Raw genomic sequence first — 144,179 nt, 5'->3', positions numbered from 1 at the left:
CATTCAATATTGCCGTTAAAATCAATGATTTAAATGCTTTGAATTACAATAACCATTAGAAAATCAACTGTAGTCTTAAACCCGTCCCTGGCTGGTTTTTCAATTTATTCTTTTTCAGTTCACTTTTTTTTTTTTTTACATTGTGAAAATTTTGACATAAACTAATATTTACAGTTTTTTATTTAGACCTACATAAAAAGAGCTATATTTTTATATCTCAGTTTTGGTTGAGTATTTCTGTTCCCAGTGTGTCCATGATGGTCTCTAGCTTGTTAATATTTATTTAGGGCTTCCAAACCAAACACAAAGTGTTTATTCTGAAAGATAAATAAGCACTTACTTAGCTTTTATTTAAAGAAAAAAAACAACTTTTTATCTTTCCTTGAAGAAGTATAATTTAATGAAAAGTGATGAAAAATGTATCATTTATTACATTATGTGTCATTAATAAAAAATAACAGCAAAGAGGAAAGAAAGCTCTGTGATAAAGAAAGCTTTGGACCCCAAAACCTGGGAAGCCTTAATCATTCATATCACTGAAAAGGTATATTCATTTAAACCAAGGCTATTTCAAACACTTGGTGTTGACATTCAGTATGATAAGCAGTAATTGTGCATTAAATGAGCAAACTGCATTCATATGAATGCAACAGAGCTAAACAGCAAAAAGTTGTGATCCAATGGATGCAGAAATATTGACTGTTCACAATTAAATAATAATTTGTTCATGCGTCTAGTAGCTCGGGTGAAACCCCTGTTTTTTTTTAAACCATCAGCATAATTGTTCAATGCTGACATCTCGCAGGTCCAGGCCAGCAAGACTGGGTGGGCTGGTGCATGTGATGTTGTTAAAGATTGTTATAAGTGTATGAGGCTCTTCACCCTCTGCCAAGGTCTCCACCTGCCGTGGAATCACATGTGGCTTCTGCAAGCTGAAATCCTTAAAAGCTTTCGCACTGCAGTCACATTTCCAGCTATTACCTGATAGCCAGAGTCGGTCTAACCCATCTGGAATGGAAGGTGGAAGCACAGTCAGCGCATTATCCTTCAGGTTGAGGTAGCGCAGACGTGGTAGCATATATAATGTTGCGTTTTGTAGAACATCCAGCTTATTTCCAGAGAGGTCCAGCCAAGATAGGTGTTGTAATGGTAGAAGAACTTCCGAAGGAATATGGCGGAGGAGGTTGTTGGATAGCAGAAGGTAATCAAGACTCTTTAATCCGTAGAAGTTGTGGGAAGAGAGCGACACCAGTTTGTTAAATCGTAGATCGAGCTGTTGCAGCCCTTGGAGCTCCACAAAACTTTGACGCTCCACCACAGAGATGTTGTTGTGTTGTAGGAAAAGTCGACGCAGACCTGACAGACCAGCAAAACCTTGGGTGGATACTTTGGTCAAACAGCCTTTGTCAAGATGAATGCTATGTAGCTTTGAAAGGCCTTTAAACACTTGGTCTGGAAGACTGCGGAAACAGCTACCAGCGAGCTTGATCACCGCCAAGTGACTGAGGCCTAAGAAGGTACCCGTCCGTGCCTCCTGCAGCCTATTGTATTCTAAGTTAAGCACCTCTAAATGGCCCAGTCCTTCGAAAACTCTCTCTCCTAGGGACTTTATCTTGTTGTGGCATAGACAGAGCTCTTCAAGATACTGCAGGTCACGAAATGTACCTGGCTTTAGGCCACTTACTGTGTTGTTTGACAGGCGAAGTACATGCAGGCTGTGTAGACCAAGGAATGTTTCATCATGGATCACGGAAAGATGATTTCTGCTCAGATCCAACCATCTCAAAGACTTCATGCCCATAAATGCTCTAGGTGCCACTGTTACAATCTGATTCTGGTTAAGGTAAAGCTTTTGCAGCTTCGTAAGTTTGAGAAAGACATTGGCCTTGATAACCCTTAAAGAGTTTCCACTTAAATCCAACTCTTTAAGTTCTGTAAGACCCTGGAATAGCTGAGGCTGTAGATAAGCCAAGCGATTCCCAGCAAGCACCAGCTCCCGTAAGCCATGCAGGTCATGAAATCCAGTCTCAGGAAGAACCGCAAGGGAATTCCATCCAAGATTTAGGAGCCACATATGAGAGAGACCTGCAAATAACCTTTCGTCTATGCGGGACAGTTGATTGTTCTGGAGACTAAGGGAAGCAAGGTTAGGGGTGTTTTGAAAAATGGTACCCGGTAATGAGCGGAGATTATTTCGCTCCAGGTGGAGGTGAGCAAGAGCATGCAGACCTCTGAAGACCTGGGAGTCGAGGCTTGACAACTGGCCGCTTTGTAGATTCAGGAACTCCAGATTGCTCAGATTTTTAAAGGCGTCGGCTGAGAGGGTAGTAAACAGGTTTCCGTCTAGCCATAAAGTACGTGTAGCTGCAGGGATATTGACGGGGACCTGTGTGAGGTTCCGCACGCTGCAGTAGGCGATGAGCTCTAGTGTATAGTCATCGGTGAGGCACGAGCAGCTCTTTGAGCAGGAGTCCTCCATGGGCTTTGCTTCTTCGGTGGTAACATCTGCCCACACCAGTGATGTTCCCAGTATGCATAACACCAGCATAGACAACTGCATCCCTTTTTACAGGAAAAAACAGCAATAAGTGATAACAGAGATTCATTTCATCGATCCCAATCTTATCAGTGATAAAACTCAGTCATTGACCTTTTAGACAACTAGACAGTATTTTAATTAGTGACTTTTTTCCCCCTTTTTTTGCAAGCTAAAGCTCTTGCTTTTCATTTAGATTTAATTTATAAGGGAGAAAAATCTGTTTCATTTGCTGTTATTTTAATATGGTGCTGTTTTACCTGTTGTTCAGTAGTCTTTGGGAGTTCGGCAAGTTTTCACTGGAATGGTGGCATGTGTATGTGTGTGTCTGTGTGTGTGTATGTGTGTATGCGTGTGTGGGAAGTCTAGGCTGTCTCTGCCCCTTTTTGAGGCACAGAAACAAAATTAACCCCTTCCTGTCCTCCCTGTCTGCTGTATGTTTGTTTGGTAAATATTTACCCTCTGTCCTAAAGTCTTGATTACCAAAATCATCCGAGTTATTATTATTTTTTTAATTATTATATATATTTTTGGAGCTATATTGATGTATTTCTGTGAGTGCTGTATTCTCTATTGATTGATTATAATCCATGTGTGTACATGTTCCTCTCAGTTTTCTACAGTAAAACCCTCCAGTGCTGCAGTTGCTTAAAACAGATGACTGAATAAAAGCTGTGATGTTTCTGCATCTTAAAGAAAGAACAATTCACAATTGACCACATAAATGTGAAGATAGATATAGATTATTACAGCAGTGGTAAAACCATCAGTAAAACCCGAATACTGCTCTTAGTCCTCATCCTACAACCAAACAATGAGTTCAAACTTTCGCTTTAACTGTGTTTTTCCTAGAAAAACCATCCACTTGGACATGTTCCAAAAGATAGCAAACTTTGAATAGGCACGTTTCCATTTCAGCGAATGGATATGAACTTTGGACCACAAAGAAAGACCAGATATTTAATGAATGTTGAAAATGGAATGATTTTGAGTGCACACTTGTGAAACATTTGCAATGCTTAGTATGAAGAGATAAGTTGCTATATTTTTGAAATCAGTATTAATAATAATAATAATAATAATAATAATAATAATAATAATAATAATCCTATTCCCTATTCCTTTTTCAGTCCCGGGCTTGAGACAGTCCTTGGCGGAGTTCCATATACTGTATAAATATATCAATTAAACTTAGATTTTAATTAGTTTAGAACAAAAAAGATACATTTGGTTACAAACTGAGAACTACTCCTTGTGTACTAACAGGTACTCAACAGTAGAGGACGATGTTACCTTTTTTGGTTAAATAGATGTGATCTAAGAGCACTGAGATTACAGAAGCAGTAGAGGGCAGTGTGACATTCCATCCTGGCTTGTTTCTCCACTCTGACTGTTTGAGATATACTGTATTTTCCCCTATTTTGTGAAAAGGTCATAGGTGTGTCTGAGCCATATACAGTATCTTGTTCTACACAAGGTTGTTCCTCCATTATTTCATTTTCAAGGAAAAGAGAACATTAAAGAAAGTTTTTCTTTCTTTGTATTTTTCTATAATCAGAAGAGGGCCTGGTTCATGCATTGCTTTTTCAGATGAACACTTTAAGTGCATATTCGCCTAATATTTAAGATTCTATTATCTGTCACATGTCACTGTAAAATGGTTTTTATCACAGTTGGAAAGCTGGGGTCAGAGCGCAGGGTCAGCCAGGATACAGCACCCTGAAGCAGATAAGCTTAAGGGCCTTGATGAAATGCACAATGGTAGCAACTTGGGGGTGCTGGGGATTGAACCCCCGACCTTCTAATGAGAAACCAAATAGCCTTTACGGTTTGAGCCACCGCTGCCACATTGAGTGAATTTATTCTTGGCCCAAACCAACGCATGAGGTGGGGTACATCCTGTATGGAGTGGCAATCCATTGCAGGACACGCAAGCACACACACTACATTAAATTGAAATGGAAATGCACATTTATACACTCTGCAAATCTTTGGACTATGGGAGGAAACCAGAATACACAGAGGAACCGCACCAGGCACAGGGAGAACATGCAAACTCCATGGACACAGACTCAAAAGTGGGACTTCACACCGTGCGAGGCCACACTGCTAACCACTATGCCTTATGTAAAATGACATCATTTAAGTTAAATGGCTTTGTTTCATAAGTTCTGATTGTTCTTTGGGTTAGGGTTAGGGTTAGGGTGAGGGTTAGGGTTATGAAGAATGACATCATTTAAGTTAAATGGCTTTGTTTCATGAGTTCTGATTGTTCTTTTTTCTTTTACAGTGAATATTTTAGGTTCATTTTAAGCTTAATTATAAAAAAGAATTTTTTTGTTAATGGTACAAGCTGCCACTGTTTCAATGATTTTGATGCAGTTAATCTAAGCCTGACCCTACCATAAGCTCTCACCACCAGGTTTGTTCCACATGCTGTGGGCGTCTGCAGTAACCAGTGCTGTAAAAAGGCTTGGCCGTCTCTTTGTTGCCTGAAAAAGTGCACCTGAGGTGATCAAACACCATCTGTATTGACTGAGTGATCACTTGATACACTGACCACTTCACCTATATTGCGCACACGGTCACATGGGTCATATACAGTAAATATAAACAATGTCTGTCCATCTGCAACATCTGTAGCATGTAGTGAGTGAGCTGGAACATTTCATCTCCGTTAAGAAGCATGTTTGCGTCATTAAGTAGCATTGACTTAAAGTTAGCAGTCAATGCATCCAGAATTAGTATCATCAGGGAGCTTTAAAGATCATGTGCTTACTTTTTGCTACGTCCTTTTTATTGTGACTAATAGGACTAAAAATAGAGGGTTACCTGGGGCTTGAGAGCAGAATTTCTTAAGTGTTTGACGTGGCTTGCTAACTAAGCCCATGATAGTACTTATTTATACATGAATGCACAGCTAAGAATTAACGAAACACTATAATAGAAAAGTCCTGTAATACATACAGTACCTTGCAAAAGTATTCATACCCCTCGAAAGTGACACAATGTGGCAAAACTTTTAATTTTTGTTCATTTCAGTTCACAGATGCTGTCCATCCGGTCTGACTGAGCTTTAGCTATTTTGCAAAGATAAACAGGCAAAAACTCTCTCTAGTTTACTGTCTAGTTGGACGAAGCGGGTAATTGCAGTGAAAGCTGTTTCTACAAAGTATAAGACTGGGAGGGGGGATGGTGGGGGTGGGGGGATGGGTACACATCACACTTTTCAGATATTTATTTGTAAAAAAAAATAAGTTGAAAACTATTTATTATTTTTCTTACACTTCACGATTGTGTTCGTCTGTCACATAAAATCCCAATAAAATTGTAACGTGACAAAATGTGGAAAAGTTTAAGGGGTATGAATACTTTTGCAAGGCCCTGTATAATGAGATTATATTATATTCATGTTAAAGTGAAAAGACTGTTTATAGTTTTGGTAAACATAAACAGCTTCTGTGGGAAATGTTTATTCAATCAACTTTCATACAGTTTGGCTTTGAAATGCATTCCCTTTGACTCTGTGTTAAGAACATGAATAGTGTGTCTTATATCTATCTGTTTTTTAAACCTGGTATTTATTCTCTATTCTGTTGCAGAAAATAGCGGAGAAATAGCCCCATAAAGGGTTTATTTATTTATTCATGTTTTTTTTTTTTTTGAGGATGGTGTTATTTGCCATTGTGAGGAAATTTTGCTGAAGCTGTAGTGCACTTCAATCCTTTAGACCTTCGCTCTAAATTCAGAAAGAGTGTATTTTAAATTTACAAAGCTTTCTGTTTATGATGCTATTTTTTATTCTGTTCATTAACATGCCCTATTACACACTGGAGTGACACACACACACACACACACACACGCATGCATGCATGTTGCTGCTTCATCATGTGCATCACACCGACTCAGCACAGATTATTCTCCAGTAACACAAAACTCCTCATTAAACTGGTAAGTCATATAACTTATAGTATAACTAATAAACAGATAACATCTGTTTGGCCAAAATGTTTGAGAACGTCTAGATTAAAGACACAAATGTCATGAAAATTAATGTCATTATTTTTAAAATGAATATATTGTTAATATATTGTGGCGTGGGCGGGGTTTCAATTGGGAACCGTCATGCTTTGCGGGAGGGGTTGTTATGTTGTCACCCTGTTGGGGAAAGGTGTTTGGGTTAGTGGCTTCGGCCAGGTTGTGTGTGTGGGTTAGAAGTGTGTCTTGTGGTTTGTGTGACTTGTAGATTGTTAATGTGCCGTTTATGTAAAAGAGCGATTAAAATACTCCCAGCCATTTGCATTGGGCAGCAAGGAAGCTCACTCGCCTCGTCACGTTCCTACGTAGCGGTGAAAAACCCTACAATATGTATATTTATATACAGTACCATATCTGTTCAATACTGTATGTACAGCACTGTGTAAAAGGCCCGATCATCTGTCGTCATCTGCACCTGTTTCAGTTTTTATGCTTGAATGATTTATAGATCACTATGCTCTGAAACGGCTCAGGTACAGAGACTGAAAATAAAAATAAGACTGAAAATGAGAGACAGAAAAACCCTTTGCAAAGCCTGGAGAACTATTCCTTAACATTTAATTTAAAAATACAAAAAAAGCCTGACTTTTTGGAATTTAAAATATAAAGAAGTAAAGGATGACTTGAGACTTTTGTACAGTACTGCTTAAAATAAGTTTGCTAAAACTCTCACTCACTCTCATCTTCTATACCGCTTAATCCTGTATTCAGGGTTGCAGGGACCTGAAGCCTATCCCAGGAGACCTAGGGCATGAGGTGGGGTACACCCTGGACAGGGTGCCAATCCATCGCACACATACGTACACACACTACGGGCAATTAGGGAACGTCAATTAGCCTAACCTGCAGGTCTTTGGACTGTGGGAGGAAACCCACCAAGCATGAGGAGAACATGCAAACTCCATGCACACAGAGACGGGAATTGAACCTGGACCCTGGAGGTGCAAGGCAATAGTGCTAACCACTACACCACCATGTCGCCGTTTGCCAAAACTACTTTGCATAAACTACCTGTACACTCAAGTGCATGGTCATATATATATATATATATATATATATATATATATATGTGTTGAGTGTATATATATATATATATATATGTTGAGTGTATATATATATATATATATATATATATATATATATATATATATATATATATACACTCAACAAAAATATAAACGCAACACCTTTGCTTCTGCTCCGATTTTTCATGAGATGGACTTAAAGATCTAAAATTCATTCCAGATACACAATATTACCATTTCTCTCAAACTGAGCACTTCTGCTTTGCTGAGATAATCCATCCCACCTCACAGGTGTGCCACATCAAGATGCTGATCTGACATCATGAGTAGTGCACAGGTGTACCTTATACTGCCCACAATAAAAGGCCACCCTGGAAACCATTTTTACTTCCACCCACCCCCGTACGTCCATAGTAATTGCAGCAATTTTAGTTCTAATCTTAAAAAGCTTTTGAATGACTTTCTATTTTTTCCTTCTGCCGTGCGTGTAGCTAGCTCCCATGAAATAAGTCCACTTTAATCAGAATTATATTATGAGCAAGTTCAGAATGTAGCTCTATTAATGTCACACTGCTGCTTTTGTCAATCAGAAATAAATCAAGCGACTTCAAATAAGGTTGCACTATTGCAGCAACAGCGTCGTGTTCTTTATGCACATTTTCAACCACCGACTCCTGGCGGCAACGAGCTGTTCACCTTTGCCATGTTCATTTATCAGTGTTTTCTTTTAACTTCCTCCGCAGATAAAGTTTTTGGTTCGACTAGAGAGTGGTTTTATGTGCTAATATTCACAGCATATTTATTCTGATATATTCACTTGGCTACTGATGAAAAGAGATTCATTCCGAGAAACAGATTCTAAGCACATGCTCTAACCGGCTGAATAGGAGCACTTACACAAAATCAGGCAGATAAAGGTTAAACATCATAAAGGGGGGAAATGTAATATCAGTGAGTTTGGACATTAATAAAAAAAAAATCCAGTAAGCAGTAGAAAACATGCTAATCTCTATAGTCTAAGACTAGCATTAGTACGTGTCATTGATGGTTCAAGAGTTTGTAGTAGAAATAGTTAAAAGATTAGGTTCGATCCCCGGGTGATGCTGTTACCTCTCACAGCCGGAGGTCCAGAGAGAGCTGATTGGCCGAGCTCTCTCACAGGGGAGGGATGAGAGGTACTCGCGCTCCCACATTAATCACGGCTCTACAGCCAATCAGGGGCGTCTGTAAGCTCGCGCACGCGGAAGGAGCGGCTAGCGCTTTCCTCCGAGTGTGTTACTCCGCCCCTAACGGTGCGTGCGCAAGCAGTTTGAAAAGATGCGGTCGGCTGGCGTCACGCGGTTCGGAGGAAACACGTGATAGTCTTTGCCCTCCCAGCTGAATGGTAGTAGTAGCCTTAATGTGGGAGCCCCCTAGTGACGGGGAGGAATTGGCTATGACTAATATTGGGGAGAAAATCTGGAAAAAAAATTATAATAATAATGAAAAATAAGAAATTGTTAAAAGATTAAAGCTAAAATAGTCTGCTGATCTTTAGTGTATTCAGTGATATTATTATTAGTTCTGGTTGAAGTAATAATAATAATATAATATATAATAGTAATAATCATCACGTACGTGTCTTTCTTTACAGCAGAACTCTCTGTCTAACTTATTAATACAAAAAGTCACATTCTGTAAGGTTGAGTATCTTACGCTTTGTTTACACTAAGTTGTCCTTCTTTGGTGGTCAGACAAATACACTCCCTGTTCGGTAATCGGAGAGTAAATCACAAATGAGAAATGGAAAAAGTAGATCGGATAAAGATAGCATATTAAGATTTACTTATACCATTTCAGCGCTGTCATTTCAGCCAAAGTGAAAATATTTATATTATATTATATAATTAATATCTATTGGTGCAGGTGTTTGTTTACATTGAGACATTAGTGCATTAGAAGATTATTTTAAAGTAGATTATTAAATCTGTCACAAAGCTGTTCATAACATCGCTTTTACTCAACATTTAGATTTCACTTATGGTGCAGGTTAAACTTCAGGCAGAGATCTAAGTTCTGCAAAAGCTTTATTAAATTCTGTCCAGCTAATTAAAGACATGCCCACTGTTTTATCCGCATGCACAAGTTCAAAACTTGTGGTTTGTAATCTGGCATGAAACTGCTCATAATTTCTCCTCTACTCAACATTTTGTGAGTGAGTTCTGACCCAATGTACAGATAAAACCTTTGCTTTATTTATATTGATTCCTACCAGCCTTTTGCTGATTTTCTTCATGCTCCTGTACGAATGTTGATAAAAGGCAATCGTCAGTACAATGCCAAGAACACCTGATTTATGTGTAGTGCCACTTACATACAGACAAAAAAACAGCATAAAGGGCGAAGCTTACAAGGGAAAAACCTTCTAAATGAGATGTGCACTAAATCTTCCAGTAATGCAGCTCAGCCATTACCATAGGCACAGACTAACTGTTTCTGCTTTCATACATTTCTCCTTTTAGGCAAAGAGCTCCCATATGGCAGAAAAATCATTTTAATTGGATTTTCATGAATACCACATTTTTTTTGTGTAAATTTGTCTTTTAAAAATGTAGTGAATAATCTATGCATCATGCAAATTTTTGCTCGGTTTGCAAAATTCGTGAAAAGTTGCCTCTATATCTGAATTCATCATTGCTTAGCTTGTAGTCTAGTTCTTTTGCTTCTCTTCATCTTTTAGCCAAAAGTTTTCTTTTTTCATCTATATGTACAATTACGAAATATCTTAACCCTTCGCTGGTTGATCACCTATACCTCATCGTCTATACCACTTTATCCTGTATACAGGGTCACAGGGGGCCTGGAGCTTATCGCAGGAGACTTAGGGCATGAGGAGGGGTACACACTGGACAGGGTGCCAATCCATCACACACTACAGCCAATTTGGGAACGCCAATCAACATAATATTTATGTCTTTGGACTGTGGAAAGAAACCGGAGAACCCGGAGCAAACCCTTGGCCCTGGGGTGCGAGGCCACTACGTCTTTGTGCCACCACAGATGAGCTGTATTATTTCCTGTAGTGTCCAGAGGCACAGGTTTTTCACCTACATTGAAGTTAAATCTTTTGCTGAATTAATTACAGTAAAAACAGTCATCATTGCAGATATCTTCTTCTTTTTCTTCTTCTTCATTGTTGTTTAGCGGTGGTTGGAATCCAGAAGGTTGCATTACCGCTGACTGGAGGTCTCATTGCCCCTTATCTTCCCGACTTCTTAAAGATGATTTTCCAGTCCAGCCTTCCTTGTGTGACCTAACAATCTGCATAATTCAACGATAGTGTTCTGTTTTTTCAGTCTATTTCAGAAGCCTTATCCATTATACAACCACTAATGAGAGATATTAGGGTGGAATATAATAGGCTGAGATGATCAGAGGTTTGGCCAAATGATTTTCAAAAGAAAGCGCTGATTAAAGTGCTCATTAACAGAGAAAGGAGCTGACAGCATCTTTAAAAAAATTGTCTTTCTGAACCGTTTCTGGGCAACAGTCTCCCTAAGAGTCAATTTCAGTATGCTTAATTAAAAAAATATATTATTTTTTATTACACACCACCATGATCTTCATCATCATCATCATCATCATCATTGTTGAGTCATCACCATGGCGTCTATTCCATAACACAGTCATCCATAGCAGGTTAAACATGTTTTCTTATCCAAATACGTTTAAATCTCTTAAGGCCCAAAAGTGTTCATTTAACTGTCGCTAATTACGGTGCGTCTTTCCATAGAAAATAGAGAATCCGTGAAGCTGTCATAGTTTTCAAAAATAAAAATGGTTCAGAATATATTTCCCTCACTTAAGGTAAAATGCCTAAGCAGTAATTACTTTGCTAAGCCCTTCTGACCTTGGCTAGTGAAGAGGATATGCAGATTAATCTATTTGCAGGAATTCCTCCCACTTTTGTGGCCTCTGTTCTTTGTATCCACTCCAACAGCAAAACCAGCATATTAACTTTAACACACACAAACAGAAATACTACGCACATACTTATTGGAAACCCACAGCTCTCTGGGAACCAGCCTAGGTGTATCAACCGGGGCACAGAGGGCAGGTTTGGATTCATATGCCAGAAATTAAAATAATAATCTAGAAAATGATCAATGATTACCAAGCTCATGGGAAATTCATATTATATCTATCCATAAACATGGCGGCACGGTGGATTAGTGGTTAGCATTGGCACCTTGTGACCCTTACCTGCAGGCTCTGGGTTTGATTCACATAGGTGTTTTAAATCCGATTTAAATTGAGGGAATTCAGTAATGGGGTGGTGTGGAAGAATTTAGGATGATTGAAAACACGTCATAAACTTATTAGCTTAATGTGAGCTGAGATGGTAGTAGGAGGAAACCTTGAGAGGAACCAGACTCAACAGGGAACCCATCCTCATCTGGGTGAAACAGAAAGCAGGAATTGATCTGCGTTTATACTGTGTGTTAGGTGGCATGCAGTTCAGTTATAACAGTTGATCTTAAATTATGTTAATATGGAGTCCAGGTAGTTACAGTGGTGTGAAAAACTATTTGCCCCCTTCCTGATTTCTTATTCTTTTGCGTGTTTGTCACACAAAATGTTTCTGATCATCAAACACATTTAACTATTAGTCAAAGATAACACAAGTAAACACAAAATGCAGTTTTTAAATGATGGTTTTTATTATTTAGGGAGAAAAAAAATCCAAACCTACATGGCCCTGTGTGAAAAAGTAATTGCCCCCTGAACCTAATAACTGGTTGGGCCACCCTTAGCACCAATAACTGCAATCAAGCGTTTGCGATAACTTGCAACGAGTCTTTTACAGCGCTCTGGAGGAATTTTGGCCCACTCATCTTTGCAGAATTGTTGTAATTCAGCTTTATTTGAGGGTTTTCTAGCATGATATCTACCATGTAGGTTTGGATTTTTTTTCTCCCTAAATAATAAAAACCATCATTTAAAAACTGCATTTCGTGTTCAATTATGTTATCTTTGACTAATAGTTAACGGTTTTTGACCAGTGAGCAGAAACATTTAAGTGTGACAAACATGCAAAAGAATAAGAAATCAGGAAGGGGGCAAATAGTTTTTCACACCACTGTATTGAAACCTCCCCTTTATCTCTAAGATCCTGGAAAAGATAGTAGCGGAGCAGCTATGCTCATATATACATAGGAATGGCATACATGAACTGTATCAGTCAGGATTTAGGCCTCATCACAGTACAGAGACGGCGCTCGTTAAAGTAGTAAATGACATTCTATTGGCCTCTGATCAGGTTTGTGTAACTATGCTTGTATTACTTGACCTCAGTGCAGCTTTTGACACTGTTGATCACGCTATTCTTCTTCACAGATTAGAAAATGTAGTGGGAATTAAGGGTACAGCCCTCTCCTGGCTCAGATCCTATCTGACCCATCGTTATCAGTATGTAGACTTAAATGGTGATTATTCTGCATGTTCTCTAGTGGAGTTTGGCGTTCCGCAGGGTTCAGTTTTAGGTCCACTGCTTTTTTCCCTTTACATGCTTCCTCTGGGCAACATAATCCGTAAGCATGGTATTAGTTTTCATTGTTATGCTGATGATACACAGTTATATGTCTCAGCAAAATCTGATGAGAAAAAACAGCTTACTAAAATTGAGCAATGTGTGCAGGACATAAGAAATTGGATGCTAACTAACTTCCTTCTGCTAAATCCGGATAAGACAGAAGTTCTAGTCATAGGACCGCATACAGCTAGGAGTAAAATTTTAGATCATACCGTAACTTTAGATGGCCTTTCTGTTCCATCAAATGCAACAGTGAAAGACCTTGGTGTGATTATTGATTCCAGCCTTTCATTTGAAGCACATGTAGATAATATTACCAGGATAGCATTTTTTCACTAAACTAAATTTTTCACTTTCGCTAAACGACGCAGAAAAACTAGTTCATGCTTTTATCACCTCTAGGTTGGACTATTGTAATGCCTTACTGTCTGGTTGTTCAGCTAGATGCATAAATAAGCTTCAGCTAGTCCAAAATGCAGCAGCGAGAGTCCTCACCAGAACCAGAAGATATGAGCACATCACCCCTATCTTATCTTCACTCCATTGGCTCCCTGTGAAATTTCGCATTGATTTTAAAATACTACTCTTGACATATAAAGCATTAAATGGTCTCGCGCCGCAGTACCTGAGCGAACTGCTAGTGTCTTACGATCCGCCACGCCTACTTCGATCAAAGGATGCAGGCTGCTTGTCAGTACCGCGTATTATGAAAAATACAGCTGGGGGCAGAGCTTTTTCTTACAAAGCCCCAAAGTTATGGAATAGTCTTCCAAATAGTGTTCGGGACTCAGACACAGTCTCAGTGTTTAAGTCCAGGCTAAAAACCTATTTATTTAGCCGAGCATTTTTATAAATAGATTTGCCATAGGTAAAGGAGCAGATCTGGGGGACTCATGGACGTAGAGTATTATGGTAAACTGGTATGTTTGGATGCTGTCTTCCTCACTCTCATTGATTACTCAGGTTTGCTGACGGTGAGGTGATTGTTTGCTTTACATGTCAGGAAGCCCTCATGTTTGTGTTTCCTTCTGGCTCCTCCCTTTTAGTTATGCTGTCATAGTTAGTCCTGCCGGAGTCTCTGCTTGCACGCTACAGTTAATATACATTCACATTATACATTGTGTGACTGTGACCATACCTAACTGCCATCTCTCCTCTTCTTCTCTTTCCCCCCCTCTTTCTTTTTCCTCTCTCCTCCTGTCCCCCCCTTTCACTCTTTCTCTCTCTCTCTGTCGAGCTACACATGTCGTTCCTGAGCTGCCAGTGATCCAGACTCCCTCTGCCCTCCGGACCTGTCTGACCCATCCTGGTGCCCCGCTTCTGGCTGAAGATCTCGTCACATGGATGCCCCGTGTGTCTCTCTGGGATGCGTCTGGTGTCTGGGAATGATTCTCTCTACCTAGAAAATGGTTCTGGCCTTGACTGGTGTTGGCAACTGTTTCTCTGGGGACTTGACAGTTCGATAGTTCATGACTGGAACTTCTTACAAGTCTACCTGGGTCTTCAATAACTACCTGGACTCCATATTAACATCAATTAACATCAGCTATTATAGCTGAACTGCCTCCCACCCTACACACTGTATAAATGCAGATCATTTACTGCTTTTTGTTTCACCCAAATGAGGATGGGTTCCCTGTTGAGTCTGGTTCCTCTCAAGGTTTCTTCCTCTTACCATCTCAGGGAGTTTTTCCTTGCCACTGTCGCCCTCGGCTTGCTCACCAGGGACAAACTGACCATTTTGATTCATACAAATTCACATTTCATACAAACCTAAATAATTCTTTTGACTATGTAAAGCTGCTTTGCGGCAATGAAAATTGCTAAAAGCGCTATACAAATAAAATTGAATTGAATTGAATTGAATTGTATTGGAGACTCAGGTAGACTCGTAGGAAATTCCAGTCCTGAACTATCGAGCAACTGCAGCCAAGTCAAATGGCTAGTAACATTGTGGTAACATAATTACCACAAAGAGTCTGTCAAATTGGGTGTGGTTTCTGTAGTGTAGCGGTTATCACGTTCGCCTCACACACGAAAGGTCCCCGGTTCGAAACCAAGCAGAAACATGCTGAGGTTTTTAAGGGTACTGGTGGCTCAGTGGTTGGTGTTTTGCCTGCCATGCGAAAGGCCCGGGTTTGATTCCCAGCCAGTGCCCAAACCCCCCCAGCCACTGGATGCAGAAAGACCAACAACAAGTCTGTCAAATTGGGTGATTATTATGGTATGCCTTGATGCGTATTTTTCCCAGATACCGTTTCCCCTCTGATATTACGGCACATCGGCTTTTTTCCGCCAGTTTGATATGACGAAAATGGGCCCAGGTATCGTGTCTTCTTTTTGGCCTGAGTAATACTGCTGTGACGATGAAGAGGTAAAGATGACTGAGCCTGTAACATCCCGTCACTGTGCACGTGAACTACTCCTGCACACTACTGATCGCGTTATAATGAATAACCAGCGTTCATGGGTATTTAAGATTTTAGTGAACAGTGAGGATGAGCAAAGACGTTCAGACCCTTTAAGTCATTATTGCCATTCCTTCACTGCAGCCCAAGTGCCAAGATTATCTGGTTCCCATATCACCTGTTTGGCTGTGCTTAACCTGACTAAGGAGTAGGGACAGTGGTGTCGTCCTCATTCTCAGGACTACCATTATATTAAGGCAATATGGCTTCCGATCCATTTTCATTCATTTACATAGACTACGAATGGAGGAGAAACGTCAGGGTCACATAGGAATATTAGTGGAGCAAGTGCAGAAGTGAAACCAGGTTACTTAGTCCTGATAATTCCCCCTATGGAAACCCAAATTTAATTTCCCCCCTTAAACAGTATAGTGTTGTGAGAGTGTTAATAATCTTCTTGTTTTAGGGCCAGAAATCATTCCTAAGTCTCGGATGTAGAAAGAAAACCACAACAAAACTTTCCAGAAGAGTTTGGCCCAACATAATCCCCCCCCCTAGAAGTGCATTGATGACTCAAAAAGGATGTTACAAAAGAACCAAGATAAGCATCTCAAAAGCCGTAGGCGTCGCTCAGCTTAGAAAAAATTCATGATTTCGCCATTTGTAAGAGACTGAGCAAATATTGGAGAAATTGATTGCAATTCACTGGAGAGTTACAAAGCAAAAATAGAGGCTCATCTCACATTCACAAAACACTGATGACCCTCGAGCTTTTCAGTATAATGTTCTGTGGACTGATGAGTCAAAGTGGAACATTGTGGAGCTATTACCTCTGGCATAAAAATGAAAAAAGCTTTGCAATACAAACAATTTCAGCAGTTAAACATGGTGATAGTACTTTACTGCTTGAGGACCTGGGTGACCTGCCATAATAAATGGAGCCATGAAGTCTCTCTGCACAAGGAAGCAGAAAAACATGCAGCATGACCTACCTGTAATAATTACTTGAAAAAAGATTTTTGCTTTAGTATATTATTATTATTATTAGTTTTTTTGTTTTTACTGTGGATTGTCATTGCCACTAAGCCATCATTGGTGGCTTAGTGGTTTTCTTTAAGGCCCTGTTTCGATTCCCACCCACTGGATGCAGTGCTGGTCCCAAGACCAGATAATATAAGAGGGTTGTGTCAGCAAGGGCAAAAACCTGCACCCTTTTGTGTGCGCAATGGTTCGCTGTGGTGACTCCTCGATGGGAGCAGCCAAAAGTCCTATGACATCATTGCGTTCTTTATATTGCATTGTCTTCAGACTTTTCGTATCTTCTGCCTATATTCATGAAAACCATTTGCTATGGTCTCCTGGTTTTTCAGTTGGTCTCTACTTCCTGAGTAGAATCCAAGCAGTTAAATTATGTAACAATATGATGATATGATGCATTTCACGACCCGACCAAACATGAAAAGTCGACACTCCAAGATTAAATTTTCATGTGTGAAAAAGATTCCTCAAGCTCCCAGAACCACTCTTTGACAATCATGAAAATGTTCACATGGCGCATGCCATCAGGGAAGAAAAACTGGTTGGTGTGATAACCTGGTCATTCAGTATTCAGGTCAGCATTTTATAACCACATTACGTTGCTGATCCTATATCCAAGCGTTTGAAGCAATTTGGTGTAGGGTTAGTGGTAGCTCAGTGGTTAAAATCCACGACCACCAAGCTACCACTGTTGGGCCCTTGAGCACGGCCCTGAACCCTCAACTGCTTGGATGTATAATGAGATAAAATAATAGACGATTTGGATAAGGGCGTCTGCCAAGTGGCTGAATGTAAATGTAAACCCAGATCATAACACTGTCTCCAGAGACTTGTACAATGGACATTACGCATGATGGGTTCATCGCTTCATGCGCTTTCCATCTCACCCTGACATCACATTCTAATAGGTTCAATCTGGACTCATCAGGTCACATGACTTTTTCCCACTGCTTTAAAGTCCAACCTTCATGCACCCGTAGCAAATTTAAGGAGTTAAGTTTTTTTTTTCTGATGAGTCTCATAACAAGTGTTTTTTTTTTAAGGACAAACAGCTGTTTAGTCCCAATTCTGCAAGTTCTCATCACATTGTGTGTATTGAATAGACCTACTCTTACCTTTACTATTAAACATAGCTGTGATTTCTGTTTACAGTATCGTCTAGCTTTACTTAATGTTACTCGAAGTGTTTTAGTGACCTCCACTCATGTTTTTTTCTGCTTTAGCACAGTCCTCACAGGTTATAGTAATGTGTGGGACAGCTCTTAAACCAATTCCAGTAATTTCAGCATTGGATTCCAGCTCTCCTTAAATGATTTCATAACTTGATGGAGGCCGATAATTTGACCTTTTTGAAGTGGTGGCTTTTTTTTATTTGCATGTGTGATACAGAATGGACATTGTTTAGGGAATACAAAGCTGTTTATTTATGCCCTATGAGGGCTGGTATAATCGACTCACACAGATCCATATACTGTACACACAATGCCATCAGTAAAGCTGATTAGATGTAAAGCTGATCTATGTTGATTAGATGCAGCACATCATGGACATAGGCAGCAACTCCTTCACTGATTCACTGACAATAAGCAGGTGGATGATTTTCCAAAAGGGGGAGCTAACGCAGTGTGACTGGGGAATAGTGGGGACCTGATTTACTTTTTGACTGTCACTGTGGGTTTGACTAAAGTACTGCGGCAAGGGGCCTCGTTAAAAAAGCTTTTTCTAAAGTTTAACGATTTGTATTTATTTTCATTTTATACAACAATCAGTCATGTAGTTGGCTGTGGAGAACTTTCTAATTCTTTCAACTATAGCACTCTATATTCATTAGTATTGTTTATTCACTAACTCGGATTTAACTGTACTATCAATACATTAAAATATTAATGATTAAAATTGCAATTATTGAAATATTCTCGGGTATGCATGTTACAAGCACATCAGCATATTAAACATTTACACCACATGATGCATCCGCCAGGCAGTGTACCAAACTGTACACTATTTAATTTCAGTTTCCTTTGAAATTTGTATTTTTGGCACGTTTCTTGAACTGTCTGATAAAACACTAAAATATTGTACTGTATTGATTTGCATTATGCTTGTTAACACTCATTACTGTATACTAATATATTGCAATACCTTGTTCTGCACTTTTACTCCAATCAGAACCAGTGTAATGCAGCATCACGGTCCTGCGTGAATGTTGTTTCAGTTTACTATGTACTGTATGTACTGTACATGGTTGAAATGAACATAAAAGCCACTTTGATTTTGAGCAAATTAAAATATTATGCTTATGATATACTGTACTGTATTTCTTATTTCGCACAACACATTGACAAATGTATCACGATTACTATTAAATCAGCCTCATGCATGGAGAAGGTCTGTAATTACTGTGACATGTTTATAAAGCTGAGGAAAAATTTGAAAATATATTTTCATATTAGCGGATGTGAATCAGAGAATGTGTCGGCTCAAGTTTTTATTTTAAAAAATCATTCAAAAATTTATGGTTAGCTATATGTCTAGCTAATGCTTGTAACCATTCATTTTGTAGAATCTGTTCATTTTTTTGACATAAAAGCAAAACTAAACTTTTTTTTTATTGTCATTTCCAAAAAAAAAAAAAAAAAAAAAAATTAATCAAAAGATAACGGCTAATTTTCTGATTTCCAATTCCAAATTTATGATTCTAAAAAAAAAGAAAAAAAAAAAGAAAATAAGCACTCATGCTCCATTTTGTATTTTTCATCTTACACAAGTGGCATGTGTATGTGTAAACAACTGTTTTTTTAAAAACAAGATTTTATCCATTAGTAATAGTAATTACAAACTACAGTAAACGACAATTAAATAGAAGCTTTTCCTAAAAGAGTGCATTATTGGCTGCACTGGCCTTTTAAGGGTGTGGCTTTTAGACTTTTAGCATTAAGAGTGTCGACACTGGGACATGAGCTTAGCTAAGCCCAAAAAATTTTTATTATTTTTTTTTATATATTAATCTAAAACAATTAAGTAACAAAACAAACACAACAATTCACAATATGTGTATACAGGCTAAACATTTTGATAATAATTTACACACAGAAAATAGCACATGGGAAGAAACAATAAAAACCCAAGTACAAATAAAATGAGAATGCAGGGCTTAGGGGTTTTTTTCCCCCACAACTTTAACCACTTTTATTCCAATGTACAGCATTATCAAGATCAGATATGCCTCGTGCCAGTGAGCCTTTTGAACTATATTTTCATGTAATTTTACAACAAGAAGCATGCATATGAGTGTAGACTTTATGTGCATGCTTTGAAGATGCAGATAATTTATTCATGGGAAAAAGATATCTTTTTTTAGACACATAATGTGACTGGGAAAGTCAAAATATGCCATTTACCTGAAACCACTGTCAAGATGTTTCATAGAATTGGAGCCCCATCAGGACTCATTGGTGTTCAGAAACATAATTTACATTACAGCATTTGCCAGACAGCTTTATCCAGAGTGACTTCCTTTTCTATCTTATCCGAGCAGTTGAGAGTTAAGGGCCTTGCCCAAGGGCCCAACAGTGGTATCTTGGTGGTTGTGGGGTTTAAACCTGGGATCTTCTGAACCATAGTCCAATGCCTTGACCATGGAGCTACCTCTGACCCTTATGTAATGTCAGCACATATGTTCAAGACCACCTCCACAGACGATTAAGTGATCAATGAGCCATTCAGACCAGTCTCCACTTGATTTTTGAACATGGATATTAATGGCAAATCAGACCACTACCATAAATAATCTCCTGTATAGTACTGATAAACAGAGGATGGCTAAGGATGTTCCTCCACCCCCCTGCCCAGTTGAGGACACTGCTCCTCTCCTTGAGAGGCTGAATGAAGATGTCAAGGTGCCTCCCTGCTTGGCTGAGGATGTTGCTCTAACGTCATTATATGTAGTATCTTGCTTTTCCATGCTTGTTGCTCCACTCTCTGGCCTTTTCATGGTCACCATTCACTCCTCTAGCCTTACCGGGGACTTTCAGCTTCAGGAAATGTGTGTTTAGAGGAATATATCTAGGAATTACTAGGTAGCTGGAGTAACATATTATATTTGTTAGAATTTGGGTAAAATAAGACGTTTTGTCGAAGTAAGGTGACATACAGTATATCCTGTGGATCTACAAAACCAGGTTGTGGGAAATGGGCCAGAACTTTTTCTTTGTATTTGGGCCAAAAGATCTTTGTAGGTCGTACTGTAGCTCAAGCAAGTCTTTGGCATAAACCACCTTGAGAAGTACAAACCTTTATCATATCTGTGTGAGGCCATCCACAGTAACAAATGATTTTTTCATAAGTATTCTTCGCTTATAGCACTTTTAATATCGTAACTATATATGGAAGTAGACCCTCTTTCTCTCTGGTAATAGGAGGAGTTCTTTGGAGTATTTTAGTGTTTGTGTGTGTGTGTGTCAGATGACAGGTGTCATAACTTAATGATGGATCCAAACTCTGCATGCTCCTTCCAGCACCCATCTGTTTGGGGATGAGTCCAGAAGAACAGGGTTATAAAGCACAGATGACTAAATGGGTCAGAATGCTCACAGAGCCGGCATGAGCATGTTAGAGCTCGTCTATATTTGGATGTGTGAGGCACTTTGCTGTCAACTTCAGAATTATGAGCATCCTACAGAAGAATGAGGGAAGATTATATAGATATGACACACAACGATGAAACTTTTCTACTCAAACAGCTGTAGAAACTGATCACTTATTTTTTAGAAACATTTTTTAAAGAATTTATTCATTCATTCATTCATCCCCAGTAACAAGTCTTCCTGGCTGTGGGTGTGAGGGTTTTAAGAGCGTGTCAGGTGAGAACAAGTGTCTCAAGTCTTCATGTAGTAACACAAGGCCAGGAACAAGCAAGATTAAATATACCCTAAATGTAAATCCTGCCCTCTTTGTTTGTGGTGGTTTACCTGATAGGATAGAGAAGTAAAGAGGATAGGTACACAAGAGCAAATTTAAGATAATTAAAGATCTCTGTAAAAGAGTTTTTAGGCTTCACACACTGACAGATCAGTAACTCAAACCTTTTCTCCTGTTTTCTCCTAAAGTTTTTTTTTTTTTTAACATCTATGACATATTGGTGTGATTAAGATCTCATCAGTGTGTGAAGTTCACATCTATAAAAATATAAGAGGAGCTGTGAATGTGTTGAGCTGTGACTGAATCTAGCGGCGAATGTACCGTTCAGTTTTATTTTAAGGAAAAGGATTAGAGTAAACAGGTCCATCTCAGTCAAAATAACATGTTTGTGTTTGGATAACTCCTATTCAAGATGTTCAGTCTGAATACAAAATTTTCACGAATACTTTGTTACCCAGGGTAACCCGGGTTTAAAGTGTTGGTTACGGTCCTGATCGGGAGCTTCCCGGTTTGAGCCCCAGTGCCACTTGGCTGCCACTATTGGACCCTTTCACCCCAGGTGCTTGGATACAATTGAGTGTCGAGCTGGCAACCTGACCCAGTAAGCCGACCCCCATATCTTCATGGTGGGGTATATCAGTCACCCAATGTGCTGCATGGCATGCAGACAGACCCTCTCACCATTCTTTTTATTTTGTTTCTGCTCCGTGTGTATGGAGTTTGCATGTTCTCTCTGTGCTTGGTGGGTTTCCTCCGGGTACTCCGGTCTCCTCTCACAGTCCAAAGGCATTCAGATTAGCGTTCTGGGATAAGCGTTCCCCAAAATTGCCCCGTAGTGTGTGAGTGCCCTGTGATAGCTTGGCACCCTAGTCAGGTGAATGGTGAATGGGGAAAGGGTCTGTCTACGTACCATGCAGCACATCAGGTGACGGATACACCTCACCCTGTAAACCAACCCCCATATCTCCAGGGTGGGGTGTATCCATCTCCCGATGTGCCGCATGGCACTTAAATGGACACTTTCACCATTCCTATACTATGTTAATATAATGCTGTTAATTAAATGAAGACCAAGCAAAGAAGCCTGCTCGGCACTATTTAAGTGCTGGGTCATCAAGATATTACAGGGAATACTGCACGGAGAACACACACCCTCCAAACACACACAGACTTAAGAACCCCCAACCCTGCAGGTGCAAAGTGACAGTACTAACCTTTAAACCACTGTGTTGCATCATAACAACTATATACAATTTCATAATTGAAAGGTATTGATTGCTTAAGGCAGGGGTCTCCTAATCCAGTCCTGGAGGCCCAGTGACCAGCACAGTTTGTAATTCACCCACACCTAAACACGCCCACTAGTAATTAACAGATTAGATAAATCAGCTGTGTTTGAAAAGAAGAATCACCAAACTGTGTTGGACACTGGCCCTCCAGGACTGGATTTGGAGACCCCTGGCTTAAAGCACTGCACTCTGTTGGCATGTTAAGATGATGACTGCTGTGATTGGTCAACCCCCCCAATCCAATCTGGTTATTTCAGAAACAGACCCTGACCTTTTACAATGTTAAATAGCTCAAGCAAGGCTTTAGCCATTTTGGTTCCACTCTGCACCAGTTACCTGATGTTTTGTTATTATCATTAATATCATGTGAAGTTTTGAGTGGCTTGCTTTTATTGTGATCCTGTGTACCATAGTGGATTGTTATTGGTAGACTGTTGAATAAAATACATTATTTGTATATTGAATACCCCATAAGTTAGCACCCATGGTTGAAATAGTTGAAAAGGTGGCTTGGTTCCATCTGAAAGCAATCCATCAACCCCTGGGTAGGGCAACCACCTTTAAATTCCTTCCTAGAGGTGTACTGTACTGCATGATGCATGGAGATGAAGAATATACAGTACAACATCTGAGCAACAATAAACTTTCTTTTTGGCCACTGAGCATCATATTAATGTATAACTGAAGATTGCTTTCAATATAAGGAACTATTTCCATCACAAATGCAGAAGTTTATCAAAGAGTTCATCATGACCCCGTCATTATAACATCAGAGATTTTAGCTTAAGGTGCAAACCTGGTAGATGTCATTTACAAAATGTTTGAAGTATTTATGTTTTTTTATTTTTGTAAAACTTTACCAATTTTTTATGAGCTTTTGAACACATGGAAATGAGAGAGAGAGAAAAAAAACCTGATCTAAGGCAAACCATTAATCTGTGTGGCACATGGGTCATTTCCCTCTAAATATAATTTAAAACAGGGGATGCGGTTCGATATCTGGGCTACGGACACTGGGCAGATAAGAAATTGGATTTGCTTCTTTTTTGTATTACAATTGAGTGTGATGTTAACACATCCTCATGTTGTTTTATATCACTTGGCAACAGAAAATTGCATAGTACCCGGTAACAGCTAATATTCTGCGAGATTATTTCAGGAACAAAAGTGGGAGAAAAAATAAGATTAGTGGATACTTATCTGAAATAAAAACCATACATTTGTTAAACCATTCATCCGTCCGTCCGTTCGTCCATTCTTTTTGAGTATTCTTAACATTCTGCTCAGAGTTTGTGGTGAACCCAGAGTATATCCCAGGAGCACTTGATCTGTTGCAGGTTTTTCCCGGTAAGCAGTGAGAAACGTTCTTTTCTGCGAAATCCTTTGATCAAAAGCTAGTGTTTTCCCCGACTGAAGAAATCCCCTAAAACCCAGATCACAAAAACCTCCTCATCCCATGTCTCCCAAGAGATTGCGATTACTGGGTTGCAGGAGAGTTAAAACCTAATTTCACCACATTGTTATTCAGACCTCAGGCGTAACTGTATACTGTGCTATTTAGACAAAACAAAAGCACATGGCTGTTATGTGGCATTCTGATCTCGGGCTTATTTTTCTTGTACGATGTCAGCTCAAGCAAGGAGCTATATAAACTCCAGCGCCGCAGTCTGACATTTGATGTAACTACTATATATCAGGCTAAAATGTATGACTTATACATAACAAACACACTTTTCATACAGGACTATGGAATGCAATTGAGGTTGATATTAAATTGATAAACATGACTCAATTAATCATGTCATCGGTTTTTCACATTGAAGAGACAGAATCATAGTGAGAGGCAATGCTTATATTAAGGATCAAATATTTTTTGAAGAACACTTACTTGTAGAGACATAATGCTTGTATGCTTGTTCAATGTATACTTACTGTAACTTACTGATTTATTTAACCAATTTAAATGAATATGCTTGTTGGAAAACCCAAGCAGCTGCAGTAGAATCTCTGTAACTCTCCACATATAAATACTGACATCATTTAGCACTAAACTCAACTCAATCTGAATAAGTGCTTAAGGTGCACTTGCAGTTTCATTTGAATAATTTTAGTTTATCAATTAGGATCTCCTGAAATCGTTGGTTAGACTACGTATAAAAAGCGTTATGGCTCCATCATACAGTAGCACGGATTTTTTTGCACTCTAACCCGCTAATGCTTCCATGTGCTGAAGCACCGAGAACAACCAAAACAATGAGAAATGTGTCACTATCCAATTACATAGCAACTGCACCATATGTAGTGTGTGCAGCAGTAATGGGGCCTCAGACTGTGCTCTGACCTCACATCAAGATTAGGAATATTGCAGTTTGACATTTGAGTATCATTAGGAGGCTTAAATCTTGAGAGTGACAGCAAAAATTAGGGTCATTTGGGATTTCTAATGCTTATGGGGGGGTGAGATGACCATTTTAATAGCCTGTGGGTGGCAACCAAATGTCTCTTCAGGAATAAATATCCCTTAAATTGTAGAAAATCCACTGGCCAAGGAGAAGTGCTGTTAAATGTATGACTAGTCAACTGTTAGAAAAACAGGCACCATAAACAGAACTCAAATTCGCACCAATAGTAACAATAGTAAATGTTATTGTTTAGAGGGATTAGTCCCAAATAATCCAAAACTCCCACTTTAACTGTGACTGCATTATTCAAATTTTCACAGTCTGATATGAAGTAATATGGTTTATGCATTATCTCAAAAAAGCTTTTTTTTAAAAGATATTATACTTTTTATAAGATATTACAAATAATGCACTCATTCACTCACCATCTCTACCACTTTATCATGTATACCGATTCAAGGGGGCCTGAAGCCTATTCCAGGAGTCTTGGGGCACGACACACTCATTCACACACTATGGGACAATTGTTAACACCAATTAGTCTAATATGCATGTTTTGGACTGTTAGAGGAAACCGGAGTACCCTGAGGAAACCTACCAAGCACAAAGGCGGGAATCAAACTCGGTCTCTTGAGGTGCAAGGTGACAGTGCTATCCACTAAGCCACTTTATTAAAACCTTATGGGTTTATGACCGTATATGTGATTGGTTGATGCTTGTATCACTTGTATGGTTGTAATGTTCATAAACCTTTGTCACACTCCATTTGCAACTTTCTCATGCACTTCAAAGGAAACAACCATACACACACTGAACAACCTTTGGGTTGAATTGGAAGTCTGACTGTATCCCGGCACCACTGATTTTAATAATGCTCTCGTGGTGCAATAACCAAATCTTCACAACAGCACTACTGGAAAGCCTTTCCCAGAAGAGTGAATGTGTCATTAATGGTAGAGATACAGGATAAAGGGATAGGACAATTAGCTAAGCTTATCTTGACACTCGTCCATGCCTTTCCAACATCTGAACTGATTGTAAGAGCCTATGAGTTTTACACCTATCACACACACGATATTAATATTTGTCATGAATATGTGGTCTGCACAGAGCTCTGACCTCAACACCACTGAGCACTGAATTGGATGCCAAAGGCATGCAAGGCCTCACCCACCCTCCTATACATATATAATCGATAAATATATATCGGTGTGTTGATCAGGTGTCCAAAAACTTTGGGTAGAATAGTGTATCTGAAATGCAGGGCATTGTACGCATTTCTTGCTTGTTATGCAGAAGGCTCAGATTTATATCCCGGGCAAAAGCCCACACACACACGTTAGGGGGTGCAGGGCCAGTCCCAAGCCCTGATAAACCTTATGTCTTAACCTTAGACATAATAAATGAGACAGCTATATGGATAAGGTTTGCTGTTTATTTTTAATTTTTAATAAAAAAATCAGAGTGACTCTGTCCTTATTCAAACGTATGTAAATTGGAAGGCAATTCCCAATTTATCCTGCTTTAAACTTGACAGGCCTTTACCGTGCCTGTCGGTATGGTTAAGGGATTTCAACATGAAATGCCATCTGACAGTCTGCTGATATATTTTCCAGTGATGTGACTTAAACCTATCCTGTCATTAGATTTATTAGGAAAGCTTTAGGTACATTGGTTTCATACCTTCATAGTAGCCTAAGAATATTATGAAAGGGTTTTTAATCCTTCTCAGTGTTATGGGCTTAGGGAGTGCTTGGGGAACATAGCTTACCAGATCAGTGTATTCATCCAAAATACTTTGCATAGATTGATGAAACTTTAAAAATAGATAATTTCAATTAAATCTCCAGAAAATAGTGCAGCGAGTGGCAAGATCAGCTACAAATTAGCTAATAGCTACATAGCTAACTGTTCTCTCTCTCTCTCTGTCAAGCTACCCTCTGGACCTGTCTCATAGATGCCCCGTGTGGTCTGTTTGGTCTGCGTGTGGTGACTGGAGATGGTTCCACCTTACTGTGAAGCAGCTGATGCAGACATGTATGTTCTCTGATGACTGCAGTCGCTGAAAAGTTTAGGTGTGGAATTACTACAAACAGTTTTGTACCTCAGTCTTCAAATGAAATTAATTGAATTAAACCTCTGATGTTTTGTCAGCCTGTAGCTTGAGCTTTAAAAACTGACCTGAGATATTTTTCATTTTTGAGAGAGAAGGCTTCTTAACCACAACCTGCTTCATTTCTCATTATCACCTGCCCACATCGACAGTGCATATTTAACATTAACAAAATTAGCAAAACATGCAAGGATTAAAACTGTAAATACTTAACCCTTTTAAACGATTACAGCAGTTTCTTTTTGAGAATGGGAGAGGGCATGTTGGGTAATGATCACATGATTAAATAGAAATACACTACAAGTATTAAAGAATGAAGAGTTGTGAACAGTCTGGCAGAACTTTTTGGGCATACAAGGTTACATATAGAACAACCTTTAACTTAAAAAAACGCTGCATATCCTTTTTTTAAAAAAACTTTGAAGTTCCACGTTTTTAGGTAAAATATGACATTGAACAGTTTCAAGCTTCAACTGCTATAAATTTCACTTGTTGCACCTTTTTCAGCTGCATTAAATCAGCACCTGACCCCTAGACCTGTATCACATTTACTCAAGAGTATTATCTTGGTTGACTTTATCACACATCTATAGTACTTTAATTTGTGTTCTAGTTGTTGTCAGGGTCTTGGCACTCCACATTCACCCCTCTGTCCTTTAAATCATTTGATCAGAACCCCTGAATAACAGTATTCAGCCAGAGCCTCTACATAAACTGACTCTTATTATTTAACCAAAATCAAAAGTCCCAAAAGTCTTTCTGAAAATGGGAATACATAACAGACACAAAGACTTTAAAGATGAAAACATTATATCTTTAAAGATTGTGCTTATCACTTTAGTGTTTCAATAGAACTCTGTCGGTAAAGTGCTTTAATGTTAGTACAAACCCTCAGCTCTGTGAAGAACGTTCTACAAAGAAGGTACAAGACAATAGCTTTATTAGAAGCTCCTCAGAGTGGCCTCACAGTGAGAAATGCACAAGGTCTCCTCTTCCAAAGCAATAAATAATAAGAAATGTGAGGGATATCTAAAGGCAAAGTTTTTTTTTCCCATCCTGACCATGTCTGAATAGGGCACCCTAATTTATAACAGTGTTGTCCTTCAGGCGAATATACAGGACCAATGTCACTTATTCATAAAGGGTGCTGAAAGTGCTGCCTGTTGTAGTGATTCGGTCCTGAAATACTTAGCTTTTCAGGCAGCCTGTTGTTATTGTGCTTTTGTGGTGTGTCACTAGTCTTCTTTAAATACTGTATATAGTGCTCCATACAAAACTGGGACAAATAATATTACATGCTCTCTCTCTCTCTCTCTCTCTCTCTCTCTCTCTCTCTCTCTCACTATTCTATAAATGTTTAAAACTGTTTAAATTTTTTTGGATGCAGTGTTGGCAAAAAATAATACTATACTGGGCTTCCATATAAGCACATTCTGTATATAAATTTTAAATCATCATTGACCTACAGTATGCTGTGCCCCTTAAGCTTTAAGGGTGGTACATGATAGTCTTCCATCTTTTCCATCTGTTATGTATTCCCATTTTCTTGTTTTTTGATTTTTACTGTGAAAAATACTAACCAGTGTGATTCAGATTTTTTGTAATGCTGTACGTTATCACATTTCCCACAGTAAAATAAATGTTCAGTACTGCTGTATACAGAAATCAGCCATGGCATTAAATCGATTGAAGTGAAGTGAAGTGAATAACATAGATTATGGTGTTACAGTGGCACCTGTGAAGAGACCAGATATATAATGCAGAAATGTTTGGGTAGTTATTGAAGGTGATGTGTTGGAAGCAGATAAAAGTTATTTTGACAAAAACCAAATTGTGATGGCTTGATGTGTTCCTGGTATGCATCGCCAGACATGGTCCAAGACGGCCAAATGGTGAACTTGAGACAGGGTCATGTGTGCGCAAAGCTCATTTATGCTATAGAGCTAGCCTGTCAGGTCCAATCCCACAGAAGAGCTACTGCAGCACAGACTACTAAAAAACTCATACTGGTTCTGATAGAAAGGTGTCATAACATACAGTCAGCCAAAACATGGTATCGGTGCTAAAAAGTGTCTCACCTGGGTGAAAAATGGAATTCATATAACACCATTTTTCATAATTTTTTGCTTTTTATTTCTCGATCCATGCTTTGGTTTTGGATAATATTCATAAACATTTACAATTTTTATCAGATTAAAAGAAACACATTTACTAAATACAATTTCATGCCCTTTTATGTAGTGTCTATCTGTCAAATTTGTCAATGATCTTAATCTTCATTATATCTAGGTCATGTCCCTAATCCTTTCAAGTTGGCAGTTATTAAGCCTCTTCCTAAAAAATCTAATTCAGACCCGAATAAAATAACAAATTACAGACCAATTTCAAACCTTCCATTTATATCAAAAATATTAGAAAAGGTAATATCAACTCAAATATGCACATTCTTGCAGGAAAACAATATTCAAATTTCAGTCAGGTTTCAGGCCCCATCATACTACAGAGACTGCACTAGTAAAAATTGTAAATGACAGGTTTTTTAGCTTCGGACCAAGGCTGCATCTCAATACTACATGTAGTCTTACTTGATCCTAGTGCTGCATTCGACACTATACAGTAGATTATAATATTCTCATGGATTGCTTACAAAATCACGTTCAGAGACAGGCATTAAAATAGTTTTATTCATTCCTGTCTAATTGATACCATTTTGTAGATCTAAATGGATATCTTTCTGGTGTAATGTCAGTGAAATATTGGGTCCCACAAGGGTCAGTTTTAGGACCTCTGCTGTTCTCTATATACATGCTTCTCTTGGGTAACATCATTAGAAGACATGGAATTAGTTTCCATTGTTATGCTGAACCATATGTTAAATAGTTTAGCTCCCACATACCTAACCAGTCTTCTGATCCACCATGTTCCTTAAGATCACACAACTCCGGACTTCTGGTAAAAGGGGGTAGGGCTTTTTCATATTTAGCTCCAAAGCTTTGGAATAGCCTTCCAGACAGTGTTTGGGGCTCAGACACAGTTTCCCAGTTTAAAAGTAGACTCAAGACGCATCTCTTTAATCTGGCATACGCGTAACTCATCCCATAAACTCCAGTACACCTATCCTGAATGGCAACTACGCTAATTCTCTCCATCTGTTCTGTATTTTTCTACCCATCCTAAAGCATCTGGAGATTGTGCCAGCTTCAGTAGACAAAGGCCAACCCTGCGAGGATCCTGAGGCATCCAGCGAAGCTCCAGCTCGATTCTGCTTCATGATGGTTTGTAGCTACACATGCTGCTCCTGTGCTCGCAGTGATCCAGACCCCATCTGCCCTCTGCACCTATTGACTCATCCCTATGCTGAACTGGACTTCATGTTAATTTAAAGAAGTTCTGTTATATTGAACTTTCAGCTGCATGACACACAAGATGTTATATAATTTCTATCCGTTATCACCCAAGTGAGGATGGGTTCCCTGTTGAGTCTGGTTCATCTCAAGGTTTCTTCCTATTGCAATTTTAGGGAGTTTTTCCTTGCCACTGTTGCCTTCACCCTTGGCTTGTTTATCAGAGACAATCTCATTATTATCTAGACACATTTTTCTCACACATACACACTTCCATAAATTTTATTTTTAAATTTTATTTTCATTTTTCTGAAGCTGCTTTAAGACAATGACCATTGCGATACATTTGAATTGTCTTTCAGATGAATGATGATCAACTTGACCAATTAAGATTTTACATGAAAAGACATAAACCTGAAAAAGTATATTATTCTAAAATGCAAAATTTTTAAGATATTTCAAAATGAATTTGACATGGTTACATGACACTACATATTTTTGTAGTAAAAATAAATGGCCATTTTGGGGCACATACAAACATATAAAATCATCTCTCCAAAATAGCTAAAGTTTGGTTGGCATCCTAAAATTTTTAGGGAAGCAAGATTGGTCACTTCAGTCCTGCATAAAAGTCACAAGTAGCTTCTTTAGCCACACATTCAAGTATGACACAAAAAATAATAAAATCAGCACCAATACTGTGTTTGGCTGAGTGCATTGTAGTTTGTTGGGTATGGGACTGCACAGCCACAGACTGGTCAGAGTGACCATGTCAGCACAAGAGCATCAGGACTGGACCGCGGAGCAATAAGAGAAGGTGGTAAGCAGAATGATTGATGATCTGTTGACACTTATGTGGATGCTTGTTTGACACGTACCAGCTGCCTAAACATACAGTAGCTGCAGACCAAGTAAAAGTGTACCCTAATGGCAGTGGCCTTTATCAGCAGCCTGTCACAGTAAAAAAAAAATTCATAAAAGGTTTAAGCAACTTGACAAAGAGTTCAAGGTGCCTTTATTTCCAAATTCCTCTAATGTCAGCCTGATCAATTGTCTATGACTTAAATGTGTGAGCGCTAGAGAACCCAACTCACAACTTACGAGGTGCCGCTAATGTCTTCGTGACAGACACCACAGCATGCCTTCAGAGGTATCGTGGAGTCTGTTCCTCGAAAAGCTCTGTTGCACAAATGGGCCCACAGACTATTAAGCTGGTGGTTTTACACTTACCCTTATCCTAAGGCTGATACTTAGGGACCTAAACCTATATCTGGGTTTCTTTAAAGCTAAAAGTGAGACACTAGTAAAAAAATATATAGTTTTCTATACATTAGACCATATTTATGAACCATGTTTGCTATACATTAAAAGACATTTTTAGTATCAGACTCACTCAGGTTTGTAAGATCTTAGCAGTTCCTCCAAAATGGAGCGATCTCCAATGCATTCCCTGCCAGGACTGTCTCTCTATTCTGATCCATTGTGCTGTTTCAGCAGTGTGAAAACCCACTCTGCAAAGCTAACCCAACAATCTGTTGTCACTAGTTGTGAGTATCTCACTCTGTTACATAACATCTAAATGTGGCTGATGCATCAGGAAAAGGTTGTGAAGTTTATTGGAATCCTAAAACACCTAGATTGCTATAACCTTAACTGCTTGTGTCATCTTAAGTTCTTGTTAATCTTTCAGCTGCTTCCTTCAAGGGGTCGGCACAGTGGACCATCCCATCCACACACAGCTTGGTACGCGTCTAACTCCATAATGTTTTGTCACCAGATAAACTGCACCTTTATGAAAGTTGTAAATATCTCTTCAAGTGCTGTGCTGTGACGCAGATGAATCTCTATGGCTAAACAACTGACTTCTGAAGATTCCCTTGGAACTGCTTCTATTTATTTCCTCTTATTTCTTCGTGCTGACAAAAGTGCATGCTTGACACCTATATTTTTGCCCCGTTGTCAGCAAATTCACAGCTCTATATACTGTTCCATTATTAACAGTCTCATTCCAGTGCACTCTGTTATTGTTTCTTTTACAGTCTTATGTCGTGTTCCATTAATTTTCCATCATTTTGATCTCTCTTTATTTCTAACTTAAATAGGTACACCCTGCTGAGACACACAGAGGTTTAGACAGAGGTCACTATCAGACACTGATTTCTCAGATTGTTGGTCAATGGAATAAACATTGCCTTCTTTTGCATATTTCCAGAACAATATACAGTACAATAATTTTTTAGGATTTTTGGCCCCCTTATCGAAAATGACCAGAAACGCCGTCCTTACAATTAATGTAACATATTCAGATACATTGAGACAATACTGTATAGTGAGGATTAAATACTAATATTGTACAATTCCCTATTCAGGCCTCAGACATATCTTCAGTCCTAACTGTTGTTCAAAACTTCCTCAAAAGTAATTGTACGCAGCGTGTGGGTTACATCAAAAGAATTTATGTGGAAAATCTGTTTTTTTTTTTGTTCTATATTAATCTTAGAGTGATGCAGTATTAATTTCAGCACCACTGCTTGCTGAAATGTATGTTTTGAGCTGTAAATATATGAAAAATGAAATCAATACGACAGAAAGCCAATATTAAATCCATAAATATGGCACAGTTCAATAATTAATAGTATAATATCAGCATACAGTCTAGCAGCTAATTTTGAACGATTTTAGATTGCACACTTGCTCAGCTGTGTTTAAGGTGATCGTTAACCAAGGTTTATAGCTTTCAGAAAGTTCCATCTCCATCTCTAAAATCACATAAAACATCCCAGTTCTTTTTTTCTAAGGCTGTTTGTCGACAAACAATTCTTCAAACATGTTTCTGATTATGCATTCCATAAGTCCCCTTAGATTCTTCCAGTCTTTGTAATATACTGTATCTTATAATAAAAATGTTTCTGATAATAAACATATAGTTTGCACTGACATTGTCATTTTTTTATTTATTTATTTATTTTATTAGATTAAATTCGGATTCAGGGGTTGGACAATGAAACTGAAACGCCTGGTTTTAGATCACAATAATTCATCAGTATGGTGTAGGGCCTCCTTTTGCGGCCAATAGAGCCGGGAGAGACGCGCACTAACAATTTGTCCTCTTTTGAACTCTGATATGTCGTCACCCATAATTTTGTGTGCATTTCTAAATTTTAAGCAAAACTGCGCTATTACTTTACTATTTTAACCTTCACAGTCTGCTCTTACTGGTGGAATGTGCAATCAATGAAGATTGGCCACCAGGCTGGTCAAATTCAGCCATGAGACCTCCAACACTAAATTGGCCAGTGTTTCAGTTTCATTGTCCAACCCCTGTTATTTGCTATAAAGCAAAATCTTGGTATCAGTATTTAAAACTAACCCTCCCCTTCCCAATCTGGCAATCTTGTTATTATCTTTTTACCTGCTAATGTTTCTCAAACATGGTGCAGCACAAATTATGACCTACAATAACAGATACTACAGTACCCATATTTACCCACTATTGTAAGTACCATCGTTGATGGGAAAAGGGTTTGTAGAAATAGTTAAAATGTTATAGCTAAAATAATCTGATGATCTTTAATGTAATCAGTGATATTATTATTATTTCAGGTTGAAGCCCACATACTTGTTTTGTACGGCAGAACTCTCTGTCTAATGTATTGATACAAAGAAATCACATTCTGTAAAGTTGAGTATCCAACTCTTTTTATCGTCAGACAAATATACTCCCTGTTTAGTAATTGGAGAGTGAATCACAGATAAGAAAGTATATCAGATGAGACAGTAGATCAGATAAAGATGAAGTTTTGTCTTAAAATGACTCCAGTGAGTTAAAATTCAATTATACTACTTCAACACTCTCATTTCCGCTAAGAAAGTACACTATGAACCCAGAAAGCACTACTTTTTTTGGCCCAACATTGGCAAATTTTGGTAACCCTTTGTCAGTGCATACATGGGGCCCATGTTGGTATCAGGGGTTGGCCCTACGTCAATTTGTCCGTGAGCCCACTATTGGCCATACTGGTGGGGCCAAAGAAAGGTTGGCCCAATGTAGGTTCAGTAAATAATGACAAGGCTGAAAATTGGAAATTAAATGAAATTGCTTTAGGTTTGTACAGCAGGCTCTCTGCTCAGGAGCTCATATCAGGGTAAGTTACCAATCTAATACATAAATAACATTGAAAGAACTATATATTTAACTCAAAGGATGTTTTCTAAATTATAAATGTTAAATTCATTGTGCTTTGTGATCAATTGTGAACACTGTTAAACAGGTCACTAGATGTTCTCTTGAGTTCAGACAACAAGGCTTTAGAGAATTTTAGATCTGACTGACTTTTGCACAAAATTGATTTAGTGTCTTCTTAATCTCTGTCTGTGATTATATGGCAGTATGTTTGGTTCATTGGCTTATTGATGGCTCTATACATGGCCAGATCTGAACCCGTTGGTAAAGGCAATTTACTGATTCATGTTGGAACCTCCTGGTGCATAACAGAACACACAAATTCATTAATCTTTACAAGAGCCCTAGAACCATAAACTACAGTGGGGCAAAAAAAGTACTTAGTCAGCCATCAATTGTGCAAGTTCTCCCACTTAAAAAGATGAGAGAGACCTGTAATTTTCATTATAGGTAGACCTCAACTAGGAGAGACAAAATAAGAACAGAAAATCCAGAAAATCACATTGTAATTGTAAATTATGGTGAAAAATAAGTATTTAGTCAATAACAAAATTTCATCTCAATACTTTGTTGGCAATGACAGAGGTCTTCTGTAAGTCTTCACAATGTTTTACATTTAGGCATTTGGCAGACATTTTCACACACTGGTATTTTGGCCCATTCCTGTTGATGGTTTGGAGCTGTTGCTGGGCAACACAGACTTTCAACTCTTTCAAGATTTCTATAGGGTTGAGATCTGGAGACTGACTAGGCCACTCCAGGACCTTGAAATGCTTCTTACAGTAGTAAAAAGGAATTATTTTCATGCTGAAAGACCAGCATATTTATATTTATATAGTAATATTTCACTCAAAATATCACTATATATGGCTCCATTTATTCTCTTCTTTACATGGATCAGTTGTCCTGGTCCCTTTGCAGAAAAACAGCCCCAAAGCATGATGTTTCCACCCCCATGCTTCATAGTAGGTATGGTGTTCTTTGAATGCAACTCAGCACTCTTTCTCCTCCAAACACAAAGTTCTATTTTGGTTTCACCTGACCATATGACATCCTCCCAATCCTCTTCTGAATCATCAAAATGCTCTTTAGCAAATTTCAGACAGGCCTGGACATGTATTGGCTTAAGCAGGGGGACACGTCTGGCACTGCAGGATTTGAGTCCCTGACAGCGCAGTGTGTTACTGATGGTAGCCTTTGTTACTTTGGTCCCAGCCCTCTGCAGGTCATTCACTACGTCCTCCTGTGTGGTTCTGCGATTCATAGTTCTTGTGATATTTTTGACCCCACGGGGTGAGATCTTGCGTGGAGCCCCAGATCGAGGGAGATTTTCAGTGGTCTTGTATATCTTCTATTTTCTAATAATTGCTCCCTCAGTTGATTTCTTCACACCAAGCTGCTTAGCTATTGCACATTTATCAAATATCTTCCCAGCTGGTGCAGGTCTACAATTTAGTTTCTGGTGTCCTTTGACAGCTCTTGGGTCTTGGCCATATTGGAGTTTGGAGTGAGGCTGTTTGAGGTTGTGGACAGGTGTCTTTTATACTGATAACAGATGACATTAATACAGGTAACGAGTGGAGGACAGAGAAGCCTCTTAAAGAAGAAGTTACAGGTCTGTGAGAGCCAGAAATCTTGCTTGTTTGGAGGTGACCCAAAGTGACAGGTACTTATTTTCCACCATAATTTTCAAATAAATTCTTTTTTTTATTTATTTTGTTTCTCATGGTTGAGGTACTCCTATAATAAAAATCACAGGCCTCTCTAATCTTTTCAAATGGGAAAACTTGCACAATTGGTGGCTGACTAAATACTTTTTCACCCCACTGTACAAAGCTGCCTCAAACCGTAAAATATTCACCTCTATAGTTTACAGTAGATTTTTATGCAAACCATTTTTGTCATGTTTTCAAACATGCTGTTCATGATGATATTATATTTGCTGTTCTCACTGCAGTGGTGGTAAAGTCAAGGCCATCAATGACTGTTCCCAGATTTGGAAAAATAGAAAGTGGAGGAGACGCCCTTCATCTGGGATTTCCTGATTGTTCTCTTTAATTATAAGATGAAACCATAAGATACACTTTACATAAAATGACAGGCATTTAGTCCAGCTTCTATCCCACTCTCACACATACTATACCAAAATATAGTTTTTTACACAATGGTAGAGTGTGGTAATGCCACAAATGTTTCTACCAGCCATCCCAAAAATGCCATGGTGTCCCTTTATGGACGGTCCGCTCAAGCAATTCAGTCAAATCTTTTCTTTTTTTTTAAATAGAATTTGATGTTTGGATCAGTGGGGCAAACCCATTATTTGCAGTCTGAAAGTTCCCACAAGCCTCCATAAGGTTCTACCTTTAAAGCCCCACGGTGTCTTAGATGTTGTCCTGGAAAATTGGGAGCAGGAACCTTCACAAAGCAAAAATTAAATTTAATATGTTTTTGACCCGAGAGCAAAATGCCACACATTGGGTCAACTAATGCAGAAGAATTTCCTCCAGGCCCAAATGTATCTGTCCCAGCTGTATAACAGGTTCACTCGGCTGTGTGAGTTTTCACTGAGAGATAAAAGTGCTCATAATATCACTCATATCAAGTTCTAAGTTACTTATAGACTCTCAAGGGCCCTTTGAGGTCTTTGAATTAGAGGTAAGGCAAACAGGCAGTGTGTGTGTGTGTGTGTGTGTGTGTGTGTGCGCATTTATGTGTGTAATCATATTTTACTTACTCATCACAAGAGTTGGGTATAACACGTTACTATGTAACACGCTACTGTGATCTAATTACCTTTCCTGATAAGGCAGTAATGTAATGCATTACATTTTAAATGCATGTAATTTAATTACAGTTACCAATGTCCAGTTGGCACAGTTGGTACAGTTACCAATTTTATTTGAAAAAAAAGGGGTAAAAGAAGGGTTGAAGGAGAGAGGAAGGGGAAAAAAGGAGGATTTTAAGGCGGAGAAAGCCAGAGATTCATTAACATTAATTATCGCCAGCTGACAAAAAAACTATTTACAATTTTAAACTGGTAATTAGTCATTTGTAGTAGACTTTTTGAGTAACTACCCCAACACTGCTCAGCACATTCTTACCCACAGTATAAACCGATCATCCATATTATTAGCACCACAAAACAAGATTCAAGTTTTATTGTCATATGCACAGTAAATAAACATGTACAATAAAATTCTTCTTTTGCTGTCCCCCCCAATGAATGTCGCTAAAATGTATAAAATAAAAAAAAAAACAAATATGGGTATACAAAAGAATAGGTATACAGGTATGTAAAAAAAAATTATATATATATATACTCGCCTAAAGGATTATTAGGAACACCTGTTCAATTTCTCATTAATGCAATTATCTAATCAACCAATCACATGGCAGTTGCTTCAATGTATTTAAGGGTGTGGTCCTGGTCAAGACAATCTCCTGAACTCCAAACTGAATGTTAAAATGGGAAAGAAAGGTGATTTAAGCAATTTTGAGCGTGGCATGGTTGTTGGTGCCGGACGGGCCGGTCTGAGTATTTCACAATCTGCTCAGTTACTGGGATTTTCACGCACAACCATTTTTAGGGTTTACAAAGAACGGTGTGAAAAGGGAAAAACATCCAGTATGCGGCAGTCCTGTGGGCGAAAATGCCTTGTTGATGCTAGAGGTCAGAGGAGAATGGGCCGACTGATTCAAGCTGATAGAAGAGCAACTTTGACTGAAATAACCACTCGTTACAACCGAGGTATGCAGCAAAGCATTTGTGAAGCCACAACACACACAACCTTGAGGCGGATGGGCTACAACAGCAGAAGACCCCACCGGGTACCACTCATCTCCACTACAAATACGAAAAAGAGGCTACAATTTGCACGAGCTCACCAAAATTGGACAGTTGAAGACTGGAAAAATGTTGCCTGGTCTGATGAGGTTTGATTTTTGTTGAGACATTCAAATGGTACAGTCAGAATTTGACGTAAACAGAATGAGAACATGGATCCATCATGGCTTGTTGGGCATCGTTTAAATGCCATGGGCTACCTGACCATGTCCATCCCTTTATGACCACCATGTACCCATCCTCTGATGACTACTTTCAGCAGGATGATGCACCATGTCACAAAGCTCGAAACATTTCAAATTGGTTTCTTGAACATGACAATGAGTTCACTGTACTAGAATGGCCCCCACAGTCACCAGATCTCAACCCAGTGGAGCATCTTTGGGATGTGGTGGAACGCGAGCTTCATGCCCTGGATGTTATGTCCTTTAGGTGTGTGTATATATATATATTTTTGCAGGCGTTTGCGGTCCATCGCAGTAGTACTGCCGTGCTACACGGTGATGCATCTTATCAAGATGCTCTCGATTATACAGCTGTAAAAGTTTGTGAGGACCTTGGAAGACATGCCAAATTTTCTCAGCCTCCTAAGGAGGTACAGCCGCTGCTGAGCCGTCTTGACCAGCTTTGTGATGCTTAGTGTCCAAGCAATGTCGTCACTGATGTGGATGCCTGAAGCTGCTCACCCACTCCACTTCGAGATCCTGGATGAACAGTGGTTGATAAGGTCCTTTCTCCTTCCTCATGTCCACTATTCAATTCAATTCAATTTTATTTGTGTTACCAATTGTCATTGTCGCAAAGCAGCTTTACACAATCTAAAGAATTATTTAAGTCTGTGTGGAATGTAAGTGTGCATGAATCAAGATGAGCAGATCGTCCCTGGTGAGCAAGCCACGGGCAACAGTGGCAAGGAAAAACTCCCTGAGATGACAGAAGGAAGAACTTTGAATGACTAAAGACTTATTTGAAGGAGGTAGGCGTGTCCTACAATGAAGTCTCCAATGAAGAGACGTCTTCATGAGACAAACCACTGAGAAAACTTAAGAACAGGAAGGTCAGATTGGACTCTGCTCAAAAAGATCTAAAAAGTCTGGCCGGTTCTGGAACAAGATTCTTCGGACAGATAAAACCAAAGTTAACTTGTAATAGAATGTGTGGAAAAATGGAATATGGAGAAGGAAAGGAAGGGCTCATGATCCAATGTATATGACATCATCTGTTAAACATGGTGGAGGCAGTGTTACGGCATGGGCGGGTAAGGCTGCCTGTGGAACCGGGACGCTGGTGTTTATTAATGACCTGACTGCTGGAAAAAGTAGCATTTGCCACTCCTATCAACCGCCACACATAATTCCAAGCTCACATATACACACGCCCTGGACAGTGTTGTGAGATTAGATTTTCCATGCCTAGTGAGTTTAATAAGTTTAGCACAGCCTTGACTGCAACCTGGAAAATGGACTTGTTAATAAGAATGAGAAGCACAGTAGAAAATAATTCAATCTCACACTGAGTTTAAAGAGAGCCTTATTATATTAGGCATACTGTAGCTTCTGGCACTGGGTAAACGAGTCCTCTGATGCTTGCTCCCATTTGAGAAAATGTTGGACAGTTTAAACACAAGCCTCTGCGAACAGTTTATATGCTTCAAATTAGAAGTCTCTTGGTACTGGCAGACTTTTCTCTACTGATTCTGGATAAAGTAAGGACAGACTGCAGGACACAGACATGAGAAGTCTCTATAGGCTAATCTGAAATTCTTTTGGCCTATGCTGGATTTTATGTATTGATTTTATGATTTTAGTATTGATTAGTATTGATATACCAAGAATGAAAATAAACAACCAGGAAAAGAAGAAAAAAACAAACAAACAAATTTTCTAGTGATTATTATACCTACTGTCCCAGTCATAAGGGAACCTTGTTTAACAACTCGGTAACTCAAATATCATGGCATGGCACGGTGGTGTAGTGGTTAGCACTGTCGCCTTGCACCTCCAGGATCCGTGTTCGATTCCCGGCCAGGCTTGATTCCCGTCTCTGTGTGCATGGAGTTTGCATGTTCCCCCTATGCTTGGTTGGTTTCCTCCGGGTACTCCGGTTTCCTCCCACATTCCAAAGACATGTAGGTAAGGTTAATTGACGTTCTCAAATTGCCCGTAGTGTGTGAATGGGTGTGTGCTTTGCGATGGATTGGCACCCTGTCCAGGGTGTACCCTGCTGTGTGCCCTAAGCCTCCTGGGATAGGCTCCAGGTCCCCGCGACTCTGAATACAGGATAAAGCAGTATAGAAGATGAGTGAATGTGGCATGGTCTGGCTGGTCTCAGTATTTCCAAAACTGCCTGATCTAGGAACATTGTCACACACACAACTAGCTTTAGGGTTTACAGAGAAACGTAAGAGTATTGCACCCAGATTCACACACTCATTCTACAGTAAGTCAGCCTGAATAACTGCTATAGATATTCACAGAGACTGGCCTAACTGAAGTGTAATGTCTTTATAGCAACATGAATATAAAGATACTATCCATTCATCATCTTACACAGCCAAATATTGTTACAGGCAAGCTTGAAAACAAAGCAGAGTGAACATTGAATCGTAAAGCCGAAGCACAGCACAGCACCATCACAGTATGCTCTATTTTTTAGGTTTACTTGGCAAAAGTAGTGGAAAATGATGGATCCTTTACACAATACAGCTGGACAAGTGGTTTAATCCATGTTATGATGCATCCCCACATGTACCAATTTTATTGATGATGCATGCTTAAACAGGACAGAAGCTCTTGGCTTGAGAACAATGCATCTGGTAGAGAGGCCAGATGACTCATTAGTACAGACTAGTGAAGCTTTGTGTGTAATGCTATTATGCATACAGCCCAAATATAGAAGGGCTTGTATTTTGGAGTGGAACACAGATGCTACACTGGATAACATACAGTAAGTTGCATTGCTGCAACAGTGGCATACTTGCTAAGGAAAGAATGTCCACAGTAAGAAGGTGCACAAGTCTTAGATACAGGACTATGGGAGTCATGGCAACAGAATGCAGAAAATCACAGGGACTGTTAAGACAGACAAAAACATGGTTGTTTGGTTTAAATGCCTTTTGCTGAGCCTCGTAATAACATATTGCAGCTGCTACAATGTGGTTGGATCAGGACAGGATTTTGATGCACACGTCAAGGTGTTAAAAGCATACCTTATACCTGAGATAAGAGCATAACACTCAATAACAACAGATTCCTAGTTTCCAATACTGCAATAGAGAAGAAGATATGCAGAAGTACACAAGCACCGTCAAATTACAAGTACTTGGCTAATAATGTACTCCACCACACCACGACAAGTACAGGTTCTAAAATGTTCTTTAAGTACAAGATAAATGATTTTTCTGGACATCTCTCCGACAGAGTTACTGACTGTTGACATGAATGTGCAAAGTCTAGTAGAAATCCATAGTGACAACATTCGGCATTAATAAACCAAATAGTGAGTAGCTATTGTTAGCGACTTTCATTATTTCAGTAGCTTAGCTTGTGATCATGATACAGAATACGATAGGATGCTATAGGACATGCCCAGGAATCACCAAAACAATCAAATTGTTATTGGCATGAAACACCGGTAAGAATGCATAAGAATTCACAACTCTTTTCAGTATGTTAGCTAGCTAACTAGCTCACCTATAATTTTTTAATTTTGAAAGTGCGCCTGTTCGAGAGGCTTGGAAAAGGAGTCAAAAGAAACAGCAGCACAGATACCAAGAGAATGAGGTACTGATACTGTATGTTGCCATGGTAACCATCAATCATTTTTTTCCCCTCATGGTCATTTGTCTGAACTTTTGGACTGGTGGAAGTGTTTTGTTCCTGTCCTTCCCACATGGAGTGGAGCTTTGTCATGATATGGTGAGTAAAAGTACAGTATTTTTTTTTTTTTATTTAAGAAACTACAGTAACCAAGTAGTCACCACTGAAGATATGTGAGATGCAGCAGGGATGCCCAGTGTTAGTTTTGCTGCTGGACCTTCTGCTCCGCACCCAAAGTGGCCAGGATTTCCTTTATGGTTTTCCTGCCAAATACAGGGGTTCGCCCCATAGGGGGGCTAGATCGAATTACATTTACTATACTTACTGCAGAAGTGAAGTTCTTACTAGAACAGGCAGTAGAAAGATTGTAGTACACGGAACAGAAAGCGTGTCAATGTTGAATTTTTTCCTGCTGAATCAGCAAGAAGCATGTCTTTCGGAATATATCCTGAAAGTGTATGCTGCATTATTAAAACCACACAGGAGACAGGTTTTTAGGTTGACAGGGACAACAGATCTAACTTGTCATGCTGTAGGCAATCAATCCAACTGCACTTAGAAGTAGGCATGAGCTGCTCTTGGGTTCTAGGTGGAATTCATATATATAGCAGGCTAGTGGCAGAACCTAAAGTCACAATCCAAAGACAGCCTATTGGGTAAAGGAAGTGACGGCATAGTTATATATGAAAGCAGTACTGAATGTTCTGACTCAATGTTGCTTTGCTGACTGAATGCTTCCGTTCCTGGGGTGCATTCAAATAACTCTCATTTTTAGAGAAATATAAAAATATCATCAGATCTTCCCCTTACAGAGAGCAGTATCAGACTGGTAACTTGGGTTAAGCCTTTATTGTTACATATACATTATGGCACAGTGGATTTCTTTCTTCTGGGTTAAGGACCTTGCTCAAGGGCCCAACAACAGCAACCTGGTAGTGATTGGGCTCGAACCACCAACCCTACAATCAGTAACTCAGTTTCGAGCTGCTACTGTCCCATCATTGGTAAGCAATATCCCCAGTATCCTCAATACTTTAAATAACATTATGAACTTGAGAAACTTCATTCATTCATCTCGTTATTATCTAGACACATTTTTCTCACACATACACAAATTATTATTATTATTTAATTATTATTATTATTATTATTATTATTATTATTATTATTATTTTATGAATTTCTTTCATCTTTGTGAAGCTGCTTTGAGACAATGACCATTGTTAAAAGCGCTATATAAATAAAATTGAATTGAATTGAACACCTAGTGTGATTGTCTTCCTCAGTAGTACTACTCATTATTAACATCATGGGTGATTAATTTCAATAAATTACTATGCACCAATGTGTTATAAACCTTTTGAGAGCTCCCAATACGTTCAATAGAAACCATCCTGGCAGTCTTAAATGAAAGGAAGTAGAATGAAAGGTCACATATGCAATAACGATTCTATCACTGGGTGGAGGACTGCAAGAGCAACCAGGGTGAGCTGGAGGGGACTTTTTATACACTGCATTTGTAAATGGACTGGACTCCAGGAAGTGAGTTTATTTCAAGTTTATTTTATCTGATTATTATTATTATTATTATTATTATTATTATTATTATTATTATTATATTTTTGTTATTATTATCATTACTATTAATTAAAAGCACAATGTAAGGATGTGCTAGATCAAGTAGTATTTTATAAGCAAGCAAATAATAAGAATGCTTAGTTTTATTTAAAAGAAACTTGCAGTAATAGAACTATTCATTCCGCAATATAGTAGACGCCTATAAGATATTTATTAAAAAAAAAAAAAGAACTCTATTTCCTTCCTCATTCCACATTTCCTCTCTCTGATTATAGGCTTTAAAGCATTTTAAAGTGTTCAAAGAAAACAGCCTTCTCAGAAACCTATAATTAAGAAAAATCTGTCAACCTAAGAGTAGCTACCTTCAGGTAATTTGCATAATCTGAATTGGGCGCCTAGAAAATTAACTTTTGTTACTTCTCTATAAAAGAGAACTTGTTTTTGGTTCCCAGGCCAAGCCAGATTGGCCAGTAAATGCTGTTTTTCACTGGCTGAAACAATGCTGCTTGTTTTCAGGTGTGTAATGACTTATATAAGCCTGTTCATGTTTCCTCCGTCACTGTTCTCACTTTTTGCAAATGCACTTGACAATACTGTTCTTGCAAGAACGATTACAGAAAGGCTGACCTCTGTGTCTTAAAATAACAACTAACTAACTGTTGTTTTTCTTTTTGTTACGTAATTACCTAACTCCATATGTGTTATTTTATAGTTTTAATATATCCAGTATTTTTGTAGAATTAGAAATTTGCAAGTGACCCCAAACGTTTAAACAGTAGTGTGTGTCCAATCAGCTTGTTGTGCCGAAAAAAACTAAATTTCCATAAGTAATCATTTAAATTCCTGGCTGTTAGTTTGCATGACCTGTCGTTGTGCTATAACTAATTAGCCGTTTACATTGGATGTATTCGCTCATGTTATCTTTATGGTGTGAAATCGCTCAGCAGAGCAGCAGTCTAGGTAACCTAAAAGTTTTTTTTTAATTGAAATGTGTTTGCAATGTGTTTATGATACTAATTGGAAAATCCTAGTGTGTCATTGACACGGATACACATTTGGAAATATTTGTAATTAAAATGAAGTGTGTTGTCGTGCTGCGCATGTGGAAGATATTCCATGTGAATCGTGCCAGTTGATTATTTAAGGTATGAGTTGGGATTATGTCAAAGGTGGAGACATCGATCTGTCTTCAACTCATTCGGACCTGTACAGTGTTCTGTATGTGCTGCTGCTTTTGCTAGAATTATTAGAATTTAAAGCTGAAATTAAGCCTAATTGCACTTCGATCACTTTTTACAGTATGTTTGGAATTTGGAATCCTTTTTGTATAAAGTGGATCTTAAATAATCTTTCAGTTTTTAAGTAAGTGAATAACATGTACGTTATAATTAGAAAAATGCTAATTTATTTATATTAAGTAATGTTTTGTTTGAATATCTCTTCAACAAGTTTGCTGTAATTTCATAATCTTGATCCATGGCCACCCTTTTTAAGACACAATGTAACTATATTGTGAGATATTGTAATTATTGTAATTATATTGTAAAATTTAAGATATTGTAATAACAGTATATAACACTAACAGTATATTAACAGTATAATAATAACTACAGTATATACTATATAACTATAACTATAGCAATAACTATATTTTTGTCTCTACATAAACAATCTAAATACAATGAAAACTTTACAGTAATCTCTTTTAATTAGTTCTCGGACAAGATGGCATTGTATCAACTGTTACTGTCATATTTTAACCATATGTGAGAACATATACGACAATCAAATTTTTGGTAAATGAATGCTGTGTGACATTTACAGAGGACTTCAATCACAGTACAGTGATAAGACTCTTAGCCGCAGTAAAACATTTGAACAATGCAATTGTTGTAATGAATTCCATACATTCCTGAACAATGTTGCCGGTTGAGAAGCTCTGATCCCACTCCAGTCGCTCCCGTTAACATTCAGTGAGTGGAACGTCTGATCCTTTAAAAAAAACAATGGAAGAGAAACATCTGTATGTGTGAACTCGCCTGGCCACGGCCCCTGTAGAGTCCTGACCTTGATCCAAGGCATTTCCACATGTTGGGGCCATTAAAGGACTTCCTGGGAGGCCAGCAAAACAGAATCGAAGCAGGCAGTCCGATCATGGCTCCAGCATACTGAGAAAACTTTCTACCTTGATTGTGTCCAAGCACTAGTGAAACACTGGGATAAATCCGTTAGTGTAGCAAGAGATTATATAGAGACATAAAGGGAGTTTTTACTCTCAGACCTGTGTTCTGAGTAAAGGATTATTTAATGAACAAAATTTTTTTTTAATAAATAATAAAACATTGATAAAAATGCCATGGCCTCTGTTGTTATTGTAGTTGGCTCACGGTGATCTCCTTGATGCAGTACAATAGTTTTTGAAACCAGCACAGCATCATCACTCTACATATTAATCAGACTTCAGATCTTAATATTTAGTAGTTTGCTTCCTTTTAGTAGGCCAGACAGGGGTGACAGGATGAAGTATTATATAGGCCAGTGTCTGCACTGACTTGCATGTGTGTCCCAGTTCCTTGCCGTGGTAGCTCAGTGGAGCCTGCCGTTTATAGAGCAACGTGTCTGTCCTGGGACTGAAGGTAATGGGAAATCTGACATGTTGCTTAGCTCCATACATAATAAATGGTTACACGTATCCCCTCTTATTCGCACAACTGGCCAAATGATATAACACGCAGATGATCGCTTTTCATATATGGTAAAGATACTTGAGCGAGAAATCATAATGCAATGAATTTTTGTTCTATGATAACAGAAGTAGTTTAACCAGATGTTTTGGCGATCTACCACATTTTCTTTCTTTTGTTCATTTTTTGTTTTTGTTTTAAAATTTCTCATCCTGGAGGTAATGAACACCCGAACATTTTAAGGTCAAGTTCATAAAGACTTGTCAGTCCCTGACACCATTATTGCTGCCATCTTTAGTGATACCAGCTGACCCATTTATACTCAACCTCTAAAGCGTTTCTTAACAGCAAAACAAAAAAAAACACATGTGATTTTAGAAGAAATCAGTTTATTTTGTACTCTGTAGTTTTCATGCCAAATAAAAAAAAATGATTGGCCAACTGGCGGGAGAAATGTGTCAGCGTCGCTCGATCAATATTAATCCGACTCATCTGTGTCTATTAAAATCCAGACTGGCATATTCATTGCTTTTATCTTTATTTACAAGCAGGTCAGCGACACTGAAGAGTCACTAAACACAACATTTACTTTAATGACTAGTAAAAGAAGGAAATCAGTGAATGTCATTTTAAGTGTCAAGCAATGCACAAAGTCACAGCAATGAAAAAAAAAATTACAAAGGGGCACATTTTCTCTGCCCTGACAGATGCTCATCATTAGTATGAGGTCCCTGGCTTGAAAAAATAACAATATTCCTCCTCTGTCTGATTTGATATTGTGTTCACTGTTGGCTCATGGGCATTTACCACTGGGTAAAAGGGGATCTGTTATTTGGTTCGTGATTAGATGTTTCTTGATAAAATCAGATTTGCTTTTGCTTTCTTTAGAGTTAAAATGGTGGCCTGCAGTGCTGAGGAGTCTAAACTCTGCCAAATTTATACATACAGAGAGAGAGAAAGAGAGAGAGAGAGAGAGAGAGAGAGAGAGAGTTCCCTGGGGAGAATGACTGAGACTTGTTCAGTGGAGTTAATGAAAATGGCCAGACACTCCCTAATCGAAAGTTTAATCATGAGAGACCTCCCGGCTGATGGTTGGAGAGGGGCGTAAGGGTTTCAGGTCATGCTGGACAAAAAGAAAGGCAGGAAAAGTGTAAGGATTAACTCATTTGCCTCAAGATATATTAGTCATATTTGCTCATACAGTAGGTAATCAGGATCAGTTATTTATACACTATATGGACAAAAGTATTTGGCCAAACTGTGCATTATTGAATTCAGGTGTTTGAGGTCCCTTATCCCCAATCTTATTGCTTTATTGCATCAAGACACCTTGGACAATCCTATGCTTTTAACTTTGTGGCAACAGTTTGGGAAAGGCTCTTTTCTATTTCAACATGGTTTGATGAGTTCGGTGTGGAAGAACTTGACTGGACCGAACATAGAGCCCTGTGACCTCAACCCCATCAAGCACCTTGAGGATAAACGGTGATTGCGAGCCAGGCCTTTTCGTCCAACATCAGTGCCTGACCCCATAAATGCTCTATAGAAGAAATGAGCACGAATTTCCGCAGAAACACTCCAAAATCTAATGGACGGCCTTCCAAGAAGATTAGAAGCTGTTACAGCTGCAAAAGTCATGTGCGTGCATTTTAATCCAATTCACATTTATGAATATTTATTTAGTCTTTATACATATTAAATTTCTATGATTGTTTTTTCTTGGGGTTGAACCCTGCACAGACTTCCTACCGCAACCAACCCATTTCTCCAGGCTTGGGACTGGCACTGAGGATGCTGTGCCTCTCCTGTGACTGGGTATTCTATATGGCCATAGGGCATAGTGCTTCGCGGTGTTATAGTACAAATAGTACAATAATGGGCAACAGTGGCAACCCAGTGGTGGTGGGGGGGTTTAAACTCATGCCCTCTGCAACCCAGAGGCTGAACCTGCTGAGCCACTCCAGCCTCCACATGTTTCCTTTTTATGTATCTCACATGCATAGTCTATCTGTAGTGTCATGTCCGAGTCATTTTGACCTGTGTAGATACCATGCAAGTCTCAATGTCAGGATTTATTTTAATGTCACAAAATTTAAGGAATACTGTTAGCTAATTTTAGTTGCCCCACTGGGGTCTGGAAGCATCAAGTTCTAATGCCTTTATATTTACTTCAACTCCTCTTTGCTAGTTTCATGTGAGGAGAATGATGTTTATATGCCTTATAGATTCAGAATTAAGGGAGTGAGATTTGGATCTTGAGATTGATCTTGACATTTCCCTCTGCAGGTCTGGACTACTGAGGCAAGTCAGCACATCATTTGATCGCGATTGCAGTGTGAAATAACTGCCCTTTACAAGAGCTTCAATTAAAAAAAAAAGAAAACAGTTGCTTAGTTTTAGCATTCAAGCTTTGAAGAGTAGAAAACTTCTGTAGGAGCTCTTATTCTTTCAAGGACACTTGTAGGCCAGCTGTGCTGATATAACGTGATCCAGGTTAACAGCGTTTAGGAGCCTGCGATGTTCACAGCAAGCCAGTGTTTTCACACAGTGGGTCCGCACCTGCTGCTGTGCGCTGTCGACGCACTGTCACACTCAGCAGATTGACCCAAAAAGGGAACCATTTAACACCTGGCACTCTCACTCAGTCTGGCAGAGAGAGTTGGGAGAAATTGGATATGTCTTTGCATATGCTATTGCACAAGTGGGATACTTTGTTTCATTGGATTTTTCTTTCATTCATGCAACTCTGGAAACTTTCAGATTCTGTCCAAGACAAAGTATTTCTTTCCAAAAAGATAAAAGGACTATTTTTAATGAGACCCAAACATGCTAGAGAGCTTACTTGGATAATGTACACATAGGCCTACTGCACGTAGCTAATGTGCATTACTGTGACATAAAGATATATTTCTATTTTATTCAGCTTCAAATGGTCCCATCTGATCTTTCTTGGCGTTTGCTCAGTCAGTCTGGTAGCTGGTATCATTTTCACAGCAGGTGGGAATTGCCTTCCCTGTGCATCAAGGTTGTAACATTTAGAAATATCCTTCCTTTCATCAACAATTTTCAATGATGAATACAAAGAAGCACAACCTCATTTTCTTCATTAAATCATTGGAGCCATTTTTAAACATAGCATTGCTCCAAATATCAGAAGCAAAGTTCTATAGTCTATAGCCTTATTTACTGCATTATGCAGGCTTTTACTGCACAAATGGTGAGACCAAGGGTAGCGTAGTGATTATGGCATTAGACTATTGCTCAGAAGGTCCCCGGTTCAAACCTCAGTACCACCAAGTTGCAGCTGTTGGAGCCTTGCGAATGGCTCGTAACCCTTAATTAGGGGGGAGTAAAAAAATAAGCTAAAATGTACAGTAATTCCAAATTGTCCATTAGGGCCAGGGGTAGCTCAGTGGTTAAGGCACTGGACTACAGTTCGGAAAAAGTTCCTCCTCCACAACCACCAAGTTGTCACTGTTGGGCCCTTGAGCAAGGCCCTTAACCCTCAACTGCTCTAATGTGTAATGAGATAAAAATGTAAGTCGCTCTGAATAAGAGCGTCTGCTAAATGTAATGTAAGTCACTCTGGCCAAGGGCGCCTGCCAAATGCTCAAACATAAATGTGTTTAGTTTAGTCGTCTCTGATCTGCATCGTAGCTCTCCTGGTGGAAATTTGTTGCATATCTTGCTACATTGCATTGTAAGTGTTCATACCCTTTGAACTTTTTCCTTTGTCCACATTTTGTCACGTTACAACCACAAAGATACTGTAAACGTATTTTATTGGGATTTTGTTTGATAGACCAACACAAAGTGGCACATAATGGAAAATTGTGAAAATGGAAAGAGTGTGACACAACTGCACACTTACCAAGACATGGACATCCATCTAAACTGTCCCATTTGAAAATTATGAGTATGGATACTTTGGCAAGAGTATACTTATATCCCTGCTATGATGGTTCATTTAATGTCTCCTCCAGGATCTGCCCTAAATAACCTTTCCCTTAACTGTTGGCTGCTCATTCATGGTATATTTTTTTACAAGTGATGCATTTCAGCAAGATCAAGTTTTGCTGACCACTGAGGCGTGGCTAAATGTTTGGAGTGATTTTGGAAATTAAGGAAATAATCAAACATTATACAGTATACAGTATCTATATCAGTCTGGGTCTTTGCCGGCAGGGGTAGTAAGTAAATACCTTATTCTCTACATGACCACACATGAAGGTCGATGAAGTTGGCAGAAAATCCATAGACAATGCTGAGGTTTGTTTTTGGTGTTTTTGTCAGTATAGTTTAGGGTATCACATTCATATCACAATTCTGGACAGCAAAAAGGAGGTTACTGTACCTACTGAATGCCAGTGCCAAAACCTACATCAAAAACCAGTCATATAATCACTTTCAGCAGGAAAACACATTATGCCATCATAAACAACATGCTTTATCCTTAGCAATTACTTCTAAGTCATTAGAAATTGCTTCTATGCTGTCCATGGTGTATTTAACAACTAACACAAGCTGTACAGATAACTATCTTCTAACACAAGTGTCACGTGCAGGGCTGAATGAGAGTGAACACAAAAGCAGACAGTTCCTACTTAGAGGTTTTATTAAAATCCAGGGATGTTTAGTGTGTGGTGCAGTCTGAGTAGTGGTGCATGGTATGTGTGTGTATGTGTGTGCTCAGTGACTGAAGGATTGGAAAAGCCTCTAGTGACGAGAGAGGAGGCGGGGCTATGACGTGAGGGAATCTCCACAATCTCGGAAGTAGAATGGGTGAATCCTCTCGGATATTAGCCAGTGCTTTTTTGATGTTAAAACGTTTAGCGCACAGTGGATGGAAGGCAGAAAGCAGCGATTTAATTCTTCTCAAGGCTTTGTTAGAAGGCGAAACCTTCTTTAACCACTAAACAAGGGCACTAGTAGGTGTTGTGGAACAAGGTAGCTTTCCATTTCATGCTATTTGGGATTCAACCCAAGAACACTTAGTTAATGTTACCTGCACATCATTTTATGTTTAAAGTTTAAAGTTCAAGTGAAGTGTTGGAAGTGCCTGTGATTCTCTTAGAACTTGTGTTTCATCCTTCTTGGAAAGAGCACCTGTAGTTAGAACTTTGCTGGTTAGCTCAGCTGGTTGGTTGCTGATCGCAAGGTTGGCAGTTTAAACCCAAACTCCACCAGGTTACCTGCTGTTGGGCCCTTGAGCAAGGCCTTTAACCCTGCCTCATCCAGGGGTACCGTATAATGGCTGACTTTGCACTCTGACCGCAGTCTCCTAACATTGAAAGCTGGGATTTGTGAAGTATAAATTGCAGTGAGATTTCAGTGTGTATGTGATGAATAAAGCCTGAGCTTATTATAATAGTCCTAGCAAAGTGATGGGAATCACTGACGGGCTGTTGTATCAACAATTCCAGCATTCATTCAGCATGATTTTGGCCTAATTGGATTTGACTGACAAGCAGGACAATGACTGCTGTACATTGGGGTGTCAGTGAACAATGTGGACTGATTTGGATTTCTTTTGTGAATTCCATTTCATCAAGCTTTGCACAACGTTCAGTGGAAACAATTTGTTTGTAGCAGTAACAAATACAGTAGCAGGCTTAGCAGACAGTGAGTGAAGAAAGCTGACTTATCTAAGATAGCAGGACTTATACTTAAACCTATCAGCGAGGAGTTGTGAAAAAAAAACTCTCAGCAGGATGATGGAGGATGTAAGAGGAAAGAGAAAATAATGCAAGTCAAAAATCTCAACTCGAGCGATGTGTAGTAGTGGAGCAAACTCATATAGCAGGCACAAGACATGGACAGCATTTGGCAGACACCCATATTAGGCATTATCTGAGCAGTTGTGTGTTAACGGCCTTGGTCAAGGGCCCAACAGTGGCAACTTGGTGATGCTTGGGTTTAACCCTAAGACATTCCAATCAGTAGTCCAGCACTTTTACCCACTGGCCCTGAACCCAATGTATTTTGTAAACCACAGCCTCTAACTCACATTTTTTTAATGCATAATTTGTTTTTCCTGCTCTATGAAATCACTCTAATTAAGAAAAGGTTATTGATTAATTTGGCTGTTAAAAGCTGATGGTTTAGGAGGTTAGAGCTGAGACTCAGTACTGAGGCACACCACTAAGGGGGGTCATAAGGCTAACTCGCACACATAAAAAAAAAAAAGTGAGCTAATAATACTAGCATATAGGATGTTTAACGGAGGGTCTTTATTTAGACTTCCTGAATCCATATTGAACTACTGAAATGCCTCAGGTGCTTTCAAATGAAGCGCTAAAAGTCTTCTTTGATGGAGAACAATGAGGAAAGTCCTAACTAACTTCAGTTAAGGATGAGACATAGAAGCCCTAATGTCAAAAATAACATGTATTTGTACTGTATAGTTCCCTCTCTCCGCTTTTAATAGACACTCAACATCTTCTGAAGAGATTTCAAAGAATAGCTCTGATGCTGTTGCCACAGCAACCTAAAATCTATAAACTCCCATGCAGTTTCCTAACAGAGCAGTGTGAATTTTTCCCCTTCCTCATCTCCATGTTCCTCGTAGCACTTTCTTAGTGCTCAACGCATTCTCTTTTCTTTTTTCAAAAAAGCATTTTACTATCAGTTATGTAGGACATACCGCGCTCTCTGCACTCCATGCTTTTTAAGCCTACTCTATAAATAAGGTTAAAAATATTGTAGATTGGTTGCAGAGTTTGACTTTTAGAGATGATAACTCACTCTTTCTTTTGAAGGTAGCAGAAGTAGCTGTCCTTAAAAGTGATTAAAAGACTATACAGCAATGCACAGGGCAGTATTTTATTCTCTGTTTTATGCTTTATTGAGTTGCCTTGTTTTACTTCAAACTTCCACTTATTGTCAAAGTAATACAGATTAGATTAGAATACTATAACACGAGAAAGACAAGAGAAACTCGCTAGCTAGCCCAGGGAAGACGTAAATTTAGATTTTATGCATTTGGCCTTATTCAGAGCGACTTACATTTTTTAAAAATCCCATTATATATCTAAGCAACGTGTTTAAGGGCTCAACAGTGGTAACTTGGTGGTTGTGGGGCTTGAACCCCCCAAACCATAATCCAATGCCTAACCACGGAGCCACCCCTGACCAAAGGTAGCCAGCGGTAGACCATCATAGCAAAAGTTTAATTGTCTCGACAACTTTAATTTTTATTCTAGAGACTGGTCTGACCTCACCGACTTAGAGAGTAGTGAGGCATGAGAACCAGACCAGATGAGGCAGGAGGTAGAACCCCAGTGTCATGATCGGGGTGTTGTGGCAGGTGTTGAACGCCGTGGGCGGAAGGAGCAGGCATAGAGGCAGAGGGGTGGTGTTAACCAAAAAAGAGTCTTCTAATAAAGGTTAAACAAAGTATAAATAAAGAGACAAACAAAGGAACAAACAAACTCAAACCATACTTAACTTTGGGCTAACAGGGGCTCTCTGGCAAGACACAAAGGGAGACACGTAACACGCCCTGTGGCGAGACACAGGCAAAGGGAGACACGTAACACGCCCTGTGGCGAGACACAGGCAAAGGGAGACACGTAACACGCCCTGTGGCGAGACACAGGCAAAGGGAGACACGTAACACGCCCTGTGGCGAGACACAGGCAAAGGGAGACACGTAACACGCCCTGTGGCGAGACACAGGCAAAGGGAGACACAAAACACGTCCTGTGACGAGACACAGGCAGGAGGAGACACAAAACGCGTCCTGTGACGAGACACAGGCAAGGGGACAAACATAACAGGACATAAACGAGGCGTGGAGCTGAAACTAGACACTAGGGAGAACGGGAGACACGGGAGACACGGGACCAAGAGAGGGACAGGACGAGGGCTAAAGACATGGCAATCAGCTAGGCATGGCTTTTAGCTAAACATGGTTAAGCTAGGCTTAACCATGGCAGTCAGCTACACATACACCTAGCTAAGCATGTCTTTAGCCCCAACATGCACTAAGCTACACTTACCTAATAGCTTAACACACACTAGGGAATGGGTCACAGAAACACAGACAAGGGATACCCAGTGGCTAGGCGAGGCAGCCCTCCAAGACTAAGCGAGGCGGCACTCACAAGCTAGTCGTTACTCCCCAGCCAGGAGGGACAGCACTCTAAAACTAGGCGCACTGGGACAATAGGGGGAGAGGAAACACAGGACAAGGGATACCCAGTGGCTAGGCCCGGCGACACGCAAAGGCTAGGCCCGGCGACACGCAAAGGCTAGGCCCGGCGACACGCAAAGGCTAGGCCCGGCGACACGCAAAGGCTAGGCCCGGCGACACGCAAAGGCTAGGCCCGGCGACACGCAAAGGCTAGGCCCGGCGACACGCAAAGGCTAGGCCCGGCGACACGCAAAGGCTAGGCCCGGCGACACGCAAAGGCTAGGCCAGGGGACACGCAAAGGCTAGGCCAGGGGACACGCAAAGGCTAGGCCAGGGGACACGCAAAGGCTAGGCCAGGGGACACGCAAAGGCTAGGCCAGGGGACACGCAAAGGCTAGGCCAGGGGACACTCAAAGGCTAGGCCAGGGGACACTCAAAGGCTAGGCCAGGGGACACTCAAAGGCTAGGCCAGGGGACACTCAAAGGCTAGGCTCACTGGGCAACTAGGGAGGTAGGAAACACAGGACAGCTAGAGACACTCTAGTACTGTAACTGTACTATAAACTCAACATAGCATTTAGCTAATCATGCTCCTAGCCACACACACACACCTAACTGCTTACCTGCTCTAGCTAACCACAAGAACACAGGAGGACAGGACTGAATCAGCTCCACAAACACAGACACACAAAACATCCACAGAGACATTGCCAATAAGAGAGCCCAAGTCAACACAACTAAAATCAAAGTACAAATTAAACAGATAACAAAACAAACCAAAATGCCCACATAACTGACAGTGGTTTTACCAAAAATGCTCGACCCAGTTTCCCAGTCTAAACAGCTATTTATAGATTAATTGATGGCTACCTCGGTTCAGGTGTGCACTGCATCACCTGACCGAGGTGCCTGCTGGGAAACTGAGTCGGCCAACAAAAACTACAAAATAAAAACAGTGACCTCTAGTGGAGGACCCTTACACCCAGTAGAGTACCAGTAAAGCTAAGCTCAAGAAAGAGCTACTGTACAATTAAAGGTAAATTATTTGAAGAAATAGGACAATAGAAAAAACCTTGAAGCTGTAAAAAAAATAAAAAATAAACCCTCGACTGATTGATTTCTGGGGTTTAAAGTTTGCCAAGAAAATATCTCCCAAACTGTTACACCATCTCCACCCTGAACTGTTGGCAGGGTGGAGCCATGGTTCTTTTTTTTGTTTTTACACCAAATTCTGACTCTACCTTTTAAATGTCTGCAAAAATCAGGACTCACCATACCAGCCAAAGTTTTTCCAACATCTTCTATTGTCCAGTTTTTGATGAGCCCATGCGAATTGTAGCCTCAGTTTCCTCCTCCTAGCCATTCTCCTCTGACCTCTGGGCTCAACAGTCTATTTTCATGCAAAGAATTGCTGCTCACTGGATATTTTCTATTATTCAGAACATTCTCTGTAAACTCTAGAGATGGTTGAGTGAGAAAATCCCAGTAGATCAGCAGTTACTCAGACCATCCCGTCTGGCACCGACAACCATGCCATGTTCAAAGTCACATAAATCACTTTTTATCCCCATACTGATGCTTGGTTTGAACCTTAGCAGATCTGCCTCACCATGTCTACACGCCTGAATCCATTGAGCTGCGGCCATGTGAATGCTGATTAGATTGAGCATGTGTATCAGTGAGTGTACAGTACAGTAAGTTTCTGGATGGATTTTTCATCAGAATACTTAAAAGGTCATAGAAAATGCTCCTACAGTAGATCTCCTTTCTCAGGCTCCACATTGAAAATATAAACACTTTTTGTGCTTCATCAACAAGGACATTTTGAGGTTTTTTAAAAGCAGAGCTAAAGAATTGCAACCTCTCCCGTACTGCAGTGTAAAGGCTCCAGTCTGAAATTCTGCAATGACTTGCCAAAAGAAGATGAAGTAAGTTTGATGCTGTGGGAAAGAAAAATCTAGTGAGAAATGTACCACTGATATGCTTTCCAAGCCAAGCTCAAACGTTCACACAACAGAAAAGAAAAGGGCTATTACATGATCCTGGAGTAAGCATGCAAATGGTGCATAACACATTTAAAGTACAGCGGTATCTGCTCCTTACGCTTGCATGAGCTCACAGATGCCCCTGATTGGCTGTAGAGTTGTAATTAATGTGGGAGCACTAAGTGCCTCTCATCCCACTGAAAAAAACTCAGCCAATTAGCTCTCTCTAAACCCTCGGCAGTGAGAGGCTACAGCATCACCTGGGGATTGAACCAGCGATCGCTGGATTATAGGACGAGCACTGGGCGCCCCTGCCTTTAATACTTTTATGAAAATATTTTGCAGTCAACACTAAGTTACTAAATTGCAGTTCAAAAATATTTTCAAGTGTTAAAAATACAATCTTCATTATTTTTCAATCTTACAAATTAATGTAGACAAAATTCAGGTAATAAAATTCAAGTCACTAATGATTATTTAAACAATATGCTGGGGCATATGACACATCAAAAGATATATGCGCTCACTGTTTTCTTTCAAACATTAAACCACAGTAACCTGCATGGAAGCGAATAACCTTGGTAAAAAAAAAATATTCTTAATTATTATTATTGTTATTATACAGTCTTTTATTAGTAATTCTATCTTTCTCTCCCTCCCTCTGTCTCTCTCTCACACACACACGTGAGTGACCTCCAACCTAGCAAGGATGAAGTTCTGCACAAAACGCATAGTCTACTATTAAATGTTTTTAAGTTTGACTGCAATAGTTTGAGCATTTGCACAATGTTAGCCTACAAATCCTCCAGATAGCTTACTATATAGTGAAGATGTAGGCTACACTTTTCATTGTTAATTCTATGGGCTATCAACATTCTGCGTGTGTGTAGGCCTACGTGTGTCTACCTAGAAATCTGATAGTCAGCCATGTCATTTATATAACTCTGGGGGTTTATTTGTTGTACTGCACGAAGATTGACAACAATTTCGATCAATCGTGACAGACGTAAGACCACTCGTTAATGTGATGTGGATGGCAATGTAGCCTAGCCTAATTGGCAGACGGTTCATTTGGGAGTAGCAGCTAGGTAGGCTAGTGGTGCAGGTTGTCGACAAACACTTAAATGCATGAGTGACACACACACAGACCACAAAAAGCCCTCTGTCTTCCCTACATAAATGTCCCTCCCTTCACTCTGCCAACATTCCTGCTACTTCCTCAAGCTTTTCTCAATCTGTCCCTGCTGGGTCACGTCTCTCACCACCTCCTTCTTCTCCGAATCAATTTTAATAGCTACCCCATCTTCATCTGTGTAACTAACGTTGACGTTACTCTGTTGTACACTCCCTGGTGCCGCTCCGGCAGCCTGAGCGCTCTGGACTGCCTCTGCACTGTTGCTAGATCTTGATGGCCCTACACCAGCAGCTGCAATTGAACGTGTGGTGGTGGCAAACATTTTTGTGATTTTCGTACATTTTGCTGCTTCCACTTGTAGTCTTTTACGTCTTTTCTCCCGCAGCTTCTCTGCACCCCCCTTGCTCTTTTCTCTCTTTTTCTGGTTCATCCATTGTTATAGACGGACTTATCTCAAACTCCGGTCGAACTCTAAATAGCAGATTTTGTCAAGGTGAGATGAGGGCGGGCCAGGAGGGAGGCAGGGCGTGGCCTGAGATTTCACTGGACAAGCTCAATGTCCTATAAGACAGTCAACCAATGGGCCAGATTCGTGTCTCAGATACTCTACCGTTGCGGTAATTAATAAATTGGCCTAATCATTCTTTTTTTTTATATTAAATTATGACTGACAGCCCCAGCCCAAGAATGTGCGTCGGCCCACCGGGCACTGCCCGATATGCCCTATGGTCAGTCCAGGCATATACAGTCAGTATACACAGGGTAATGTGAGAACTGACCAGAGTTACTAGTGCAATGATGATATATAACTATAAACTACAAGATATATAAAAAGGATATAAATAAAAATATATAAATTACAATAAAAAAAGAGAAATGGGGTTAATTGCAGTGCAGCCATAAATGTACAATTTTATATGTGACAAAGTCACAGTGCGACAGGTATTCATAAGGCGCCCTTGTAACAGGCAGTTGCTTTAATATTAATAGTAGTGAGTTTGTTACACCGTACAGTATATAAAAAATATTAAATCAAACTTCACTCATGCACACACTTATGAAACGCTTGCGTACACATACAGTATATGAAACAGTCACACATGCATATATACTACTAACTTCTCAAACAACTACATAAAGACTTATGACTTCATACTAAAGATTAAACTGAAATGTTGTAATTGCGTTGCATAAAATAATTTGTGACAAAAAAAATTTTTTTTCTATTTTATTTTAATCAGACTGACATTAAATCACTGACATTGAATCCCCTCTGGTTACTGAATGTGACTGAACATTACCGAGCTCAGGGGCGGGAAACCCATCGCTCGCGCGTGTGAATGAAAGAGCGCCGGCTTTGCTTTGAATATAGCGTTTATTGTGCAACTGGCAACCCGGCCTGTTCGTTAAGAGGGCTGCGTTCCGATCGGTAAGTAGTTTCTGAGAAGTAGACTGCACAGGGAGCAGGAAGCACACTTTAAAGTACACTGCGGCACGGACAGCAGCAATCGGCTCTCCACTGCTCTTCCTGTGATATCCCGGATGTGAAGACCTGAATTTTTGCAACCTAAATTTTGTTACTTGAACTTGTAAGATTGAAAAATAATGAAGATTGTATTTTTAACACTTGAAAATATTTTTGAACTGCAATATAGTAACTTGAATATTTTTGCATTGCATTTTAAATGCTTAAATTACATTTTCACTTGAAATATACAACCACAATAAATTGCAGTGGCAAACATTTCAAACATTGTAAATGCTCTACAGTTTTTTTTTTTTTTTCAATTCAGATTAAATTGCAATGCAGAAAAATTCTAAACATTTTATTGCAACAGGTTTTTTTTTCCAGTTCATGTACAATTCAACCTGCTATTTTGCTTTGAAGAATTTTGTACCTCCATAGACCTCTATTGACTGCAGACAATGACATGTCTACCTCCTCAAGATTGTTCTTGACTAGGGTAGATGGTGTCTGCCATCATGCACTTTTGTTTGTTGTTTTGTCTTCCATGGTCTTCTAGGCCTTTTCCTGTTAATTCCTTATTTCTCTTTTTAGAATGCTCCAAAGTTCATCAAGAGAAAGTTCATCAAAGTGAACTAACTCTTATGTTATCTCCTTTCATCGTGACTTACTGTGACACTTTTATGTTCTCACTGCTCTTTTAATGGTCTTTGATATGACCACAAAGCCTTTTCATGAAGGAATCATAAAATGAAAGGTTGCTGGACAGCTTCACTGAGGACATGCTTTCTTCATAGTCTAGCCTATGACAAATACTGAAAAGACGCCGGTTCTGACCGGATACAATATTATAGAAAAAAAGCTACTGTTCTATAATATTATAAAAAAAAGCTTTGCTTTACTCTCACAAAGTATCACTACTATATATATATATATATATATATATATATATATATATATATATATATATATATATAAAAAAAAAAACCTGTAGGAAGGAAACTCATGGAGCCTTAAACCTCATGGAGCCTTTCATTTTTTAGCAGCCTTAAAGCATTTGCATATGACAAGGCACAACATTAAATATGTAATAATGTGAGGGGAGAGCTGAGAAAGCTAATCAGTTTTCCAGAGGAGTGCTTCTGTATGTGAACATTCAGGGGATTGTCAAGTTAATTACAATATAACCCGTATGGTTTTTATACGGCATAACTTCAATTACAGGTTCTCGGGTCAGGTGATCTGTGAAACAAGTACAAGTGAACTGTGCTCATGTTAATGAGGGGTTATGTGTCTGTATATTTATGTTGTCATTTTGATTCATAAATCTTTTCATTCATAATTTTTTTCTCATTTTATACACATTTCCATATTTTCTTTTAATTCTGTAAAGCTGCTTTGTAGATGTGCCTGCAACTTTGTTTACGTAAAATTTAATTGCACTTTCATAAACACGTTTTTTTTATGTACAGCGCCATCTGTTGAATTAACTAAAATTTTTATGTTACCATGTGGTGCGCAGAATGTAGCTATGAGACTGTGTTTATTGAGGAGATTTCAATTGCACGCGTATAAGCGTGTATTAAAAAACGTAAAGCACCATCTGTTGAATTTTGAGATAAACTAATTATTTTTTAAGGTAAATTTTTTTATGATATAAGATTGTTTTCCATTTAAATGTCAAAGTAGCATATCTTTTCTTCCTGTGAGCTAATTGCACAACAAAGCCTATATGTTACCTCAAGCTCGGCCAAATACACCTGTGAAAACCCCATTAAAATGCGTCCAGTAGGTTTCAAATAAGTATGTGATCACTTGCTTATCAGCCAGATTTTTGACCCTTAAAGACCTGTTATTTTGCTTTGAAATAGTCCAGCTACACTCTGCTTATGATTCTAAATTAGTACAGTAGCACCTGTTTGAAGTTGTTAGCTGTCATAAAGACGCCTGTGCACCCACAATCAGCCAAAGTCTAAGTAGATACATGGGTTATCAATGATGCTAAGAATGGTGAAGAATCAGCCCAGAACTACACGGTAGGAGCTGGTCAATGCCGTGAGGAGAGCTGGGACCATCGTTTCTAAGGCTACTATCAGTAATACACTAAGACATCATGGTTTAAAATCTTGCATCGCGCGGAAGGTTCCCCTGCTTAAGTCAGCCCATGTCCAGGCCTGTCTAAAGTTTGCCAGGGACCATCTGGATGATCCAGAGGAGTCATGGGAGAAAGTCCTGTGGTCAGATGAGACCAAAGTAGAACTTTTTGGTCTTAACTCCATTCGCCATGTTTGGAGGAAGAAGAATGATAAGTATCATCCCAGTAATACCATACCTACAGTGAAGCATGGGGCCGGAAGCATCATGCGCTCTGGGGGTGTTTTTCTGCACAGGGGACAGGACGACTGCACTGTATTAAGGAGAGGATGAACGGGGCCATGTATTGTGACATATTGGGCAAAAACCTTCATTCAGACAGAGCATTGAAGATGGGTCATGGCTGGGTCTTTACTCCATGACAATGACCCAAAGCAAACAGCCAGGAGAACCAAGGAGTGGCTCCGTAGAAAGCATATGGACTATTTAAAATGGATGGATAATAATTATGGATTTTTGTTTTTAGATTCTGTCTCTCACAGTGGAAATGCACCTATGCTGTAAATTGTAGACCCCCCTATGATTTCTAAGTAAAAGAACTTGCATTTCACAGAGAACTTGCAAAATCACAGTGATGAAATACTTATTGACCTCACTGTATATACAGTATACCATATATGTATACCATATATATATATATATATATATATATATATATATATATATATATATTAGTATATATTTATGAAATTCTTAATAAAAACCTGTTGTGTTTTAAAGAATTTTCGTGGTTTGTTCTGTAGCAACAAGTTCTGCTTAGAATACCCTAAAGTGTGTGTGCGTGTGTGTGTGTGTAAGCATCTGTGTTTATGCATGCCTGCCTGTGTGCTGTCAGTATTTCAAACCTCCACAATGCATTTAATCAGTAGAAAGTGCTTTCATTTTTCGAGATTAAAATGAATGCAGCTCTAACAGAGTGAATAACCAAACATATTTTTTCTCTTAGTGAGATCTGCTCACTAGAACGTTGTGTGTGTATGCCCCAGCTGTGTTGTTGATGCTGTTGCAGAAAATAATATACAGTAATAATATTATATATACAAGGTGACACAAAATAACAGAAATTTTTGAAATGCGTATTGGTAGCCATTAGCAGGCGGTAGCACTGCGGGTTAGTGACATTTAGCAAGTAAACACTCCGCCATTTAAGTAATCATGGATCAGTGGAACAGGCAATAAAATAATTTTAAAAAAATCTTTTATCAGTTCTAGTTTTATTGGATTGTAAAAAAGTTCCCGTTTTTTTGTGTCACCCTGTATATGTGTGTGTGTGCGTGTGTGCTTGTGTGTGTTTGTGTGTGTGTCCCCATGTTGGAGTCATTTAAAGGTTATTAATTACTGACCATCAGGAAGCACATACATTCCAAGTTTTTTATAGAGTGTTGTTGATTGGATTTGTGATCATTTAGCTACAAGATGACAGATCGACGGTGGAATCTCAAAGAGGATCCAGTTCCAGTTCATTCTAAAACTGTTTTAGTGGGGTTGAGTTTAAGTCGGGGCCCTATAATGCTGTAGTATCCCCTGATATTTTAGACAATTCTGTGCATCCAAGTTAGATGTTCAGATACTTTTGGCCATGTAGTGTACAGTATATTCCATCCATCTAGGAACTGTGAAGGCCAACTCCTTTGGGAGGAAACCAGAGTACAAGGAAGGAACCAACCAAGCAAGGGGAGAACATGCAAACTCCATGCATACAGACCTCGAGACAGTAATCGAACCCAAGATTGCAAGGCAACAGTTCTAACCACTACACCACCGTGTCGCCATACAATATACTATTTTTCTTTTCTTTTTTTTGGATTTTTTCCAGATCTCCATTTTAGTCGTGTCCAATTCCTCCTTGTCACTAGGGGGCTCTCACATTAAGGCTACTACTACCACTCAGTCGTGAGGGCCGAAGACTATCACGTGTTTCCTTCAAACCACGTAACACCAGCGAACTGCTCGCCACTATTTTTATTTTCATCATGATCCATCTAACAGCCATGCAAAACTGTAATTTACAGTAGTAGTGTTTCTCAATTTATTAAAGTGTTGCACCCAGAACCCTTATCCCCGTATATCCTGGTCAGCAAAATAACAAAACTATTCATGCAGAAAAATAAACCAGGTCCATTGGTGAGAATGTTCTTTGATAAAAGAATTATTAAAAAGTGTAAAAGGGTGCCGCAGTGGTGCTGAGGCTCTTATGTTCTTTCTGCGTGAGTACATTTCCTCCCACCTTCTGAAAACTTTAATAGCCAAGTGGTTATCTGACTTGTGTAACCTCAAAGTTGTTGATTGCTACAATTCACCCACCATTTGAGATGAATCAACAGCTAACATTGAATCTCCCAGCCTTTACACAGAAAGTGTCAAGCTACAAATGTGTGAAACTTCAAGCTAGACCTGATTTAAAATAGCTAAGTGACAGCCAACCTACCATTTTGATAAAGTGGGTAGCTAGGCTACAAGCTGCTGAGAAATCCACTGTGGTGCTGCAACTGGTACGATAACAAGCATCAGAAAAAGCTTACAAAACATAGAGGGGTCTTTACAGTACTTGGGGTTCAGTTTGTTTTTGGAAATAGCTAGACAGACATACAGTACAATAGCTAGACACCACAGCACACCCTAAAGGTTTTGTCTGTGCATTGGTCAAAACTTTAAATGATATCTTTACAATTTATACATTGGGGGACCCAAAACTTATTTTTATGAAAATATTATTAATACAAATTTTCAATCTGTCTGTCTGTATATCCGTCTGTATCTCTGATCAGCAAGAATTTTACCATTTCATCATTTATGTCCAGGACTCTGTAGGTTCCAGGACAGCTCTTCTGTGCTGTGATATCTAGAAGTAGTGAAGTCCTTAGGGGGCCGTGGGTTGCAGGGTGGGGCCTCCATGAATTAGACTTGTTTGTTTAGCACAGCTCATAAGTGCTTAATCGGGATTAGGATATGGAAAATTTGGAGGCTGGGTCAGGGGACTTGGGATCATTGACTGCTGGGCCCTATGTTCGACAGCGTGTGGTGAGCTGAGTTTTGGTGCCTTTCTCTTAAAGCCAGCATTGGCTCTTTTCTGCAGCATGGTTGCATTTGCTTTTCTATGGGGTTGGACCAGACAGGCTAGACTTTGGTTCCCACAAACATAAAAGCCAGTGGTCCCCATGATCCTGTCAGCAGTTTACTGGTGTATAATGGATTATCAATGTTCATGCATTAATATTATGGCTGATTGGTGTGTATATACATTGCCACATGAATCATTAAAACTGGTTACAGTGAAACCTCGGATTGCGAGTGTTCTGATTTTTAATAAAAAAAAGATTTTTAATAAATTTTGACTTGAAAAACTAGCAAGTCTTGGTTTACAAATATCGAGTATCATGTAGCACGCATGCGCTTCTTGTTTTGACACCGAATGTCATGTGATCACAACTGAGCCAACTGTTTTTCTCTCTCTTGTGGGTAATCGACTCCCCTGCTGGGTCTTAGAGCGTGTCTCTTATTGCTATAATCAACATCCGTCCACGCGTGTACTGTTTACTATAACACTGTGACCACGTGTGTGTGTAAAACATATTTTATTTTGTGTTTGTAAGCGCGTGTGTACAGCATGCATGTACTGTGTCTTATAACACACGTGTGTGTGTGCGTGTAAAGCAAAAAAAAGTCTAATTAAAGGTTAAAAATATATTTTATCCCTTAGCCTCTTGTTATGTGTGTGCGCGCGAAATTGACACCATGCTGGTTTGTGTGTGTGTGTGTGTGTGTGTAAAGCATCCCCTATCTGCTTCAAACACACATACACAAATACACACGTGAAAAGTGCAGGTTTATTTGTTTGTTTGTTTTACTTTTGTTAATATGTGCTAATTTTCCTGACAAAAATATGGCGTTATATTCCTGCCACAATTCTGAGCGCAGGGTTTGACATTTTGAGAGCAGACAAAGCACTCTATGCACGCACAGTGTCTCCCCTGCTTGCTCAACATGTTCTCCGCGCACACGCGACTTTTATTATTATATCTAATTATATACAAATGAAAAGTATTTATATAAGGTAAGCATTGCAAATAAAGTTGTATTTATTTATAAATATTATAAACAAATATTAGTATTAGTATTTATTTTTTTGTTCAATAAAGTATTAGTATATACAAGTTTCGTTTGTCCATTGTGTGTGTTTTATTTACTTATCTAATTATCCATATAGCTCATTGTTAGACTACATCGACAAAAATTAAATTAAAAAATTAAAAAATCGGACAACTTGGTCGCTTTACTTATAAACCTTTATTTACAAGGCTTCCGTTATGCTGTCAATATTGCCAGCTGATAGAGAAGGAATATCCAATCAAAAGTAATGTGTGGATGTCTGTGATTGGCTGGTTTTGTCTCAGTTTTGTAACACTGGACAAAGTTGAGCAAGCGTACAGGCAGAGTTGAGCGCGCACAGAAAATAAATGTTGCACGTGCATGCAGGCAGAGTCGAGCGCGCACTGAATAGAGAAGTCGCGCGTGCGCAGAAAACATGTTGAGAGAGCAGGGGAGACACTACACGCGCAGAATCAAGCTGTTGAGCGCGCAATGGAGACACTGCACGCGCATAGAGTGCTTTGTCTGCTCTCACAATTGTGAGCTCAGAATTGTGACAGGAATATAACGCCATACAAAAACAGGCTTTCCGTTAATGTCTGTGTGTGTGTTTCTGTGAAATTTAAATAAGAGAGGAGAAAGGTTTACTGTGTAAGATGAGAAAGGGGAGACAGGAGGGTCTAAAAGTAAGAGTCTCCTATTTCTTTAACTTCACACATAAACACAAACACACACACACACACACACAGCTCCTGCACGCACAAACGGAAACACTTATCTGTCTGGGTTTATTTTTTACTTTTTTTAAAGGTAAAGTGCAGGTTAATTTGTTTTATTTTTACTTTATATTTTGTATGAATTATTTTTATGTATTTATTCTTTTGGGCTGTGGAACAAAAATAGTTAGAGTTTCCATCATTTCTTATGGAAAAATTCAGTTTGGTTGATGAATGTTTTGGAATCGGAGCCCACTTCTGGAATTAATTATACTGTACTTGTAATCCAAGGTTCCACTGTATACATTTATAAATTGTTTAAAGATCGCTAGATCTACAGATAGGTCAGTGAAAACTGAGAGATATGTTTATATGTATGCTTTACTAATCAGAAATATTAAACCTAGTTATGAACAGATACAACGTTGTGACTTGTTTTATAGTTTAATTGGATACTTTATTAATGTAATTATTGGATTATGTCCGAAGTATGGGTTGTTTAAATAGAGTCCCCCAAGTTTGGTGGATTTAACATAAGGTAAGATGTGAAAAGTGGTCACTGTGAAGTGTTTGTTATTAAAAGGCATATTTTGACTTGAAAGTCTTAGCTGAACAAAGTGAAGAAGTGCAGCTGGTAACTTGAAGAACTTGTGGAAAAAAATGTGTAAATTTGTAGAAGAGAATTGCTCTCTTGTTTCCACAGATATGGAGGAGTACCCGCACGTTATTAATGCATGCGAACGAGCAATTGCATATCGTCTGGCCACTGAAGTGAGATTTTACCAAGCGCTCAAAATTAGACGACAGGTTTCACCTGCTGAAAGACTTTAGCACTGGCGGGGCTATTGATGATAGGGCATTTGTAGGTCTAGGCTGCAATGGTGTCCACGGAAAGACATCTGTGGCTAAACCTCACAGGCATCAAGGATAAGGATCTTGTGTTCTTTCTTGATGCCCCCATCTTGCCTTCCTGACCAGGTCTGGCTCTCGCGAGGTACGAAGTGCAGAAGGAAAGTGTGGTAAGCCGGTCACAACCTCATAGACTGGGGTGGGGCTCGCCACTCTTCGCAATCCGCCTTAAAGAGGCCGGACCTGCGCACCATCATCTTCTCAAAGCAGAAGTCCTGAGGCTTATGCGCCCAGGACCGAGGGGGTGGCACCCCCATGAGGAGGACGCGTATAATTCCTTCTGAGAATAAAGCCTTCTTCCTGGCACCCGTGTTTAAGCCTGCCACCACTGGTGTTTCGGGGAACACTAGTCTCCAACAAGATGTTAGTTGTACGGTCACTTCCTGCCAAGTTTCAGGATGCCAAACATCTAACAATAGCCCCCCCAATCCCCCCCCCCCCCCCACACAACTAGCCGAAGTGCCAAAACTTGTGCCCCTTTCGGAGAAGCTGTCAGCGTGGAAGCTACTGCCTGGTATATCTCCTTGGGTTGCAAGGACTGTACAGCAGGAACTACAGGATTCAGTTTGCACATCGCCCTTCGCGTTTTAACGACGTGGTCTTCACTTTGGTGAAACCGGAAAGGCTACATCTGCTGACTCTGAAATTGCAGACTTTGCTGCGGAAAGGGGCCATAGAACATGTTCCCCTTCCAGACAGAGAGTCAGGCTGCTACAGTCATTTTTCTTGGTTTCAGAGGATTAGTTTGTGACAATCGACCTGAAGGACGCATATTTTATAGAGAAATATTGCCACAACACAGGAAGTTCCTGAGGTTTGCTTTCGGGGCAAAGCTTACCAGTATCGGGTCCTTCCATTTGGCCTAGCTCTGTCACCCGCACATACAGTATACAAAATGCATGGATGCAGTCCTGGCTCCTTTACGACTCCAGGGCATTTGTATTTCAAATGACATACAGTAGACGACTGGCTGATTCTGGCTCAGTCTCAGAAGCTAGTGCTTCGACATCAGCGTTCTCTTTCCTGCGGGCCCAGCTGTCTCCTGCGCATGTCGAATCCATTTCCAACACCCTGAAGGAAATCAAGCTAGGCCAGAAAGTGACTGTTCATCACTTTCAGAAATTTTTTGATCTTCTGCTTACATGTCCTGTGGTCAAAAAGCCGTGCGCTGCTGCGCAACGCCACCATGTTGTTATGTCCTCCACTAGGTCTCAATTCTCCACTTCATTTAGCCAAATCTCCGTTGTTGATTCTTGTACTGTTTGATGTATAGGCACTTTTTTCCTGTTTTAATTCTAAATGCCTGTTTATCCTTAATTCTCTGGCTCTGGTGAAAACTAGGCATTCAATACCTAGTCCTAAACCTTGGCTGAACGATGTTACACGTGCAGCCAGGCGTGAATGTAGAAAAGCGGAGAGAAAGTAGAAAAAGGACATGTTACAGGTGTCCTTTCAAATTTTAAAAGAGAGTTGGCGAACCTATCAAAAAACTGTAAAAATTGAAAGAACTAAATATTTCTCTTATATTATTGTTTCCAATTGTAACAATCCCTGTGTTTTGTTTACAACTATTAACACTGTGATAAATGCTCCACAAACAACTTGTTGATGAATTATGTGAATTTTTTTTGCATTTTTTTATAAATAAGGTTGAGATCACTAGAGCCCTCATACACCTTACTTTGCCTAAGCCATCAATCCCAACTACATTCCCTGCTGTATTAGACCAATTTGAGCCTGTTAAAAAAATTGTTGATCATATTAAGCCCTCTGGTTCTTCTAATGTCTTCTTCCACCCTGTCTCTTTAAAGAGGTCTTTCCAACCGTAGCTCCAGATGTACAGTACTTAATATTATTAACAGCAGTTTGATAAATGGTACAGTATTTGGTATAATGGGCTACTGTTGGTCGAAGGCGTATTCAAAAGCAGAGAGAGAAGAGGAAAGGCAAGAGTTTAGGAGTGATAGTAGGTACTTTGAATGCTGGGACCATGACAGGGAAGGGAAGAGAGTTGGTTGATATGATGCAGAGAAAAAAGGTGGATATACTGTACTGTGTGTCCAGGAGACCAGGTGGAAAGGTAGCAAGGCCAGAAGTTTAGGATCAGGGTTCAAATTGCTTTACCATGGAGACTCCTGTCTTACCTTATCTGTCATCCTGTCCGTCACCAGAGCAAACAAAAAGGGGCTTAGAGCCGATCCTTGATGCAGACCCACCTCCACCTTGAACTCTTCTGTCACACCTACAGCACATCTAACCACTCTAACATACTTCTCTGCCACTCCAGACCTTCTCATACAATACCTCTCTTGGCACCCTGTCATACGCTTTCTCTAAATCTACAAAGACACAATGCAATTCCCTGTTACCTTCTCCGTACTTCTCCGCCAGCATCCTCAAAGCAAATACTGCATCTGATGTATCAGATGTTTCATTGCACCAATTTTAGGCCAATCTCAAAACTTCCTTTTATTTAAAAGATTTTAGAAAAAGTTGTTTTTACTCAGTTTAATGTGTTTTTAGATGGACATAAAATTTTTTAGGTTTTCCAGACAGGTTTTAAAACCCAACATAGTCCGTAAAGTGCACTATTAAAAGTTTTTAACGATATTCTTTTAGCCACAAACTCTGGCTAATATGCCATCTTGGTTCTGCTTGACCTAACTGCGGCCTTCGACACAATGGACCACGACATTCTCCTGACTTGACTAAAAGATTGTGTGGGTATCCAGGGCAGTGCGTTAGAGTGGTTTAGATCATACCTGACAGGGAGAAGTTTTAGTGCCCGTGTGGGGTCTGCTGAGTCCTCTGCTGCTCCCTTCACTTGTGGAGTGGCCCAAGGCTCTATTTTGGCCCCACTCCTCTTCTCCCTATACCTCCTTACTCTCTGGGCCATTCTTCGCAAATACGATGTCTCTTTCTATTGTTATGCGGATGATTTACAAATTTGCATGCCCTTAAAACAAAAGCAAACTGATTTTGTTCAACAACTTTTAGACTGTGTTGAGGAAATTAAATCCTGGCTGTCAGCAAATTTCTTACATTTTAATGATACAAAGACAGAGGTCATACTGTTTGTGTCTAGTGATGCCTCTGTTGCTGATTTGGGTGTTTTGACACAATATCAAAAGTCCATTGTAACAAATCTCGGTGTAAAATTGGACTCAAAATTGAAATTTGATGCTCAGATCAGTGCAGTTGCTAAAAATTTTTTTTAACTGAAACAACTGGCCAAAGCCAAACCATTCCTTTCTTGGCATCATTTTGAGATTTTAATTTATGCTTTTATTACGAATCGTTAAATCCAGCTAAAACATGACCTCTTACATTTGATAAACTGACTCTCGAGTCGACCGTCTTGTGAGAAAAGACGCAGAGCGAGGGCTTGCTTGCTACTTTGGTGGTAAATTGTCATAGTTTCTAAACAGTTTTGTTCTGACCTTGATTACGAAAAGGCTTTAATCGACTGCCTTAATGAGGCCACAGTCGACGCAGGTGTGACTTTTGGCAGCTGAAAATGCATCACGGGAGAAGCACAAGTGTCCTTGGACTCTGAGAATTACATCATGCAGTCATGCTGTTGATATGCTATTTTACCTTCGTATCTAGGTTAATACTTTAGTGTCTGATGCAAAAAATAGCACTGCTTCAGGACAAAGCTGTACTTTTACTTAAAACAATGAAACTATTTCACAGCCCACCCAGTCCATTGATTTGAACCAGGAAAGAGAAATACTATTATTGACCAACGATTGCATAGCTCATAATGTATGTATGTGTGATAATGACAGGAAGCTGTGTGCACACCAAGCACAGACTAAATACTGGTGTGATAAATTGTCCCTAAGGCTTTGCAGTGCTATTGAGTTGGGAGAAAAAAAATAACTCTGTCTGGTCTATAAAATAGTCTAGAATCATCAGTACATCATCTCACCTTTTGCCCAGAAATACTGTACTGTACTGTACAGCTAACACTTTCTATTCAAAGATGTTGTTTAGATGAATTCAATTTACTTCTTTAGTGTATTCTCTTTAGTTATGAAAGGCCATTTTCGATCTCAGATTTAGCAATTAAATTTTTAGAGGATATGCAGGAAAATGGCCATAACTACAAGGTAAGAAGATTTCTTTTTTTGAATTAAATGATAAATAAGTAGCAAACAAATAAACTCATAATAAATATAGGAACAAGGTGATAAATATAAAAAAGAAGATCAAGAAGATAATTATAAATAGAACAGTAAAACTTCATTTTTAGAACTTAAAGAGAGATAATACAAATGTAGCATGTATTATTTTATAAACAAACAAACAAACCAACATACATGCAAACAATAAATAAATAGAGCTATACAACATGTTACATCGAAAAATATAGAACATTGTAGGGTGGGATACTGTAAGACATCTCATGGGTCTATGATTGTCCAGTTTTATTTTAATCAAGAACATGTTTAAAAGAATGTCATTAACTCAGAACAAACATTGAAATAAATAATGTTGCATTAAAGTACAGTTAAATTACATAATCGGTGTGCAATAATTATTTGTATTATGAATATGTTACTTCTCACATGTACCTTACAGCACATTAAAATGATTTATTTTACATGTCTCAGTTAGGAAGCTGGAGCCAGAGCACAGCACCCTGGAGCAGACAGGGTAAAGGGTCTTGCCAAAGGATTCAACAGTTGTGGCCTGGTGGTGCGCCCCAACCTCCCAATCAGAAACCCAGTAACCTAACTGCCTAACCTACTGCTTTAACTGTTTGAGCCAACAAAGGCCTATACCTCAAATACAATCATGAAAAGTAATTAGGCATATAAATTTGGTAAAAAAAGAATCCATATTTTTAATACAAATTCATTAAAACAAATTGTACATGTACTTTATTACATAGAAAAATTAAAGCAAACCCATAAATTTTAACCAGTTTCCTCAAATGGCGGCGGGTGAAATGCACAGTCCTCTGAAGGCTTTGTCCTGTGCACCTCCTCCTTTGCGTAGCCCCACAAGAAAAAAAATCACATTGGGTGAGACCTGTACTTCTTGGAGGCCATTCATGAGGTCATGACACTGGAGTTTTTATCATGACTCCAGTGATACTACAAGTTTTTCAGCCATTAAATATTGTCTAGTTCATTTTCACCCACCCTGTAGTCCTTTGTGATATATAATCTAGTCCACGTTCATTCTTTATTTGATTTGTAGTTATTTTATTCATGTGCCCCAACAGGAACCCTAATGTTGGGTTAGAGCTGTAATATAGTCATAACGGTCTAGCTAAGCTTGGTTTGAAAAGTTTGAACAAAACAGCGACATTTTAACATTTATTTTAAGCATTTATGTCGATCAACATCCAATAAAACGCAACGTCCAAATCCACAGACCCTTATGTTTCTTTCCTTCTTTTTTTTAGATTTTTTCCAGATTTTCTCCCTAATTTAGTCGTGTCTAATTCCTCCCCGTCACTAGGAGGCTCCCACATTAAGGCTGCTACTACCATTCATTCGGGAGATCCGAAGACTATCACGTGTTTTCATCCGAACCACGTGACGCCAGCCGACCGCATCTTTTTCGAACTGCTCGCTCACGCACCAGCATAAGGGGCAGCGTAACACCCTCGGAGGACAGCGCTATCCGCTCCTTTCGCTTGCGTGAGCTCACAGATTCCCTTGATTTGCTGTAGAGCCGTGATTAATGTGGGAGCACAAAGTCCCCCTCATCCCCCCCCTCTGAGAGAGCTCGGCCAATCAGCTCTCTAGACCTCCGGCTGTGACAGGTTACAGCATCACCCGGGAATCGAACCAGCAAACTCCGAATGATAGGGCGAGCACTTTACCACTTTTGCCACTGGGAGGCCCGACGCGAAGTTTCTAACAAGATTTAGAATTCCGATCGGAGATCGGGACAGACACAACAGCTTCACACTCAGCTCGTGTATCTCATGTTACGCATTTATTGGCGCTGTAATGTTATAACTCTGTTTAATCTTCTTTTATAAATATTACCGTGACTGGCATCTTACCTTCCAAATTACTGTAATATGGTGTTTGCACAGAGTCCAAACTGCATCACGTCCACTTCCACGGTGTTAAAGTCTCCCATAGGCCATCAGTTTGGTATTAATATATGGTATGTGGTCAACATTGTTCCGAGATCATTTCATCGAGAGTTAACCTTAATTCCAGCGGTCCCGTTGTCTGCGACACTGCCAAAATAACATCATTAGAAGATTTTGCCAACTAAATATTACATGTGTGTGTAATATATATTTTGCACATCCATGACATTACCTAAGATGTAAAAACATTTTTTCTCTGGCATCATAGTACAAACTTCATTTGCTGTAAGTGGTCTACCAAGGATTGGGTCATTCTTCTGCGATCTGTAGAAATACCAGCACTTTTGTCCAATATCATAATACAGAGTTGATGAGTTCTTTCATGATAAATAAACTAAGTCCTACAGTAAATAGAAGAAGCAATCTGTACTACTGTACATCTAACATACTGGATTTGTGCTAGCGCTTTTTCTTGCTGATTTTTGAACAGAGATTGAAGCTAATGAATGATAATGAATGCTAAAACTGTCAAACACAACACAATTAAATGATAATCAGCATTCCCCGGGGCTGTTTATCTGTATGGAACTATGACAAACAGGCTCTTAACTTTCAGCTAATAAGTCTTAACCTGATTATTTAACTTTGCAAGGATTGTGAAACATTTATACCTCACTTTCTTTTGTAAAAAGATTAAGCTTTTCTTTGTACTTTGTCAAAATTGTATATACAGTATACAAGGGTTGTTCTAGTGAAATTGAGACTTTTCATTGTGCAGAATTAACAAAACACAGTTATGAGAGTAAAAACTGCCTTCTCTATATACAGTATAATACCCTGCTACACTAATGCACTTATCCAGTGTTTCATTAGTGCTTGGATACCATCAAGATAGAAAGGCAGTAAGGCCGGAGCGTGATCGGACTGCCTGCTTTATGAATTAAATGTTCTCAGGAATAAATGTTTTGGTTTGATTACCAAAAGCTTTCCGTTTTGGAGGACAATGCTCAACCTTATATTGCTCACTGAACCACTTGCACATTACAGGAACTCGCCTGGGAGTTATTGCCTACAGCCCCTGTAAAGTCCTGTCCTCACTCGCTCCAAGCCATTTCACACATGCTTGGCCCCTTAAGAGTTCCAATCATGGCTCCAAAGTATCGATAATATCCAAGCCCTTGTGAAAACAATAGGGATTAAACAGAGACATAGAGGAAGTTCATACTCTGTTATGTGCAATTAAAAGTCCCGGTTTGACTTGAACGCCTGTCGTATATAACTAAAATTGTCCCCAGCCTGATTTCATTCATCCTCTTAATCATCTAACTACGGTTTAATAAAAAAAAAAAGTATTTGAGTGCTGCGTGTCATTATGTCACTGTTTTTATCTGAAACATTTTAATAGACATTAAGCGGATGTGCCGAATGTCAAACCGGCAGCCATCATTTAAGTTTTTTTTACACTCAATATGGCAATGACGCAGGTTTGTGGGTTGAGAAGCCTGCAATTATGAACTTTAACATGGAGTATAAGTGTTGGCCAGACGTGCATCATTTGGCAGGACAGCCATAACACATGGCGAATTGCATAAGTGGTGCTTTATATACAGTAACATGGGGAAAACATTTTAACATACGGAATTAGTCACAGGATGCTTGTAATGTGTGTGTACTGTAAGTACATAATACGTAAATGGCACGTCATAATTGCACATAAAATATTAACGTTTAGTTCACTTTTTTTTCAAAATGTTTTCAAAACAATGTGTAAGTTCTAATACTTTTTTTGGTGTAATGATTTTGTGGTATAATTTTTAGTGGTGACTTTTAAGTGGTTGTTATATTTTAATGACCACACAAGTGGACAATGAAACTACATCTCATATTGTATTATAGCTTTCATTCATAATGACTTCACCCTCTGTAATAAGGTAAAGTAATCAGTGATACAGTACATATAGTTACAAATGCACGTTTTATTATATTTCAGTTTAACTATTACTAATTCTCTGGGTGATACAGAATATTTTATACAAAAATATTGACTATTGACTGACTATAGCCAGTACTCACTAAGACGAGCCACTCACTATGATATTTAAAAGCCTATGTATAAGACTATAAATAAGATTAAAGTAATCATGAACAGAGTAATCAGTTATAAGAAGTGACATTAAAGTTGATTATATACTACAAGTATGGCCTTAATATGATGTACTGTAAGACGATATGTTTAGAAGGAGCTTCTACAAAATGAACCATCTCGAGGATATTTTCCATCACTGCTTGCATAGAACCTCTCGAAATAGAGCCATGTGGGTCATGAACATCTGCTGGTGTTGTAATGGTGTTAGAACCATTGTTTAAAGAGCCTCCAGCATGATTTGAATTTTAGTGCAGTAATACAGTAAACATAGTACATTATTATTTAAACACAGTATACACTGGGGGTCTAATTTCCTAGACATATTGAAATATAAATCAGTGCAGCGTATGATGCTCAACAAAAGAATCTACAGTGGTAAAAATTAATAGCAATGGAATTTGAGCTAGAAATGATTTGTTGTCGTCTTCACATAGCTTTAATGAATGACTCAAAAAAATAAAAATAAATACACCATATGGCATTTATTTCTGGAAGTTCTACAGTATATTGTTTCTGCCCTTAGGTACAGAAAGAAACACTTAAAGATGACAAACCAAGACATATCAGATGCAAGTTACAACAGTCATAATTAACAGAAATGTTTTAGGGCACTAGGTATAACGTCAACACATGAACAACAGGATATGGGCTTTAATTTTATGATCATATGTGCAACAACAAGGAATAACACCACAGCATTGTATATTTTTAGCATCTTTGTGACCAAGCGATTTAAAACTTAAAACAATTTATTGTATTGACATACAGCATGAATCGACTTCACAGACACAATTTTTTAAAATGAATTTTAGTAGTAATAATAATGAGCTGAGTTACAGCGAATATGTTTTGTCGAGTCTATAAGTAATTTTATGTTCTATATTTTAGTGGTAGTCTCACAAATGTAGAGAACTGAATACAAATGTACGCAGTTGTATTATTGTCAATGTATAAAATAGACATACACAAAGTTATTCTAATTATTATTGGTTTTAAAAAAGGAAACTCAGTGTAAAAAGGAAATGCTGCAGGACGTTATAGGCCATCCCTTTGCCAACCGTACAGTTTGAATTGATAGTATGTGTATGAATATTGTTTCAAATGGGGTGAAAGACTGTTGTGTATTGGTATTGTGAGTAATATTGCTTATTTCTGTTATTGAACAGGAACCAAAGACAGAACTGTCTCAAGTTATTCATATCACATATCATAATCTTAGGACTATAAGGTTCTATCTTGGTTGGCAAAATTTCCCAGTTTTCCAAAAATAAAATAAAATAAAATAAAATAATGTAATTTATGTACAGCACTTTAGATTAATAATTTGAAAAGTCTGAAATGTCTATATCGTTTTTCCCACTGGCCAAATACCAATAGAATCTTATTACGCTGTAACATTAAGTCCTGTCTGATTAAATAAAGAACATCTGGGATTAATTTACATTTTGCGCCTATTAATAACTGATCATACTGTCAGTACTTAAGTTTTATTTTTCTTAATATATTCTTTAAGTTCTAAAACACAAGATGGAAATTTATTTTTAAAAAAGATTTTTCCTTTTTGAAATTTCACTTAAAAGCATTTAACAATACTAAAATGCTGCAGTGATGCTTTTTGTCAACCTCCAGTGTTTTTAAACAGCTGAACTGAATTCACCTTTCTGGTTCCTTTTCACAAGCCAAACCAAAGATTCCATAAAATAAAATAGTTAATTTACTAGAAAAACCTGACACTACGAAGCTAAAAAAAAAAATCGCAGATTTGTTTTTCCACTGGTGGTAATTAAACTGCCCAACTGTACAGAATGCTGATAGGTTTTGTGATCTTTCTGTGTACAATCTTTGGCTAAAATGAGTGGGTTTGGGGATTTAAGGAAGGCCGAGAGCTGTAAAGTAAATGAAGGCCCTGGATCTACTGCTATAATGAAAACTTTTAAACGTTATTAAAACAAAGTCTATAATACTATAATAAACAAAGTATAATACTATATAATACATGATTTCAGCAACATATAATACAACATTTAGCTACAATATCAGCTTTCTGCTTAAGACCTTTTGTGCGGCTATAAATTTACAAATTATAAAGCGAGCATGAATAGCAGACCTGCGCTGTATTAAAAAGTTACTTTCTGCTGAGTATAAACTGTTGTGTTGATTGTCTGGACAAAAGAAACCTTATACCAAGTTTATATGTAAGTTTCGAGATCTCGGTAAGAGAACTTTTACATTTTTTAATTTTTAAATAATACACCAAAAACATGAAAGTAATAAACCCTGAATAATATAGAGACTTGCCTGGCGATTAAGTTTTTGTGTTTACCCTTTTTTTTTTTTTTTTTTTTTTACCAAAATGGCAGATAGAACCTTATAATACTAAGATCAGGCAATTCTACCTGTAGAAATTATACATTTCTCCTTATTATATACACATAAGAAAAGGATCAGGACACCATTCTTTGTAATTCTTAATAAAAAATAAATTGTGGTTTTACCCAACCCTGCTGTAGCCACGGTTTTCTCGTATAAACACTTTACCACCAAAACAAAACGTTCAATAAATATTCAAATGAAAGACTCTATAAGCTATAATCACTCATTTCTTTACTAAAAACATAATAAATGCCAACTTCTCATTTAGTGTTTTTATTCCTGGAACTGAATGCTTAGGTTATGTCTGATCACATTACAAGCAAACTTCTGATAAAAACATCAACTTATTAAGTTTCATTTAAACACAATCTCTGCCATATTTACATTTCTACCAAGTCGCTACATATTGCTGGAGAGCTAAACCCCCACACACCCATGTCGGTCACACTGTTAGAGTTACATACACTTTTCATATACTTAATACAGGAGTATCCAGAGTTATTAAATATTTTAATGATGTTGGCATCATCTGAACAAGTTGGCCTGAATGAGCGTCAGAAAATAAAAAGTTACAGGAAAAAAAATTGAAAGTGCTGCAAACCTTCTGGGGATTTAACAGTGAATTAATGTATGCAAATTAGATTTCACAAATCATTGCATTCAGAAATACAAGATATGAAACATAACACAAACTCAAGCTGAATTCTCCGAAATTGCAGGTAGGGGCGCTATAATCAGCTAAGGGCGGACGCAGGATCCTCTTCATAAAATGATATGGAAGACCAGCAGTTTGATGGAACTTCTAGTAAACATTTCCGATGGGTGTCCCCTATTTGTAATTGCTTACATAAATAGGGTTTGTTTCAGCACTGAAAGGTGCTTCATATAAAATTCCAATATAAATTGGCCTCTACTATCCACAACTGAATTGGTTCATCCAACCAGTCCACCAGTCGTGGTGACTAACTCCTGGATATTTTCTGGTGCAAATGCACATGCATGTCAAAAGCTTCATCAAAGTGTGACAATCTGACAGTAACACAGTATTAGTTATAAATACCTTCATACCATGTCACATCCTGGTCCACGTGTAGATCTTTCAGCCAGACACAAAGTTTGTTCATTGCCAGATGTGGTTTAACGATTCACCAAGCAACCAATAGAGTTGTACTCATGGTGCCAGAGTTGGTCAGTAAGACCCTGAGGTCCACTGTGCACTTGCTAGTGGTTGGGAAGCCCTGGCTACTCCCTTCTCTGGAAGACTTACCGTCTGGAGTAAATCAGGAGTTGGAGCTCCAACAGACAGTCTTTCATGCTTGTGTTTGTGCCTCTCAGAGGCATGGACCAACTCTGCATTGAAGCAGTCCAGGAAACTCATTATCATCTATACTGCTTTATCCAGTTTTCAGGGTCACAGGGGGCCTGAAGCCTTTTCTAAGAGACTTACATTTACATTTGGGCATTTGGCAGACGCTCTTATCCAGAGCAACTTACATTTTTATCTCATTACAGATCTAAGATACATTTTTATCTCATTACAGATCTAAGCAGTTGAGGGTTAAGGGCCTTGCTCAAGGGCCCAACAGTGGCAACTTGATGGTTGTGGGGTTTGAACCTTGGATCTTCTGAACCGTAGTCCAATGCCTTAACCACTGAGCTACCCCTGGCCCCAGGCCTCAGGCACAAGGCAGGGTACACCATAGAGAGGGGGCCAATCCATCGCAGGGCACACACATACACACACTCAGATACACAGGCAATTTGGGAACGCCAATTAACCTAATCTGCTGGTCTTTAGACTGTAGGGGAAAACCGGAGTACCCAAAGGAAACCCACCAAGCATGGGGAGAATATGCAAACTCCATGGAATCAAACCTGGCTGGGAATCGAACTTGGACCCTGGAAGTGCAAGGTGACAGTGCTAACCACTACAATACTCCACCGTGCCGCCCGTTCAGGAAACTATCCTGAATAATACAGTCTGTACTATATGGGCAACTGAATGTATTGTTGGCCAAACGATTTTGGAGTAACTGTGGCCAAACCCATAGTTTCTGCCTCAAAGTTTAACTCATATTCTCACGCATATTCATTTCATGGTCAATGTCCAAAATGTTTCCTAATGCATCCAGGATAGTTTCCTAATGCATCCAGGATAGTATCCTTATGGTAGTATTTGAACCAAAAGTCCAGTTCATCAGGTAAGTTATTCATCTGTCAGAGCTCAAAGAGTCTTGGTGCTTGCCTTGTCTAAGCAGAGACCTACTGGGTGACAGAAGTCATCACACAGCCTATAAACAGACTGTTGATGTGCCACGGTGTGAAGCTATTTATAGAAAACACTACATCACTGTCAGTTTGACTTTGTTGAAGGTCTCGGTATGGCTGTACAGGTGCGCTACATTTAAAACAAGCATTCTTACTGATACGGATAAAATAAATAACTCTGTTGTACTTTGTGAGCTTTTAGGTGAGGTGGCCTATTTATGTTCAAGTGGAGTGATATAAATAGTGGTCATCCAAAAAACAAGCCTGGAAAATATGGACAAGACTAATATTCTCAGGAGGGTAATAATGCACATGATTTGGGGTTTAAAATAACCACTGCACTGTCACACCCAGTTTTTTCGCAATTCTGCCATCATTCATTTATGACCTTCAAAGTAGCAACAGTGAGCTAACATGAGCACATGTAATAAAAATGTCTAACTAAAATGGCAACTGGCTGGCATAAATACACAAACAACACTTACATCTGCATGATAATTGAGCCCTATATATTCATCATTGTTTTTGACAAAACACTATAATTACGTTAAAATAAGCGCAACGTTTTTTTCGGTTTGATGGACTAGCATGGACCGCAGGTTTACCAGATGTTACAGTGGTTTTGTTACACATCGTTCAATGACAATATCAAAATGAACTCGGCAAAAAAAAATGAAGAAAAAGAAAAAAATGTATCCAGAATTGGTGGGTTTATAACCCATTTGAGTCTGAGCTACTCAGACTTGTTTCCCAGAACTGTACACAGTATTACAAACACACTGAACAGACTCCCACTGTTCCCATAATGCACTGAAGATGAGTGCAACTCTTAAACTACCATTTCATACTCTTCTTCTCGACTGTTTGTTTGTGTCATAAGCTTAGAACTATACCATTAAATTGCATTATAATGAAACAGACAGAGTACAGATTATAAAATATACTACTTGTTTCTCTGGACGGAGTCCTACACCATCTTTTTCATGCACAGTCATTCCTGAAAAGAAAAAAAAAAAAGTACAGCTCCTCACATGGGCCCCAGGCAGAGGCCAGATGTACTGTAGCTCTGGCGATGTCAGGCCCCTAAGAGAATAAAACTCTCAGACCTCTTGAAATCTTCTTCTCCCGTCTTCTTCATTCCTCTAGTATGGCTCAGATCAGCTGCCTACGTCATACCTCTCACACTGTGACCTCGGTCTTGCTGTTGCTGATGAAGTATGGGTGGGGGGGCAAGTAATGCTGGCTGTTTGAGCTCAGCTCATTGACCTGCTCCAGGAGTGTGCTGTGCTTTTTTGGGGCATACGTGTGACGACGCCCAAGTACGTCTGATCCCTCCCGGCTTCTCAGCATGCCCGGAGTAGAAATGGTGTTGGAGCTGTAAGGCAGCGGGTGTGAGCCCGACACCCTAACGCTCTTGGCCTTGTGTCCGTTTTGTTTTTGGCAAGTCAACTCTGGGCCGTAAGGGTTGGTTGGCTCTGGCTCAAGTTGCACTGGGAGCAGCGGTAGTGTGCCTGCCTTGGTCGTCAATTCCGCTCCGTGCCTCCGATTTGTGTAAAAGTTCTCATTAGCTTTCTCAGCTGAAAACACAAGGAAAAACAACAACAAGAGGGTTCAAAGTGTGCCAATAAAATCTGCAAAGCTGCCTTATATGCAAAACTTAACAAAACATGCTGTCATTTGTTTTTCTCCGTTTAGCACTACACCCAAGTTCTATCCCTCTGAGAAATAGATTTGTAACAAAAAGTTTGTAGTTATAAGCAGATGGAGTTTAGAAAAATAGTGGCACATTTCCTGCATTAGGTTTTAGCAGGTTTGCATGGTACTGTACAGTATCTAAATATATTCATTATCAATTTGGCCAATTCTTATTCTGTTCATTATTATGCATCTGTAGTTAACATCTAGTCATCTATCTTCTATCTACCTATTAAAGAACAGTCCACACAGACCTGGATGAAACAGAGGCTCTTGGTGATGCGACTGTTCTTTCACAGAACAAAAAAAGAAGTTTCCCCCCTTTTAAACTAATGCTTTAATTGGGACGCATGTGTGTGCATGGAGTATTTATAATATTTTATTATAAATACATGTAAAACTTAGGACTTAACACTTTTGCACAGAAATCGTGCTACAGTATAAAGCCTCTAAGAAAGCTCCGTTCCTTAACGTCTTGCTTCTTGCAGCTCACATTTGGGAATTTGTTCAAAAACGAATCAATGGTATAAAAAAGGGAAAAAAGTGCATTGTGTGAAAAACCGAGGTTGCTAATAAAGCAAAAGAGTGTTTGTCACTCTGTACAAACATTCTGTGAGATTGAATCCTATGAATTTAACAGTTTAATTCAGTTCAGTTTTAATCTTGATAAATACTGTAGTTTTTTACTTTTAGTTTTATCATTTGTGTTTTAATTGTTTACTTAATTCCTGGTTGAATATCAGTTTTCAGTATTTGAAGGTTAGACGTCCACATTACTGGACTTTTACCCGATGTATTTGCACACGCATGGATATGGCAAACTCTACATTTTACTTTATTTACTCCTCAGCAGGAGTCTGAGATAGAATTTGGTTGTAACAAATTTGATTGTCCACCGCTGGGGCAACATTGTTTTTAAAAGTTAGAATAAATTGGCATTAAGATAAAGTTAAATGAATGACTCAAAATAACAAAATGTTCACTTTTATTTGGAGCATTTAGGGTTTCGAATTCCAATTGAAGATTCTGATCGACCCAAAAGTACTTTCACCAAAGTAATTCTAACTTTTAAAAACAACTTAGTACCAACATCTTTAACGTTACAAATTTAATGTTCAATTTTTAATGTTCCACAATGTTTCCTGTAAGAGCTTGCTGTCTTTGTCCTCCAGTTAAACCTGAGTGCCACTGTTTTACTTCCGAGCAGTAAAACTGACTTTTTTAGAAATGTATAGCAGTTGATTATACAGCAAACTCTCACAATTTTAAAGTTAGACAATATCAGGGCCACCCAGACGTCTCCCTTCCTTCCTCTAGAATACCTTTGCTGTCTTAAAATCCTAAAACATCACAATCATATTGTTTATATCCCGGCCTTGAACAGACTGTGTGAATGGGACTTTATCTACAAACATTCCAATCAAACCAGACAGCAGACACAGGAGGGTCACCTTGGACAAAAGGGCTCATTTATGTACATATATGTCAAGTCCACGGGATAAGTGAATATCAGCAGCAATGAGCACCGCGTCTCAGTCAGCAGCAGGCCAAACAATTTTAATCTGACTGCTGTCATCTCTTTGATTTGTGTCTTCAGCAATCCACCTGAAAAATCAGCACTGTTAATGGATTTACAGTATCTTGAGCAAAAACCTTGGTTGCAGTCTGCCATCTAAAACCTTTTAATGAGCTGGATCTGGATACAGAATATTTTATTTCGTATTAAACATTCATATTAAATTTTAATCATGAAAATCACATTCGTAACTTATTTCGCAACTTACAGTGCCCCAAAATGATCAAATTTGTTTTCGAATTTGAATAAACTAAAAGTTTTAAATAACTTAAATGAGTCTTTAATTATTGAATAATACTGTATATTTATCATAATTATCAGAAGATAATATGGGAATACCTTGGCCTTAAAGGGATACTTCAAGTTTTTAAAGTCTGTCTAAAATCAAACTTGAGGTGTATATAAGTACAACACCATAGGTCTTGGTTGTTATAGATTTTTCTGCTCTGCAGACCGATTGTAAAGTTTGTCATCTGGAATGTGAGTACAATTAGAGTACACCGGTACCTCGGCATGCGAACATAATCCGTTCCAGAGACAAGCTTTTAATGCGAAATTATGCATTGTGAAACAGATTTTCTCATAAGAAATAATGTAAATGCAGATAATGCGTTCCAGCCACCCAAAAATATTACCAATATTACTAATTTTCAACACTACAGTACAATAATTTTTTTGCATATAAAAACAATCAAAACATTTAAAAAAGACATGTAAATGAAGCAAAATATGGTATAAATAAACATTAAACCTCACCGGCTTTAAAAACCAAACTGAAAGTAGCTCCGTTTTCTTCTTGCTACCGTCCTTGCTTACATTCTTGGGACCCATAGTGCTAAGTCTTCACTAAATCTTGGGCAACAAGTTTTAAACGGCTCCTGGAGCCTAAGTTCGGTTCGCCTTGGTTTGTTTGGTCGCATGCTGAAAATGCTTTGCATGCTGAAACATACTTGTTGCAAAATTTCAGATTTTAAGGGCAAACATTCTTGAGGCGGTGCGTTCATATGCTAAAATTCCACTGTGCTTTCACAACCATCATTCTTTCTGAAAATGCATTTCAAGCTCATACTGTATGAAGCGAGTTGGTATCCCAAGTTACAGTGTATTTTGTGTATACAAATGTAACCCTTTTCATTCTTCATAAATAGCTGTATAGAAAGAAAGGTCTATGGCACTGCAAAAGCTTCATATGATTCTCAGCTGAACTTAAGAATGCATTGCACTTACATCTACCTTAACTCTCCCCTAATTAACAGTAACTTCAATAAGTGCTACACTAAGCTTGCTAATGTTTGACCAACCTCTTGTACTCTGCACTCAGACTTTTAGCCAACCCGCACCAGCACACTGCTTGGATGCTTGGTGGCAACATTAGTTCTGTTTTTTTTTTTTAGATAGCAATAAGGACACAAACTCAGTATTCAAGCATGCTTACCTACTGCTTTCAGCGATGCATATTTGTTGAGCTCCTTGACAGACTGGGGTTGCTCATAGGTGTGAGAGACTTGACCCAGCGTCGGGTACTGGGGCATTGCCTGCATGAGGCTTGATCCTGAACCTACACTGTTCATCTGGTTGCTTTCTGAAAAGAAGGAAAGAGAAAGGCCAAAGGTGAGGAACAGCTTGTGTATAACAAAGTGGAGATTTATACAGTATGTGATTTAAGTGTGAATATAAAGAAGCCATAAAGAGGCGAAAATTGATCAATTATGTTAGGGACCAGCTGTACTGCAGACTTACACACTTACAGTTACTTTTAGTATACATTTATTCAAAACTGCACCATTTGTACATGGTGCACATTTAACCACTGCAATTCAAGAAGCACTTTCTGTTTTTATTGTCTATTGTCACGCATCATTCGGAATGGTACTTGATTCCACTGTACCCTGTGCAATGACAATAAAATATCTTCCTTTCTTCTTTAATGGAGCTAAACCTAGCTTATTTCTTTAAACTGTTTATGATGAAACATATGTTGTTTTTTAAGGTAATAGTGAGCTCTTGCCGAGACAGCCTTCAAAATCCTTAAGAAAGAAATTAAATGGGATTTTTGTATTTTCAGGGATTTCTTTTTTATTCTGCTTTCCTTCTACAGTATATAAAGAGCGTGCAGCTTCAAAAAAGGTCGATTTGATTCATGCATGGATCACTTTTGATTCAGAATTGATTTAATGTACTTGGGTAATTAAAATTATTTAGGTTTACTTTAAGTTGTATACTTACAAATGTTAAATGATCAAGAAATAACAAATCTTGTTTCTTAAATTACTCGCAAAATACTCTCGTTGGCAATATCAAAAGATAATTGCTTTGTATGCAACATTAAATAAAAAAAAATCAATAACACCACTTACGCAGAGTTTATTAACAAACTTATTTGTTTTTTAACACTTTAAAAACTGTAAGACATATAGCTCAAATCAGATAAATCAGACAATAACCCTTAGTGCTACTGAATTAAATAAACAAAACTGCAATGCCTAAAAACTGATTCACACTGATAGCCTACTTATGATTCACATCTCTACATATGAAGTGTCTAAAGGCACAGGACCATGCAGAAGTTTTGGCAGACGCTCTTATCCAGAGCCACTTACTTTTTTTTTTTTTTTAAATCTCTTTACACATCTGAGCAGTTGAGGGTTCAGGGCCTTGCTTAAGGGCCCAACAGTGGCGACTTGGTGGTTGTGGGGTTTGAACCTGGGATCAGCAGCATGACAAATTATCTCAGGCTAGAGACCGACCAGATGGTGTGACCATTATTTTAATTACCCTCATGATTATATGTGTGATCCCAGATACTGTACACTTTTATTTTTTCCAAATTGTGCACTGCTATCCACTCATGGTACTGTGCTTATTATACGTGTGCTTATTCCGTGTTATTATTATAGTGTATTATCCGTGTTATTTTCTCATATCCCTAAATTCACTTGTGTGTTGTTTCCTCACCAAAAACAACATTGTTCTACTAATCAAAGGTAATTCTCCACCACACCACCAGAGGCCCAAACACTAAACACCTTCTTATGTCTCAGTCATTTCCTGATCATTAACTAGATCATTTGTTATTGCTTTGCTGGGACTGGGACTCGAACTCTAGTCACCGTGGCAAGAGCGCTGCACCACTGGGGAACATGCTGTCGGTGCTAGTAAATGGATACAGTATACATAACAAGCGCCACAAAAAATATTGAGCAACCGCAATTTGGCAAAAGATTTAATTGGAAGAGGACGAAAGGAAACAATAGGGTTTAACATCTGAGCTCTGTTTTGTGAAAGCAGGGACAATGCAGTTTAAATGATACACAAACACCACATTACAGTTATTTGGGAGCTAAAGTGCGACTCATGGTAATATTTCAGTAAGAAAATGAACAAAGTAGCGCCAAGAGTGAAGTGTGACATGAGATACAGTACACACGCTGTGTGTGGGAAGCTGTTGTGTCCGTCCCAATCTGCTGGTTCAAATTTAGTTGTTTTAGGTTGTGTTTGCAACGTTATGTATAGATAGTTCTTGGGACGTTATTTTAAAATCATTTTATCAAGGTCTTCCTAAATAACAAAAACAAATTTGTCTGGATGGTAGACATCATCACAATGGTGTTACAATGCATCACAACCAAATTACAACGCTCATTCAGTGTTATGGTTTCTGCTGGGACACTACTATATATGCTTTGGGTTTTAGGTTTTTTTCCCATTTAAGTTAAACACTACTTCAGTGGGACACGTTTTTCAATACCAAAATACCAAAATAATGAAATCCCTGATGAATATAGAGGCCAGGATACACATCCATATTAAGTGCCCCACTTTACCGATATTCACCTTACAGACTAGTCACGAATACACTCCTGCATTGATTTGGCTCATTGTTTTGGATTATCATCATGTTGGAAGGTGAACCGTTGCCCCAATTTGATATCCAAGGATCTTGACTCAACAAGGCAAGGCAAGGCAAGGCAAGGCAAGTTTATTTGTATAGCACATTTCATACACAGTGGCAATTCAAAGTGCTTTACATAGAAGAAAAGAAAATTAACATAAAATGAAATAAAAGATAATAGCAATAAGACATTTTAACAAAAACTTTTAAATTTCATTTAAAATAAAAAATAAATGCAGTTTGCAACAAAACTTTAATTAAAATGTAATTAAAAATAAAAATAAAAGACTAATTAAAATTAATAAAAACATAATTTAAAATAAAAATAAAACAGTTTAAGGAATTAGATAAACATAAAATAGTACAGTCAGTTCGGACGTAGGACAGTGCTCATTGAATAAATGCACAGCTGAACAGATGAGTTTTGAGTCTAGATTTAAATGTGACTAATGTTTTAGCACATCAACAATGTTTTTGTACAATTTATCTGTTCATTTTTATTATCCTTGACAAAAAAAAAACAGCATTAAACACACTTTTGATTCTACTGTTTTTCATTTTAGGGATGGAGCTGGTCAGGTTATAAACAATGATTAGTTTCCTCAAGATGTACTGACCTAAACCATTTATCATGGCGCCATTTAAACTACAGAGCTTAATCTTAATTTTATCGGTCATGAAACCATGAATTCTACTCTTTGCCAGAAAATCTTGAAGGTGAATGTCTGACCATGTCACGACAATGATCCAAAACACACCAGCAAGTCTACCTCTGAATGGTCGATCCTTAAACAGACCATTCATGCTTGAAAACATTCCAATGTGGCTTAATTTAAACAATTCTGGAAAAAATAGTGTGCAAAATTCCTCCACAGACTCATTTCCAGTTATGGCAAACACTTGGTTGCCAAGGGTGGTACAACCAGTTATTAGGTTCAGAGGACAATCACTTCTTCATATAGGGCCAGGCAGGTTTGGACAGCCCTTTGTACTTTGTAACATTTTACACCCATCACTGTAAATGACATCTTCATTTACTTGGGGTATCTTTGGGTAATATAAAAACTTGTTTGATGATCTCAATTATTAAAGTGTGACAAAAAAGCTAAACAAAAAAAAATGGTGAAGGGACAAAAACTTTTTTACTGCACTGTAAATGTTCGTCCATCAGGGACCCTCATCTCTACAGTACACATGAGTCCCATCTGACTGACCTTAGGTTCTTTCTGATTAAAGCCTGTCCCCACAATTTGCTAGCTCTATGTCTAGAGAGCTATCATGGTCATGGTGGTTCTGAACTTCCATTTTAAGTCATGGAAACTACTTGGTTCTTCAAGTCTATCAAAGCTGCAGAAATGTTTCAGAACCCTCCACAGATGTGTGTCTGAGGTTTATCTGGAAAAGTCCATCTATTGTTAATATAACGAGTGCGGTTTGCGTGACATCGATTTTAACCGGACAACCAAGGAGAGAGGATTGGAATGCATGAACGATGACGATGTCACTGTACTAGTCAGTGTGGCGCTAGACGCCGTTGCGTGAGCATCTTTTCAGGTGATTCAGTAGGCTTTCGGGGACGCAAATAAAAGTGTATCAGAAATACTTTAAAGAATGTTGAGAATAAATATGTGCACAGTAAGAAAAACTATTTTATATACTATATTGTTATTTTAGCTTTTAATGACATAGCATCACAAATAGCGAATAAATATAAGGGAAACGCTCTTTACCAGGGAAAGAATTGACCAGATAAGTCAATATAAAATTAGGTTAAGCCTTTAATTGTCACATATACAGTACATTACTGCACAGTGAAATTTCTTTCTTCACATATCCCACTGTAGCTGGGGTCAGAGCGCAGGGTCAGCCATAATACAGCGCCCCCTGGAGCTGATAGGGGTAAAGGCCTTGCTCAAGGGCCCAACACTGACAACCTGGTGGAGCGGGGGCTTGAACCGCTGACCTTCCGATCAGTCACCCAGTGTCACCCAGCACAACTGCGCAAACTATAAATGGCAGGACCCAAGCAGGACATCGCCCAAAGCATTACACTGCCTCTGCTGGCTTACCGGATTTCTAAAATGCATCCTGTTGCCATCTCTTCCCAAAAAACACACATCTACATGGCGTAAAAGAAAACGTGATTTATCAGACCAGGCCACCTACTTCCATTGCTCCATGGTTCAGTGCGTACCCATTGTAGGAGCTTTTGGCTGTGGACTCGAGACAGCATGGGCTGCCTAACGTAGCCCCATATGCAACAAACTGCGATGTACTGTGTGTCCTGACATCTTTCCATCTGAACCAGCATGGAATTATTCACCAATTTATGCTACAGTAGGTCTTCCTGTGGGATCGAACCAGACAACAAGCTATCGCTCTCCACGTGTGTATCCATTAGCTTTGTGTCACTGGTTCACCAAATCTGGTACTAATCACTGCGTACCAGGAACACGACAGGAGACCTGCTGTTTTGTATGAGGTGGTATCAAAAAGTTTCAAGACTACAGTAGTTTTGTAATACGCCAACAGATGGCTGCAAAAAGCTAAACAAGGGAACAACGACCTTCATAAGTCAGTGGGCCAAAAGACATCGTCCTATGTACATCGGGAGCTGTGCAACTGGTTCTATTCTGACCATGTGCGTTACTACGTCTGCTATTTTATCATGTATAGAAACTTAGAACAAAGAGTGAACATGAAATTATGTGTGAAACTGCGCAAATCTGCCACAAAGATGTTTGACATAATTTGACAAGTTTACTGTGATCCTGCAGTGAGTCATTTGAAGTGTTTTTAGTGGCACATGCGCTTCAAGAGAAGAAGAACATCACTGGAAGACAAAGAGAGATCAGGAAGACCTTCTACAAGCTCGACCCCAGAAAATGGTAAAATTTGGCAACTTGTGCATGATGAACAATCCACAACACTGCTGCTGTTGTCAGTGTGTCATACAGGAGAGTCCAGATGATCCTCACATTTGTGATTTGAAGATGCGCCATGTTGCTGCCAAATTTGTCCCCGGGCTGCTGATCCAGAACTAGAAGGAACATCACGTTTAAAGTCTATCAAGAACTTGTGTGACTGTCAAGAACCTGTTGACGAAACTTGGGTGTGTGGCTTCGACCCTGAGATGAAGCAACAGTCTTCACAGTGGAAGAGCCCATCATCTCCATGACTAAAAAAGGCGAGGCAGCTCTGTAGCTCAACTGTCTTTAAGTAGAATATAATGTGGGACATAATGATTTTGGAATCTGCTGACAGTGACATATCATCTCCTCAGCATGATAATTACTTAAATAAATAAATCATATACTCTTGGATTATCAAAACTGATGCACAGAGACCGACCATAAAAAGCATAGATGTCATTTAAAATAAGTCCAGGTTATTAACATTCACACTGTAGTGTCTCTCTCATGTTTATGTAAAAGCTCATTCTACTGTCACCCATTGATCATGGGATTATTTTGCTATATACTGTATGTCAGCAATCAGGAAAATTAAAACCTGAATAAAGGAAGACGATTTGGACAAGATATGCTCGTGAAGTGCAGTAATTTGTGGAGAAGATGGAGACTTACATAATTGGACTGTCTCAACCCCCCCACTCTCTCACCATGTTCACTATCACCTAGTTTATTTTCAGTTTTGTTTGGGATGTTCTCCAATACAATACAGCCACGAGCCTTTAATCAACAATGAAGCTTAAGTCAAGCATCAGAACAACATCGCTGTACAGTCTCGATTCCCCATTTAGTGCTGAATCTGGTTTTGAAACCAAACTGGTCCTGTTTGTGTATCATCTGTTTGTAAATCATCACTTGAAGTGGTTAGTCACCTGGCAAGCGGCCGACAAAGCTGTTCGGATTTGGATATAAATTGTTCCTCAGGTGACAAAGAAAAAAAAACGAGTGTCAGTCTGACAGAAATTGCTGTAATTTGCGACCGGCTCTTGAACAGAACAGGCATTCGTCCTGGTGAGAGGACATGTCAGCTATCACCAAAATGTCACCCAGGCTTCTTTTCCCATCATTCTTCCCTGGCACACACTTTGATTGGATTTTAGGCCATTTCTGCAGACAGCAACATAATGAATATGCCAGCATTAGTTACCCATGCTTCCTGGTCAATGGCTCTGCAGCCTGCAGACAGCACATTTTACACTGCCACTAAAGCCCGATTACAGTCAACCGTCAAGGCCAGGAGGCCGTATTTCACAAACAAGACTGTAGTATCTCTACTGACTGTGAAACCATGTATCTCAGATTCATGCTGGTATAAAAAGAACGTTTCAAAACATCTAACAGTAAAAAACATCTAACATAAAAAATATCATGCTTTCCCACTATTCTACACAGTCAACAGTTGTTTACAGCTCTAACAGAAATAATCCAGACTGTCACACTGAAATTCTGTAACATTTTTTGAGAAATACCGACACTGTCTATCTTTTTCCTTAGCCAATGCAGGAGAAATTATTATGCATGAGACTTCAGGTATTACTAGTCAATACTAGCAAAAATGGCTGGGAAAACTTTTTTAACCCACTCAAATTTGGGACATTATTACAAGAGCATCTCTCTCTCTTTTCATTCATTCATTCATCTTCTACACCGCATATCCTCTACAGGGTCGCATAGTCCTCTCAGAGGACTTTGGGTAAAAGGAGGGGTACAGCCAGGACAGCGTGCCAAAACATCGCAGGGCACATTCACACACTGCAGGCAGTTTGGGAATGCCAACCAGTCTATTAAAGTGTGGAAGAAAACCCACCAAGAAGGTGGAGAACATGCAAACTTCATGGAAACAGAATTTCATAAGCAGTCTTTTTGCTAAGGAGTACTGTGCCGCCTAAATTGAGAAAATTAGGAGAACTGCTTTAAAATATTTATCTATTAAAGTTAAGTCTTTATTTGTCACATATACATTACTGCACAATTGAATTATTTTCCTTCAATGGGAATGCCAACCAGTCTATTGAAGTGTGGAAGAAAACCCACCAAGAAGGTGGAGAACATGCAAACAGACCCACGGCAGGACTGGAGATGCAAGGCCACAGTGCATACCACTCCGCCCATATAATACATATCACTCTGGCAGTCGTAACAAACTAAATAATTGGGGAAAAAAAACGTTTTCATTAGCAATTGACTTATGGTGTTACAACACAAGCAAAAGTTGACGTAAGTGAAGCGGTTAGCACTCTTGCTTCTCACCTCCAGAGACAAGGACTTGAATCCCGCTCTAGATCTGTGTGCATGGAGTGGGTTCCCTCCGTGTACTCTGGTTTCCTCCCACAGTCCATAGACATGCAGGTTAGGATAATTGGTGTCCCCAAATCGTGTGTAGTGTGCGAGTGCGCGTGTATCTATGTGTGTGTGTGTGTGTCCTGTGATAGATTGGCACCTTCTCCAGGGTTTACGCTGCCTGCTGGGAAGGGCTCCAGGCCCCTGCGACCCTGTCTACAGGATAAAGCAGTATAGATGATAAGTAAATAAGTGAGAGTCTTATACCTACACAATTGATCTTACTAAAAGAACATGGAAGTGACTCAAAGTTTTCATACTGATTTAATGCTACATATGACTATTCCCTAAAATTACTATCCCCAAATTTATCCTGCTTCAGCATGCAGTACAAGCTATAATTAGTAACGTTATCCTCACAGTGTGCCTAAACTCCACACAACAGATAATACCTTTACAGTAGCTGTTTTTTTCCCCCACTAGAAACAGCTCAGAGCTATTTCTTTTTAAAAAAAAGCAGTTGAATGTCTTTTTTAACCACATGTTGCTCTAACACTCTCAGTGTTCTCATCCGAAAGACATGTCTGGGTTGTCTGTTTTGTGCAAATACAATCCTTTTTGCTTTCAGGAATACTGTAATTAACATTAATAACAGACAAATCCATTCAAATGCATGTGTATTTCTCTCTTTTTTTTTTTTTTTTTTTTTGCATATTTTTCTTTCTGTCTCGGGGAACCACCATAACTGGGCAAAGTGCAATTTAAAACATTCAAAACATTTAGAATATTATTGTGAATGCCTGTCATTCACGCTCTGTATGTATACCAGTGGCGATTTCTTTAAGACTGCAAGGGAAGGCTTCCCCTATATGTCACAAAATTAATGGTCAAATTATGTCCTATTGTATTAACATTTTATTGACTAAAAATGCGTTAGGAAGCGTTCATCTCAAAGACGAGTTCGTTCAGAATCGGTTAGATATAGCAGGCCGGCTGACTCGATTTTCTTCTCATACATTCCCGTAGCATCACAGTGCATTTCCCCGTTGAAGCACAGCGTCCATTGACTTTAATGCGGCTGCTTTGATCTTTTTTTTTTCAGTGCTTTGAAACTAGACGGTCATTGGATAAACGCTGCGATTATGTCCCGCCTACGGACGCTCAGCATCTCTGGGGGTGAATGAGGAGCAAACTAGGAGTGGGCTGTTCCCTGGACTCAGAGCTTCTGCGTGATGATTGGAGGGTCTGTCGAAAGATTGCATCTCCTTTTGACTGACAGCGATTTTGTACTATAAGGAATCGCTGAAGCTATTCGTGCTCAGTCCCATCACGGATTTCTCAAGTAAATAGACAATTTTAAATAAATAGACAATTTTATGATGTACAGTAGGCCGAAAATGAGCTTCCCCTATTTGACAGACCACTGATGTATACATATATTCATTGAGTACAAACATATTACTTAGTCAACTGTGTTAACTTATAGTCTAAATATATATTTATGTAAATATTTTTTACTACACAGATGTCCATATTTTATAGCCAGATTGTATAGTATGCATTTATACTGTTAGTATTCTTAATTTTATTTTTTTCCCCCTGTTTTTATTTTATTTTACTTTATTCTGTTGTTTTTAATTTTTAACTTTGTACTGTCCACTTGCTGCCGTGGCAAAACAAATTTCCCACTTGTGGGACTAATAAAGGTTTATCTTATCTTATCTTATATATACTAGAGAACTCATTTTTTTGCTAAGTCCCCTTTTAATGCCAAATAAATAATACCTTTGGCGGCATGATGGCTTAGCGGTTAGCACCATCGCCTTGCACTCTCAGTGTGCATGGAATTTGCATGTTCTCATCCCATCTGGTTGATGGGCTTCCTTCGGGTACTCCAGTTTCCTCCCACAGTCCAAACACATGCAGATTAGGCATATTGGCGTTCCCAGAATTCTCACATATACAGTAGTTAATGCAAGAAATCATAGGAAGCAGCAATAAGGGTCATGGGACATAAACTCTAACTAAATGTAAACAAGGCCTACCAATTCCCACATAGGGGCCTCAAACAAGGGTGAGGAATCTGACCTACTGCATGAGACAGAAGGTCCTTAATTCAAACCAGACGCCCTTTAACACAGACCTAAAAAAATACCAAAGGGGCCAACAAACCATCAGCACCAAGCTATTTATGTTGAGATCACTTTGCAATCTTCTCTGAAGTGTTTTCCAATGTGGGCACCTCAACACAGCAGTCTCTCTCTCTCTCTCTGTCTTAGTTTCTAAGGAAAGGACTCTCATTTTATTGGACCCACATCAACCTAACCTGGTAATCATGACTTTAGCAATTGTAAAAACACTCACCCCAGAAACACACATTAATAACAGATGCAGCGTTATTCCTGTTTTCGATGCCATCAGGCAAAGGGCAACCACAGAAATGTGTAAATGAGTTTATTTTGGTTTAAAAAGCAGGCATCCTGTCATGCACACTCAAGCCGGAAGTAAGGCGGTCGCAAACCAGGAAGTATAAAAGGAGTAAACAAACCTCAGTACAACGCTCAGTCATTGAGTTGCCCGATGTTGCCTCGTTTGCGGTCTTCTAACTGTGAGTACTCACCTTTTTGGTTTCGCTTTCTTGCTGAGTGTGTATTTATAGGACGCGAGTTAGATTGTGTCTTTCCCTTGCTTCCCAATCGTAAGAGTCCTTAGACTAACTGTGTGATTATCCTGCCTATTCGTGTCACTCCGCGTTTGGGTTTACCAGTCACGCTACACAGGGCTAACCGCTAAAGCTACGTCTTCTGGTCATCTCAGGTTAGTTCTTGACAGAATGACTGAGCCTACCGCGGTGAACCCAGCGGAGCATGCACGTCTCTGCGGTGTGGTGGATCAGCATGCCGCGCTCATCAATCAGCTAACCGGAGAGCTCGCTACTCTGCGTCAGAGCGTCCAAGACGTCGCGGCCTTGCGCCGCGAGGTGGCGGAGCTCCGGCGGGAGAACGCGGATCTCCGCGCGGATGTTGCTGACGCGACGAGCCGGCCACCCGCCGCGGCGGCCGCAGCGCCGTCTCCCCCCCCTTCAGATGTCTTTCTAGCTCTACCAGATAAATGGGACGGCACGGACGGAAGATGTAATGTGTTCTTGACAGCATTAGATTTGGTGTTTGAGTTCAACGCCACCAAGTACTCCACCGATCGGCTTCGCATTGCTCTTCTCGTATCGTTGTTGTCCGGGCAGGCAGCTGAGTGGGCCACGGCAGTGCTTCGAGCAGACACCGATACCGCTCATTCTTACAACGAATTCACCAGCCAGCTCAGACTCACCTTTGAACATCCTGCGGGCGAGGTGGAGACCGACACAAAGCTCTACCACCTGCGGCAGGGAGGATTGTCCGTGAGTCGCTATACTGCCGAATTCCGCACCCTCGCAGTACAGACAGCCTGGGGAGACGCCGCGCTCCGGACATCCTACTACGAGGGACTGGCTTCACGCATCAAGGATGAACTGGCCGGACGAGAACTCCCCGCCACACTGGAGGGGCTAATCCAACTCGCCCTCCGCATCGACCAGCGCCTCCTCTCTCGTCCGAAGCCAGCCCCGAGGACCCTGCTGCCTGCTCCAATCCACGCCTACACGTCACCTCGACCATCCACCACCTGCACTCCCGCCATCACTGAACCTGTCGGATCTCCACCTCCTGCCGTGGTTAACACCGGAGCCGGGGAACCCATGCAATTAGGACGCGCCTCCCTAACCGTGACAGAACGAGAACGCTGGTTCCGAGAAGGTCTGTGCGCCTATTGTGGGTCAGCGGCCCATCACCGGGCGATCTGTCCGCTACGTCCGGGAAACACGCAGCCCCGGTGAACAGGGGGAGAGACTCACCGGGCGCCATCCACCTCTCCACCACCACCCACACCACCACTTCGCGTCTCACGGTTCAGGTAACCCTCCAACACACCTATCTCATCACCTCCGGTCATCCTCGGTTATCCCTGGTTACTGCAGCACGACCCTCTCATCTCCTGGGCACAGAACCGGATCCTTCAGTGGGGGCCGACCTGCACCGAGCTCTGCCTCCGGGCACCGGCTGGGACGTGTTCCAAGGAGTCCGAGGTCCCCGACGTCGACACCGACGCCATTCCACCTGAGTATCGAGACCTGGCTGAAGTATTCTGCAAAAAAAGAGCCACTCACCTACCACCTCATCGCCCATACGACCTGGCGATTGAACTTCAGCCAGGCTCCGCCCCCCCCCCGCGGCCATCTCTACTCTCTATCGACCACCGAGACACAGGCTATGGAGGAGTACGTCGCCAACGCCCTGCGCCACGGTACCATCCGACCCTCCTCCTCACCAGCCGCCGCGGGGTTTTTCTTCGTGAAGAAGAAAGGGGGCGAACGTCGCCCATGTGTCGACTATCGGGGGCTAAACAAGATCACAATAAAGAACCGACATCCGCTGCCACTCACCAACTCTGCCCTGGACGCCCTCTCTGGTGCCACCATTTTCACGAAGTTGGACCTCCGGAGCGCCTACAACTTGGTGCGTATCAGAGAGGGCGATGAGTGGAAGACGGCGTTCATCACACCCACTGGACACTACGAGAGCCTGGTCATACCCTTTGGACTCTGCAACGCACCCTCGGCCTTCCAACAATTTATTAATGACGTCCTTAGAGACATGCTGGGCCGATGGGTGTTCGTCTACCTGGACGATATCCTCATTTATTCCCATAACCTCCAGGAGCACATCCAACATGTTCGGACGGTTCTTAAGAGATTGCTCGCTCACCAACTGTACTGCAAGCTGGAAAAATGTGCTTTCCACGAGCACTCCACCACGTTCCTGGGTTTTGTCATCTCGCCCCAGGGTGTGGCCATGGATCCTCAGAAGCTCGAAGCTGTGCGTCACTGGCCCCTACCCAGGACCCTCAAACAGCTTCAACGTTTTCTGGGGTTTGCGAACTTCTATCATCGCTTCATCCGGGGCTACAGTACAGTTGCAGCACCATTAACTGCTTTGACCAGGCCCTCGCTTCACCCATTTCGCCTTACACCTGCTGCCATCGCCGCCTTCCAAGATCTGTGTCATCGTTTCACCACCGCTCCCATCCTTCTCCACCCAGACGCCAACCAACCTTTCGTTGTGGAGGTGGACGCGTCGGATGTGGGCGCCGGCGCCGTTCTCTCTCAACGAGGTCCAGACCAGAAACTGCACCCGTGTGGTTTCTTCTCCAAAAAATTCAACCCCACTCAGCAGCGATACGGGGTAGGGGACCGCGAACTGCTGGGCATAAAGTGGGCCTTGGAGGAATGGCGTCACTGGCTCCAGGGCGCCAGTGAGCCGTTCATCGTCTGGACCGACCATCAGAACCTCATCACCATCAGGAACTTAAGACAACTGAATCCACGACAGGCACGGTGGGCTCTATTTTTCGAACAGTACGATTTCCACCTATCCCGTGCCTGTCATCCCCGCTTCCCGGATCATCGCACCTCTTCAGTGGAACTTGGAGACAAGGGTCCGCCAGGCACAGGCCGCAGAGGCCGGGCCGGCAGGCGTGCCGCCTGGACGACTCTACGTACCCCAGAACATGAGATCAGACGTCCTCCAATGGGGCCACTCCTCCGCGATCGCCGGACACCAAGCGACGAGAAGGACCCTCTCATTCATCCAACGGGCGTTCTGGTGGCCGTCCATGAGAAGGGACATCATCGAGTTCGTCCAGGCGTGCCCGGTGTGTGCCAGGGCCAAGGACACCAATCAGCCACCCCCGGGAGAGCTTCAACCACTTCCTGTTTCTCGGCGGCCCTGGACGCACATCGCCCTGGACTTCATCACGGGCCTGCTGGTTTCCGAAGGGAAGAACACCATCCTCACCATTGTTGACCGGTTCTCCAAGGCTGTGCACCTGGTGGCCCTCACCGGACTCCCATCAGCCAAAACCACCGCTGAGCTAATACTGGAACACGTAGTCCGCCTGCATGGGTTCCCCAAAGACATCGTCTCGGACAGGGGGCCCCAGTTCACCGCCCGGTTCTGGAAGGCCTTCTGCCGTCTGATCAATTCCACCAGTAGTCTGTCATCCGGATACCATCCTCAGACTAATGGTCAGACGGAACGGGCCAACCAACAACTGGAGCGCTACCTAAGATGTTTTGTGGCCGACCGCCAGCGCTCCTGGGCCCGCTACCTCACATGGGCAGAACTTTCCCACAACCTACACGTCTCCTCAGCCACCAATCTAAGCCCATTTGAGGTATGCTATGGTTTCCAACCTCCGATGTTTGCCCATCAAGAACCGGAGGTCGACGTACCATCGGCCCAACAGTTGGTCCGTAGGTGTCGACGGCTCTGGAACCAAGCCAACCTTGCTATCCAGAAGGCCAATCAACAGTATACCACTCAACACCGCCGTCGACACCCTCCGGGACGTTTGTACAGAGTAGGTGACAAGGTATGGTTATCCACAAAGAACCTCCACCTTCATACCGAATCCAGGAAACTCTCACCTCGCTTCATAGGACCATACCGCATCACCCTAAGGATAAACCCTGTCACCTACCGGCTCCAGCTGCCTGCGGCGCTCCGGATCCACCCGGTTTTTCACACATCTCAACTCAAACCCTTCATCACCTCTCCAATGATTCCACCCACCCCCCCTGCTCCTCCTCCCCGCATCATTGACGGTGGTCCCGCCTACACTGTGCGTCGGATCCTCGATTCACGCCCTCGGGGCAGAGGAACCCAGTACCTGGTCGATTGGGAAGGCTACGGCCCCGAGGAACGATCGTGGATTCCGGCCCGGTTCATCCTCGACCCCGAACTCATTCGAGACTACCGTCGTCGGGTATCCTCCACCCCAGGACCGTCAGGAGCCAGTCCTGGACAGGGGGGTACTGTCATGCACACTCAAGCCGCGACCGGCACTAGGACCCGGAAGTAAGGCGGTCGCAAACCAGGAAGTATAAAAGGAGTAAACAAACCTCAGTACAACGCTCAGTCATTGAGTTGCCCGATGTTGCCTCGTTTGCGGTCATCTAACTGTGAGTACTCACCTTTTTGGTTTCGCTTTTTTGCTGAGTGTGTATTTATAGGACGCGGGTTAGATTGTGTCTTTCCCTTGCTCAATCGTGAGAGTCCTTAGACTAACTGCGTGATTATCCTGCCTATTCGTGTCACTCCGCGTTTGGGTTTACCAGTCACGCTACACAGGGCTAACTGCTAAAGCTACGTCTTCTGGTCATCTCAGGTTAGTTCTTGACACATCCTATGTTATGACAGTCATGATTGATTGGTTAGAGAGTGCATACTCAGATGCGTCAGTGAGAACATGTAGAGTTATGTGATACAGCCTTCAAATAATATTACAGTATTTAATACAGTTTTGTGACAACAAGGTTTGGGAGGAAAGTGAAAACACGTGTTTATTATTAAGTACCAGTAGTACAGCTAATTATAACAAGTATCACTTGTTAGTGCCCCCCCCCACTCCTCCACCAGCCAGCTTTCACATCAGTAATAATGTGCCATTCTCAATACATTTGCAGAGCCACGCTCTACTACACAGCAAATAAACATAAGGAAAAATAAGTGTACAAGGAAGTTGACCTTTTAAAGGGTGCTTTTACACTACGGTCTTGATCATGGAGTACACTTGACCCCAATGTTCAGTATGTTTGTGTGCAAGGATCAGTGTACCGTGATCGATTCCCCTTAAAAACCTGAACATGGAGGTGGACCACTGTTTAGAGTGCAACATCAGCAGCACATCTGTCTCCTCCACTTCACCTGTCTCACCCCGGGTGAGAGGGAGAAGCAATCGTACCTGGGCACAGTATGAACAAATCGAACCTACAGTAGTGTAAAATCAGCCAAAGTTGACCCAGGCAAGGGATGACAAGACTTTAGGGTCAAGTGTACTTAGATCCATGCCTAAGTTCCTAGTGTGAAATCATGCTACAGTAATACTGACTTGTGCAGAATTTCATAAGCAGTCTTTTTGCTAAGGAGTACTGTGCCGCCTAAACTGAGAAAATTAGGAGAACTGCTTTAAAATATTTATCTATTAAAGTTAAGTCTTTATTTGTCACATATACATTACTGCACAATTAAATAATTTTCCTTCACATATTCCAGCGTAATTGGGGTCAAAGCACAGGGTCAGCCAGGATATAGTACTCCCGGGGTAGATAGGGTTAAGGGCCTTACTCAAGGGCCGGACACTGGCAACCTGTTGGAGCTGGGGCTCGAACTGCCGACCTTCTGATCAGTAATTCAGTAACTCTGAGCGACCACTATTTCTCTGTTTAAATGCTCACGTGTGTTTGGATTTAAGAACAAGCAAATCCCTTTAATGCCTAATGATTCTTCATTGGACTGGCACCCTGTCCAGGGTGTACCCCGCCTCGTGCCCTAAGCCTCCTGGGATGGGCTCTAGGTCCCTGCGACCCTGAATACAGGATGAAGCGGTATAGAAGATGAGTGAGTGAAAGTGAGTGATTCTTCATTTCATTTGTTGAAACCATAAACTATGGCGATGAAAAAAAAGATTGCCTTGCCAATTTAAACTTACAATTACAGGGATCCACTTTTAGGCTTAATGGTTTACATTTTGACCTGTTTCTTGACTCAAATTTAATATAAACACACCAAGAACAATTAAGCTCTGTCCATTTTGCCAAAAACCCCGCAGTTTTGTAAACTGCACAACCAATCAGGTACTTTTGTTCGTACAACTGCCACCTACCCTGTATAATTTGTCCCACGCCAGAATCATGTTCATTATGTTTGATTTGCTCAGATCCTGCAGGACAGTACAATGCCAAATCCTGGCCCAATCAGGTAAAATTTTGAAGATAAATTATGATGTTACATTTGAAGTCGCTCTTGTTCTTGTTGCTTTTCTTTTTGTTCGGAGAGAAAAATGCTCATACTTCAAAAAAAGCAGTTTCATTTCCATTCATCAGCCCTTTAACAGGAACTTTCTTCAATCAGCCGATCGTCCTGCAGCAGCACACTGCAGATTGTCTGTGAATCTAAAAACTTCTAACTGCTTTCGTTTCCCACTTGTAAATTTTTTTCAAAACCAATACATCACAGCAGGAACATTGGATGATAAGTGTTGTAATATAATCATGATGATGTTTACCATCAAGACAAAGGCAGGACAGCTTTATTTTTTTAATTAGAAATTAAAATACAAAATGTTTTTTTTTGGATTAACGCCCGACCACACGCAGTACACCGTCCCTAAAGTGTCTAAAAGGGTTTAGAACTCTGATCGGACATTGGGATAGACACAACAGCTTCCCACACACAGTGTGTGTATCCCGTGTCATGTCATATTAGTGCTGTAATGTTACCTCTTTAATTTTTTTAAAGAAATATTACCGTGAGGTTCATCCTACCTCACAGATTACAGCAGTAAGGTCTCCAAACAGCATCTTTCAAAAAAAATTTTTTTTTTTTTCTGGTAAATTGCGGTTGTCCACTTTTTTTTTGTGGAGCTCATTGTTAAGTACCTGCATTCATAATGTTTGCATTAACTATATGTTCGCTCATGGTCCAGTGGTACGCAGGCAGAGCTCACGCTTTAGCTATTGTCCCATCATCAAATTGCCGGTATTGCTGAGACGTCGTTACATCAGTCATTCTAACTTTCAAAAGTTAAAAAAAAAAAAAAAAAACACTGCAACTTTTCATAATGTTACACCACAAAAATGCAGCACTCAGACACTCGTGCACTCGATTATGTCAATTCCGTAAATTATGACATATACAGTATTTGCGTATTTGCGTTTTGGCAACTAAAAAAATTTCTTTGGGACAGACTTATGATGCTTTAGAATATTTTTTAAATAGTTAAATTACTTAGAGCTTATTGCCAGGCTAAGGGAGAAGTACCACACCACTTCACATGGGTTCTCTAACACGAGTATAAAACCTTTATTGTCTTACTGGAGAGGATTTTCACCAGGAACTGAAAAAAAAAAAATAAAATTAAGCATCATTTTTGCTATTTATTATATTTCCAAATAAATGGTGTTAGAAGGATTCAGCCAGTGGTTACTTAAGGTCTGGACTGGTGCTTTTTGTATGAGCGCAGCACTGCCCTTCTAATCGTCCAACTGCATTGGTTTCAAGATCCCAAAATACTGCTTTGCATATTTCATGAGCTCTTGACGGGTGTCCGTATCTCACCCGTGGTTTCAGCTCACTTAGGACTGGTCTTGATTGCTTCAGACAACCTTTGTGTCCTTAGCTGCTACAATCAAGTTGTCTTTTCTTTTCACATTTTGTTCAAAGAAAGAAAATAAAGCACTGCATTTTAGGCGGAGAGAGGTGACCCTCACCTACAGTATGTGGTGTTTGCCCTGAAACCCACTGACCTTTACTTAGTCTACAACAAAACATTATTAAACATGCCAAATACACAACACACACAACCTACTGTATGTAAAGAGTGTGCTACAGTATAACTATTAGACGATATTAGTCTTACAAAGTCAGATGCTTAAATAAATTAATCCCCATATTATGATAACACTCCGTGTTTTTTGTGGTATAACTCAGTAATTTTCAGGTGACTGGACTAACTGACATTAGTGTCCTTGAGACGGGCTCATTCCGGTTATCCCTTATATATTATCCAGTAAAGCTACAGAGAGTAATACTTTAGTTAGTAACCCATTTTTCTTTATTGAATAATAACAGTTTTTTCAATCTGATTTTTTTATTATAATTATTACAATAAATGATTTAGATTATCAAACTAATTTTAATATTACACAAAGATAATCCAAGTAAACAGTTTTTAAATGATGTCATTTATTAAGAGAAAAAGCACTCTAAACCTACCTGGTCCTATGTGAAAAAGTATTTCCTCCCCTTTGCTAAATCAAAGGGCTTAAATTCGATTGAGATCCTTAAACAGGTCATTTATGCTCAAAAACCATCCAATGTGGCAGAATTAAAACAGTTCTGCAGAGAAGAGTGGGCCAAAATTCATCACAGCAATGTGAAACACTTATTGGCAGTTTTCGCAAACACTTCATTAGGCAGTTAATACCACCAAGTGTGGAACATCCAGTTATTAGGTTTAGGGGCAAATACCTTTTTCATAGAGGGCCAGGCAGGTTTGGAAAGCTTTTTCCCCTTAATAAGGGAAATCATCATTTGAAAAACTGCATTTTGTATTCAATCTGGTTATCTTTGTGCAATGATAAAATGTGTTTGATGATCTGAATCATTTAAGTGGGACAAATAGGAAGAAAAAAAATTAAACACACGTCAGTGGTTTTTCACATCACAGTATTAGTGATGCACTGATTGCAATTTTCTTGGCCGATACCAGTAATTTATTTATTTTATTTTATTTATTCATTTTAAAGGCTGGCCTGGTGATAGCGTTTCTTCTTCCTCTTCTTTTTTTTTTTTTTGCAATTCAAGTTAATGGGACAGGCAGCACGTCACTCAACATTTATAGCAAAATAATCGAATTTAACTTTAGAGATATGGAATTGGTTCAGGTTTGAAAAGTCAGGTGATTATGTTTATTTACAATATAATTCAGCGATCCATCCTAAGCGATATGTCCATGTGGAATTACATCACTGCCGATTCACTGCCGATTACAGTATGTGTACAAATAAAATCCACTTGAAAATGAAAATTCATTTAGAAAGGGCTTGATTCAGTTATGTGTTGCAAGTCTTTTGTCTTTCACCATTCTGACTCCAAAACCACTAAATGGGCTTTATTTAATTACTCATGTTAAATTCCGTTGTTGAAATAAGCTTTAGAGTTTTGACTTAATCTATGTAATATGTAATACCGAATCTGAATATTTATAAAAACACAATACTTACAGAATTTCAATATAATTAAATAGGCACTTTGGATTGGGTGATAATATCATATCGCCTGGTCGCTGATGATTCCCGTGCCGACTAAAGCACCTAAAGCCATGCAAAAATTAGTTTTATTACTTCGGTGTAACTCTGCACGTAACCTTGTGTGTATTAAATGTAAAAATATGAAACATGTTAATTATTCATTCTGGTATTTCAAACATATGTTAATTATTCATGAGCGGCTGCACATCAGGAATCCAAGTGGAAGCCATTCTTGCCTTTGGAGTGATCGATTCAAACCAGATAAAGACATTATTTCTCTACTACTGTGACTGAGACGACTAATAGTTGAAGCAAATTGCATCCAATTAAATTTCAATCAAGTCAACAAATAATAAGCAACAGGATTAAATCTATCACAGTTAATCGCCCTGGGTATGACCAGTGCTATGGATCACATCTGCCTTTAAATAGCTTTAAGAGTGTCCTAGATGGTGTTCAGTGTTTTAGTGAGCGAAGGAAAAGGATAAAGAAAAGAGTCGAGAGATGTGCAAATACTGTAAGAGAGAGAGAGAGATCTAAACGGCAAAAACCAGAGGAATTGTGTGCGTTTATGTGTAGATGTGTAGGCAAATATAATCACTCTGGTGAAGTGAAATAAAAAGCCTGTTTAAGTTAAAATCCCAGCCTGCTTCCTGTCTCCTGGTCTCCAGACCTAACTTCTAGAAGCGTCACAGTATTATAATACAATGTGTTGGAGTTAATCAATAATCCCACAGCAAATAAATAATTGTGGCCAAGGCTGGTCTCAGGATACTTTACTGTTGGCATGACACAGGACTGAAGGTAACGCTCACCTTCATACATTTCAAGAAGGGCAGCAAAGAGACCCAGTTATCTTCCAGGAAAACATCAGGGACAGACTGATATTCTTCAGATATAATTTATTGCAGGGCACACACACATACACACTTATTTACACATTATGGGCAATTTGGGAATGCCAATTAGCCTAATCTGTATGTCTTTAGACTGTTGGAGGAAACTGAAGTACCCGAAGGAAACCCATCAAGCACTGGGATTGATCTTACACTTTAATGTCTGTATTTTATATGGAGATATGACTCCAGGTCAACTTAATAATTACTATTACACAACCATGAATTACAAACCCAAATGATGTGTCTCTAACTCTTACATGCATGCTTGTGAAAGCTGATGGAAAATTTACCAAGTAGTTATAAATGTCTGGATCTTGCAGGTCCAGTACATTTTTCAGCTCATTAATGGGTGCAAACAGCATGTAACTAATAACGTGAACTTTTACGAGTGAGAGGTGCAGACTGAAGAAATTTGGTGAATAATTGATCATTAACGTTGGTCAAAGCTGTTTTGACTGCTAATCTTGACTGCCAATATGGCGTGGGTTTAAAGCTCAATCAGAGTATAGTACTTTACAGTATGTGACTGCAGAATCTCAGGAGCAGACGTGAATATGGTGTTATGTGGTGTGGTATGGAGAGCCGAACCCATGAGATGTTTTACTGTGTAAGAGCCCTAACGCAGGGCTTTAGAGGGGTCAATGAAATAGGAGCTTGTAAGAGTGCTTATGATGCGCATGGGAAGACCTTACCATTTGGAGATGGCATGAAATTATTAATTGGGTAACTAAAAAAGAAAATTGAACGCGAGCCTATGCATGAACGGATGGGGCTCTGAAAAATAAAACAAAAACTATATCCTCTTGGGGCCTGCGCCCTGACCAATTGCGCCCTGATATTGAAGAGAAAGAGCTTCTTAATTTGTGCTTTGCACTGTAACTAAGAGCGCACACTGAACTGAACAAATCTGCATTTTAGGGAGACAAAGGCTGGGTCTTCTCTCATTCTCTTAAGCGTGCTCGTCTGTCTGTGTCTTTTTCTTTCTTTATTTCTTTTTTCTCTTTGTCTTGCTTTGTCTTTGGACCTGATACCTTACTGGTGCCACCTAAATGATCGCACGAAGTGCAGTGGTATCAATACCTTAAATAAACACGCCACCAGGTGTGGCGCATTCAGGTTGTGTCTATAAATAGGTGCGCCTTTGTCTGTCCAGAACTCCGTGTGGTAGCAGCCTGCGCCTCAGCACATTCTGAACAATTTATGCAAGGTCCTGCTTCTCGTGACACCTGTGTCATTACAGTACCCCTCCTCTACGGATGGCTCCCGACATCCGAGAGTCAATCTGGACCCTACGAAACTCTTTGATGGGTGCGGGGTCCAGTGTATGCCAAGCGAGGAGCGCTCGATCGTCCTGCTCTTGGCACCGAGCCTGGTGCTCCGCCACTCAGTCACCATGGTGCAAACCCGATTTGGTATGGTCCTATGATGGGCTTTTACATCCCAATAGCCCTGAGGGGCCGTAGTACGGGGTACTGGCAGGAGACGCTGGGACTGGGGGATGGGCGCCCTTGGGGCAGCTTAGGGAGCATTTGACATCCCCAATTCAAGATGGAACAATTCGGCCAGACGAGGGTTGTGACGATGTAGCTCACCCCGACTGGCTGGCCGGCCAGGGAGACCAACAGGGTGGCAAAAGGAAGCAAGCTTCCTGGAATGCCCAGGGCTGCAGCTAGCCTCTCATCAATAAAATTTCCCATGGCCCCCGAACCGATTAGTGCCTTTGTTCGGGCTCTCTGGATCCCAGTCCCTGAGAGCGCAGTTGGTAGAAAGAACCCTGCATGACTGGGTCTTGACTTTTGGGTCGAGTCTGACATACATTGTCCGGGAGAAACAAAATGCCTTTGATGATCAAACAAGGCACATTTTTCTTGTCGATTAAAGGAAAGGGCCACTAAACTTGTGATCTGTGATCCTGCATAATCAAAAGTCCTAGTTTGACTTGAACACCCCTCGTATTTTACGTAAAGAAAATCAAATCAAAATAATCTATGATTCCAAGGGAGAATGAAGAAGCTAAAGTAGAATGGCGTACAGTACATGCATCTACAGCTTTATAGTGCTACTATAATTGATATTTTTGTACAGTGATGTTAGGGCACAGACACCCATAGTTTTATGATGCTAAATGTATGCTATGAATTTTGTAACATTTTTAAGTAAGGTTTAGATATTTAGACCTTATTAACGCTTGGTTGAATTTTCCTTTAAAGCTTTAAGAGAAGCGACTTGCCTGGGCACTACAGTATGAACAGATTTTCAAACAGCATGTAGATTTTTAAACAGCACTTTTAGAAGATCCAGGTCGACAAGGCCATGACTCCATTTTACTCTGTTCTTTAAATTGTACCAAAATTCTGTGAACACTAGAAACGTAGAAACTGTAGTGTGTGATTGAAAGTGTGCGTAATTGAGCCCTGCATTGAACTGGCATCCATCCAGGCTGTAGGCTCTTGGCCTCCTGCAACCCTGAACAGGATAAGCGATATAGGGAATGAGTGTGTGTGAGAGAGTAACTAATAATTTAACTTTTCAGTATAGTAACAGTAACATACCCCTTATCAGTCACAGTCACTACTCCTGCACTTCCAGCAATCAACATCTCAGTGGATCAGGTGAAGCATGGCCTCAGGAAGATCAGCCCTACAAAAGCTGTGGGTCCGGATAAGATCAATCCAAGGGTCCTGAAATCTTGTGCTCCCCAACTATGTGGTGTCCTCCAGTACCTCTTTAGCCTGAGCCTGTCTCTGCAAAAAGTCCCTGCACTGTGGAAAACATCATGCATTGTGCCGGTACCCAAAACACCACGTCCTTGTGCCCAGAACGATTTCAGGCCTGTTGCTTTGACATCGCACATTATGAAGGTGTTCGAGAGACTGATCCTGGATACACTACGTCCCCTGGTGAAGTCCTCTCTGGACCCTCTTCAGTTTGCCTATCAGCCGTTCATGGGAGTCGATGACGCCATAATACACTTGCTACATCGTACCTACTCTCACCTTAACAAGCCTAGGACCACAGTAAGGATGATGTTCTTTGACTTCTCCAGTGCCTTCAACACCATCCAACCGGCAGTACTGGGGGAGAAATTAATGAACATAAACATTGACACCCGCTTGGTTTCCTGGATCATGGACTATCTGACCTGCCGTCCCCAATATGTCCGACTACAGAACTGTGTGTCCGAGACTTTGATCTGCAGCACTGGAGCTCCACAGGGGACGGTACTGTCTCCTTTTCTTTTCACCCTATATACATCTGACTTTAGATATAACTCAGAGTCATGCCACCTGCAGAAGTTCTCTGACGACTCTGTGGTTGTTGGGTGTGTAAAGGAGGGTGACACCTCTGAGTACCAGTCTGTGGTGGATGACTTCGTTTCCTGGTGTGAGCGTAACCACCTACAACTAAACATCAGGAAAACAAAGGAGATGGTTGTAGACTTTAGGAGTAGCAAGACCCCTGTGACTCCTATATCTGTAAAGGGAGAGATAGTGGACATGGTCTCTGAATACAAATATCTCGGAGTCCATCTGGACAACAAACTTGACTGGTCACTCAACACAATGGCACTCTACAAGAAAGGACAGAGTCGGTTGTATTTTCTTCGAAGGCTCAGGTCTTTTAACGTCTGTAACACCATTCTGCGGATGTTCTATGAAACCGTTGTGGCGAGTGTCATTTTTTATGCTGTGGTCTGTTGGGGTGGTAACATTAGGGTGTCTGATAAGAACAAACTGGACAAGTCAATCAAAAAGGCCGGATCGGTACTAGGCATGGAGCTTGACTCTGTGGATGTAGTAGCAAAGAGGAGGATTCTAGCCAAAGTACAATCCATTTTGAACAATCCTTCTCACCCGCTACACAGTGTCCTTGCTGAACAGAGGAGCAGTTTCAGCCAGAGACTGGTTACTATCAAGTGTTCCACAGAGCGCCACAGAAGATCCTTTCTCCCAACAGCCATAAAAATTTACAACTCCTCCCTGTAACTCATACACACATGTATGTGGATTTTTCACTAACTGTTACACAACAGGACATTATCACATACCATATTAAAAATATAACTACTGCAATACTACTTCCCGAGAAAATATGTAACACAAGATCACACACAATAATACAATATTACATAAACAATACTAGATTACTGTGCAATACTTACAAGTGGCCCTGAGTCATATTCTTATGGTACTTACTGTTTTAAGACTTTTTTTTTAATTAAGATTATTATTATTATTATTTATTACCTTCATTCTTTATTACCTTTCTTAGTTAACAACTGTGAGCACCTGTAACCGAGCATAAGCAATTTCCCTCTGGGATTAATAAAGTTATTTGAATCTTGAATCTTGAATCTTGAATCTTTTTCTGGTAGCTGTACTCATTTTCACGACCTTACATCGCATACCCTTGCTGTGGGATCATAAATTACAATGCTGCCTCAGAGCAGAGACAGTAGTGCATAAACGTTAACTAGCTTTTAGATTTTTAGACTCATGCTAACAAGTCATGGACGAACACTTTTGAGTAGGTGAAATCCCTACGATCTGTGGCTTAATCCTGTTTGGGGCATTAAACCTTTAATTGTTGTCTGCTAATGAATGCAGATGAATTGATTGACCAGTTCTACACTACTTCTACACTTTTGTCCAAAACCTCCACAGTTTCATTAATGATTAAAAGTTAAATACAATAATGGTAACTTATTTGCACTTATTAGCTAAAAAAAATATGTACACTTCAGGACAATCCCGAAGCCATTACCTTCATACTGTAGAACATTCTGGCATATAACTATCAGGCAGAAAAATTTACAGAAATTAGGCTACTGTTGAAGTTAATAAAAATAGTTGCACTACTGAAAAGGCATTTCCTATGAGCCCTCAAACTTTTAATCAGACACAACAGATCATTTCAAGCAATTAACTCCAAAGTTATATCTCATTTGACCACTGGGAAATTATGTCCTAATTAGCCCAACTCGTCTATTAATTTCTGTTTTATCATTGTATTAAGTGATGAAAAAAGAAGAAGAAAACTTTAACTTTTCTTTTAGTCCTGTGACTGACCTGGAATTCCTCCTGCCCTCCACTTGTTTGAGACATATCCTTCACTTTCAGTGACTGTCCTTAATACACAAGCTAGACTAACCTGTAAAGGTGCTTGATGTCCCCATAGACAGTATACTTGTAACTTCGGCCAGGTTCTTGTATCTGGTCTAAGCGTTTTCCCCACTTTTGCTTCACTTGTAACTCTCAGAGTTTTTTTTCCAGTGCTCATTATTAATGCATTTGTTGTTCAGTCTGAACCAGATTTGTTCTGACGCTCACATCAACTAAAACAAAACTTTGTAATTGATCTTATAATGGAATTATAATGGCTCGTGCTCATGCAGTGCAAAAACAATAAAGCTGTTTTCTTAAACGTACAGAAACAATAATCCTTAAATCCAAACCTGGTTTTGGCATAAATTTCAAACACTGGTACAGGTACATTGTATTCCTAAAGGCCCTCGTGTTGTATATTTTGTGGTTTATAAAGTATGAGGGGTGTTCTAGTCAAACTGGGACTTTCAACTCTGCAAAATAACAACTCAGTTATGAAAGTAAAAACTTCTTTTTATCTCTCTATATAATCCCTTGCTGCACTAATACACTCATCCCAGTGTTTCGCTAGTGCTTGGATACCATCAAGGTGGTGTAAGTTTTCTCAGTACACCAGAGCTATGGTCAGACTGCTTGCTTCATTTTTAAAACATCGGCCTCCCAGGAACTCCTTTAATGGCCCAAACATGTGAAAATGCCTAGAAAGGCAGCAATAACTCCCAGCTGAGCTCCTGTAATGTGCAAGTCGTGATGGTGAATGATTGTGTATACAGTTCCCACAGACAAGTTTGTTTCTTCTATAAGTTGGTGTCAAGACACTGTATCCATCGGTTTTCAAGAATGAGGCATTACACTAGCTGAATATTTACGGGAAAAACTGCAGTGAGCTCCGAGCCACCTCGGCCGGGATCGTCATTCATGGACGTACGGCCTTCTTTAAAACATTTTTACAGTTTAAATGTTTAAGTGCAGCCAAGAGTCCCATCATCGTACTGTGCTAGAAGTCCTCTCTACCTAGAAAATGGTTCTGGCCTCGACTGGTGTTGGCAACTGTTTCTCTGGGGACTTGACAGTTTGATAGTTCAGAACTGAAACTTCTTACAAGTCTACCTGGGTCTTCAATAACTACCTGGACTCTATATTAACATCAATAAACATCAGCTATTATAGCTGAACTGCCTGCCAACTAACACACTGTATAATTGCAGATCATTTACTGTTTTCTGTTTCACCCAGATGAGGATGGGTTCCCTGTTGAGTCTGGTTCCTCTCAAGGTTTCTTCCTATTACCATCTCAGGGAGTTTTTCCTTGCCACTGTCGCCCTCGGCTTACTCACCAGGGACAAACTGACCATTTTGATTCATACAAATTTACATTTCATACAAACTTAAATAATTCTTTTGATTGTGTAAAGCTGCTTTGGGACAATAAAAATTGCTAAAAGCGCTATACACTAAGTCCTGCGTAAATGTTAATCGCTTTTACGCCTTTATTTCATCACAAGTGCCAGTTTAACTTGAACGCCCCTCATCTATAACTGCTAACAGAATTTTTTATTAGTGCTATTTGTTTAAAGTAAAATTTAGTAATTCACAGAAATTAAATTTATTGTGCTTTCTAGTAGTTGAACTATAATTTAAAAAAATCTTATTTTTTACTTATTTTTAGTTTACTGTCTGAGGCCATTAAGGAAACTTTTTGTTGGGTTCTAAGGATTATTATTATCAGTAAATGATACATCACTTGTATTAATCATCTTCAGTGGTATTTATCATACACAGCATGTTTAAATATTTTAACTCTTTTCTATGCTGTAATATAAACTACTGTATATGATATAATGTCTGTGAACATCAGACACACCCAAAAACTGATCAGCCATATCATAAAACCCAGATATTGTGTACATCCAGCTTGTGCAACCACAACGTCTCGGGTTACTTTGCTGTTACTCTGTTCCCTGAAAAAGCTGGAACGAGATGCTGCGTGAAAGCGCTATGGGAAACGTTTCGTCGTGACCAGTTGTGAAGCACATGTGTGTCAAACACGCCAAAATTTTGGGCATATATAACCTCAGTCAGGTGATCTCATTCGATTAGGTGCAGCTGGAGGTTATAAATAGGCATGAACCGAAAACATTTTTAGGTCAATTTCCTCTAAAGGATGTCCAGTCACGCATGCAGTGCGGCATTGGAGCACAGCATCTTGTTCCCGCTTTTTCAGGGAACAGGGTTACAGCAAAGTAACCCAAGACGTTCCCTTTCAAAAGCTACACTCGATGCTGCGTGAAAGCGCTATGGAAACAAGAATACCCTCTCCGCCGCACTGCAAGTGTCTGAAACCCCCAGAGTTGTGTAGTGTGCGCACAGTCCCCCCAAGGAGTCTTAGACATTATTCTGGGATGCTGACTCGGGGACCCACAAGCCTGTCATTCAACTATGAAGCCTGACAGATGTCTTGCAGAAAAGGCAGCCTGCCGCATGACATACTTGGAAAGCCCACTTGCCATAGCAATTAATGAGGCAAGCTTCCTGGTCGAATGGGCCCTAAACACTTGAGGCGAAGTGTGTCACGTGCCTCATAGGCTAGGGCACTAGCATTTCTCACCCGACTTGTCCAGTGGCGGCTGCCCTTCGGCCGCAGCCCCATGATATATGAAACCTGCTCTGATTTACGCCACTGGCTAGTGCGGTGGTGTGCTGTAAATTTTGAAGAGCATGAAATAGACACAGTGAATGAAGTCTTACTGCTCCCAAACTGTACAACTGTACAACTGAGGACAGAGGCTTCAGGAACAACTGCGGAAAATAGTTGGGCGAAGGTGCAGAATAGCTCTAGCTAACCAATTGGCACAGCCTAAGCACCATAAAACGGCTGATGAGGCCCGCTAATAAGCCAGCAACTAAGGGGTGCTTCCACAAACCTCATCAGTCAGGACGTAGGCCGAAATAGCGGCTGCATACGTTCCGAGTGTACTAGGGCACAAGCCCGAGGTTAGTTTTCCTTGCAGAAACTTCCAGCACAGAAACAGTTTGGCAGTGGACTGGGTCTACATGTTTTATGTCCTGGAATGTAAATGACTCTGAGGGACAGAATTGTCCTGTCCTTAAAGCAGGAACTAGTGCGTTAACTAGTTTCCCTAACGTCTAGTCTGCCCGGATGATATTTATAAGACTACCGTGATGTTGTCCATCCGTGCTAGGACATGCTAGCCTTCTAATTGCTGGAGGGCGTATTTCAGGGCCAGAAATAAAGTCATCAATTTGTTACAGTTGATAAGCCACACAAGAAGATGACATCTCCAGATCCCTAAGGTCGCACTCCGGCCCGTAAGGGAAAACCGTCTGCTGTTAGCAACTTGCGACGGCAGCACGGACCTAGAGTGGGACCCAGAGTCAAGGACAAGGTCTGAACCACATAGAGAGGGTACGAAGCTCTAAGTGCGTAACCCTTATTGCCTCTGGGAATTGGCCCTTGGATGAAATCCCCCGGCCACCACTGAAGCGGTGAAAGTTACTTTATGACTTAGCTTGTGTTTAAAATGGATTTGATGCGTGCAGGAGACAGCTGTGCCCGCATTGCGGTCAGATCCCACATGACACTCAGTGTATACTTTGTGTAGGAAAGAGAATGCTTTCCGTTGCGTTGAGACTTCATCCTATCGCATGTCGATGCGGAGGCGCTAGCTTTATAGAGAGGGTACGAAGCTCTCGGCACGTAATCCTTGTTGCCTCTCAGCTGCTGGAGGGAGTATTTCAGGGCCAGAAATAGAGTCATCATTTCGAGGCAATTGATGTGCTACGCGAGAAGATGACCTCTCCAGATCCCTTAGGCTGGACGGCCATGTAAGGCCACACCCAAGCCTGTGAGGGAAAACGTCTGTTGTTAGCAGAGTCAAAGACCGGGGTCTGAACCACATAGAAAGGGTACGAAGCTCCCGGCGCGTAACCCTTATTGCCTCTGGGAATTGGCCCTTGGATGAAATCCCCGGCAATTAGGCACCACTGAAACCACTCTAGGAGTGGTGAAGTTACCTCCTGGCCTAGCTTGGACTTCTTTAGGGTAGTATAATGGACCTGGTGCGTGCAGGAGACAGCTGTGCCTTTATTGCGGTCTGATTCCGCATGACACTTAACGTCATACCTGGTGTAGGAAGGGGGACACTTTCTGTGGTGTAAAGATTCCACCCAAAAAAAATGAGTTGAGCTAGGGTGACGTGTTGACGTCGAATGGCTCTGTCTGGGAGGGGAACATGTGCTATGGCCCCTTTTTCCAGCAAGCCTGTGATTTAAATTAACAAAGGTGCTCACTGTGGTTTCACGGAAGTGGAAAACCCACGCCGTTAAAACACAATGATTGAATCCTGTAGCCAGGGAGACATGCTTGGCAGTAGCTTACACGCTGCCAGCTTCTCCAAAGGGGCGGTAGCTTTGTTGTTTAGCTAGGCGGAGGAGTGGTGGTGATGGTGGTGGCTGTTAGGTGTTCAGTGTCCCTAGGGTTAGGGTTAGGAGGAGCATCCTAAACATGGGAGGACGTCAACGAACACCGAACATTTCGCTGGAGACCGCTGCTCCCCGAAACACCAGTGGTGGCGAAGATTGAACCACGGCCTCCTGCCAGTGCTTAACTTTCAGTAGGTCAGTCTGGTATGCCTGCAAATCCCTTGTGTGCAGGACAGCACCAGGCTGACCCGCTGCCTGAAAATCTCCTCCCACCAACGAAGATGTTAGTCTAGTCTAGGGAGTGTGGATTTTTCCTGGGAGGATGAGCTCCCAGGAGAGAGACGCAAGCGTCTCTCTGATCTAGGACATTATCATAAAGGACCGCACCTTCATCAATGACATTGGAACAAATCGATGTCAATAGCACAAAAACACAGGATAAATACAGCTTATTCCATGAAAGAGTTAGCTCATGGAGGTCAGAGGGGGCCAAGAGGGGGAGGGGCCATCATTGAGGCCCCTCCTCCAGCCACCCGACAGGCACCTGTCGTCTGAACTTGAGCGTTTGGGGGATTTATTTTACTTATTTATTTTTACGGCAAATCGAGGTGTAAGCGTTAGACCGCGTGTTACCACCTCTAACAACAACTAACACACTGGCTTATCACTAGAGGAGCGCTCCAAAGTGATAGTTTCCATCTCCACGGAAGCGAGAGAGAAAGTTTTTCCCCTCTTCACAAAAAGCACCGAAGCGCGCTTGAGAACTGGAAGGTAAAAGACTCATGATCCGGCGAGAGAGCGAGAGAAAAGGAAAATTCTGTCCTGTGCGCTTCCGCCAGATATGCATGCGAAAAATGCGTCGCAGCTTGCGGTTTTGTTTTAAGAAACGGCAAACCTGAGCGCGAGGGACTTTAATAGGGAAAAATTGCAATACTTACCTGCTCCCTCAAGCCCGAGATAGCATCCTCTTACCCCAAACACTGAAAACAGAAAGCGAGGGACACGGAGGGACGGTCTCGTGTCTAACTCTGCCATCTTCTTGGTGAGTAATAAGACACTTCCTATTTTTGCTTTTTTTTTTAAAAAAGTGCTTACACACGCACACTTACAAAGCGGATCCTAAAGACGAAAAGATCTGAGGATCACAACGAAACGTTTCCCATAGCGCTTTTGCGCAGTATTGAGTGTAGCTTTTGAAAGGGAACAGCTTTAACTCACTGAGGCCTGGACTCCACAAGGTTTGGCGCCAAAGGTTGTGCTGTGGTATGTGGCACCAAGACATTAGAAACAGAGCCTTTAAGTCCTGAGAATTTAGGGTAGGGCCTCCATGGATCAGATTTGTTTGTCCAGAACATCACACAGACGCTCTAACGGATTAAGATCTGGGGAACTTGTAGGCCGAGTCAACACTGAGCTCTCAAACTCCCAACACTTTCTAGGTTAAGCACCATCTTCTACTGTACATCCTAACCTAGTTGACTCCCTCCAAAACCCACATAATATGAGATTTATATCTGCAAAAGAATGGAAAACAGTTGGAACAGTCTAAATAGCATTAGGGAGATCAAATTTACAGATTAAAGCAAATCTGCACCAGACAGAGCATTAAAAAGTAAGTGAGGGTGAGGAACACACACAGGTTCTGGCTGACTATTGTAAAAAAGGGGGAAATACCTGTACATGTAAATATTTACAGTCACAACAAAATATCTATACCGCTTAAACCTGTGTACACGGTCACAAAGGGCCTAAAGCCTATCCCAGGAGACTTAGGGCACGAGGTGGGGTACACCATGGATGAAGTGCCAATCCATCATAGGGCCCACACTCATTTACAGGCAAATTGGGGAACCCCAATTAACATAATCTGCAAGTTTGGGGGAGGAAACCGGAGTACCCAAAGGAAACCCACCAAGCACAAAGAGAACATGCATACTCCATGCACACAGAGGCAGAGATTAAATCTGGTTGGGAATTGAACCCAAATTCTGAAGGTGCAAGGCGACAGAGGTAACCACTAAGATATGGTGCACCCCTGAATTTAATCATGTGCAAAAATAATTAAGCACTATTTATATTCATGAGAAAACTCAAAGACTAACTAACTCGATTATGAAAGAACAAAACACACATGACATTAATCACTGTATTAAATCACTGCAACAGTTGGGCACTGCAGGAGACACGAAACAAAGAGAATGAGTATGAAGACAGTGAGGAAACTCTAATAATTAACCCTACTAGACTGGTGGCTGGCACAATAATATTAATTAAACTAATGTTATATGCTACGGGTTTGGGTCTATCTTTGCACGAGGTCTGTGCAGGTACAAATCTGGTAATCATCAGACTACAGTACCCTGAGATTTTATAATATTTTTAAATACATGCACTTCGGATTTTTTAACACTTAAAATTGGGTCCAGATGGCCAACCTTCAATCTCCATGCACATCATTGAGCCTTATGTGTTTATTATTGCGTGTCATGATTCCTGATTACGAGTGACTTTTAAATGACTCTAACATGGACGCATCTGTCCTCTGAAATGGCACGTGTTCACATCAATATGTCTTTGCCCACACCATCACGTCATCCTAGTGCAATCACTGATTCATTTTTAACAATGGCTGGCGGATGACGAGCTGTTAGTCAGCTGTGTGTTGAGGTCCAGAAGAAGAAAGAAAGCCAGGGACCTCGCTTTAGCTGTTTTAGCAGTTATTGCTAGCACATCTTTGAAATAGTTAGCGCTGACGGTGCTAACTGATGACGTCAGCACCCTACACATGCACAGAGGCAAGAAGCCGCATGAATTCCGATCTGACCGTTCTCAATCATGTCACATGACCATGTATTGGATATGTAACCGATCTAGGACCACATACAAAAGTGACTCAGCTAGATCTGAGAAACATCTAATTGTGCATTTAAATAGCTCTAAAAAATATTCAGATCTGCATCACATTAGGGTAAAAAATCAGATTTGAGTCGCTTCAGGCTGGTATTGTGAACACAGACCCTGTCACCAGTTCACTGACTGTGCTCTACTTGGTACTAACCACAAAAGAGCTTCTATTTTGGAGATCCAGTCTTATATACAAGTTGTCTACTTCACTTAGATTCTTAGGCTTGATAATTTTTCCTGCTTTAAACACATCAGTTTCAACACCTGAGTGTTGGCTTGCAGCATAATCTTTCCCACCTCTTGACAGGTGGCACTGGAAAAAAATAATTAGTGTCATTATGGTTGATATTTAAAGGTTACAGTATAAAAACAATTCTGTTATAAATATAAATGTAGAGTGTTCTCATGCAAACTGTTTCTAGTGTCATTACAGGAGACATTGCCAGTAGTCACATGAGAAGAGTTGCGGGACGACCCGAAAGCACCAGGAACAATCATCATATAGAGTACAATAAGCAATTACCAGCACTACTATCATCTACATTCCCACACCTCGCATAAAGCTACTCTTCTTCTTTGTCTTTTGGCTGTTCCCTTTCAGGGGTCGCCACAGCGAATCATCTGCCTCCATCTCTGCTACAATGCATATAAAAACTCTTTTTTAAGAATATACTCTGGTCAAACCAAAGATTGCCATGTTTGGAGAATAAAAATATGATCCTAAGAACACCAAGAAAATCATACCGGCGGTGAAGCATGGTGGTGGGAGCATCATCACATGCAGCTGCTTCTTTGTTGTTGGTCTTGCTTTCGCATTCTTTGTTTGTTTGTTTTTTTGTTTGTTTTTTGTGTTGTATTGTTGTCAGTTTCACATGTTTTTTGTTCTGCATAAACCTTATAAAAAATAGAAAACAGAAGTTATAACATTATATATATATATATATATATATATATATATATATATATATATATATATATATATATATATAAGAAGAAGTTGATTAATCCTTTAGACCCTCAATCGATGTGTTAAGTCTGTGCAAGAACACCAGTATTCATCATCCTCACATCTCTGATGTTGACCAAGAGCTGCAAAGGGAACCAAAGACTTAAACAGATGCTTTATTTAAACACACTGCAATCCATCTGTTACGAGATCAAGTAATATTTGTCATAATAATCCAGCTTTACTATAAACAGTGCTTCTAAAAAAGACTGTAGAGGAAATAAGAAAATGTTTTGCTGCTATAATACTTACTTTGCAGATGCATCTAAACCAGTACATGCTTCTTTGTTTTACTGCCCTTATTATATAACTTATAGGGGACCAATGATGTAAAACTCTTTGTTCTTGATACATTTGATCAAAATCATGAGTCTCTATTGTGTATATATGCAAAAAAAGAAACCCCTCCCTTTTCTTTTCTTTATAACCTATTTTTTTTTACTTTGAAACACAGATGGTAGGAGCCTTCTCCGGCCCAGGGCACAGCTCCACCCAGGTGTCATTATTTTAGTTGTTTTCTAACTGAAACAGGATGTTTTTTTTATATACAGTACCTGTCTTACACACACACTTGACTTCTTTAACTCTTTATAAGAAATCAAAACTCTTCAATATACACAAATAAATCAGTTGCTAATGAAAAACCCTTCTTTATCCCCCCCACCCTTTTTTTTCTCCAAACAGGTTGGAAAAATCACAAAATAAGTGGGAAATGCCATTATAATGTCCTGAACATGACTAGGTATTTTAAAAATAATTTTGATGCAAGCAGCAATTAGCGGGCCCAAGCACCTTGCGCTATCATAGGGGTGATGTTATAGTGCAGCTCCTCACTGCATTAGTTAGGGTTGAATAACTTAATCCCAGCTGAAAGGTAATAATCACTGCAGTAATTATTATATTATATCTATTTGCTAATGATGAAAACATGGTATCTGTGATAAAAAGTGTCTCACCTAGATGTAAAAGTAAATTTTTAGATAGGATCATATAACATAATTTTTAATGATATTTAATGCTTATCTCCTGACCCATGCTTAATTTTTTGCAAAAATACATACACATTTATATTTTTATCAGATAAAAGCAAACACATTTGTTAAATACATTTTCATGCCCTTTTATGTACAGTAGTGTCTGTAACTTTTTTCAAATTATTTAAATAGATGAAACTTGGCCTATTTCGATTTCACAAAACAGAAACCTGAAAAAACGACAAAAATGCAAAATTGTTAAGATATTGTAACATGTATTTGACTTGGTTACGAACAATACAAATTTTTTCATTTTGCACAGAATGCCTTATGTTCAGCAACAATTTGTACAGGTCATACACTTATAGAAGCTTACACCAATTTTAGTATCAATACAGCGAGATAGTATAACACTGACAAATGGCCATTTTTGATTCAGATATAAAATCATTTCTTCAAAATGGCTGGAGTTAGCAGAAGTACCTTCTTTGATTCACACATTTTTTTTACTATACGTATACAGTAACATACAAAAAATAATAAAATTAGCCCCAATATTGTGTTTTGGCCGACTGAGCCATCAGCAAATTTTTATACAGTGAAACCTCGAATTGCGAGTAACCTGGTTTGCGAGTGTTCCGCACAATGAGCAAAGATTTTCACGTGATCACAACTGAGCTAATGTTTTTTCTCTCTCTTGCACTGCAGAATTGTGGGTAATCGTCTCCCCTACTGGGTTTATAATCAACATCCGTGCACATGTGTACTGTTTACTATAACACTGTGATCACATGTGTGTGTAAAACATATTTTATTTTGTGTTTGTAAGCGTGTGTGTACAGCGCGTGTACCGTTTCTTATAACACACGTGTGTGCACGTGTGTAAAGCAAAAGAAAATCTCATCCCATTTTCTCCCTCCCTAATTTAGCCTGCCGTTATGTGTGTGCGCGGGTGTAACTTGACACCGTGCCCCATCACCGTGCCCCCTTTACACCTCCCCACACACACCCTCTCTGCTTCACACACACACACACACACACACACACACACACTGTGCTTTACACAGAAACTCTTTCCATTAATGTGTGTGTGTGTGTGTGTGGGTGTGTGTGTGTGTGTGTGTGTGGGTGTGTGTGTGTGTGTGTGTGTGTGTGTTTGTGTGAAATTCAAATAAGAGAGGAGAAGAGTTTACTTTGTAAGATGAGAAGGGGGAGACATGAGGGGACATGAGGAGTCCTTTTACTTTAGCTTTACACACACACACACACCCTGCGCAAATAAACAAAAACACTTATCTCTCTGGATTTATTTTGACTTTTTTTTAATTTTTTTTAAAGGTAAAGTGCAGGTTAATTTTTGTTTTATTTAAACATTATATTTTGTATTAATTATTTTAATGTATTAATTTTTTTGGGTAGAATGAATAATTTGAGTTTCCATTATTTCTAATGGGAAAATTTGCTTTGATTTTTACAAGTGTATTGGAATACGAGCCTTCCGGAACGAATTGTGCTCGTAATCTAAGAGAGCACCATCTGTCAGTCCAAAAGGTTTTGCTGATATTTGATGACTGTGAAGGTCATAGCATATGATTTCCATAACGTTTATATGCATTAAAGCATCCGATGAGTCCGATGCCCTGCGAATGGCGGGGACCACTCGCATCAGGAGAGAAATGTTTTATTACAAAAACTGTAGCGATTTGCCTTCTCTTTAAAAGGACAAGCAAAACCAGCCATGCACACACACAACAACCTCTCCATGCTGTGTTCAGGGAACATTTCTGAACTGATTTATTCCAGGCTAAAGAAAGCACATGGGGATTGGTGGGCTCATATCCTGTAGTACAGAATGCAAGATAGAAAACATCTCCAGAGAGATACAACGAAAAAAAACAGAATTTATAAGAATTTGTCATAATGTTGAAAAATATTATTTGTGCTTTGCTGCATAAGTGACCCAACATATCAATGCACATTTTGAGTGCAGGTTTGCTTTGCGTTATGCTCAATAGTGTACGTACAGAAAGTAAAACTTAACAAATTGTTATAGTTTCAATTTCAGCAAAGAAATGCTTGACAGATCCGTTATTTTCCTGATCCTTTAACGGGAATTAAGGAACGAGCCTTTCTTAGTAATCAAAAAGTTTAAATCCTAAACATTGAACACTATCCAAGCTGGTTACTCCAAGTGTGATAAAAAAAAAAAATGCATTTTTTGCTATTTCCTGTGCTACTGGTGAAGTTATTTTACAGGTAGCAGGAAAATCCTGACGTAAAAATTAGGCTGAAGGTTCCTTCTTTCTTACCACATGATCCACATGATCCTCTTTTAAATATTTTACACATAGGATCTCGACTGATTTTTCAAGGCCACCCCTCATAACCAAATCTCAGCAACTGGACATGATGAATTAATGAACTTAGTATGGAAATAGAACTATTTTCTATTTTTATATTTCTATAATATATATATTGATATTTTGTTCTTATTTGTACAGTATATTTTTATTTTATTTTACTTTGCACAGTATATTTTACTAGTTAATTTCATTTTTCTACCACATTTCTTTTACTGCAATATATCTTTATTTTTACTTGTACAGTATATTTTACCAGTTAACTTTATTTTCTACCGTATTTCCTTTATTCATATTTATTTCTTATGTTTAAGCTTTTATTGTAAGGTCATTGGTAGTCAAAAAAGTATTTCACTGCATATCGTACTGTGTATGACTGTGTACGTGACAAATAAAATTTGAATTTGAACTTATTGAACCAGAAATCTAAAAATATGCATAACTTAAATCACCCGAAATATTGTACTTCTGCAGTCATGTATTACTGTCACTGAACATTTTATTGTAATCTATTGAGATATAATATGTATAATAAATACTATATATAATTCTGTAAATTCTGTATATCAGGGGAAAAAAACCTCACCTGGTATGCTGAATGGCAAGTTTCTTTATATACATTTTCATTAACTGTAAGTTGTGGGAGTGGTGGCTCAGGTGGCTAAGGCTCAAGGTTGTTGATTATCTGACCTGAGGTTCTGGGTTCGAGCTTTGCAATGGGTGGTTTGCGACATCCCTTACTACCCAGCCAATGCATGCAGTGTCTGTCCCATCTAAGGAATTTTACATTTAGCATTTCTTAAATGTTAACGTTTAAAATATTATAAAACTGCATAATGTTTCCTCTAACCAATTTTTCATACATTTCTTTATACCAGCATTACAAATTTGTTTATTGTGATTAATCACATATTATGACCATGATCAACTAGAATACATTTTTTTTATTGATTTTATTATTCAAATTTAAGTATTTGTTTCCAGTTAAAAGAGGTGTTCTGTCGCTCAAACACTTCAAAAGCAAAAAGAAAGGGCTTGAAGAAAGAAGAAGAAGGAGAAGAAGATGCCACATCATACAGTTAACGTCTCAGAGCTAATCCTTTTAGTAACTAAATGTTGCATTTTTACCGTATAATATTAGTCTATGAAACAACGCAGAGAGCGGTGAATATCAAAGTTCACTTATGTTATTGCGATCATATTACAATATGTATTAAAACTCACTATTTGGACTTTGAACACAAGAACAGCCACTGCAACATGGATGTAAATACAGGCCTTAAAGCGTTTGTAGCATTTGCAAACACCATCTCACATTTTTTTTATTTAAATCTCTGTTAGACAGAGACAGATTATATAAATAATTTATAAAATGAGGATCCGAAACATAAAAGGCAATCATTTATGGAGATAAACCATTTCAAAACTTTATGAATGTTGCAGTCTGTGCTTTTCATTAAATTCTTCCAAGTTGGAGTCAATGTGACAGTGATACAGTCTCATGTGGTTATTATAAATATTCAGTACTGTGCCCGAAATGCTATAAATATTAATGCACAAATATTCCCAAAGCTATTACTCAATACTGCTGTCAGGTTACTGGCTGTAAGTGATTTGGGCCGGCGCTTTCCAACCCTGGTCCAAGTAGAGCTATGGCCTTAATGTTGTGCTGCTGCTTTAACCTGCTCCAACTTAACGGAAAAAATATATATTTTTTTAATAAACCAAAAAACATGTTTTAAGAAATTAGTGTGCTGGAACATGAAATAATTAGATGGGTGTCGGGTGGGGATGCATTCAAACCCAATCAGGAAAATGCTTATTATGAATTAATAATAATAATAATAATAATAATAATAATAATAATAATAATTATTATTATTATTATTATTATTATTATTATTATTATTAATAAATGCTTGCTGGAGCTGTGAAATTCATGTAAAATTACTAGAAATATCCAATAAATCATGTACTTGTTGCACAGCACTGAGACGGCAACGAAAAACAAAACAAAAAAAGCCAACATTAAAAAAGAAAATACTTAACATCATTTATAAATTGAAAAAAAAAAAAACTACCAAATTACGCATTAATTTAGGCTCTTTTGTTGTTTATCAATTCACTTCACCACCTTTTTGTCTTCATTCAAGTATTTTCACTGTGGACAGCGCACAAGAGTACAGGAGTGCACATGATAGTACAGGAGGGCTGCGTTCAATAACGAGAGTGCACTGATGAACTGTCTAATGTTTTTAAATGCATTTTTAAGTGCTCTTAAATGCAGTTCATCTGTACTATTACGGGCGCTCCTATATGCTTGTGCAGATACAGGAGAGGAGCAAAGAGAATGCTGAGATTAAAGACTGCTGGGGGACGGTCATCGCTGGATAAAAATTAGTCATAAAATAAAAAACTTTAGGTGCATTGGAGACCCGTTCAGCTCAGCTGGCATGTCGAGTCCTGGGTTGTAACATAATTACTCCAGAACAGCTTGAAGAATTGAGACATTGTTAGAAAAATCCTGAATTCAAAGCTGCTGCAAAAACGTGACCTTAGCAGCATGGGAAGACGGTGATGCAAGTGGTCACCTGAGCCGGATATAAAGCCAGCCCGGGAAAGGACCCGAGGAGGGAGTAAGGAGTGACAGCGCGCTGTTTACATGTTTGCTATTTCGGAGTTTTCAAAGAGACTAACGGAGACTGTTCCTTGCAGGATTTCCTGGTCTCCTGGAATGTCACCGACTGGACTGCTTCGCCACCGTTCTCTCGATCCGTCATCGGCCTTCCAGGATCATTCCATCTTTTCCGGCGAGACCGATCTATCTTTCTCGGACACCTTTACCAATAACCTGGACTTTGGACAATCAACACCCACACAGTATTCAGTTGTATATATTTTGTAAATATTGTTTCCTTTCTTAGTTTTGGTGTACCTTTTTTGTTAAATTTTTTCATAATACACTTTCGTTTTTTTCTTATTGGTTATAGTAGCATCATTCTTGTTCATTGGGTTTTAAGGCACTCGGACACAAAGATAAAGACCGCTTTTTCTAGTGTAGCGTCAGTTAAGACCAATTTATCTACAGTAAGCGTTACACACATATTTCTTTGTGTTCTTTGTGGGTGGCAACATACGATAGCACCACGGGTCCCAAGGATTTTAGAAAGAAGAACGGGGAGTCACTGTCATTTTGTTTTTTAAAGTAGCTGGTGCCAAGAGGAATCATTAATTAAGGTTAAGTGAGGTTTAATGTTTATTTATTTTATATTTTACTTTATTTACATGTCTTTTCTAATTTTACTAATTTTATTGTTTTTATGCAAGAAATTGGTATCATTAGTAATATTTTTGGGTGGCTGGAACGGATCTGCATTTACATTATTTTCTCTGGGACAATACGAAATTTCACCGTAAGAACTCGTCTCCGGAGCGGAAGAAATTCATATGCTGAATTATAATCAAACCCATTTTTTTTAACCTATTTTTAAGTCTCACATGTACTTTGGCAAAACTAAATCAATCTAACTCAAATTTAAAATCTTTTTAAAGTCTTGAATGTCATTTCCTCTGCTGTACAATAGTTAATCAAAGTAAACAAAATTGTAAAAAAAATTATTATTTATGTTTATTTATTAAAAAGCCAATAGTTCCCAAACCTCTGTGTTCACATTAATTTAAAGTGGCTCCAGTGTTTCCTACGCATGGACTAGGAGCGGGCCGCCTAAATGTTTTAAAGGCCTCCAAGTATCTCTGACCACCCTTTTATTATTATTATTATTATTATTATTATTATTATTATTATTATTATCGTTGTTGTTGATGTTGCTGATGGTAATAATGTTATTGTTAGTGTTTTCGTTAATAGTATTATTATTATTATTATTGTTTTTGTTGTTAATAATAACAATACTATTAACAACAACAACAACAATAATAATAATAATAATAATAATAATAATTCTTTATTCATTTATTTATTTTATTTAAAAGGTTAATTTTCTCCTGTATCTGCACTATGAATCAACAGGTTTGAATTAAGGGCAGAATTTCTAGTTAAATAAATCAAATAAAATTACTGAATGTACACTACCACCTTAATATATTAAAAAGAAAATTTAAATGACGTAAAAATCAACATGCAAGTGCTACACAAGGTTTGAAACTTTTTCTTTGCCTGTGCTTGTTCTTTATTCAAGAATGCACAGAACAGCAAAGAGAGAGCGAGAGAGAGAGTTCTGGGTCCATCTAGTTTTGTGTGATTTTCTTCATCAATATAGTAAATGCTAATAGTTTGAATGTTATTTTTTTAAAGCTTAAACTGAAATTGTACATAATCATAAGTTTAAATATTTTATTACAACATGCTATTTAAAAATGTTAAATCATATGACAGCCTTCTTAATCTGATAAACACTTGCTGGATCTGTGAAATATATTAAGTGAAATTTAATAGAAATATCCAAGGAATCATGTATTGTTTATAATTTGTAGTACAACCGGTTACCATCACAAGTATATCTGCGGGAAACACTGGAATTAATGTTCTAATTCATAAGTTCACAGTGTATGAGCAGATGGTCGTAATTTATAAACATACAGCATTAAATTGGATTTTTTAATGTTTTCACAATTCTGATGTTTTACCGAGGCTAAGAGTCTAATCACCATACTGTGCCTGTCATCTGATTTATCATTCATTCATGAAAAAAAAATTATCACAAGTCCCGGTTTGACTTGAACGTCTTTAAATTTCCTTATCCAGATACGTTACAAAAAAAAAAAACCTTCTATAATTCTTCAGGCAAGACAATGACTTGAAAGACAAGAGGAAGAGCAATCATTGTTCTTTGAGTGCTTTAGTGAGCTCCTTTCAGGTTTTAAGACAAAGCTGCTATTATTATGAACTTTGATGTCTCCTGACAGGCTGTTCATGTTTTTCAGGTATTGAGAAAGGATTACAAGCTTCTGCAGCACTGACACCATAATAGCAGCTTTTTTTTTAATGCTGCAATGTTGTGAGCAAAGCATCAACAATTTTGCACTGGACCAGTCTAGCATGGATAGGGGAAAAAAGGATCAAATCTGTCCGTAAGCAAATGTAGAATTTTTTCACTTTTTCATTCACATATTAGTTATGTACAGTAGTTTAATTTAGATATTTGGTATCTAGATTAATGTTCACAAAATATTTCAATGACGAATCAAAAATGTTTTTGGGAAATGTGTTGTATTAAAAATGAAAAACAATTTTTTTCCAGAAGTACTCCATGGAAATAAGGGTATTTTTTGAAGTATCAGGAAAACACCATCAATCAAGACTTATGGACGAGTAGTGAGACCATATCTGGCATTAACTGTACTGTATAATACCATCTTCTTGGTGAAACACGGATCCACCAATGCCCAATATTAGGGATGAGAAGACAAGTCAGAATTAAAGCCAAGACAACAAAAAGTGACTGTAAATGTCCCTGAGTGGCACAAGACATGAAAAATGGCAGGATGAGTCAGAAAGAACAGAAAAAGCAGCTCGAATTCAGTTGTGTAAAGCTTATAGTGACTTCAATTGTGGAAATGCAATCCAAATTGCACAATTATTCCCACGGTGTAGTTGCTCGATAAACCAGAGTGCTTTGTAAAACATTCTACCTAGCCTAGTTTAGTTTGTGCACAAAAACATAGCGTGCAGTAAACTTCTTGACCCACTTCTCCAACATATGATTTTCTCAGTTAAATTCAAAGGAGCATCTCTAATTAAATTCCTCTACCATGTGTGGAAACACCTTGTGATTCACAATAACACTGCTGTAGTTGAAACCTGCTACTTAACACAAACAGAAGGACAATACTGTCATCTGCCTACTAAACATTATCACAGTAATGCACGCGCACACACCCCTCTGCTAGGTAACAACCACGGGGACTGAATGTCGGAAAATAGGACGATTTTCAGTTTTATTTCTGTTGATGAAAAAAAAAACAATCCTTACAAATATGTCTTAAATTGGAAAAAAAGAGATAAAATTTATTTATCCATTTCTTACATATTTTACCCTTACCACTTCAATAAGAATGCATGCCTTCTCCATGCTCTTTGTCTCCATGGCTGCAATGGGTGCAAAAGTTCTGGGTGTGTAAAACAAAAGCTTAGGGTGTTCAAGTTAACCAGGAATTCTGATTGTGCAGAACAACACATTGTAATAACATTATATTTATGCCATTTACCAGAAGCCCTTAACCAGAGCAAATTTTTGACAAAATTTTGTCTCAGTACACATATGAGCAGTTGAAGGTTAAGGGCCTTGCTCAAGGGCCCAACTTAGAGTTTGTAGTGGTTGCTGGACTTTGAACCTGGGACCTTCTGATTAGTATTCCAACACCTTAACCACTGAGCTACCCCAAAACAAGTACTTTATTTCTCTATATAATCCCCTACTACATTAATGCACTTATTGTGATGTTACACTAGTGCTTGGATAGCATCATGATAGAAAGTTTTCTCAGTATGCCAGAGCCATGGACTGCCTGCTTCATGTCTGAAACGCCGGCCTCCCATTCACAAAAAAAAATCATCACAAGTCCCAGTTTGACCTGAATGCCACCTCATACAAATGCAATACAAAATATCTATAATAAGAGATGGTGCAGAAGCGAAACTATTTAAAGTAAAATTTCGAAGTGGTTTAATGGTAATTCTTTAGCACCTTCTCCATCTTCACTTGTTTTAGCATTAACTGGTCAAAATCAAAGCAACATTAATCAATTTAATTAATGAATTAATCAAAGACCAGATGCTAAACCTGGAAAAAAAGAGGTGGAGGTGAAGGAGTATTGTATCCAGTAAATATCCAAACTAATATCTAATCTCTCTCAGGACACCAAATTGGAGAATTGTATGCAGACAATCATCAATAACCATTTGATCAGCGTGAGCAGCAGGAGTGTTTAACTGATGGCACTCTCTGATGAGGACCCAGTTAGGTCCTGCTGGCTCAGACCTCTCCACACAGCCACATCACACACTGCACCACATGCATCCATTTTCTTCTGTTCTCATCTGTGAATGTCAGCTTTAGAAGTGTGAAGATCCACAATCTGGGCTCGCTTTCCAAAGCCACTTGCTATTTATTCCGTAATGCTAATTAATGCTTATTTATATGTTGAGATGCATTTTTTTTTCTTTCTTCTAATGTCTATCTATCCTGCGTCTGTGGCATTTGTGAGACAGAGTCCAGCATGTTGTGTGCCAGCCACTCCAGCCATCCACCTGAGCTGCCACAGCACACAGCCACCTACCTATCAGCACTGCTGCTGGCAGGAAATGAACTGATAATTATTCCAGGAGGGGGAGGTAGGAAAGAAAAAAGGAGAGGTCTCTCATTAAAGTAAGATGAATGATTGATCTGCCAAGAAAAGGCTGTCTCCTTCTCAGGGTATAAATGTTAATGAGTTTAAAGCAGTCCTTTTAGGAAAAGAAAGAGACTGTGCTACATTATCCTAAACATTCCTAGTCATGTCTATAAAAGACCTAAAGAGAGTCTGAAATATGCTTTTAAACATGGGCTAATCTACGACACCATAGTGGGCTGTAGCATCTTCATGACTCAAGAGTGTGTGGTGTTCAGTGTGAACGCGTGAGATCATTAAAAAAACAGCTACGTTCAGTACTCCCTCACATCCCAACCAAGCAGATGTTCTAAACATCTGCTAAACATGCAAGGATTAATTACGTAACTACTTTATTTAATATGATGGAAGCTGTGGGGCCAGTAATTAGTTAGTTCCGGTCCACTAATTTGATTGGACAAGTGCTGATATTTAATCTAAAGTCACTACACTACAAAAAATTTGTTCGTATTTTGGTTTAGCTCGTTACTACTACTACGCGGCTGTCAGGAAGTCTGTCCGTAACCATGGCAACACACAACACTCTTTCCAGCTGGGAGTTTATATCCCAGATAGCAAAATTATCATGGCCCAGTTCTGGCCCAGCTCTACCACACTGATCTGGCCCACATATCGCATGGAATGATGGCCCATGAGCGGTCCACTCTCAGTTGCCAAAGGCACACCTGAACAATTACTGCAATGTTGATAAAGCCTACATTAAAAAAATAATAATTCAATCACTTTATTACACACATTTATAGAACTCATTATTACCTGGAAAGCTGAACATCTGTAGAAAAATATCAACAAGCTATTCAAAGCAGACATCTCTTTAAACCAGTCTAGACGTAATTTTCTTTACGATGTTCTTTATATTATTATTATTATTATTATTATTATTATTATTATTAAGTGCCATATGTGAGCCAACAGAGCCACGTCTTTGCCAGAAAGGCCCACATCCAGGTGGGATGGGAACTATTTTCTTTGATGGAGGAAAAATGCACTCGGTATTTCAACATATTGTGTCTGATATGTCAGTCAATCAATATTAATTTCCTGTTTATAAAACGTATTTGAATATCATCACGGCTGTAATTACCGATGGCTGAATCACAGAGGTGTTGATGTTCACTACTACACTCTTGCTCATGCTGTATTTTATATCATAATTTAATTATATCATAGCAAAGCAGAAAAGCGTGTTTATAAGAATGTAGACTTACCCCTTGTTGTCGGTCTTTTGTTTGAGTTTGGTTAAATTGAGTCCAAATTTAATTACAAGCGTTTCTCCTGTGTATTGCTCCTGGTGCAAATCTTAATTAAACATGTTTAATGTTCAGTTGTATAACTTGAAATGAAATACTGCAACCCCCTGATGTGTGCGATGTTAAAGTGCATCATTCGGCGTTCGCAATATACATCAGGCAGCAGCTCCTTCACAGAAAGTCGCTGATGCAGTGGAAGAGTTGTGGCCTTATACCGTACCTCCATAACTGTGGGTTTGATCCTGAACTTGGATGCCAGTTTTTCCACAATTTCCACATATTTAGAAACAGTCTAAAAGCTCCTGAAGGAACAAAATATAATCGGGTCACTCAGGCTCAGGATCGAACCTACAACCACAGAGATAAAAGGCTATAAATCTACCAATGTATGACTCTTAAAACTCTTTTTAAACTATAGTGTTTATACCAAATGATACGCTCATAATTCAATTGGTTTTCCAGCACATCAGAAAAATAAGTTTTTGAGAAAGCAACTTTTGTTACTAGAAGGATTTTCCTGAGTTCCACACAAGAGCCCAGAAAAAAACTTGATGGTATCTTCTGGGCCGTTTTCCTGTTCAAAAATGAAATGCCATCTGCCGCTCTTGGGAAGCTCTGAGCCAGTTTAGGTCCGTCTATACTCGTCGGAATTCATTCAGTGGCTGCTGCTGCCAGCTGTCACATCCTCGGTAAAAATAAGTGAACCAGTTAGACATGCAGACCTTCATGAACATATCTAACATCGCTTTCTCATACATACTGTATCTCATACCCATGCTTGTATCTGTGCTATTAATTATATTTCGCAGTGCTGTAACTTTCATTCCACTAAGTGTCTCATTTGACCTCACCTGAGAGGAAATGTCACTAGTGAGGTGTATTACCAAGGCTTTGTCATGACCTTCTCCCATAATGATAAAGAAAATAATGAGTACTGGAAAGGAAAGGAGTATTCATTTTCCAAAATGACACAGGAGAATTAATTATGTTGTCATTGACAGTCACCACTCGATTAGCTGCTCAATAGACACACTCACAGCCGTGAACTCACTGTCGGAGCTCCCGCGACTCTTCAGCTCTCATGATTCTGAGGCCGCGCCCACAGAGAGAGCTGAAAGGGGCCGGGTCGGTCATCCTCTGAGAGTAGCGTGAGAGTCAGCGCGAGCGGGCAGGAGCTGTTGCCCACGCGGGTCCACGCTGCCCCATTTGCCCGTTGTCCACCGCTTACCAACCTGTGCCCGCAAGCCAGCGGGGCACCACCCCTCAGATCTGCACGTGCACATTCTTTCCGACCCTTTCTTTACATCCTCACTTCTTTAACCCTTTCCTTCCCCATTTTCCTTAATAAAATACCCTTTTTCCCGTAAGACCTCACCTTCGTGTCTGTGCTTTATGGTGCCGCCCGTGCAACATGGGTCGAATCCATTACAACGGCTAAAAACAAGTCAGCACCACTCAAATCCTCATAACTCGAAAACATGGCAGTTCCATAGCGCTCATAAGAACCGGCTGCACATTTTGATATAATCATATATCTACGGTATATCTAAGTTTTGTGGGCCAGAATTGAGTAAGATACGTCTGCTTAGACCTGAATCAGAAAAATGGGAATTTGGGGAAAACCGTCATTCTGATTCCTTTAAAAAAGTAAAAGCCACACATTCCACTTTGCCGTTAACAAGAAGAAGTAAAACTAAATATTTATCGATAAGCATGCTGATTATCATTATTTATAATTAACTTATTTATTATCAAATAACATACTATACCATAGTATTAGGCTGATGCAATGCAGTAAATATAAATTAATTACTTAAAGTGATGCACCCATAATGCATAGTGTCCACCGTACAAGCCTCTGGAGACAGTGTTATGATGCTTCAGTCGCTCAAGTCTAGACTTAGCAACGTTATGTGGCAATAAAATGAAGTCAGCTGACCTGAATGTACTGAATCACCAGGTTATCACATCCATGGAGGTTTTCTTCCCTGATGGCACGGGGCATATTCCAGGACTCAGAGTGTGAAAGAGTGGCTCTGACAGTGTGAGGAATCATTTTCACAATTGAACTGGCCACCAAAGAGTCCTGACCTCAATCTTATTGAAAGACGTTCTTGAATTGGTGACTCTTTCATCTTCAGTTAAGATCTCAGGCCAAAACTCCATGTAACTCTCAATGGAAGTAAATCTTATAATTATGGATTACGTTGTTGAAACTATGCCACCACAAAGCATCCCCTAATCTAAAGGAGGTTCGATAAACTATTAGATTTATTTATTTGACCGGGCGGTTTATGATCAGGCATCAAACAGAACTGTTATTGTTCCTGTTACTGTTATGTTTATTGTTATTGTTATCCCATAAACAGAATTATAGGTTGTCTTTCACCATCTTCAAACCAGAAAGGAAAAAAAAAAAAGTCAGCTGATGTTTTCTGTCTTCTTCCCTCCAAATGTCACAGCTCTTATTTTGGAAACCCAAACTCTGCTTAAACCCGATGCTCTTTCAGCTGTTCTGATAAATAAGTAGGTGATGGCACCGAATGTAAGTTTACTCCACTGTAATGAGTTCTCGGTATCCATCAGAGCTGAGCTGACTGTTGCTGGAGGGACAGAGCATGGCACACACACGAGCTCTCGGGAGAATTAATTACAGTGTCGTTTGCAGTCACCACTTGGCGAAGCTGCTCCTCACACTGACATCCACTGTGCTTACTGGATAATATGTTTTAAAGCACAGCTTAGGAACTACTCACTCAGCACACCTGGGTTGTGTGTGTGTGTGTGTGTGTGTGTGTGTGTGTGTTGGGGGGATAGGAGGAGGATATTTTTGCATTGGGTTGTCTAGATGATGACTGAATGTTGATATTAAAAAATTGCAATTAGAAAAATAATAGAATAGAATAGAATAGAATAGAATAGAATAGAATAGAATAGAATTATATAAAGGTTAAGTTGGTATTTTTATTTTTAGTAAGACATTATACGGTTCTTTCGAAAGTAGGTAAAAAATAAAACATAACTAGCATAAAATAAACCAGAGTAAACATTTCAACTTTTATTTAATTATTTTAAGATCTTTTTAAGACACTTACACTTTTTGGTTACAGACACAATGTTGATTTATAGAAATAACCCAAATGGCCTACTTCCTTGGCCTGTTTTCTTTGTGTAACCTGCTTTAACCTGCTTTGTGTTTTACTTGAATCCAAATGGCCCATTTAACATTTCTGATAAAACTTGCAGACAAGAATTTCTTCATGACATGAACTCCTCCATGTGCTAGAAACGATCCTTTGAGGTTTCGGGTTCATGCTGCCGTGACCGCCTTACCTCGTTGCTACTGATTTGACAGCTGTATGTATTTATTTAGTGAACCTCTCGTTCTGTTCTGCCCCGATGGTGCTCCACTACTGTAGATTTGGATCCGTTGACTGAGAATGCCACTGAAGAACACGTTCATGTTCATGGTTTGAGATGACGTGTGCTTCGTGACATGAAGCGTCCTTTATAAAATGGGGAAAATGTGGCAATAAACGGTCAGCAACACATACTTTATGTTTTTATATTTATATTTGAAATAAAAAATAATGGATTGCTGTTGCTGATATAAACTATTGACCCGCGCCCTGTACCATCTGCATGCCAGAGCAGAAATCAATATTCATCAGACCAAGTCATTTCTATTATCTCCACCTGCCCTGTTTGGGGCAGACTGTGTCCACCGTAGCCTCCTAATCATGACTGATATCAGTCAAACACCATGTGTTCTCCTACAGCTTTTGCACATCTGCATCTTCTGACATTTTGGTTTTATTCTGCGTGAGCTCTGGTGATTCTTATTTAACCTCTTCACAGAAAGACATTTCCATCAACAGGACTGCTGCTCACTGGAGGTTTTTTTTGTCTTGTCTTGTCTTTTATCATTCTGAGTAGACTTTACAGACTGTACCCTAAGGAGACTAGCAGTTTCTAAAATCCTCACACCGGCCCATCTGGTGCCAACAGTCATGCCATGACAAACTGATTTCAAGTACCATATTTATGTCATGGAAAAGATTTATTCTGTTGCATAAATAATATTGTTATCGAATTTTTTTGATTTGAGTAACATCATGGCTAAGAATATTACATAAAAATAATTTTAACAAAGAAAAATTATCCAAGTTCAGATTTAACTACAACTCTTATTTGCATTTCCATAAACCAGGAGCATGACTTGTATAAATGATAGAGATGGGGGGGGGGATATTGTGATTCTTCTGCCACGCTGGCTCAAAAAATCTTTTTATTTTTACATTTATAATAGAGATGAACCGGTCGATCAGTCAGCGGTGCAACAGAAATTAATTTTTATGATGTTACGTCCGATCTGCCTTTTTTTCCAAACTCTGTGAGTGAACTAGTCTCGAACCCACAAACTTACACCAGCCTGAAAACAACATGAGCAAAAAAAAAATGAGTTTAAAAACTGCATGTGCCCGTGTTAGAAGCCACATGCGCCAGCGTTCCTTGCAGCCACTCAAACCGCGCGCTCACTGTCTAGTTTTTGGAGGAAGACTTTGAAGGTTTTTGAGGCGGTAAAACTACACCGTCTCTTTATAATCCTACAGGTGGCGCATTCTAAACTATTTATACATTTTCATCACGTGTGGTAGGAGTGAATTATTCGCTAGTTAAATGGTTAATGTTAATCTTCTGTATTTGAAATTAGTTTGTAGTTTTTAAATGCTGCGCTTAGTTTTAAGTAAGAAAACTAAAGGGAGTGAGGAACGGGATACATTTAATCAAAAATTTTAACAAAATCAATGAAAATTTTAACATAAAATCGTGAAACGGACTGAATCGCCACCAAAGGTTTTGTGATAATATCGTGATGTCTGTCCCATGTTAATGAATGTATCAAGATGGAGGAGTTGTGGCTCAGGTGGTTCGAGCCCTGCTGCAGCCGAGTTGCCACTCTTGAGTCTTTGGGCAAAGCTTTTAACCCTATACCCATACTCAGGACCTGGCCACTGGAGATGCAGGGCATCATGGAGAAATTAGTGGGTTGCATCACCCAAAGAGCATTCGCCATAAAAAAAAAAACTGCACCAATTATTTGAGGCTTGAACTATCCAAGGTGGCGACCCCAAGAAAAATAAAAAGCTCAAGAAAGAAAGAAAGAAAATCGTTAGAAAAAGAGGTAGCTTGGGACTACTGTAGGCTCGGGGGCTAAAAGGATAACGATAACGATTTACTGTGAAAGACATTCAATCGATCAATGAATCTAAATGTAATAGTTTCACTTAAATACGTTAAATGTAAACTGCCAGGAAAGGTAACGAATAATGAATACACTCCCTATGAGGCAACAGCCACTCATGTAACTTGTGTACAAATGATTTGCACCAGAAATTGGGACACAAAAACCGACAGTGTGTGCGTTAGAGCGCAACTGTCGATAAAAAGAAGTTTTTGTTTGTGACCAATATCAGAAACCGTCCAACAACTTTAAGCACATGTGCTATTAAACAAACATAATGCTACTCTCACTAAATCAGGAAATGTAGGAGAACTCAAAACTTACAAAAATATCACTACAATAAATAGTGGAGAAACTCAAAATCAGTGGGGCAAAAAATAATGGGTGCATACTCTGAGATGGCATGCCAGCAAATATGGTTGTCATGGTTACAGGAACTCAGTGGCATGGTTCGTTAAATTTAAAAAAAAAAACAAAAAAAAACACAATAAATAACTTTTTTTTTTAAAGGAATTCCAATGGAAAAATTCTTTCATTCAAAGTATTTATATATACAGTATATTTAAAAGTGGGGTTTGTGATGTCTCTTATTTTACAGATGTGGATTGCACCTGGAACATATTTCATGCCTAAAGATATACAAAGTCTCGTAGAGGAAGAGGGAAACTATCATGTAAATTTGTTTTAAAAATATATTTTGCATGTGAAGTTCTGATAAGCAAATATTTTATATTGGAATTAACATTTGGTTTATATAGTCTGTTTTATTTAGTTTATTTAGAAAGATATATTTAAAAAAAAAAAAGAAACTATGTTATGAAATGTTATAAGATTTATATTCATCCTCTCCCCCCTTTGGACTTCCCTATTTCTCTGGGTTGTGATAGAAGATGGTGTTTTATCACCCTCTAATGTTCATCTTTGACAAAAGAATCGGCTGTTCCAATGCATTTGGAGGGCAATGTACTGTAGGTGTGATGGTCAAGTGTCCACAAACTTTTGGCCATATAGTTTACGTATAATGAACGTATACAGTAGATCTGGACATGCTACATGAAGCAAGAGGAAAGCTCAGCAGCAGAGAAATCCACTAGTGCCATGGCAACGCTGATGTTAACCCCATCAGGCAACATTTCTCGAAACAGATTAACATTTGTACAACAAAGCTATTAATCACATACATTGATTGTTTTTTTTTTTTTTCTATTTTAACATAACAAAAAAAATTATAATTCTTCATGCTTACTCTGCGACACAACACCAGTTTGATCTCTTCAAGCTGGGTTAGTGGGGAAGACCAGGAGGTGTGTACACTGATAGCAGCGCAGCATGAGTAGCTTGCTATCATGGTGATTAGAGTCCTGCTTACGCATGCGTTCACAGCATGCTTCAGAATGCATGCGTGTAAAAAGTGTGAGAGAGCAAGAGAAAGAGAGCACTGCTATGTGTATTAGTCAGCCAAGGCAATTACCACCCCAGCGCATTAAATGATCACTGTAGATGTAAGTGCTGCTGTGGCCCACCGGATGTGCCAAAAATGGCCTGCTGTAACAACTTCCCTTCCACAGTGAAGGCCAAGCCAGAGCTCTGTGCCCCTGTGAATAGCTGTAGGACCTCACAGCTGCCTCTCCGAGGTGAATAAGCCACAGATGCTTCCACTGGTTTCTCTCGCATCTGTTTCTCCATCAAATTCACTGTGAATCAGTTGCAACCTGACTCTGAATTACAGACTGTATAAGAACTGATGTCAACCACAGATTTTCTGACGAGCCGTTTTGGAGCTCGACCCCCAGTTTACCCCTAAATAGGCAAATGGATGGAATAAATGGAGCCAACTGCTGTTTGGAACAAGCCTAAATACAGCCGTACCTCGTCATACGAATTTAATTTGTTCTGGAGGCGAGTTCTAAAGGAAAAACCAAACTGAAAGCACCTCCCTTTTCTTCTTGCTACTGTCCTTGATAACATTCCTGGAACCCATGGTGCTATGTCTTCATTAAATCTTGCAGAATTTTTTTTTTTTTTTTTTAAAACCTCACCAAAATAAAAACGTGAACTAGCTTGGCTTGGCTTGGCTTTCCACTGGTGCAAACAAGTTTTAAATGTACAGTACAGTCGCAACATAGCAGTTCAGTTTGGCTTGGTTCAGTTCTCATATGCTGAAAATACTTTATATGCCAGTGCATATTTCTTGCAAAATTTCAGTTCTTAAGGGGACAATTCTTAAAGTAGGGCGCTCATATACCGAGGTATTACTGTACTAGCTAGCCAAGTTTTAGCTTAGGAACAATTGTAAGGTAGTTTACATAAATTTATATGCTAATGTTATTCTGCATTCGAATGAACTCATACACTATACTTTGTTAGCTGGTTAGCTACAGTAATGCGTAGCAAACAACTATAAGTTTAAGGCCTTGTTCACACGGGCGTTAAAATAGAGCATTTTTCTTGCGTTCGTAGCGTCCGGTAAATGCGCGGTTTAAGGGGCTTTAGTGACATGCGTTTGTCCGGCTGCGTGTTTATACGACATTAAAAAAACGTTGCAGCTTTTTCTTGGCGTTCAAAACCCAACGAACGCAAGGAAACGCTTCTAGTGCGTTTTCTTCACGTTCATTTTACGCTTCGGAGGACCGGATATATCCCATGATCCTACATGCTATACATAGGGAAATGCAGAAAAGGGCAAAATAAAAAATAATAGTTGTTGAAAAACTTACGCAGAAATTTGCGCATTTCTTCATAAACCACAAAAAAACTTCCTTTAATCCGACATTGTGCGGTCAGAGAGTGAACCCGGTAGCGGCGGGCTTTCATATCCAGTTCGCGACACACTGCCCCCACAGGTTAACACACAAACTACAATTTGGAGGCTGACGTTAGACAGAGACAAACGAACGCCGGTGTAGAAGTCAATCAAGCGCCACCACAAAACGCAACATAAACATCTAGGACGTTCAGAGCACGGTTATTTATCCAAAAACTTAACGCCAGTGTGAACAAGGCCTTAAACCTGCAATGCAGCTGTCACTTAAATCGGGCCATAATTATGCGTAATGTTATGACTATTATTGTAACTTTTGCTGATCTTTCAGCTGCTTCCATCGAGGAGTCGCAACAATGGATTGTTCATGCACAACAACTTGTTTTATGCCAGTATCCATCCTGAATCATAAAGACTCTACCATCAAGAAAAAAAAACTACTGTAACCTATTGCAAAGCACATTTAAACTATTTCAAGGAAAGACTTGTATTAATATGAAGTAAAACTCAAGCTGATAATCCATCATAACTGTTTACTAACTGAGGTCCACAAGTATCCCATTCAGTACACACTCAAACTCACTAGACAAGCATTACAAGGTTGCATCTTCTCACTATAGCACACTCCCCCTAACCAGTTAGAGGACACAGACTCTTGGCATTGTCATTCTAAAAGCATATATTACTCACGCAGGTTATTTCCTGTGGTCCTGGCCTGCAGGTTTTCGTACGGCTGTCCATGCACAGCCAGGCTCTCCTCGTGTTCCTCTCCTGATGTGTGTCGCATGACTTGCGCCAGCGCTCTGCAGAGACACACGCATCATTATACAGCAGCAAGTCTCAAAACTATTAGAGATGAAGTAGTGCGATGTTTCCTTGATGCCTTTTCATGCAATTGGAGTCTCACTCCTAAACTGACAGACACACTGTCAGGAAATAGGTGTTATATTCTGAGGAGCTTGCCAGAGTGAAGAAAAGGAAAAAAAGAAAGAAAGAAACTATCCATGATGTGTACTAGTCATAAAGTGCATGCTGAAAAATGGAGGAAACTAGCTGTCTGAAAATAATCCACCTGATATAGTGCTTGCGTGGGTAAGGCCTAGGTGATGTGTCCTTAATGAACATGTGGATAATTGCTCGTTTAATGGCATGACTGGATTAAATTGTAATAGTGTGAGAATTCATATAAGTGTATTTATAGTTCAATTGCAGTTGTAAAAACTCTAGAAGTTCCCGCTGTGATGCAAACAACATTAAAAAAAAATCAATTATTGTTCTCTAGATTTAACTTTAGAGGTAGTATAGAACACATGTTCGCTTCTTTTTTTTTCCTCCACACACTTTCAAACACAATTGATTTACTATTAAGGTTATTAATTGCTAACGTTCGTACAGTATCTCTATATCGTGTAAAAAAAAAATGAGGAGAGAAAGCATAACCAGTAATACCTGGTAAATACTGTATGAGAGTAGCTGAGTTTAATCCAGACAGAGCCAGTGTTGCCTGCGGGGTTTTCACTCCAACCATGCACACCTGATTTCACCTGGTGTTTATTCAGTACATGCTCAATCAAATGAAGCAGAAAACAGTCACACCGGTCAACTGAAAACCTACACAATACACTATGCATTACCACATCGCTCACTTACTCGCCGTCTATCCCGTTTTATCCTGTATACAGGGTCGCAGAGGGCCTGGAAGTTATCCCAGGAGACTTAGGGCAAGAGACAGGGTCCACACATACACACACTACAGGTCGATTTGGGAATGCCTAATTTGGATCATGGGAGGAAACCCAGCAAGCACGGGAAGAAAATGCAAACTCCATGCACATAGTAAATCCAATTCATACATAGCCTTCATTTTTATTTATTTATTTATTTATTTATTTATGTATAGTATATATATATAGAGAGAGAGAGTTTTATAGATCTGTATATATGTTTATATCGCACTGCTAACTTACATTTCTGGTTAGATGCTAACTGCATTTCGTTGCCTTCTAACTATGTGCAATGACAATAAAGTTGAATCTAATCTAATCTAATCTAATTATAGACCCCAAGGCAGGAATCGGACCTCGAATCGATCACAGAGCACACACACACACACACACATATTTACACACAATGGGCAATTTGGGAATGCCAATTAGCCTAATCTGCATGTCTTTGGACTGTGGGGGGAAACCAGAATCCTCGGAAGAAACCCACCAAGCACAAAGAGAACATGCTGTCTCCACAAGGTGGGAATTGAACCAGGACCCTGGAGGTGCGAGACAACAGTAGTAAGCACTATAGCCTACATGTCCGTGTCACTCACGCATCGTCTATACCACTTTATTCTGTATACAGGGTCACAGGTGGGCTGGAGTCTATCCTAGGAGATTTGGGGTACACCCTGGACGGGGTGCCAATCCCTCGCACATTCAAACATGCTCATTCACACACAAAGTACGGAACGCCAATCTGAATAACCTAAATATCTTCGGACCGTGGTAGGAAACCCAGCAAGCACGGGAACCCGGACACTGGAGGTGCGAGGCGACAGTTCTAACCTTACTTATTCTCATATCTGCCTCCTTCTATAATCTATAACTGTGGGATGGTTCAGAAGTATTCGAGCATGTAGGCTATATGTTCATTACTGACTCTGTTAGTGCGGATGGTGAACATACAGTTATATAACCTGTGTCTCCCCGGGTGAGAGCGTCCACCCACCTGGACATGTTCTCCCTGTGCGGTCGGTGCGCCTTTTCCAGCCCGAGTTTGGTGAAAATCCCGACCAGGGCCATGACGGCGACGACCCCGCAGATGATGTAGACGATGAGGTTGGTCTTGTCCCTGGTGGGGTCGTGCGCCGGGTCGGTGCTCTTGGGTGGCGGTCTGCCCGTCATGGACCACGGCGGGGTGCCGTAGTTGGTGCAGGCGCGCTGGTCGAGACGCGACTCCTTGAACTCGCAGCAGAAGCGGAAGCCGCAGGTGCCGCAGCAGTACAGGTAGCTGCCCGTGCGGCACACGAACGGCGGGTCCCACTGGCCCATCACGTCGTAGTAGCCGCGGCACTTGTCCTCCGTGTGCGGAGGCTCCGGGAGCGCGCTCTCGTCCTCGTCGTCGCCGCCGCCTCCGCCGCCTCCGCCGCCGTCTCCCCGGGACTCGTTGGAGCCGGACAGCCTCGCGCTCTCACCGGCCACGTCGCACAACGCAACTTTCAGCAGGAAGCAGGCGATCAGCAGCTCCGCGCGCCTCATCCTGCGCGCGCCTTGTTACCCGCGTCTGCGCCAAAAGCCTCATGAAGTGGCGGGACGCGCGTGGTCCGCGAGCGCGCCGCCGCCGTCCGCGTCTCCGCTCATGGCGCAACAGTCGGGTGTCTCACAGCGCCTCCGGTTCAGCAACAACAACAACAACAACAACAACAACAGAAAAAGAAAAACCCAGGCGCGCTTTTGCGCTGTACAAGATCTCTTAATTTAACATCACAGCTCGGAGTGTGTGTGTGTGAGTGAGTGTGTGTGAGACTGTGTGTGAGTGCTCCTCTGGCAGCGCGTAATGAAAGAGGAGGAGACACACACACACACACACACACACGAACTCGAGTGTGGGAAGGTGCGCGTGATGAACAAAGTGAGAAACCAGTATCTCTGGATCTGATGACTCCTGCTGGGTGATAACAGGACACATGGAGTACCTCTCAGACCCAGTCAAAATACACTCCTCAGTTCTGATGATGTCACCACGTGGAATCTGTTTGTGCCAGTTACTGTAAGGTCCAGATGTCCTGATCAGCTTTAACCAGCTTGGAGAACCTCATTAGTGACGCAGAGATTAGGATGCCTCACCATGCCATCATCAGAGTTCACTATAGATTACTAAAGATTTTCAATACAACAACATAACTGGACAAAAAGACAATTATTTATTCACATATTAAGTAAGAAAAAAAAGGAATCTGGAATATTTGGAATTTTATGTTTTTCTGCGTTAATCTGTCAGAAAGTCAAGAGTATTGACAAATACAATGTGCTGAAAATAATAACACAAAAAAATCTGATCTTTCATGTCTTTATTGAGAATACAACCACAAAAACTTCATAGTGCTAGTGGAAAAAGTGTGTGAATCCTCAAGTGTTAATGAGTTAATGACCTCAGAAAATCCAATTAGGGTCAGGTGTTAGCATACCTGAAGACTTGTTCAAAATTGGGTTTGGATGTGTGTAAGAAGAATATGCTGATGTCAGCCATGTCTCGCCGAAATAACTTTCAGAGAATCTATAATCAAGAGTTGTTGATTTCCATAAAACTGGAAGTTTTCTTTAAGGCCACCACTTTGAAAGTGATTTCAAAGACTTTACAAATTCACCAGTCTACAGAGTCAGGCAAATGAAGACATTTTGGGAGTGTGGCTACTCTACCAAAAAGTGGACGCATGAATTCAAAAATTGAATTATCAATAAAAATAAATTATGGAATAAAGTAAGAAATAAAATATAGAAAAACTTTAGCTATAGAAAATGTAGCTATAGAAAATATTAAATATAAAAAAATCTATATTTGTAAAGCTATACAAATATAGAAAACTTTACTTGTAGATTCACACTAAAAGAACTGAATTGAAATAGAATTGAAATAGAAATGTCCAGGAAGTGTGCGAATGTGCCTGAATGTCCATAATTCCCTAGAGTGTGTGCAACTGTGTATGAATGTGCAGATGTGCAATTTCCATAAATGTGCAAAATGGTTTAGTCCTGTGTGGAGTTCTGATTAAGAGACTGATTTTGCACATTATGCTGCTGCCACGTGATTGGCTGATTAGGTAACTGCATGGATGTGATTGTGTGTTCCTTATTTCCTCTGGACATAAATTAAATTGATGTCTGTTTGCTTCACTTCTTGGACTCTTCATTCAGTCTGTCTGCAAGCCTTGCCTTTTTCTCCTGTGTTACTGACTGGCTGTAACAAACTGATTGAGAAGGTCAAGAATATTCAATTCAATTCAATTTTATTTGTATAGCACTTTTAGCAATTTTCATTGCCGCAAAGCAGCTTTACGTAGTCAAAAGAATTATTTAAGTTTGTATGAAATGTGAATTTGTATGAATCAAAATGGTCAGTTTGTCCCTGGTGAGCAAGCCGAGGGCGACAGTGGCAAGGAAAAACTCCCTGAGATGGTAATAGGAAGAAACCTTGAGAGGAACCAGACTCAACAGGGAACCCATCCTCATTTGGGTGAAACAGAAAGCAGTAAATGATCTGCATTTATACAGTGTGTAGGGTG

At 39.7% G+C, this 144,179-nt stretch overlaps 2 protein-coding genes across 2 annotated transcripts; both read right to left on the bottom strand.

Annotated features, from left to right (window-relative positions):
* Positions 1 to 755: 755 nt before the first annotated feature.
* igfals (insulin-like growth factor binding protein, acid labile subunit) lies at positions 756 to 2,883 on the bottom strand. Its single transcript, XM_053492877.1, has 2 exons — positions 2,797 to 2,883; positions 756 to 2,562 (listed from the first exon to the last, which is right to left on the bottom strand). Exon 2 carries the CDS (start codon positions 2,558 to 2,560, stop codon positions 773 to 775), a length of 1,788 nt encoding a protein of 595 aa, XP_053348852.1. The 5' UTR covers positions 2,561 to 2,562; positions 2,797 to 2,883; the 3' UTR covers positions 756 to 772.
* A 77,221-nt stretch (positions 2,884 to 80,104) lies between these two features.
* On the bottom strand, positions 80,105 to 142,155 carry shisa9b (shisa family member 9b). The gene is made up of 4 exons (XM_053492770.1): positions 141,626 to 142,155; positions 139,595 to 139,707; positions 84,937 to 85,083; positions 80,105 to 81,807 (listed from the first exon to the last, which is right to left on the bottom strand). Exons 1-4 carry the CDS (start codon positions 142,153 to 142,155, stop codon positions 81,410 to 81,412), a joined length of 1,188 nt encoding a protein of 395 aa, XP_053348745.1. The 3' UTR covers positions 80,105 to 81,409.
* Between the last annotated feature and the right edge of the window lie 2,024 nt (positions 142,156 to 144,179).

The sequence above is a fragment of the Clarias gariepinus genome, chromosome 3, assembly GCF_024256425.1.
Source record: "Clarias gariepinus isolate MV-2021 ecotype Netherlands chromosome 3, CGAR_prim_01v2, whole genome shotgun sequence".
In the NCBI taxonomy this organism is placed as follows: domain Eukaryota; kingdom Metazoa; phylum Chordata; class Actinopteri; order Siluriformes; family Clariidae; genus Clarias; species Clarias gariepinus.
The sequence above is the reverse complement of the archived record's forward strand: the minus strand, read 5'-3'. Positions and strand labels throughout refer to the sequence as shown.

What these genes read in the sequence shown, in the direction of transcription:
- igfals (XM_053492877.1), bottom strand. Translation starts at nt 2,560, where the DNA reads ATGCAGTTGTCTATGCTGGTGTTATGCATACTGGGAACATCACTGGTG.
- shisa9b (XM_053492770.1), bottom strand. Translation starts at nt 142,155, where the DNA reads ATGAGGCGCGCGGAGCTGCTGATCGCCTGCTTCCTGCTGAAAGTTGCG. An exon ending in CACAGGGAGAACATGTCCAG is followed by an intron (nt 139,708 to 141,625) that starts GTGGGTGGACGC and finishes GTGTCTCTGCAG; the next exon opens with AGCGCTGGCGCAAGTCATGC. An exon ending in GACCACAGGAAATAACCTGC is followed by an intron (nt 85,084 to 139,594) that starts GTGAGTAATATA and finishes CCTTCTTTTCAG; the next exon opens with AAAGCAACCAGATGAACAGT.